The sequence below is a fragment of the Ambystoma mexicanum genome, chromosome 12 (genome assembly GCF_040938575.1).
Source record: "Ambystoma mexicanum isolate Mex_15411 chromosome 12, UKY_AmexF1_1, whole genome shotgun sequence".
NCBI classification, from domain to species: domain Eukaryota; kingdom Metazoa; phylum Chordata; class Amphibia; order Caudata; family Ambystomatidae; genus Ambystoma; species Ambystoma mexicanum.
In genome coordinates, this window is record NC_090936.1 from 418,276,591 (window position 1) to 418,420,769 (window position 144,179).

The window sequence follows — 144,179 nt, forward strand, 5'->3', positions numbered from 1 at the left end:
TAACCGTAATAAATAAAGTTAAAAAATATATATGCTTGACAGAGGCCTGCAATATCTGTCCCACTCCCTTTCACTCAAATGGCTTATATAAAAATAAAGATCAGGTAATGGGCTAAACAATGTCAACAGCCAGTAGGAATGGAAACCTATTAACAGAAGATAGTACTGTGCTATCAGTGATGTTATGCATCCAGGATCACTGCATCGTCTGCTGGCAAAGCCAGGATACCCACATTAATGCTTTGGTTCCACGGTCTTGAATTTATAGTTACGTAATCACATCTCCAGACTACCACTTTATGGCCATCATTAGGGGTGGCTGCCTAGGTTTTACAACCACCTGCCTGAAGAAACCGATTTCTAGACCTTCATCATATTGATGCTATGTTTGTTTTTATAGCAACCACTATCTGGCGCAGGTACATTACTGATAATAGCACTCCTATGTGCTACAAAATAAAGCACGTATACATGCAGGTTTATCAACTTCAGACATAGGAAAGACTGAGTCAGCCTTGCTGGAATTTGGTTTTGTAATCTTGCATATGAACACAGATCTCTGCAATGAATGCTTAGCACACTGAGCCATCTTCTGAACCATTGCAGCACTCAAATGTATCAAAATGCATTTCAACTTTGGCTACTGCACGTGATCAATATGTTCCCCACAGAAAGATCAGCATGCTACCCGAGTTTTGCCTCAGTGAATGCACAAACTATGTATACCACAGTGAACACAGAAATCATTGTAGGATGAATTGATTAGAGCAGAATGTACTTGTCAACAGACAGTCTTTGATTTTAGGTTCAGCAGTGAGATCGGGCGAAAAAAGGAGCATCTCGTGCAGTCCTTCCCTTCCTTAAGAACCACCACAATCACTGCTACCAGGAATGAATTGGGGACCGTGGTCGCATGCTGCATAGTATTGAATTGGTTTATCATAAAGGGGGCTAGACAGCTCGCAAATGTCATATAGAAAGCAAATGTAAAGTCATCCTCACCAGGTACCTCACCTCCTCCACTTCTACTGCCCTTTGCAGATTCTGAATTTCCTGAGTCATGAAGACCGTCATAGGGCGGCCCTGGAGATAGTCGTCAATTTCCTCCAAGAGGGGTGGGCCTTCCTCCCTGTAGAGAATGTAGAAATACTGCACACATTCCTGTGCCACTTCCTCAGGCAAGGTCTTATCCAACCCCTCCTCAGTCACCAGTTTCCCCACAGACTGTTCCATCCTCAAGGTCTGCAGCGAATTGGCCAAAATGTCTCCCATTTTATCACCATTCTCATAATACCTTTGTTTGGGCAATTTCAGTTTATACTGCGTTTCTCCTATAAGAAAACCATTAAGCTCTGCCTTTTGTCTTTTAGAGTCTTGATCAGTCTCCCCCTTATCCGCCAACATTTCCTCATCCCACCCTCAATGTCCCTAACATCCTCCTGCAATTTTTCAATGAGCAGTCGTTCTCTTTTCTTCGTCGACCCCTTCAAAATGAGAAAACCCCTGAAAGTCGCTTTGGCTGCTTCCGACATCAATAGGCAGGAGACTTAACCCATATCATTCGTGTGGAAGAAAAATTCTAGTTATTGGTTCATGAATACCCTGAACAAAGTATCCATCAATAAGTAGTCATACAATACCATCTAGTGGTCTGCTTGTTGGCTGGACATAATTTCAGTCAGACTACAGAGTGACGTTCACGAATGAGTCCTGTATCAACGACTCACTCTCCCTCCCAGCCAAGAACCATGGCGCACTGAGAGCAGAGTAGATCCCCAGCTTCCCAATGGCACTTCCGCCACATGCCACGCCATAAGTGAGTCTCCAAGTAACCCCCCGAGAAGCAAATGTTACCGCTCAGGCTTCCTTAGTTTGGAAGGGTTGCTTGATGGCCAGTCCAATGCAGGCTCTTGGATCAGGTTAAGTTCCCCTCCCAGAAGTCCGATTCCCGCTGACCAGGAGTCTATCGTGTGAAAGGCCTCTCGTGTGGCGGGAACCTGTGGCAAGTTCGGAAAGTGCACCCAAATTAGTGTTATTAAGTTTCCTTCCCACCACCCCATGACCATTATGAGCCTACCCCCAATGCCCTTTTGACCTTGGCTTCACTCAAAGGAAAAGATTTCGCTAGACGTATGCCTACACCTCCCTATTCATGTCTTTGTCAGAAGTCCAAAACGCTTGCCGTATATGTCTGCTGAACATGGTATGCTGCTCCCTCTGCTTGTACTGAGTTTGCTGGATAAATTAGATTGACACTTGCTACTTCCCAAACTCCCTAGATAATAGGGCACTCTTGTGGGGTGAATTAAAACTCCTGACATTCAGTGTACCTATTGTCAGCATGTCCTTTGGCCCCAACATTCTCTTACATGTTAATCATCACCTTCTTGCATGCAAACCATATCTTCCACCCCGGGCATAGATATTAATTCAACTCCATCTTCCCTGCACAGATATGCATGTTCCTTTCCTTCTCTCTCTCCTCTTAACTTACAGAAACAAACACCAAAGTTGACTTGTGTACGAGCGCGATACAAATAAAATATATCAAAGTAAAACAACTGCAACATTCCACAACAATGAGATGCTCAGCCCATGCCGGGCCACCAGGATCAGAAGCCAGGTTTCTCCACAATCCATCCTCTGAATAGGCAAATCAACGTGCCACACCCCTAAACCTCCCTTTGCTTGTCATTTTTAGTCCACTTGAATCTCTTGAGCCTCCCCTTGCTTCCATATGCAATCCTTAGCCAGGCTCCAGACTCTTCAAAGCTTCCTCATCCCACATGCTCCTTTGATGATCCAACTGCAGTCTTCCTGAATTATTTTGCTCCAGGGACTTTGTTCCTCACTCCCGGCTGTGAAAATAAATGTATCCTTCATTGATTGCGCATTTCCCATATCACGCCTCAGAGTTTTTTCTCAAGTCTCATGCAGGATCTGTGGGATTGTTTCTGTGTCTCTGATAACATGCTTCTCTCCATTTAGCTCAAAAGACACAGAAAAAGGGAAGCCCCATCTATATCAAATCTCATCTATTGTTAGCTAGCTTGTGAGGGATTTGCACTTCCTGTGTTGCTCCAGCGTAAAGGAAGATAAGTCCAGCCATGCAATGGCTTCCCTTTTTCTGTCCTCATCCCAATTCTTCTCCTTATCGTTATAGTAGTGCCATTTTGCTATGACTGATCTGGGCTTGTAAGAGCCCCACCCCTCTAAGTACTCGGTCAAACAGGATGGTTTCAATAGAGTCAGTCTGGATAATTCAGATCAATGACTTTACTTTCAACTCTGTGCCTTCCAGTGTCTCCCCCTCCGGTTTTGGCAAACCCCAGATGGGTATATTTCTGCGCTCACTATTTTCAAAGTCGTCCATTTTCATTAGTAGGTCTCTCTCTTTTCTCTCCAAATCCTTGCTCCTCAAGTTAATCTAGGACTTCAGGACTTCCACAGAGAGCTGGTTGCCTTCCAATATGTTGACGGCGTCTTCAAGCTTCTCCATGCATCCTCTGATTTCTGTTAAGGTCTAGTCCTCTGACCCGAATGCCGTAACTTCTCTAAGGATACTCTGGACATCCGTTTTTATTTCTAAAACTTACACCATCTGCGATTGCGTTGCATTTCACTCTGTGTGCTTGGAGGTGGGGCAGTGAGGTCCACTCTGCTTGTAAAGTGTCTGTTGTTGCACCCCAGGTGACAAGCTGCTCCCAGCCAGGGGCCTGTCTGTCTCTTTGGCCAGCGCAACGGGGCAGACCCGCAATTGAAAGTCTCCCACACTTACTCCTCTTGTGCCAGTTCCTTCCTCCAAAGTGGATATCGGGGGAGCCACACTGTGCTCGCCTCAACCTGCCTCTAATGAGAAGCAGAGGGGGGCAATCTGGGTTCACTCCCCCGCTCCTTAATTTCCTTGCAGCCATCGGCCCCACACCCCTGCCTCAACTCCTGAGTCTGGGGGGACCGGAAGCCTCTGCAGGTTCCTCTGGGGCCCAGAGGGCATCAGGCCTCAGCCACTTCATGCACGTCTCCCGTGCCTCTCCTGTTCTTCCTCGTGATTTGGCCAAATCCTGCCCCCAGCATTTTGTTCTGGTCGGTGCTCCCCTGGCCAAGCATCTCCTTTTTGTGGCAAGTCCATATCAGGAGCCCGAATAACCTTTCCGGGGGCCATCATCAGCGAGTGGCACTGCTCCTCCTCCTCACAAGGACAAGGTCTGAAGTGCCACTTGGTGCTGCTCGGGCCCAAGTTATTAATGTTAAAGGACATTTGTACCGCGCACTATCACCACCGAAGTGGTCCACTGGCGCTCTAGTGGGTCTGAAAAATGGGAGGAGAGGGGGGGCTTAGTGGGAATAAGCGGGAAAAGTGCAAGAGAGCAGTGATGTGTTGTTGACAGCCTCAGCCCGGTGGGTCCGTTGGCTGGGCTGGGGGTGTTTTGTGGCCCGTAGTCGTCGTGTGCTGTTGTGCAAGTCTATGTGTGGTTTGTTTTGTTGTTGCATTGTTGTGAAGTTTGTGCTGATTGCTGCGTTTTAGGTTTGTGGTTGTGTTTGGTTATAGTTTGAGAGGTGTATGCAGAGGGATGGAATTGTTAGTTGGTTGGTTAGTTAGTTGGCATTGCTGTCCTTCCAATTGTGGGATTCCATCTAGGTGCGGCACATGCTGACAATCACATTTCTATCTAGATTTGACGCGAGCTAGGTTCATAATTCTAAGTGTGGCACATGCTAACAGTCACGTTTCTATCTAGATGCGACGCAAACTAGGTTCAGAATTCTAAGTGTGGTGCATCCTGAGAATCATATATGCTAACAATCACATTTCTGTCTAGATCTGGCACAGACTAGGCTTGAGAAATTCCACCCAAGTGTGGAATATGCTAACAATCACATTTCTGTCTAGATGCGACGCAAGCTAGGTTAAGAATTCTAAGTGTGGTGCATGCTGAGAATCATATATGCTAATAATCACATTTCTGTCTAGATCTGGCACAGACTAGGCTTGAGAAATTCCATCTGCTCACCTGCAAGTTTCAGTGGCCCGAGGAGGAGTACTGAGTGCAGTACAATCTGGAGTGTATGTCCGGTGCCTATTACTCAACTGGTGTTGTTTTAGACAGCTATTGGTGCCTCTACCAGCTTTGCAGCCCTCAAAAGGAGGAGAGGACCACCATCCCTGACCAGTACCGAGACACACACGGGAGGAGGGAGGTCTCATAGGGCCGGGGCTTGGCAGAGACCTTCAAAACATCTCCCTTGCATATCCTCACTTACACTCTCAACTTACTGAAGTTGCTTCTGTTTTCTTTGCTTCCTGATCAAAGGCATATTGTTTCATCCCTGTGTGACCCATTCAGAGGTGCACAAAAATAGGTAGATTTGACAACATTTAAAAAAGGAAAAAAGAATTTAGGGTTACACAATCCACCTGTTTTGTGCTAATTTTAATCAACAAGAGAACATTTGGACTTCTTGTTTTTGTGTAAATATTATTTTTATCTGTCAAGAGTTTGAGTCAGCAAAAACATTTCACCATCCCTTCCTAATGAAAAAACACCCATAAATAGCAATTTAAAACACTTGTACTTCAAAACATGCTTCATTTTGTGTATAATTAGCTGTCGTTTCTACAGTTAGGCAATCACAGGCAGTTGCTAAGGGTGCCATCAGCATGGGGTGCCATACCGGTACCCCAAAAGCATCAAATCCCCAACCCCCTTTGGTGAGGGGAGTGTGAAGAAAAGCATAATAGAAATGTGCCAAAGGAAGCAGGAATCTGACCATGTTCTTATAAAAATGACAATTCTTTAGAATCATAAATTGAGATACAAGGAAAGTCATAAAATGAGGTATTTACTATTTCAAATATATTTATTTCAAATATAATAAAACATTTGTTTATTTAAATATTATCCGCACGTGGACTTGTTTTCACATATAAAGAAAATGAGGTAAAATAAGGTGAAGACTTTTAGAATTCACTTGAGCCTATCGCCATAAAAAGGATCACTGTAAATTAAGAAAATATAACCCTAATAAAAAAAATAAAAAATCTTCATATAAAGGTTAGATTGTTTTTATTCAACAATTTTAGCTAACATAGCTTGCATCGGACCTGTCTTCGTGCACACCACAACAAAATCAAACAAAAAGTTCACTGTTTATTAACCTTCCAGATTCTGGAAAAAATGAAGTATAGGCCGTACAATGGAAGCACCTGTCTCTATAAAAAGATTCTGTATGTACATGGTCAAGATTTTTTATGATAATACTGCAAGTATTATTTTCAAGTAACTCAAGGATGCCAGGTGAGGCTTAAGAAAAATATTTTAAATCTTTCCAAGTAGATTTTTACATTTACATGAAATGTGGTTTGATAACACTTGAACACCCTATCGCCAGGAACATCGGAAAACAAGGCAATCGAAAATGCAAATTCCTAAAAACTTTTAGGATGATCTTTCATGGGTCACTTCCTAAATATTGAACAAATATTTCTAAAGTTAGGAATTTAGTTTAAGATGGAAATGAACACAGCCCACAAGTTAAGTTGAGGCCCTGAAAGGCTCTTTAGACATTGCATTAACATGGAATGAAGAAGCGATGGGGGAAATTGAGATGCATTTAAAATGCAGGCCCCAGAAGAAGAGGCCAAAGTGGCTGCTTATAAAACACTATGCATTCAAAGGGTGACAAAGTGATGTCACCATGAGACTTTGCACTGTGAAAAGCAGCGTTAAAGTGATAAATGCTGAAGGGACTCAGTGTTTCGTAGATCGGTGTGGATGCCATCAACCCAAGGAGATCAAGAACATGTGGCTAATGCAAAGGCCACTCCCTTAATAGATGTATTGCAAATAGATCACAAAGTGAAAAATATATAAGTAGCCAGAGCAAAACAGCATCTCACAACTCCCAAGGTATAGATTTAGTGTTTTTTAGGGGAAGGGGTGCAAAAAAAGTAAATAATTTATGAAACTCTTAGTAGTTATTCAATTAAAGTGCTTAGCTGCGTGCTACAGTGTTTTCACAGACAATACACCATAAAAGTAATGTACAACTGTTGTAATTAATTACATTAATGTAATGTAATTAATTTACCTAATTAAAATGTTGGCATGACATAATTCTCCTCACGCTGATAAGAAATTGACATTTTACACTTTATGCATAAAACAGTGACAAGGCTCCCTGAGGGAGGAGGGCCCCCAACTTTCTCAGTAACACTTCTTGCTAATAATCCAACTACTGACAGCAGCATTATATAGACTCATGTTGATGGTTTTAACCAGCTCCACAGTGAAAGCATCTGAAATGACAGGTTTTATTTTCTGAAGACATTATTCAAGTCTCTTTATTTCTAAATAGAGCTTCTTGTAGGCATTAAAGATGCTTTTTGAATTGGAAGTTGGAGAACGACTCGCAGTTTTCTCTGTTGTAGACATGATTTGTTTCAGGGTTGATGATTTTGGCTGTACAATATTTCCTGTGAAGACAAAAGTAAAATGTTTGAGCTCCTGGGACCGATCCTGGTTTTCATTCATTTACAATTTCAAATTAACAGTCATGTCATAGAAGACCAAGAAAACCACGAGTGAACAACGGCAGCATCAACATTTAAGAGCCATAATATCGTCAAAGGTCACTAATACTGTCAAATTCCCTACATTTATCCCTACAAATTCTGTGACTGTAGCATTACAAATAGTCCCTGGTGAAAAATCTCTATTGATCAGTTACAAATGGTTGCCATTTTTTGCGTCAGGGAGATGCTACTCTCCCATGATGAAAGTTCAAGTGGATTCCACTACAATTTTAAGATGGAGGCTTGTATCTAATGGTTTCCACTGAATTAACAAGTAGAATCCGCCATATTTGTTCCCACTGTCTGTGAATCCATATATCCAGATCCACTGAAAACACATTGCAGCTGAGATCCTGAAATTTCCAGTGGACGTAAGATTTGTTTTGGCTATTCTGTGACAACCACAAAGGTTATGTACCGTCTGCATTTATTTGCTTGTACGTATGGCCCAGAGGTTCAATAAGAATCACAAGAAACCATTCCAAAGAGAAAGCACAGCACGAAACAATACCTTGATAGCACACCTGGTGCACAGAATGATAAACCCACAAGTGGAAAATCTATGAAGATCACTATCTGCCAACTGTTGACAGCATACTCTATGAACCAGCTTCACAGCTGGGTTCATAAAACACACGTGGACAAGTGAATCTCTTTGTCTGTATGCTTTTGACTACATACCATACAGGCATTTGTGAAGTTAATGGGTCTGAAGTTGTAAATAAGTTGTTGTAAACCTTTATTCGGCATGAGCAGGTACAAAATGCAAATATGCCATTTACATACATAACATCCTAGAAGTAACAACGTAAAATCCATAAAACACAATGATAAAACAAATTCTCCCTGTAATCAATCTAAGATATAAAACATAAATCACTAATTATAGTGCAAAATCAAGATCATAAAATGCAAGTGCATTTGTTTCACAGCAAATCAGGGTTCAGCTGAAATCAGTGAACAGTTTGTTCCTCTTGTCCAATGCCAGCAAATGTACAGCGAGACAAAGAATACTACATTCAGGTTTTCTGTGGATTTACAAAGTAGCATAGCATCCCTAGTTGTTAAGATTCTGAACAATGTAAACCATGGTTTTAAAAATGTCCTCCACAAGCCGCCAAAGCCCTCGCATAGGAGTAGGAAATGAAGAGGGCTATCTGTCGTGGCACCACAGCTCTGGCAACTTTTACTTTGTGTCCTGTTCCAGTTGCCATTGAAATACGTTAGTGGCAGGCTGCCCAATCGCAATGTCATATATAATGCTTGGGCACATGATGGTCCTATAACATCGAGATATTCCTTGTACCCCGACTTAGTTTTACATTTTAAGTATTCAGGCCCACAAGCACGTGCAGAGCACATTATGCTGGTTCTATTTCTTCTGAACCTTAGATAGGCCATGTTGACAGTTGGCTTAGCATTTGTGGATACTGATGCGGGTAATCCCAATAAACACTTAATCCTAGTGTCGAGACCCATGTCTTCACATGCAATAGCCACAGGATTGAATGCCCAAGCCCCAAGGACATCACATGCAAAAGGGCCTCCTGATATTTGGTCAGGCTGGGGGTGCCCCATACCCTCAACCAGTAATATATTGGCCTAATTTCAGCCTCTTCTCCAAAGAAACCCATATCTAACTCCATTTGTACTGCTGCACTAGAAGTGCTTTGTGGCATTAGAAGGGTGCTTTTGAATAACTTGCTCTCAATTACTTAAAGGGTTGCAGTATTAATGTTACCCCAGACATCTGACCCAAGCAAGGTTGATGCCTTCACCTGTGCCTGGTAAACCAACAGGGCTGGTTTAATTGTTCCCCCAGTGCTAAAAATAGTACCTTTTCAGGGCCCCACTGGTTTTCTGCAGGGTTGGCCTAGCCTTCAGGAGCTGGCACTGTTTGAAAACCGTATTCCCAAGTAATCATACCAGAGCACTTGCTCCAAAATAACGCCACCCACAAAAATATTCAGTGGTCTGCTTTTTTTACTTACCCGGGCTGAAAATCACTGACTTGTTCTTAATGGCATTAATCTTTAGTCTGAGCTTGTTACATTTATTTGCAAAGCAGGACTGTCTTGAAGATCAAGGATATTGGATATGTATCAATCAGGATTTAGGCCAAGGCATGACAGTGAGTTTGGGACGATATTTTAAAGGCTGCCGATGAGGGCGATATAAGCATGGACCTATCGATAGGTAGCCTTCGATAGTTGATTTTGATCTCACGACTTCGACAGTGGCCCAGGTGTCTAAGGAATATTTGACTTGGCTCATTTCTTTCTTGACCAATCGAACACATGTTAAGCTGTGCCCACACACCTCCGACCCTTTGCCCCGACCCTTTGCCCGTTAAATGTTGAGTCCCTCAGGGATCTTCCCTGTATCCTTTGTTGTTCAATGTTTACATGTGCCCCTTGTTGGATATTTTTTCAGAATTTGCCTTGCACTACCATTCCTACGCCAATGACACTCAAATGTATGTACGGCTAAAAGAACCTGTTGAAGCAATAGTGTTATCTTGTTCAAATAAAATAAAAAGCTGGATGTAAGCTGGATGTTGGATAACAAACTTCAGTTAATCCTTCCAAAACAGAGATTATTATTTTTGGGCTGAAGAAAAAAACTGCCCAATGTTGCACAGTACGTCTCTCCTGCACTTTTTGAGGTCCCAAAATCATTTTCATCCAAGGTAAAAAAAGGTATACTTATTACCTAGATGTTCAGCCATTTCTCGGTTTTAAAGGGATCCCCATTGGTTACCGGTGCACCAGAGGATCTTGTTTAAACTCTCTGTCTGGTATTAAAATGTATTTATGGGCTCGTTCCTACCTATTTTTTTATAAAGATGGTTGCTTATCAACCAGGTCAATGTCTTCGATCCTCAGGACAACATCTTTTGGTAGTCCAACCATCTGTCCAAACCAGGTGTTTTTCTAATGCAGGTCTGCAAGCATGGAATCTGTTGCCTCTTCATTTTAGGGAAATTGAATCCCTTAATTATCTGTTTGAATAACTGTGACCTTGAATATCCCACCTTTCTATTTCCAACATCATATGATCTGCACCTAGATGCAATTTTTTGCATGGTTCCTATCGATATGCACAATGTAAATGTAAAAATCAACTCAATCAAATAAAGGCCAGATGCAACCCCATGTGAGTTTTTGACAACCGGACTGCGTCGTCTGCGAAGAAAAGGGCGGGTACTCCATCACTTCCCAGCTTAGAGGGATCGGACTTGATGGCAAGGAGTTTGTCAATTAGCAAATTTATGTAAATACAAAATAGCAAAAGAGCCAAAACACATCCTTGGCAAACTCCCCTTGCCACTTCTAGTGGTCTGGTGACATCCCCAACCAAACTCCAATGGACCACTGCAGTATTGTTGGAATAGAGGAGCTGTATTGGGTCTAACAGGTTGGTTGGAATATTTTTTGTAAGAAGTGCCTCCCACATTAAGCCTCTTGGGACACTATTGAAGGCTGTCTTCAGGTCCACAAACACTGCATGCAGCTTGGTTTTGTTAATTAATAAGTACTTTTGAATAATTAAGTGCAGCCTGAAACTAATGGTACTTATCCCAGCTTGTAAATAAGAAGTTGCCTACTGCTCGCCATTTGACTTCACAGATTCCACTGTGGATATGTGATGCTTAATTAAAAAAGGTAATACCATAGATTTACCACCCGGGAACTATTCAGGCACACGTTTATGTTTTGTTTTTTAGGTATAATTTACAATCTGCCAACTGGCCAGGTCATAGAGGGGTCATCTTTCATCAGCACGGTCTTTTTAGCCAACATCACTTTGCAGGCTGGAACTCGTAAAAGGATGTTTTCCACTACAAACATGAGCATCCTGAAAACAATATTGAATCACAAAGTTCTTAACCTTTCGCTTTGTACATATATAGTATATATATTTTGTGCTTCATGCTGGTTTTTGCCACAGCAGTTGTCTGGGTTTATAGTTCTTGCTGGAAGGACAGAAGGCCCGGTCTGTAATGTTTTGAACTTACTTCTGTCTCAATTGCCTACTCACCTGCTATTATGGTATATTAAAAAAACCTTTTGGGAACAAACCAGGGGATCAAAGGGTTTTTATTTATTTACAGGAAATGTGTTTTGAATTGCATCTAGTTTAGAAACGTCAGCAGTAAATAGAGCATAGAAGCACCCAGTAATGTGAATTGCGGTTTATGAAGCAAAAGCAATGACCATGATTTTACAGCCTGAGCAGTATTTAGCTATATTTTCATGTTTAATGATCACACAAATATAGATTAAATGCTGCTAATTAGCCATCGCAGGGTCACTTCTCACAAGTCCTATCTTGTTAGCCTACAGCACTTTGCATTCTGCGACATGAAGATCTATATTTTCCATTATACGAATGGGATGACAATTTAACCAACTGCAATTGAAAAAGAGATGTTCTAATCCTTGACATTGGCTGAATATGTCACTTTCAAGTACATAAATGCCATAACACAACAAACCCTACAAATCAACAATACCATCATGAGGTGTATTCTACTCTGGATACATACAAAACTCAACAAGTGGGTAAGCCCCTTATAACAACTACAAGCTTAGTTCGATGCATATCTCTGGTGCTCTAACAATACTTTCCTTTTTGAGCACAGCATAAGGGACATCCACATGATATGAAGGACATACATCTTGGACCTTACAGATCCAGATGATCACAAATCGCTTACCTCTATCAAACATGTTACCAACGAAACAGGTTTAGGCACTCTGTAATGGAGCGGTATAGATACATCTGCTTGACTGTAACACATTGCACTGTCTACTTAAGTAATCCCTGGCAAAACTACAGTATACAAGACGGTATTTAACAAAATGAGACCTAAAGCTATCAATATCCGTACAAAATGACTGGTATCATGGAAAGTAATTTACTGATGATTTTCATTGGAAAAGGCACAACATTATTTCCCATGTCAAAGGCCTGTGCCTGATGAAGCACGTTAGCCTCATTCACGTCATACTAAGTGTTAGGGAGCTTTATCATTTTTGTGCTTCATCCCCTCTCCTGTGAGACCTCCAGCACTGTAGACCAACCAAGGAGACTGAAAAAATCTGTGCCAAGGGTCCTCTCTTGAGACTGCTGCTGAGACATCCGATTCAGAGTCCTTCCTTCCGTCACCAGACCAAGGAATCAGGAGACCGGGTCCGTCGCTGCTGCGCAGAGGAGAATCCAGCTATGACAATTTCTTCTACTGTGGGGTGAAAGATATGACTGGAGAAACCTCTTGGTTTAAGGTAAGAGTGATTGGAGTGCATGAAGAGGTGTCCACGGTGTCCACTCTACCTCTGACCCAAGCTTGCCAGCCTGTGTCCCTTTAGTGAGTCCTTTCGCAGGGTCTCCATTGTTGTGTTGAATTGCCAAGTAACTTATCCTAGAGACTGAAAATATCCTGAGGAACCTTTGCTGTTCTGCTGCTTCTTAAGACTGAATCCACTCCGAATAGACTTTCTCGTATAAAGATTGGACTTTAAAAGCATTAGTTTGTCCGAAAAGTGTATCTAGAAGCTTAGGCTCTGCTACTCTCCTTCCTAAAGCCTTTATCTTATGTGGTTTTGATAACTAAATACAATTACTGTATATCTTTGTCTTTATGCGAGTGTGCAGTATTACCGATAATACAGTAGAACTGTAATAAGTGTAAAACCCGAACAATTGTACCACAAGCAACTACCACTGAAGCAATGGTCTTTGAAAAGTATTAAGTATTCCTAAGAGCGTTGGTTAATTGAACTACATATTTATCTACCTTCCCTGTGTAAATATAAAAGTATATTTTAATATAAAATGTTATGTGTAAGTGCTTCTTTGGACTATTGTATTTACTGGGTTCAGTGTATTTACCTACAACTCACATCTTCCTCCTATGATAGCCTGACTGCTCTACCACTACCAAGGTTCCTTGAGTAGTACAGACTTATACTAAGAGTTGGGGACTGGATGCCAAGGGATAGTTTTATGAAGTGTTACCTCATGTGATGTGCACTTTAGGAAAACTCCCCAAACTCCCATCTAGATTTTTGCTACTTTTATGTCCATGATCATAATTTCCTCTATTTTCTCCGTTTTCCCCATCTTCCTTCCTTAATCCCCTCATTGTTTCTAAGTTGTCAAGATAAATTTGAGACAGTACGCACCCTAATGAAGCCAACAGATGAAACTTGTGTTGGCTTGGAACTCTAAAATTGTGACTTTAAGCCACTTTTGATCTGAACAAAACACAAATATCCAATGTACCAAATATGGATGAGGATGATAGGTACTTAGAACAAAGAAATACTTATACTATCTCAGATTTCCAACAGTCAAATCTAACAGAGATAAAAGGGAACAACCCCATCATAGTAACCTACTGAAGGATTCAACAACCTAGATGGACATTGCAACAGCAGAAGGGGGGAGAAAGCATGAGTAAGGAATTCCAACCAGATCTGTTCTGCCATTCCCTTGAACAATCTTCCCATGAATATCAATTGTCTCATTGACCACTTTTCCTTTAATAGATTATGGAAGAAAGATTTTGTCAGCCTATCTCACCCTCCCACAGCCCTCCCCTCCTGCCTAAAGGCTAATTTGTGTAGCCTGTTGCAGAACTCTCATTATTTGTACAGGTGTTATCTTTTGTTTTTTTAATTATAATTTGTCCCTCAACTATTTTTTTATTTTATGAATTAGAAGTTATCCTGCTTTTGTCTTTATGTCTTAGCCAACCCACCCCCCTTTTTGATGCGAGTGCACTTTAAAAATGATACAAAATATAATGGCACGTGAGCATGTTGCAGCAACCAGTGGCCTAGAAAGTGGGTGGTCCATCACTTTTTGCTTACGATATCTTGATTGATACACCTATTGAGGTGAGTTGTGTTTTGAATTCATGGGACTGTAGCAGAACTTTCCTGTTTCCATTCAAACCAGGCAATTTTTAAGCACTTCTTCCTGAGGCCTGTGAATCAATTTTAGTTGTGTTCATTAGTACATTTTTTTCTATTTTTTCAAATTTACAAAATCGTACAGATAATATAAGAACGTAGTAGGAAAATTGCCACTGTTTTGTGCTACGGCGGACATTTAATATATGTGGGTTTGCACAGTTTTCTCTTCCAGCACTGCGTCAATGTGATGGAGTGTCTGCCATCTGGCATCTGATCAATGACCCTGCAGGCAATGCAAAAACTACATCATCTGTGGAAGTTGAAACTGTTCTCGCGGAACAGAGCACCATCTGGCTGAATATAAATGTATGCCATTAGGGAGATACGATCATGAAAAAGAAAGAATGAATACAGAGACAGATACTGAAACACTGGGAGCCAAAAGCAAGTATGCCTTAAAAAAAAAAATTTAAAAAAAAAAAAAAACACTGGATGAAGAAGCTTTTTATCATCGCCAAAGCAGATGGCTTTGCTTGAAGCCTGCTGTTGTAGCAGACTTCATGAGGTTGAGGGCTTGCATCTGAATAGCAGAAGAGTGAACCTATGCTTGAAAGGGCACAGACATGGTGGCCATAGACAAGGCATTAATTATGAACTCTGCCAGAACCTGAAAAGCTCCCTCGTCCACAGTTTCCTAGGGGATAGATGTACCAGTCGGCATGCTGCTCTCACAAAGCAAGAGGGTTTCTTCCTCAAAATGTACATACCTCCTACCTGTTACTCATGCTCCTCCTCTGACGTACTAACGTGAATGCTTGTTCTTCTGAGTTGCATGTAAAGGAAACAATCCCTCTAGCTTAACAGTAATGCTCAGGAAACAGTATTATAAAAGGTGCTTCATGTCCGATTCCTATAGCTTCCAAGCGCTGTAACACTAAATATATCAGAATGTATTGACACTCAGCAATTGGCCTCACAAGGTTAAAGGGCATAGTCGGGCCCTGCCAGGATTGAAACATTTATCCTAAAAAGCTGAACACACATTTCTGAATAAGGTGCGCTATCATATAGCCTAAGCATCACACTTAACCCCGGGGGCTTGCATGTGACACAACGATCATAAATAAATAAGTAGAGCAACAACAATGTACGGTGCACCCATGGATGAGTGACTAAAGGAAAAGGCAAGACAGCAGACTACTCCACATAAATGGAAATAGGGAATACACTCAATGGTGTAGCCAGCCACTGGATAAACAATTTGCTCCATTGGCTGCACTTATCTCCTCAGAAAAAGTCTAAGCATAACCAGGAGTTCCCCACCCTCTGTTCCCTCTCTTTCTCCCGCTCTGTATCCAGCAGATCTAGCTGACGAGATACATTGAGCACTGTTAAGCTGGATAGATAGAAGAATGCCTACAATTACATGGCTTAGAAGTGGTAGAAATCTAGCACAAGTCACTAAAGAAAAGAAACATATCCTTCCAACTTCCCTACTTTCTATCTAGAGTAATATCGTACGGCTTCCTGGAAAGGTTTGTTTTAACATTTTTTGTGAACCCTTTGTAACTGGAACCAAATTACATCCTGCATTTAATTTAGTTATTCATAGTGCAATCATAAGGTTTCCCACTATCCGATCATTTTAATCTGATTATTTCTTCTTTATCTTTTATTTATTCAGAAATAATACATTTCTAATACAATTTCTAAAATATACATACATCGTAAAATCATAAGATTACCCATATGGCAATAAATACAATTTGGCAGGATTATGTTAAATGCTTAATGTAAAGGTATTTGTACCGCGCACCGTCACCAACAGAGTTGGTCCCCAAGCGCTCTGGCGGATCTGCAAACGAGAAGGCGGGATGGGTTAGTAGGGGGAAGAGGGAGTAGGATAGTGAGAGGAGTAGTATTGTGTTGGCAGCTTCATCTCGGTATACACTGTGCGCTGAGCTTTGGTGCGAGTATTGGAGCGATGTCAGTTCTCGTATGCTGTTGGTGCGGCTTATGTGTTGTTGCGGTGTGGTGAAGTGCATGCGGCTTACGCTGCGAGAGGTGGTTGTGAGTTTTTTTTCCTGAGTTAAGTATGCAGAAAGTTTGAGCTTTTTGGTTAGTGGGTTATATGTTTTGCAGCTAATCTTCGCAGTATGGCTGAATGTCTAGATTTCGGGAGTCCTGCATGGTGCTAGAACAGCTAGATCTGAGAGTCCTGTATAGTGGCAGAGAGGCCCGCGCCCAACAGAACAAGTGAGTACAGTACCATACACAGCTGGATTTGAGAAACAATTGAATAATTCAGTACAATCCTAAAACACAGCTAGACCTGAGAGTCCTGTATAGTGGGAGTGAGGCCTACGCCCAACAGAATAATTGAGGGGTTAGCGCGGCGCACTCCCTGTGGTGTTCTAATGAACTATGTGTAGTGTTGTGTTGTTTTTTAGTGAACTATGTATAGTGTGATGGGAGTGTCTATTCTCCTCCTTGGGTGTCGGAATCGGAGTTGTGGTGTCCAATTCCCTACTATCTATGTGAGTTTGTGTGCTGGAACTTCGGATATGGTACAGGCCGGGATGCTATGGATGAGTCGTCTAAGCGCTTCCGTCTTGGTCTGTCTATATGTTCGTCTATGTGTTCAGTCTTCAGTGTCCTCCTCTTGTGGCTATCTATCATTATGTCTTATGGTATGTCGTGGAGTGCGTTCCTTGGATTCTGTTCGTGTTCAGTGGGAACCAGGATCTGTATCTTTATTCATCGTGGTTTCAGTGATGTGGACGTTCTTGTGGGTGGTTTTCTGGTTCACTAGTTACGCAGTGAAGAGCCAGGATTTGAGCAGTTTCCTAAATGCTAGATGGTTTCTTGTGTTCCGTATGTTCTTTGGTAGGTCATTCTAGGTTTTCGGTGCCTGGTGTGAGAAAGAGGATCCCCCGAGTTTTCTTCTGTTGTAGGGTTACGGTTCGAGGCGGATGTCGTTGCTTGATCCGAGCGTTCTTGTCAGCTGGTGGAGGCGTAGTTTATCTCTCAGGAATTCTGCGCCTTAGTTGTGTATTGCTCTGTGCGTGATGTACATTGATTTGAATTTTATTCATTGTTTTATTTGTAGCCAATGTCATATTTTTAGCGCAGGTGTGATGTGTCCTATTCGGGGTAGTTTGAGAAGGAGTCTGGCTGCTGCATTTTGTATATGTTGTAGTTTTTTTAGACGTTGTTCAGGCATACCCAGGTATAGGCTATTGGCATAATCTACTCTGGACATAACCAGAGCGATGATGGTGTTTTGTTGGCGAATGGCAGGAATGGTAGGCTTCTTTTTGCCGCTCACAGGAGAAAGAAGCATTTCTTGAGTAGAGCGTTTACTTGTGGCTCTAAAGTGAGATTGTTGTCCATCAGGACCCCCAGAGTTTTTTTTAAATCGGCAAACTGAAATATTTCAATCTAATGTACCAAGCACAATTCAAAACAATTTAAGCCACCAAAGCCCCCTCTGGGGAAAGCCAAATAAAAAATGACCCAAACAGCTACTGAGTTTGAAATCCTATTTTGAAATATGAGATGCAGAATACATTTTTTAAAATGTTTAAATAAAAGGGAAATTGATTATTGAAATGGACACCTGCCACTATCAATCTGCATCCCCATTGATTGGGGAAATGATGATTGAGTTAAAAGAACCATGTTCACCTTCCACTTGTCCACCAGCAAAGTGATTGGGCCTGCAGCCCATCCAGCTACAACGAGGGTCTAGAACCGCTTGTGTTGGTACACAGATGCAAAGACAGGGTAGGGTCTAAGCGGGCCAGGCCCACCTAAAATCTATAAATGCCCACTCAGCAGCGCTGTGTGAGCATTTGCAGAAGTTAAGGTCACTGTGGTGGGCCCAACTACGTTAGCTTCAGACCCCACTTGTTAGACAATCCTGGCTACGCCTCTGTTGGTACACAGCCATTTTGGTGTGCAACCTGGGGTAAACGGAAGCCCTGCAAGAAGTGATCCACATGTTGGATATTGTAAAGGCCTCTTAGTGCGCCCTGCGTTGGTATCTCACTCCCTGCTCCCCATTTCTTGGTCCCACCTCGCACCCACCGGCACAGTGATTGGGCCTGTAGCCTTCTTCATACATCCTCGCAGAGCAGCCTCTGCCGGGCAGTCCTCGGCTAAGGGCCCCAAGAAGCAACTCCAGTGTGCGTTTGCCTGTGTTCACCTGGGAAGCCTGCCACAGTCAACCAGCAGTGACTGATAAGATAAGTGTGGTTTGGACGGGGAGTATTCCTGTACTTCAGTAAAGCCCCACCACTCCTATTGCCTACAATAACATAGCCCATCCATTTTAGTCAGCTAGTAAATCGTTTTCCAATCACTGCTGAGTCTCAAATTCAAGTGTTTCTCCATTTACTGCTGTGTCTCAAATCTAGGCATCTCTCCCATTACGGCTGAGTCTCAAATCTAGCTGCTTCTCCCATTACTGGTGTATCTCAAATCTAGGTGTTTCTCCCATTACTGGTGTTTCTTTAATCTAGGTGTCTCTGGCATGATTGGTGTATCTCAAATCCAGGCGTTTTTCCTACTACTGCTGTGTTTCAATTTGTAGGTGTTTCTCCACTGACTGCTGTATCTCAAATCTAGGTGTTTCTGCCATTACCATGTGCCCCATCACACTTCCGTTCCTTCCAACTTCTTGCTCCTTTCCATTGGAACCGTCTCCCCCTCCCTATCCGCTCTATCTCCTCCTACCCTTCTTTCCGCACTCCTCTAAAATCCCATCTCCTCCAATCCCCTCCCTGACATCTTCTGCTACCTCTCTCTTGATCCTACCACCCATCCTACTCCTTCTTGTTGCCTCTCTCGCTACTGTCTTACACCACTCATGTTACACCATAGCATTCAAGTGAACTGTTGTAAATTGTTGCATATATTGCTTTCTGTTACTTGATTCACATGTTGTTTTACAATGCTTATTGGATTCTCTTTGGTCCTCTTGTAAAGCGCTCTGGCGTAAAGCACTATATAAAAATGTAATAAATACAAAAGAAATACAAAAATTGGTGTATCTCAATTCTAGGTCCTCCACCCCCCCCCCCCCCCCCCATCACTGGTGTATCTCAAATCTAGGGAGTTCTCCCATTACTGGTGGATCTCAAATCTAGGTGCTTCTCCCATCAGGTGTATTTTCTCTACTCTGCTTTCTTAATCCTAGGTGCTTTCTTCCTGCTTGAAACCTTCAATTCTACGTGGCATTTTACCCTGCCGGGTCTCTGGAATATAGGTGCATTTTCCACTGCTATGTTATCTTAAATCTAGGTACATTTTCATTACTGTGTCATCTTAAATCTAGGTGTGTTTCCACTGCTGTGTTTTCTTAATTCTGGGTGCATCTTCCCTGCTGTGTTCTGTTAAATTTAGGTGCATCTGCCTTGCTGTGTTCTATTAAACCTGGGTGCATCGTCCCGGCTGTGTTGCTCTTAGACCTAGGTGCACCCTCACTCTCTGGTCCTTTAAACTCTGGGTGCAGCTGCCCAGCTGTGCCTTTGGATCAAGATTCTTTCCCCCAACCCTTTGTTATTCCAGTTGCCTCTTCCAACCTATAAGAACTTTGACTTAGGGGTGCATCATACCCACAAGATAGACACCATACTTCACACTGCCCAGATCAGAGCTGCACGCTGGCGCACCAGAAAGCCTAAAAATGGCACTCCACCCAACTCCCCCCTCTTCCTCACATAGTCCAACCATCCCCCCCCACCATCACACGCAGGCCCTTCCATCCCCGCCAACACTCTGAGTTGTATGCTCCACCCATGTCCAACCCCCCCCCCCTTTACTCCTCAACATAGTTCTTGCTCCTTCCAAGCCAGAGCTGCACGCTGGCGAGCTTGAGTTGAAAACACCACCTACTGAGCATCTCCCACCACTATCCTACCCAGCCCAGCCAACACTTCCACTCCATCCCCTGCTATCATTTTGACACCACTCCCACCTCTCGCTTTTCCCAAACGGCCTTGCCCTCAACCCCCCACCCCCAACTGACACTTCCCTCTGCTAAGTGCAGCAAGGGCAGGCATGGCCAACATCCCAACCTCAATAGCCCCTCCCACTCTTACCCACACACCGTGGGCCACACATAAGACAAGAAAAGGCCCAGGCCTCAGCCACCTCAAGCCCCACCTAGAAGCACTTTTGCTCCACTCCAGATCCCAATCCTTTCCTCCTCTCTGCAGTGCCCAAATCTCCCCTCCCGATCCTAACCTGGTCTTAGTTCTATTCCCCTCCTACCATCCCCTCCTACCCTCATCCCATTTGTCCACCTTCACCCCTCACTGCTTCCACCACTCCCCCTACCTCACTTCCACTCCTTCAACAATTGCCCCCACAACCTGTGTAAACTCAGGCTTTCCAGCACACCCTTTATCTCCAACATCACAGACCACGTCTCTCTGTGCTATCAGGAACACTCACCCAACCCCACCCGACATCGAACCTGCTCTCTTGCCTTCTCATCAATGCCAGACCGGTCTCTAAAAACAAATGTAACATCTTTGATCTCATCTCGGAGAAAAACCCAGATGTCCTCTTTATCAAAGAGACCTGGTTTGCAGACGACAATGAACCCATTGCAGATGGTGCCTTTGCGTCAGGATACAACCCGATTGTTCAGAACAGACCCAAAAGAGGAGGGGGACTAGCCATCCTACACAAACACCAAACTCATGTCCTTCTCAAGGACACCTTAGCCAGCAGCACAGTTTATGAATCCCTACTTGTAAAATTCCAACTCTCACTCGCTACCTCCCATAGCTTTCTACTCATATACAGACACCCTGGCTACAACAAAAACATTGCAAACTCCCTCAGTGACGCTCTGTCAACCACCTTCAACCAACATCCAGCACTCACCATACCATGAGATGTCAACATATGGTTTAACTCCTCCTTAAACCCCCATGACCCACTCTCTGGCAGATAACCTAGAAGCTCTCAACCTGACACAAATCATCTCACTCCCCGCCCACACTGCAGGTCACACTCTCAATGCGGTTTTCAGTGCCACAAACATCACATCCATGCTGCCTCCACATCCCCTAATCTGGACAGACCACTCAGCAATCTTCTTCTCTTTACCATCTTCACCTCTGGGCCTCTCCCAGGGCCACATCCGGCCTCCACAAACCTGCGCCCCCCAACCCCACTCTGGAACAAAGTCATTTTCACCCTGCACCTAGCCAATTCACTCCTCAACTCACTCCCAGTGCTCTCCCTCCAGGAAGGCCCTCCCCCCCATCAAACTCTTTGATCACTGGCTCTATAGCGCCCCGTCACCGCTCACTCCAACAAAACGGACCTCGCAGAGATCAGGCCCCACCTCCAAATGGTACACCACCCACCTCAGATCTCTCAAAATTCTCAAGCACCGTCTGGAACAGACCTCAAGAAACAACCCGTCCCTCCTAAACATAGCCCCCTGGCAAGACTAACAAAGGCCTACAATTCGGAAATTAGAAAAGCCAAAAAAACATTCTATGGGAACAGAATTTTGTACTCTCGAAACCCGAGCAAGGAACTGCACAGAATCATCTCTGAATTCAAGTTGCCAGTTTGCTCAACCCCTCCCCCACTTAACTCCCAATCCCTATGCAATGCCTTATCCAAACTTTTTCACATCGCTATTGATAGACATAGTGCCATCCTCTCAAAAATAGCAATGATGCCCCGCCCACTGAACCGCTCACCTCCTGTCCCATGCTCCAATTCCCTTCTGATGCAAACCTGCTCCTCTTTCTCCCCCATCTCACACCAGGAGTTGCTCTCACTCCTAGCGAAAAGCCGCCTGTCAGGATCTCCTGAAGACTCATGCCTGTCCTCACTCCTCAAAAACATCCTATCAACCTGTGCAGGCAGTATTGCACGCACAATCCTTAACCAATCCCTCACCTCAGTAATGTTCCCGGAAGCATTAAAAACCTCCTATATCAAAGCCCTCCTCAAAAAACCCATGTCCGATCCTCACATTTCCCAGAACTACCAGACCATTTCCAACACCCGCGTCATGGCCAAACTCATGGACCGCACAGCATACAAGCAGCCCTGCCACTTCACTGGAGCCAACAACCTTTTTGACCCTGCCCAATCAGGCTTCAGACCCCTCTGAGGAACGGAGTCCTCCTTGATGTCAGTTTGGAACAACCTAAAAAGAACATTGGATGTGGAAGGATGCGCTGTGCTCATTCTTCTTGACCTCTTGGCCGCCATCGATACTTTTGACCATACTATACTCCTAGACAGGCTATACTCCTCAGGAATCAAGAACACTGCTCCAACATGGATCTCCTCCTTCATCTCCAATCCCTCGCAAATCATGCTCCTCCATATCTCACCCAGTGCCGAAAGGGGTTCCGCAGGAGCATTCCAATCATCCTTCCTTTTCAATATCTATTTCAGCCCACTCTGTGTACTCATCTGCTCCCATGATCTCACCTGCTACAACTACGCAAATGATACCCAAATCATCCTCAAAATCCCAGAATAACCAGCCTCTACCCGTTGGGATCTTTCATCATACCTCTCGGATATTGATCACTGGATGACCACCAACAGCCTTATCCTCAACCCTGGAAAAACAGAAATCCTAGTTTACGGTAAAACCGCTCTCCTTCCCCAACCTACCCCCTTGCCTCACTCTCTAGGCCCTCCTCTCCCCAACCCCCCACAACCTCCACTATGGTAAAAACCCTCTGATGCACGCTGGACTCAAATCTATCCGTCTCCCAACACATCAACTCTGTATCCAGAACCTGCTTTTTCCAATTACGCATCCTCAGACGAATCTTCCCAAACCTCACCTACCCACACAGAATCTCTGCCATGCTCACAATCAGCCTCTCCCGCTTAGATTATGCAAAGTGCCTTTATCTAGGTGCCCGTCTGCTCATTGGCCTCTCACCCAGAGAACACATCAGTCCCACACTGAGAGCCCTACACTGGCTCCCGATTGGTCGACGGACTACCTTTAAAGTCATATGCATTACTCATTGTGCCATCCCCAACACCGGGCCCAAATTCCTCCAAGATAAACTCACACGCTACCAACCCTCTAGTACCCTCAGATCCAGCGCAGCACTTCTCCTAGTTATCCCCCGGTATAAATGCAACATACTGGGAGGTTTCCCCTTCTCCACCCAAGCTCCCACTATCTTGAACTCTCTCCCTCTCCACATGTGCCACATTGACAACCACCTTGCATTCAGAAAGGCCCTCAAAACATGGCCTTTACTTTCCTCTTCTTGAATCCCTCTTCACACTATCCTTTGATTGCACCTCACACAAAAGTTCTGGCCCAGACCCAACAAAACACCAACAATTTCACACTACAGCAGTTGCTGGCAGCGTTCGCAGCGACACACTGTGAAAAGCCCACTACTTTCCACTCTCACAGACGAACATACATCAGTTACCCACCCACACCCCGAACCTAGAGCCCTGTAACTGGTGCACTCCGGTTACTGAACAACACCTGAAGATCTGATTGTTCCTTGAACGTTGCCACTGAAAAGTGTCTGGGCAGAATGCTCGATTAGAAGAACCACTAGAGGTAGCGACTGTAGAATGCCTAGCTTGGTTTGAGGATAGGACATATCAGACACTCAGTTGGACCTCCCTATCTAATTATCAAGGGGCTTACCCAGGCACTCAGAACGCACAATTCATAAGTTTCACTGGCGGTAGAGCGGAAGTGCCCCAGTTTAACTTGGGGTATAGGACACGATACACACTTAGATGGTTTTTGGGGTTATGAATGGTGATGCAATAAAATGCTCCTGGGTGGCATAAAACATGACGCACTTAGATGGTGGTTTCTTTTGTAGACAGGAAATTATACCACTGGTTTTAGGCCATAGGCAGCAATGTCTATTTTATCTAATTGCCTGATGCACTCAAATAATGCCACTAACCATGTACTTACCAATGGTAGTATGCTAACCCCTAATAGCAAAAATGGGAAACCCACCTGGGGGGGGGGGGGGGGGGAATTATCCTTGTACTTCTCAGAATAGCTAGTGGATGTATTATTTTGATGCACCTTAAATAATGGAGGTAGCTTGATCATCATTTGAAGGAGAAGGTGGTCTGAAGAAGTTTCTGATACACACCGGTAAGATATGGAGAGAACTTCTCACATATGTATACACTAGGTGGATCCTACAGTGTTTTTGTATTGGATCAATTATAGACCAATCTTAATGAAATATATTTGGTTTATGTATTCAAGGGACTTTGAAAGGAGTGTGATAAACTGATTAAGTCAAGTAGGCTACACGTACATATTGTAACAGCCCCTGATTAATGTCCGGCGTAATCAAGCCTCGAGGACAGAAACTTGGACAAGTTGGGCTAGAGGAGGAGTATATAAAATTGTATTTTGTTTGTACATTACTCCTATTTTTCAGAAAACAAAGGAGTGGATAATGGCACTGTTGGTTTTAATACGTGTTTTATGTTTCAAGAGATTAATTTTATCTTTATATTTATTATATTGTGTCTCTGTATGTGCATAATTGTTTAATAAAATCAATTTATGATATTAAATATGTGTTTTAGAATTTGAAAGGTGGAACAATAATACCAGTTTCCTTAAATGTGATTTACATATACAGCTTTCCTTTTCTTAATAATATATGGAGTATGCTAACCCCACCAGAAGATGCACTTGAAAGAGCAGCTTTAAAAACCTGACAAAGCGACACCAAAGATAAACTCCGTCCGAGTTTAAGGTATGTATAAAAGCACAAAGTCAGTGGACACATGCCGCAGGCACGGCTCCCCATCCATGCACTCTAGAATGCAGCTACGGCTATGTCAAATTCGGCCTAGCTGCTCGCATAGCCTACCTCACTAAGACCCCTGACATGCCTCAAACCTCCTACCATTAGTATACTGCGACAACCTACTACAAATTCGGTGTAGCTGGGCACACACCGAGTGCCCTGCACTAATACTCTGTCTTGACCATCAACTGGGAGGATAGCTCAGCGGCAACGTGCTTGCCTTGGAAACAAGCCGACGCGAAGCAACACAGGTTCGATCCCCGGGTCCGCGCTTAGAAACCTCTGGTTATTAAGTGCGTTATAAATGGGCAACTAAGTCATATCCCTGTAACAGTGCCTCGATGCCCCCATGCTGTGTGAGCACTTTAAAAATGCAAATAAATAAACAGCACCCGTCCACATACCTGACCTCTTGGGTTCCTTACTGGAGCCTACCCAGTCCTCCCAATTCCGGCAGAATGCAAAGGTGCCTCTTCAAGTCCCTCTTGTTCCGTACCTGGGCTTCGTTCTCCGAGGGCATTCCAACCACAAATCACATTTAGGCCATACAAATGGGAAAATGGGGCTATATAAATGACGACTACAATACAATAGATGTGGCAGTGGTCGAAGTGTATGCAAAGAAGTATGTTCCCTGCTGGCCTGCCCCTGCTCCTCACAAACCCCATCGCCATGACCCCTCCCACGCACAATCCAAACCCCCAACAAACGCCGTTTATGGGAATATTCAGTGCAGTGCACTGAATTGCAACTTCAACTTCTTCCTACATTTTCATTTTAAAACAAAACTATTTCAGAACGGTTTCTTTTTAAAATAAACATCTAGGAACAGTAAAACGTAGAGAAGCGCCGCTCCCAACTGCTTCAGCCCACTGTCAAGTGGTAGCATGGCACACTTAACAAAGTGCTCAAATAAATTAACATGTGCTCAGGTGATGCAACGATATAATGTACCACCGTCTGGTTGGCTAGATATGCGGGTGCATGCACACCTTCATTTCACCCGGACGCTCATGGGACCCCATATAGCTGCTGTAGTTTCGGTCACATGTAACGTTAGCCTTAAATCTTGTAGCAGCATTTTGGAGTCGTACGCATATTTTCTTAATCGCAATGTTCTTAATAGCCAAACCGGAAGGAAATCAAATCTTGGGTTTATGTTTTAGCATTGCATTGGATGATACAAGGGACATTTTCTACTTAGATCAACAGGTTGATAGTACTGAACAGGATCTGGAATTCAAAGATGATCCATGTGGACTTTGCAAGGGTGAGGGGATTCCTGTAGGGTGAGGGATTAGATTGTGAGTTTAGGTTCCTTTTCTATGATCATGAAGTCAGTTAATAAAGGTTAATGCAATGCCAAGTCACAGCCACTCTTGGTTAGTTAGCCAGACTTAGAAGGTCTGCTATAACTGGGTAGAAGGTGTGCCTGTCATCACAAGACACATACTTGGCATTTGGATAATAAAGAGAAATGAGCAGTGGCAAAAAATAGCCACTATTGCAAGTCTCTGTTGTCACCACCGCGGGATTACGTGATGTGCGGAAAAAACAGACCAATTGTTCCCCCAGTCTCTGAATACCAGTGGTATGAGGGAGTAAGAGGAAACCCACTGAGAATAAGCCACACCTTTTGCTAGTTATTTTATCTGGGAACACTGACAGGTTAACAACACTCCTATCACCCTTCTAGGAGGGAGTCACACATCCACACGTCTCCAGACCGGAGAACCTCCTACTACCCTCTCTTCCCACTGCAAACATGTCCCCTTGTGGGTCTTTTGGGCACATGGACAGTGAACTATGAAACCTTCCACTTAAAAGGTCAACAACTTTAAGACAATTCAGAGGATCATTCAGAAATGAGCAATTGTGACGTGTGCTACTGAAAGCATAAGAACATTCTGAGAAAAGAGAAATTGTTCCTCTGTCACCAAGAGTTTAAGAACATTCAGAGTATCTTTCAAAAATGAGCAATGGTGATGCATATTAATAAGAGAATTAGAACATTCAGAGGATCATTCGGATACGAGCAATGGTGATGCATATTACTAAGAGAATCAGATCATTCAGAGGATTATTCAGATATGAGCAATGGTGATGCATATTACTAAGAGAATCAGAACATTCAGAGAATCATTCAGGATTGAGCAATGGTGATGCATATTAATAAGAGAATTAGAACATTCAGAGGATCATTCGGATACGAGCAATGGTGATGCATATTAATAAGAGAATTAGAACATTCAGAGGATCATTCGGATACGAGCAATGGTGATGCATATTACTGATATGAGATTTTCAGGAATTGTAGGTAGTGTGCAATCTGGTGGCTTGTTTCCAATGCCTTACCTTCAAATAGGGATACTTCTAACTTCCTTTTCCTCTGTGGAATATTATTGCTACAATCATCACTTTTCCTCTTGACTCCTAGTAAATATGCAGATAATTGTGTTTTGTTTAGAAGTATGCATTTGCAGATGGATTTGGCAAGGTAAATACAAAACACTGCACTAAGAAGCAATTAAGAACAGATACACTGCAGGCAACGTTAAATCATTGGGCTTTTTGTGAATGAATCCTATTCTGTGGTCTGTTCGAAGTTGTTAATGTTTCATTGTTATCGTTAATATTTTTGATAACAGCAATATTTGTACAACCTGTACTTACCTTTCTTCATGGATCTTTGATGATGATAATCAGTCGTGTATGCTCTGCAGGACTAGTCAAACGTTATCCAATTCCAATAATAAATTCCAAATGTAACAAAAGGCATGTGCTGTAGCCACAAGCTCAGGGGTAAATGTGGATCATTTACCAGTCACCCCATAACCCCCTACAAACCCAAGCGCCAGAAATTGCATAAAACGGTTACATGTGGTTTCACACATGCTCAAACCCTCTGGGGGATTTTTGACATTTTGTCAGGAGGAGTGGAGACAAGCAACACAATCACTGTTTTCGCCTCCACTCTCTGTCCACCTGTTAAAAAAGCACTGTATGGATGCGAGCATGTGATTTGCTTATCTGTCTAAATGCATTGGGCTCACATGGAACCCACTAGTATTTAGCTCCTGCTGGCAGATTGCCTAGGAATCCATGTAATTGAATCTCGCCATGTGTACATTATGGGAGGCATTTACAGATTCTGTGTACTGTGTTAAAGTGCTTGATAACCCCACGCTTTGCTGAAACACTTTGAAATTAGCACGTTTACCAAAATGAGCTCAGGAGTAGGCTATCAATTAGGAGATAGACTATCACCATGTGCAATTAGTAAGCAATTGAGTAACCCAAGGATCCGGGGCTGCGGTCATTCATTTTTTGTAGTTTTGGAGCTCCCTGATTGAAGTAACTTATTCTGTGTAATGTCCCATGATGAAGAATGTGAAATATGTGTATTCTATATTCAAAGGGGGTGGGCTGAAAACAAGAATGGAAGCACACCATTTGTCAAGAATGGTACAGACACCACTGGGCGAGCTTTCAGCCAATGACTGGAGGAATGAGACATGAACGAGAGTTATCTGCAAACTTGTAATTGTCTGTGGAGACCTGGAAATCACTTGCTTCACATGTGGGGATATCCAAGTCTGCTATGCTTGAGACCAGCTGAAGAAAGCCGTGACTGTGACTTCTTCCTACGTGTGTTCTGGCCTACCTGAGTCATGAGGGAAATGTACACAAATGCTAAGTGAGGCGGCAGGTTTGCATCCCCAGTTTTAGTCAGGGCAGTTCAGTAACAATGTTTTATTGATTAATGATTTCATGAATGCCTGTACATGTAAAGGATATAATTCTATAAACTCTATGTCAGCCTCAATTATTATCCAAGGCCAGTGAGAAGAATGTGTCAGATTGTGCAGACGAAAAGTGTGGCCAACAGTGTGATAGTCAGATGATGGGATGTGTAGGACTACGGCTGACATTTTGCGCTGGTCTAACTTATTCCATAGATCATCTACCTCTGCGATTGAAGCCTGCCACGGCCAGATTTAATAAAACAAATCCAAATTGGGGCAAAGTTATTTATTTAAACAAAACAATTTGATTGGTGCTTTAGGCGTATTTATACTTCCTCTGCATTCTAATGCTCTCTCGGAAACATCCTCTGTAAATCCATTAAACGGCAAGAATACAAATATTCTCGTGACCAAGTCCATCCCATGAGCACTGCAGGTTTGGTTTCTAGATTACCTAGTTTTCAAATTGTGCATGAAAAATTGATGATTTAAAGTTCGACGTTCTTGACAATATTTTTAAATATACCTAATGTTAAACTAAAGCAGGGACATCATTTGGGAGGTCGCCGGGGGTCACAGTTGTGACCCCTCAGGTCTCCCTGGATACCCCTAAAAAAAATATTTCTTTTTTTAAATGTAAGTTCCTGGGCTGTGGCCAGCGCCACGTGGGTCTTTGTTTCTGGAGTGGCTGGCTTTATTGTTCAGGCCTCTTAAAAACAAACAGGGGGTTCCACACGTGTAACACTTGGAGCAGTGATCCTAAATTACTAAAGACCAGGAATAACAAATAATTAGTCTTTCTGGAATTCTACACAATAATTGATAGACTCATTAAAGGTTTATTTCAGGCACACTTCAGGGGTTGAGTCACTGATTTAATCTGTTCTTAAACATATCAACTCAGCCTTTCATCCTTCTAAGGTCGATAAATGAGTACCAACACAGGTTGAGTGATATTGCTTGCATATGTGTTCTATATAAAGCGCTTAACTATAAGTGCAAGGTGTGGGGAACATTCAATTAAGGAATCATATACCACCATTATCCAGATTGTGTACTACTTCAGAAATCTGATAATGCTAAGGGCAAGCAGTGACTGTTTTCTAGAACTATGGAACAGAGTTATATTAAATGAACGAACAACAGGTGATACCCCGGGCCAAACAATGTGGAAAGAAAGGCTAATTTGGATTATCTATGTGGCAATTCACAATTGATCAACATCACTAAAAGTCTATGTATTAGTAAGAATATATATAGTGACCAAGCCAGACTGTGTTTGTGCTTAGAATCTGCTCTGACCTGGAATCGTCAATATGCTATTAGTGGTTTGGAATCAAACCAGGAGGGTAATCGGGTGGTATGGTCGGATCTTAACATTGGTAATATATGTAAAAAGGTAACACTCACGCTTAATGATTGTATGGGTTTACAAACTGGAAATGAGATCGAAGCATGGTTAATCAGGCTAGTGTGTGAAAATACAAAATACAGAAAGAATAACCAGGGGATGTCTATAAAAAGACATGTACGACCTTTTGATATCGAAATCTAGAGACGAAAGCGATGGCTGCAAATTGGTATTCGTAAACTAAAAAAGGAAGATAAGCCAAGTTTAGAAACCCATGCTGAAATAAGGAGATTGGAAGACCAATACAAAAATCTTGCTTGTTGAACACAGTGTAGGTGGGACTCCGCTAATGATGGTTGTAGAGGGTCCTTCAAGGCCGACACGACACGCATACCAACTGAGAGCACATACACGCCTGCTATATGACATACTTACAGGGTTTTGATCGTGACTATCATCTACAAAGCATTTTTCGAGATTCATTCCCTAGCCTTGAAGAACCCTCTACAGCCATCATTAGCGTAGTCCCACCTACACTGTGTTCAACAAGGAACACATGATACACACAGGACTCTTCATTCATTGTCTCTCCACCAACTTTTCTCCCGTCCTGATGAAGGCCGCCCAACTCTAAGCAGCTCAAATCTGATATTAATGGCTGAAACAAACCCGTGTCAATGAACCTTTCTACAGTGCCAAACGTCAACACTGTCATTTTGAAGCTGTTTGAATCAGTTAATGTTATAAGAATTTGGCTCCCAATACATGAGATGGGACCCACCTCTTCTGTAAAACATGTTATGTAAAAAAAAATGTGTGTTCTTTCCCATATGTGCATTGATGTTTTGCCAATCCCACCATATATTATATATTACATGGTCACTACCGTGGCCATGTAGTTATGGTTAAGTTGGCGTTTCCATAGGAAGAGCACTTTTTGGGCAGCTTACAACTTCGCTCTCCCCGGATGAATCCTCACCAAACTTTGCAAAAAAAGTATTTGGGTCACTCTGAATTTTTTTTGCAAAGTTTGGTGAGGATTCGTCCGGGGGGGGCAAAGTTATAGGGGGGGTCCCCAAAACTTTTTTTTTCCCCATAGACTGAATGGGAAAAATGTTTTGCTCGCGTCTACAGCCCAAACCGCTGGACGGATTTTCGCCAAATTTGGACCAGGAGCAGCGGCTTGGTCCCGAAAGCGTGCTTTTGCAAATTTGGTGAAAATCCATCCAGTAGTTTTTTAAAAAATGACCAAAAAGTAGGTCAAAAGAAATTAGTGATATCTGTGTCTGCTTCGCGGACACACTTCCCTGTTCGGTCCGCGGACAGGACGGTGACTGGGCAAGCAGCTTGCGTGATATCCGCGGACAACTGACGTTCTCTCTCATTGGATGCGGTGAAAGCGTGCAGTGCGTCATGGCTTCAGAGACGCCCGCCATCTTTGTTCCTCGCATGAGAGGCTTTGTCAGGTCAGCAGGAGCAGAATCTGCCACCTGCACAGTAAGTCCCCCACCCCCGCTCATGCCTGTGTCTGTCTCCTGTTCCTCCCTCCCCCCTGCTCATGCCCCGTGTGTCCTTCTTGTCCCCTCCACCCCCACTCATGCTCCGTGTCTCGCCTGTTCCTCTAGCCCCCCGCTCATGCCATCGGCACACGGTGGCCAGCGGAGGGCCGAGGAGCGGGATCTGCGCCTGCACACAAACTCATGTCCGCTCATGCCCCGTGTGTCTCTCCCCTCCCCCGCTCATGCCTCGTGTGTCTCTTTGATGTCCTGGGTGTTAGTCTTAGCAGTTCACGGTGGTGGCGCGAGTTATGGTTGCTTAGCTTACCATAACTGGCGAATTTCAGGGGTTTTTCGGTTTTACTTTGAACCATAACGTCCCTTTAACAAAGTTTTTTTACTGAATATATATATATATATATATATATATATATATATATATATATATATATATATATATAGCAATATTCATAAGCTTGCCATTTTGAATAGTGAAATAACTGTTTTCTTATTAGAGTTTTGCGTACTGTGAAACATGTGATAAGTAGGTAATAAAACCCACTTACTACATACTTACTACATACTTGCATTATATATATATATATATATATATATATAGAGAGAGAGAGAGAGAGAAAGAGAAAGTTTCCTCCTAGATACCTTGCTTCCCTAAGTTCAAAGAATGGTTCCAACACGTTGGTTATTGCAATACAATTACTTGAGTAGGTACGCATTGGGTACATTGTGGGGCAAATTGTGTCCCTTGTTTGTCTAGAGCCAACCACTAATATATATATGTATATATATATATAGTTTTGTCCTGTGAAAATATGAAGCTTAAAACTACTGCCCACAACTGAGATGACCTCTTGATTTAGGCAATGTATTTCGTTATGACTAAATTCTTCTGCAAACTCGATATGAGTAAAACATTTTATTTTTAAAATCAGAGTCACTAGAGTTTTCTTGTACATTTCGGATGCCCTGATCAATTGTTAAATGTTAAAGGTATTTGTAACGCGCACCGTCACCAACGGAATTGGTCCCCAAGCGCTCTGGCGGATCTGTAAATGATAAGGTGGGATGGGTTAGTAAGGTGAAGAGGGAGTAGAATAGTGAGAGGAGTGGTGTTCTGTTGGCAGCTTCAGCTCGGTATACACCAGATACTGAGCTTTGGTGCGGGTATTGGATCGGTAATTGTGTGCATTATTACCAAGAAAGATAATCATGAAGTGTATTGGCCTGCTGAAATGAACTGCAAAATCTATTTGCATTAAAAGTTAGACTTTGACTTGACTGCTATGATTCCCTATTGATTACAGAACGTAAACACATTTCTACCAGAGGTGCAAAAGCAGTCTGATGTAAAAGCCCCAATCCTCAGACAAGTTATGGTCCATGTACTTTTTCTATATCAAGTTGTTTTAAGAATCTTAATAACACTGTTTATCATTCTAAAAAGGAAACCCTGCATGAGCAGCAGTCACTTAGGAGGTTATCACTTCCTGGATCCAACTGTATTTTGAGCAACAATTCTATGGTTTATTATCCAAATATGTCTCTTGCAACAAATCAAACTGGGCATTTTCCCATTGCAAATGTGTCATATTAGCATTCCTTTTTCTTTTGCAATGAAGCCCATGCATATTCATGGACCCGAGACTCAATGAATATTTAAGCAGGGGGTAAAACAAATCACAGTAACATTTCAAATCACAACTTATCAGGTCAAATTAGTAATGATAATCATCATCTCTCCTTTTCCCCCAGTATAATCATTAATCCCTATAAATCACTATAAATAAGAGCAAACGAGGTATATATTGATGTGTGGGAACACTTAATGCTGCAACTAGATGGTTAAGAATGGATTTCACGGATTGCATTAACTAACATTGCAGTGTTATTATAGAATGTTCATTACGCTATGGGATTTCAATCCCTGATTAGAGACAATATGCAGTGATCAATCTTCCCTTTTAAGGTGATCTTTTCCCTATTAAGATCAGTTATGCTAAATTGTGGGCGTTTGCCGTCCAAAAGAATGTCAGGTGTCCTCCCAATGTTAATTATGTCCATCCCCCTAAATGTCCTTGGCAGATCAGTGCATTAGTATGGCCACCGTGTGCTATATAGAACAGAACATATCTAAGACGAAGGCTGTTAGTGGGAAGATCTACAGAAAAATACATGCGTTTACCTTCAAATAAGCTGTTCTCTTTGCCAGACAGCTGCCTGCTGCGTAAAGACTTATCATCTGCTAAACGACATCCCAGTAACTCTTCGGGGCACAATTTGAATTCAAGCATCTTTGGTCTTTCTGTGCCGTGTTGCAAAACCAGAGGTTCCGACACCATGTATGATTTCCATTCAGCAGCATATTGCGGGAAGGAAGATGCAAGAGGCGTTATCTGTGGTCCCTTTGTTGTAGCCTTCGCCATCCGACACTTTGCAATGGTTTCCTCTGCGATATCATAAGATTTTCTTTTTCCAATAAAACCTGTACTTGCACTGGGTGTACTCCTTCCAGAGGGAGAAACTTTGTGATCAATACCTGGGTTAGATTCACACTCCTTTTCTGAAAACCCATCAGTTCTTTCATTAACATCTGTATTGACATTACAAGTATTTTGCAATGCCCCTTTGTGTGATCCAGGAGTCGTCTTACAGGATGTTGCCATGTCAGAAGCCTTAGGATGCTGGGGAATATTTTGCTCCAAGCAGAGATCATTTTCCATTCCCCTGGATTTTTTCAATGTTTCAAAGGGGGGACAAGGTTTTGTATATTGCACTGGCTGTTTTGCTTGATTTTGCATTTTTGTTCCCAATTTAATTTGTTCGGCTTTTCGGCGCTGGAAAAACTCATGTGCAGAGCCCATTTTGGTGCTATTTACAGTTTCACCGCGACCCCTAGGACCCGATTCTTTTCCTGCACAAGTTGTCTCTTTTACAGACTGATTTTCCACCTGCCCAATTTCTTTCTTTAGAAAGCTCACAAAATCTGACATTCTGATTGTTCCTTCACTGCCAGGTTTCTTTTCACTGTTCCTTAGCGAGGCATCTGATGAAATCATGCACGGTCGATTATCATTTTCTGAGACCAAACTTTTGGATTCATTTCTACTAGCAAGGCAAGGTTTGGTAGAATGTTTAGATTTCAAAAAGTCTGTTTTAACTATCAGTCGAAATTTTTTGTTTTTTCTAGTAGGACCAATCACAGGACCTTTGCTCCCTTTTGTTTTTAATATTGGTAATCCGTCATTACTATACTTCTGAATGGTTTTAGGATGCGTGCAAGTCAAGAAGCCATCTCTTTTGAGGGGTTCCTCACTAGAGGTGTTCAAAGGGTTGAACTGGCTCTGTTCAACTAGTAAGCATTTATGGATTCTGTTATTTGTTGGGTGCTCCTGAACAGTAGAATAGATGTCCGGGGAAGAAAGGGTGAAATTCTTTTCATATTGTGGCACCATTTGATCATCTGTAAACTCACATGTATCTTTTTGTTTCTTTTTAGAGCCCTCTTTCTCTAAATTATCAACTTTTGGAGAAATAATGGTGCCTTCTCTCTGATAAAGTTCTTTATGTGGAACGATATGACTTTCTAGCAACATGTCTGTGCTTTCCATTCTATCTATGCCAAAAGGAAACATTCTCAAAAGGTCAGACAATTGAGAACTTCCTTCAGCACATGCGCGTTCCTCTAGCAGGCAGTCAGTCATGTCGGGCCCTTGTCCTGCACGTTCCTTTTCATTGCTCACAGAGTTATCAACTTCACTTGGAGTATTAACTGGATTTAATGAATGCTCGACGCCACTTGTTCTTTTGTATGTCACAGCAGTGTCTATGTTAACATTTAATGACCCAAAGTGGGTTTGAGCTCTTGCTTGGTCTGGTTTCGACATTGCAGCCAAAGGGTTATTGTTGTAAGCATTATTGAAGATTTCTATTGGAATCCTCTTGTTGTTACTAACAGAAATCGTATCAACAGGCAGGGATTGAAATTGAGTGTGCGATTCATCAAAACGCTGAGCCTCTGGCAATGTTTCAGTTTCACATACGTTTCCTTTGGTACCAGTTTCGGTCTTCGATTGTGGCACCACAAGTTCTTGTAATAGAGTTCTTGAATCTTGGGATTGCATCTGACAATCACTCTCAAATACTTGGGCGATTTGCGAATCATAAAATGTGGTACCTTCTGCAAGGGAGCAAACACTTGTGATCATCAGCTGCTGATCATACCCATAATCCTCGATGAGCTCACCCTCTGGCATACTCAGTTCGTTGGGGATTGTTATTTTGGGTTGAGAAAGTTTGGCATTTTCCAAAGGAATGGGAGGTGTTGTTGGGTTCTTCATTGACAATGATTTATTGCTCTTCCTTTGGGAAGGGATTCTGCAGTTAGCACTACCAGCCACTATAAACTCGTTTCGACTGTCATCACATCTCAGAGCCAGGTCAGAATCTAATTTCTCAAGCTGGTCATCAATGTTTGACAGATAGTCAACATTTGTTAACGAGTTTATGTCACCTGGCCATTTGTCCTTGATTGGCTGTAACAATCTGCCATGGGCAGCACCTTTAGAAGCTATACAGACCTCCTTCCTGGGAGGTATGGTTCCCTGGTATTTGCTGGGGCTTTTTGGATTTCCAACAGCAAACTGAGGATCAGCAGACTTGGTGATAATAAACCCCAATGGATCAGGTGTATACACAGTTGCACTACGTGCAAGACATTTGCTAGTCTTACTGTTTTCACATACCCAATCAGCTTTTCTGGAAGGTGGTTTACTTTGGGAATGATTATTTGATGAAGTTACTTTCTGCAGATCAACACTAGAAAAAATGTTTTGCTTTACATCACTGACCGCTTGCTTAATTCGCTTTTCAGTTCGTGGGGAAGCATGTTTCCAGAGTACCACCTGTGGAACGATTTCATTATAATCAAAATTACAAGAAGTAGATGCTAAATCAGAACTAGGCAGATCAACCGGATTTTGCTTGGTTTCATGACATTGAAAACCCAGACTCATTCCATTGGACAATTGTTTCCTCGTTGCATTTCCATGCCAGTCTTGAACAACAGAAAGAGCAGTTTCCCAACTCTCTTCAACGTTACTTTGCAATTTAGTAGCATCTGCAGACTGTACATCTGCCAAGGCACACTGATCATTCATTGGATGGTAACCAATTAAGGTTGCCGTAGATTCGGTTTCTTCATTAATAGGCTCAGATTTAATATCCTTAGTAAGAGCTGAACAAGCTTTAGTTTGGTCAAAACCTTCTTGCGCATAACCCACAACTGCTTTATTCTTCTCTTCAGACGACAGATATGTATTTCTCAAATAATCGGAGAAAGGAGCAGAGGAATTTAGTTCATCCCTATTCCTGGCACGTTGACAGGCAAGAGTAGTCAATTGTGGGGAGGATTTTGACCCTGGATGACTATTGTCAAGGTCATGTTGTCCTGTGTGGGGCACAGATGGCGGATGAATGCAGTTTGCTTCCTGAGTTGCCCTGCGTTGCGTCAGTAGATGTTGCTGGTATGCAATTCCAGCAGAAACAGACACTGCAGAACCTTCTGCATTTGAGGCCATGTCTGGATGAACTGGCCAGATGATTGCTTGCGGTGCATTTTTGTTAACATTTTGAGCAAGGGTAGAACGCTGTACATTTGAATTTGGAAGATTTGTATTACAACTTGAAGATTTAAATACCTTGTATTTCTCATTGAAGTATAAAAGAGCATCAAGGAAGGCACCTGACATGCCTACCAGTTTTTCACGAAGTTGAACCATCTGTTCCTTCGTTATCTTAACATTACCAGTCACCATTGGAAGAAGCAGAAGGTTTGGGGAAGTATCCAATAATTCTGTGACACACTCCGGTACTTTGCTGGAAGCACTGTCTGGTATATTACCTACATTGTATGGAGTGCAAGCAGGGGCCACATAAGTAGTGAATTCCTGCCTGTAATTCGGTACAACCTGAAATGACCCGTTGCATAATGAAGGTTGTGCGTTTCCGATAGCACTCTTAGTATAATCATTTACATTTGGATAGTCTGTTTCCACGGTGGTGTTCTGTGGCCTTTGGGGTCCTATAAAACAGGTGCTTTGAGTGTCTGATAATACATTTTGCAGATTGTGTTCATTTGTGTGTCTATAAACTTGTTGAGGATGCAGTAACTTTAAAACCTCGATGGGAAGTTGCACATGTGGTTGCTGTTGGCCATTTGCTGGTTGTTGACTTGACCCATCTCTTGGGAGTGGGGCCTCCACTTGGCGATACAGGTAGTGGTTGGGTGCGAGTTGTGGTGGTGATGAAGGGTCACTTTTAGATGGCCATTGATTTTGCACATTGAGAGTTATTTGAGAGTTTATATGGACTGCATAAGGTGGTGGCGCTCCATGCATGTTGGAGTTCTGCCTCGATTCAGATCTAGCCGTCCCTTGTACATTTGCAGAAGTGGCTTGGCACTGCACGTTTGGGCCCTGAGAATTGTGCCGTCCTTCAGAATAGCCAGGTGCATTGGAATTCTGTTGCCTTGTAAGTTCCATTTGCCTCTCATTTGAGGATGTGCTGTACGCTTGGCTAGCTGGCACGCCTCTCATGTATCTTGTTGCGTGATGTAATTGTTGGAATTCTGATTGCCTTCCATTAGCATAGTTGTTGGAGGTTACATTAGCATAGCTATTGGAGGTTACATTAGCATAGTTGTTGGAGGTTACATAAGCATAGTTATTGGTGGTTACATTAGCATAGCTATTAGAGGTTACATTAGCATAGCTGCTGGAGGTTACATTAGCATAGTTATTGGAGGTCATGTACTGATGAAACTGAGCATACTGCATTTTCTCCAAAGCTCCATATTCAGGTTGGGATGTTGAAGCGTTCCTGCTCGCAGGAGAAAACTGATTAGTGTACGGACTCTGGGAAAAGTTATTTTGACTGGGGTCTTGTGTATAACCTCTGCTTTGATTCCATGATCCAATTCTTCCATTGCAACCTTTGGACACATGGTGTGGTGCCTCGGAACATTTCTTCTGGCTAGTAACATGTCCACTTGTCATTTTACAGGCGGTGGGGAATTTGAGTTTTACTTTAGTTTTCTTTCACATTCGTGTTTAACCATTTCGGAATCTGAAATAAGAATAAAACACCTGATAAATATTTAACAACTGGAGGAAGTAGAACATTTACATTTTCACTGAATGAAACATTGAATGAAGTGGTAAAGCACAATCTTGCTACCCTTCAACCTGGCAACATCGATTCTATGCTACTGTGCAACACTAGCTCAATGTTGCTTAGCACCTGTAAAGTGCTAGACTGTCACTGATCTGGTCCGAGATTGAGGTGGACTATAAGGAGGGACATGGTTAGCCTCTAGTCTGGCATTGCACAAGAGCATGACAGTAAATTGCATATGGTGGAACAGCATTTCATGCATTGGATTAGATTAGAGCTACAAGATAACATTGCAATACACGATTCTAGATGATAGCAGCAGCAATGCCTTTGAGGCATAATCACACAGCAATGTGTATGCACAGGAGGGGTGTGCTGTGTGTCTGGCTGTGTCTGTTGACAGGGCTCCCTGGGTAATGGGACAAACTGATTAGTAACTCAGCAGAACCCTGCACCCTGGAGCATAGTGTTTCATGTGATGTTCTTTTTAGGCATGTCATTACAGTGACCTGCAATGACATGATTGCCCTTTTTGCGCACTTTGAATCCCTATCGGCTGGATTACAGGCAGAACTGATCGCTCCAAATACTCAGGCATTCTACAAACATGGCAACATTCACTGTGCAATATCTCACAGAGAGAATTATTAACCTGTTACGCAATGCTAGGGCTGTAGTGATGTGCCAGGTTTGAGCATGGCGCATGTTTGGCTACGTCAGTAGTAGTTACTAGAGCATCAGGGGTCAAACAGCATAGCAACACCCTTGCCGTTATCAGTCCAGTTTTGCAACAGTTACCACACGTGTTCCCTTGGCGACGTACAGGTCGGCTTGTATTCATTGGGTCCAAGAGGACACATGTTACGTTTACAGAGTAATAATAAGGCCACCAGGACTGAAAGAGAACCTGGAATGGACTGTCTTGGAATGGCCACAAAGGGTAGTGCATGCATGAAAGTCAGGACCAAAACCTAGATTTAAAAAAAGTCATTAAAAAAGGTCTTGGAAAGAAACAGGGGGAACATATGATACTAACAAATGAATGAAAAAGCTGGAAACCACGGTTTGTCCTCAGAATAAAAATCAGATATTTAAGTGCAAGATATAGGCCGTGGTGCCCCTTATTTGTCAAAGTGTTTTCTTCAAAGGAATGGCAACCAAGGTAACAGCTACCTACGAAACTATAAATACCTCCAAGCTTACAATTGAAAACCTAGCCCTTATTATAACAGATGAACTATCATCCAATTTGGTTACTAGCAACAACCCCGATCTCTTAGCAGAGGCCTACAATAAGTGCCTTACTGCCACCATTGACATGGCAGCACCTTTAACACCCAAAACACGCCGTGCTGACAAACGCAAGAGCTTTTGGTTTAATGAGGAATTGGTCTCGCTGAGACGAACTAAAAGATTGCTAGTACATATCAAAAAAAAACCTTGACAATAGACTCTGCCATAGCCTACAGAGATGCTAACAAAACTTACAAAGCTGAAATGATTACCCATAAGGCCAAGGTTTACAATACACGTATTAGTAACGCATCCTCTAACTCCAAAGAACTTTTCTCTATTCTTAAGGAACTGGAAAATGCAATCCCAGCCACCTCACCTGCCAATGCTAGTAAGGAATGGTGCACGACTATCCAAGATGCTTTAGCCTCCAAAGTGGAGTTGCTCCAAAAGAAAAATGCTCACTAAAAGAAAAATTCTAGCTGATAAAAACACACCGGAAACCAACCTCAAGACAACTAAGGACAATGTGAATCTCAATTTAGCCCAGTCTCACAAGACACAGTGGCAGACACTATCGCCAAAATAAACGCTTCTAACTGCAAAGGAGACAACTTCCCTGCCCACCTAGTTAAACTTTGCATCCCTCTCCTCACCCCCATCATTACTAATTTTGTGAATGCTTCCTTTAATACAAATCGAGTTCCAGCAAGTATAAAAGAAGCATGGGTGACCCCTTTACTAAAAAAAAAACATCTCTCGATGGAACAGTCCCTACCAACTACCGGCTTAAGATTATCGATAAAATAGTGTATAATCAAATTCAACCCCATCTTGAACAGAACCTACTACATGGAGACAGATAATCTGGATTCAAGCCAAACCACAGAACAGAAACGGCTCTCCTGGATCTTAAGATCCAGATCAACAACATCAGGGACTCAGACAACCTCTGCATACTACTACTATTAAATCTGTCTGCAGCTTTTGATTTGGTGGACCATGACAAACTCTGTGCCACGCTAGCTAAAGATTTTTGTTTCTCCAACGACGCCACCCTGTGGGTGAAATCCTTTCTAGCTGAATGCACGTCCAGAGTAAGCATTGGTAAAGAAGCAGCTGACCCCGCATCAGTGCCCATCGGTGTTTCCCAAGGGTCCAGCCTCTCACCCACCACATATTATGCTTACACAAAGCTCCTCCTCTCAGCGCTGGATGCTATCTATACCAACTTCGCAGATGGTACCCAGATACTCATCCCTATCTCTGGGGACTGTGACCAAGATACCACAACCATCAATGTTACTCAATAATCCAAAATTGGATGGCATTGAATAGCCTCTGACTTAACGATGATAAAACCGAAATTCTCATTGTGAGCTCCAATCAGTGCACTCCATGCGGAATACTCAGATATTAATATTGAACGCTGCCTCACTATCTCACCAACTGCATAGTCAGGAAAGCCTCTAATCGCCCTTCCAGGACTGCCAATTCATTGTGCCTCAATGTACCACGATTCAATCTAACTAAATCCGGTAGCAGAATCTTCCCAGTTATGGCAGCGCAAACATGGAACTCACTCCCCCTTACACTCCGCACTGACCAAACCTACCTTAGCTTCAGACGCAACATTCAGAAATGGCTGAGGACCAATGATAGTCATCCTGGGACCTAATCCCAAGATTATTGTGCAACGTTATTTACTTGCTTAACGAATACACGTACTGGGTTTGGGTGCTATACAAAATAAACAAGTGCACTAGCAGCTTCCACATACTATACCTCTAAACTGATTGCATTGAGTTGCCAGTTCCTCTCGCCTTCAAACTGCATCACACTAGCAAGAGCATTAATTCTATCAGCTAATCCAAAATAAAGCGCTATGAGCAGCTCTGGGAATCAAGAAATCTGACCATATCTCCAACATTAGGAGGGAGACACACTGGTTACCCATTAAAGCAAGAATTATCTTCAAAGCACTGTGCATCACCCACAAATGCCTCATCAGTAAGGCTCCCATTTACCTAAACAATTCTATCTCCAAAAAAGAATCCACGCGAATGCTCAGATCTGTTCAAAAGCTCCAGAGCAGGGGGTAGTAGTTTCCCAGACATGGCCCCTAAACTTTGGAATGAGCTTCCCATTAACATTAAAAGTGAAGACTCCTTCTACCGTTTAAAAAAAACTCCTAAAAACCTGGCTCTTCAACCAGTTAATATTGATATTGATATTTTATTTCTATCACGCTCGTACACAAGTGTTTCAGAGCGCGACAAGGCAAGGGAGGGGAACAGGGGAGAACAAAACAGCGATCTTACTAGGCCCAGTGACATTGAGAACGCGCAAGTGCATGGGAGAGGGGAAAAGTGCATGGAAGGGGTGCGAAGCAGAGGAGAAACAGATAAATAACAATAAATAAATAATAAAGGCAACAAACAGTGGTAGTGCAGCCAGCAATTTGCAAGTGCTAGGTTTAAGGCAGCAGACAGGGTAGGTCTGATAAGTGCAGGAAGAAAAAATAAAGGGGGGGGGGCAATATGGGTACAGATACAGACCCCAGTGCAAGGGGTGGCCCGGAGGCAGTGCGGGAGGGTGGCAGGGTGAGCAGGAACCTGGGCTCGGAGGACAGAGGGTGGCCAGGTGCACGGTGCCAAGAGAGAACAGATAAGTAGGGGAGAGGGGGAGCAAAGATGGTTCTCCTCAAGTTTTAGAGTGGCAGGGAGGCTGTTCCAGATGGAGGCCAAGACAGAGATCTACCCCCAGCTCGTTTCTTTGAAAAACGACTGACCCTGAGGGAGTTGGAGGTAGAGGAGCAAAGAGCTCGAGAGGGGAGGTATTTGCGGAGGGAAAGCTGAAGGTATTTTGGACCCAGGCCCCAGAAAGCCTTGTGGACAATGCAGAGGGTTTTGAATTTAATCCTTGCATCCACTGGGAGCCAATGGAGAGATTTCAGAGCTGGAGAGATAAGATCCCAGGGCTTGGGGCCAAAGACAAATCTTGCAGTCCTGTTCTGGATTAGTTGCAGAGGGCGGAGAGTAGAGGCAGGTAGATTTAGAAAGAGGCTAATGTAGATAGTGAAGTTGAATAAGTAGTGAGTGTTAAGTATGTAGTGTGTAAATGTAGTGTGCAACCATTGAGACCGCTGTAGTTGGTATATAGCAGGTATAGGTGTGTGACATTGCAGGTCAGCTAGGTTCCTGGGATCATATTAACCTACGGAGACCCCTACCCCCCCCCCCCCAAGCGACCCCCCCTTTCAAGAGGCTTCCATGGCTGGCACCTCAACACCAGACTCATCATCTATTAGCATTTAATGGTGTGCTCCCTTTCCTTTTGCCGACATCCATTTTGGAACATTTCATATGGGTAGTAGAGGGAATGTATGGGGTGAGGGCAGTAGAGAACTTTTAACACAACAGACCTCTAATCTGCAAAATTGTTTGGCTGCAGGAAGGTACATTTAACACAACTTCTGAAATCATTTTAAGGACACGTACTTTATGTGCAAGGATGCAGTCTTTTTAATCTTAGATTTTTAAAGCGTGATGTTTCCTGCTAAACCTTGCTTGCTTTTTACTGCCAACCTCATTCAATTTGTCAAAATGTTACCTGTATTTATTTAAGGTCATGCATTTGTTAACAATAATGCTTTACGGTAGAACAATTTTGGCCCCAGGCCTTCGAAAGATTTATGAAGTGTATACCTCCAGGAATGGAGAAGAGGGCATGTCGTAGTTACGTACACCGAACAAACAGTCCTTGTTCAGTCGTGAAAGGCAGTTTTCCAACAGTTTGTAATTTACAATCAACACCATTTTAAGTATTTATTATCGTAAATTAATGGGTATCTTAGAAGAGGCTCTGGCATCACATGTACATACACTGACGGGTAGGGTGAAAAGATGGTTTGGCAAAGAGTGGACTGTGTGGGTGCAGCAAGGATGAGGGCCATGCGAAAGCCTGGCTCAGGTGAGCAGGAATTTATGAGGCAAAGGAGGGGTGCAGGAGACAAAGGTGTGGCTGAGGAGGTTAATTGAGGAGGTCAGTAGATGGGGCCAATGAAAACGGTTACTTTTACTTTTCACAGCACAACAGCAGTGCCTCTCTGCCTGTTCACATGCCTGAACAGGGAACTAGCAACCTTTTCTTCAACTTGCTCCTTGTTGGCAAGTATGGAAACAAATGATGGACTGGGATTTCCCTTCCGTAGAGATTTGCTGGGGAAAGGAGAGTCAGGACACCAAGATAACAAAGGGAACAAAATGAGATCTCTATTCTACTTGCAATGTGGTTCCCTGACCAGACAATCCCAAACTCCACTATTCCTTCTACAGGACCTTGCCACCACCCAGTGTTCCAGTGGCACAGCTGAAGGCCAAAACTAAAAAGACAAGCACTGCTCATGACATTGGAGGGATGCTGGCTAACATACCAGATATATGTCTGGGAGACAACGGGTGGGAGGTCTCATTCGGGGAGATGTAACAACTGTAGGAAAGTATACTTGATCAGTTTCATGTTTCTCCAATAAAATAGAAGTTTGGCATGCTGCATTTCCTCTTTGAGGATCATAGTGAATGAGGTCAAATGCTCTTTAAAATGATGGCACAGGATAGACTGGGCATAGTTCTAAGCAGAGTCGGATGTAGATTATTTCAGTGTTGCCGGATTGAGAGAGTAATTCACAGTGTAGTAAAATGATTTGGGGCAACCAGCTATAATTGGGATTGCGAGTTAAAGGGATCGATTTCATTGAGTAAAAGGAGGGGTTCGTTTATAGAAACATTTGAAAACTAGCAGATAACTTTAAAGAAAGGATCCATTCGACTTCGGCCAGTGAGAGAAAATTAATGTGGGTGGCGGACGTAGAGTGAGGAAAAAGCAGAGGAAGCACTAGGTGGCTGCTGCAGTTTAGAGCCAGTGAGTTGATGAAGAATATGGCTGTGTTATAGGCTTTGGAGATAATAAATAAGTGTAGAGGTGTCGATGTGTCTGTGTACAAGATAATAGAGAACATACACTTAGGAACACATGAAAAGGGCACATGTTTCTGGCCAGGAGAGAGAGGCTAGCAGGGTCTTGTAGGAAGGGTTTGGAGCAGTAGCAAAGTAGATTTGTCTTTTTTTCAAAGCCTTGCAAATCCCCCACCAGTAGAGAGGTAGAGCTGGTGCTGCACCCCGCCATTGAGACAATGCTATCAAAGTTCAATGGTTGAACACGTAAGAGAAGCGCCTGTGAGTCCCAGAGAAAAGAAAATTCTCAAGGGGCAGGAGGATCAACTTACCAAATGCAGCAAAGGGAGAAAATAGGAATAGGAGCACAGATGACCGCGATGAGCTGAGGCAATTCACACCTGACCTCAACTACTGCCCCAAGTCCCGCAGGGTCCACATTGACAAACACCTCTCCTTCAAGACACACATAGCTAAGAAAACTCAGACAGCTTGGTATCAGCTCTCCCTCCCGCCAGGCAGCTCTATATCCATCATTCAAGTACTGCTCCTATCCCACCTGGATGGGGGCAATGCACTCCCCGAAGACCTCCCATCGTCCTCCCTTGTGCCCCTGAGAAGTGTCCTACACGCTGCTGCACACCTCATCAAGAATCTACGCACATATGACCACATCACCCCGACCCTCATCGGCCTTCACTGGCTCCCACTGCATGCAAGAATCTATTTCAAATCTTGCTGCATCATCTATAAGGAAGTTGCTTTCAAGTCACCCAGCTACCTCGTGGATAAACTCAGCATCTCCGGCGGACAGCACACCACCAGAAGCCAGGACACGTGCAGACTTCAAATCCGCTGCTGCAAAAAGGAAAGGACCAGAGAACAAGCCTTCTCTGCCTATGCCCCAAGACTATGGAACCTCCTCCCCGTTAGCATCAGACTCGCCCCCACGCTCCTACAATTCAGAAAAGAACTCAAGACCCACCTCTTCAGGGAATCTCTCTGCCTCAACCCGTAGGCCATCACATCACCCTCACCCTCACGCCACCTGACTCGCTAGAAGACGCCCGCCCATGTCCTCCTCACCACCCGGTACAGCTGCTCCACCTCCTCTGTGCACCTCTGTATCCCACCCCCGCTGTATATCTATTCTGTTACCTCTAAAAAGAGTTCCGTTATGCATGTACTGTTGTATACTACTGTAAATCACTGCGTTATGCATCTGTATTGTTGTATACCTCTCTAAAGAGCTCCTTTGCTTCTTGAAGCCAAGTCTGCGCTCAATAAATACCATAATAATAATAATGCAATCGAGTCAGATATGCACATTTAAATGTCATAAGAAATGCTCAAATATGGCCGCAAATATTGCATGTGAATAAAAAAAATATATATCACATAGAAAGAAGCGTTTGGCATTTCATAGGAGGCATCAAATGAAGTTTCACAGTGGAGAGTGTGGCAAATAAATCTTTTATTCCTTCATATGCCAAGATGATATTAAATCACTCAGACTTGAAATTAGTTTGTGATGAATTGCAATGCAATTGAACAAAATGAGCAAATTTAAAAAGTGACATGTGGGTACTGGAACTGCAGAAAAATCTATATGTGTTATAATATTCGTGTATGTGAAAATTGTCGTATCATGAACAACAAATGTCTAGCATACACAGCAGAGTGTGGCAGTAGGACCTGGCAGAACTAGCTTAAATTGTGTGCACCTGATTAGACAGTTAATCTGATCACAGATGTTTTTAACCGTGTATGCATGTAAACACAATGTAATGCGAGTGGTGTTGTACAGCACCAGTCTGCCACAATTGATGGCCACGCTGCGCTTGTCTCTAAGAGAAAAGGGGATAGGGTTCATTGGTGGGACAATGGGAAAAGCAGATGCGAAACATGTGGCGTTGATGGGTGCAGGTCGGAAGTACCAGGTTCGTGAGCGCCAATCAGCTTCCTATGGGTTTTGGAGAAAAAAATTGGGAGTATGTTATCCATAGGGAACGGTCCAAGATCAGATAGATTACAATGCTTTGGGATAATTTGGCCGGGGAAGCAGATCAGTAAAAGTGGCAGAAAATATGAACCTCCTCATATCTGTGCATTTGTAAGTCAAAATTGGGGAGTGGAAAGGCATAACAAGCCTGACTCCAATTCCCGCTCTGACTTACAAATGGGGGTGCATTAACAGCTGCATGGAGTATCATGCTGGCGTTAAAGCAATCGATTCCTATGGAATCCGCCCGACATTACCACCTGGTAAAAGCAGAAGAAATCAATTGTTAAAGCTGCCTGAAAAGTGTACTTTGCAGGTGGAATTCCCACTTTCCCACTGAGTAAAGGCAATTTTGCTTACCTTTTACTGCTCACTTTTCTACTAGATATCAGAAATGAGGAAAATTGCACGCAGGGGACATAGTGTACAAAAGTGCACCTGGAGGAGGTCCCTCTGTGCAATTAACATGGGGGTTGAGGATGACGCTTAAGGTCACTGATGACATCAAACAGAACGGTCTCCTCCGTCCTATTAAAGTGGAGGTCGAGGATGACCCCAAAGGTCGTTTATGATGTCACCAAAGTTTAGACATACATTTCATTAAGCTTTAAGCAAATGAAAGGCTGTGAATGTATGTATACCTTTGTACATACATTGTTTTAACTATTGTAAGACTAAACCCTTCTATGTATTTGTTTGTCATGAAATGGCTGTCGGACTTTACCCTGTGAATGCCCTGAAGGTCCCTTCCAGTTGTCGAACACACAAAATGTACAGCTCTCATTGTGGTCTGGACAATGCATGGTCTGGAAAAGCAGGCATGCAAAACACAGCTGCCCATCATAAATCAAGCTGCCTGTAAGACTGCAATGCGTTCAGAGATCTGACCAACCAAAGGCTTAAGCAACACCCTTCATTTGTGGACATTTGAGAATTCCCATTTCAGGCCAGCACTCTTCAAGTGAGCACCTCACTGGAGGGCCACCACCGTTGCGGGTTCCATTTCAACACCATGGGACCCAGGCCTTCCACCATGGCCACCGAGCCTGCAGCGTGTAGCTGAGGCCTCCTATCTGTCTCTGTCAGGCGGCGCGAGTGGCTGCTGTGGAATACGAAAGGCCAATTGGTGTGGAACCCGGCAGGCGATTGCCGGACCCCACCAAAGGGCTAAAACACCTAAGGGCAACTTCTCGCTCCATCTGTCCCCTGTCCAGGCCCTGGAGGACCATGAGGACACAATGCTCGACCCTGCAGTGCTGCTCACCAAGGAACACATTCATGGATAAGCGCTCTACCCCACACCTGTGTCTTGCCACTGATGCTCCGGCTACCCGTATTCACCACCACTTCGAAGTGGCAAGCAGGCCCATACAGACTTTCCTTGTGCACCACTTCCCCTCTGAGATGCGTGCCCATTGCAGACCTTCGCCACTTGGCACGCACCTTGGGCCCGATTGACTTCTCCTCTCTGGTATAGCTACCGCCTGGCCAAGCTATCTCTCATTGGTCACACTGCCGTGTCTCCCTTTATTCTTTCCTGCATTCCATTTCTAAACTCAAATGCTGCCTCTCAAAAGTGCTTGCTTTCACAGCTACATGCTCCTAATGATGCACCAACTTGATGATTCCATGTATGCTCTGCCTCGAAATCAATATTTTCCAGTGCCTGCTTTCATTTCGAATGTGTTTTTAAAACTTAGCATCTACCATTTCTGCTGCATTCTAGTGCCTGCTTTAATTTAGGTGTGTTGTAAAATCTCTGTGTGACTTGCACAAAAGCTGCATGTAGCTATGTTTCTGAGGGACAGCCTACCACCGGCCTAAGACCTTGCTTAATCTCCACCTGCCTCTTTTAGGCTGTTAGGCCGCCTGGTGAGTTTCGGGCATTATGCTGCCTCCCCACCTGTGCCCCTTCTTCCCACTCTATGGCTCTCTTCATCTCCCCCATCTATTCTAACTGTTACTCTATCACCTATCTTCCCTCTCTCACAAAGTCCAGAAATAAAAGCTTAAAAAAGATCACCTGGCCTCTAATCCAGGCCTACCAATAGTTGACACCTAGGTCAGTGCTGCTTCCAGGCAGACTATCCCCGATATCCTCTTCTCTGTACCCACTCCAAATCTATGGACCTCCCATCCGATCTCTACCCTTTCCCCTTGCTCCTCTTCACCCATTAATGTCAGCACTAGATGGGAGGTACTCTTGGCACACTTTTCATCCTCTAGGTGCATCATTAATGTCTATCACAATGGCACTGTCATGGCCTAGAGTCCACAACACAAACATTTTCTCTTTGACCGGCGCCTGCTTCTACAATCTCCTGCTAGTCCACCTTCCTCTATCTCTGCACCTCCTTCACCACCTCTGAGGGTACCACCTCCCTGAACCCCTCCTCGGAAAACCTTCAAAGGTGGTGACCGGTTACACTTAGCCACTCTGAATGCTCGATCTGCTGTCAAATATTCTTCAGACATCTGCTTCATTTTCGAAGACTTTGATCTGGACATTCTCGCTCTCACTGAGACGTGGTTTAATGCCAGCTCAGTCACTGCTTTTGAATCCCTTCTCCCTGATAGCTATAAGATCCTCTCCAAGTCTTGGCCCAACCGAACTGGTGGTGGAGTATCCCTGATCTTCCCTGAATAGGTCCCTACTTCTCTCATACCCACCCAGCCCTAGACATCCTTTGAAAGCCTTATCTGCAAGCTTAGTGTCTCTCCAACACTCTCTCTAACCCTTGCCACCATCTACAGGCCCCTGGCCCTGTGTCTGTCTTCCTCCCGGAATGGGCATACTTCACCTCTCTTGACATCTTCCTCTAAACTCCTCCTCCTTGGAGACTTAAACATCCACCTCGACTCCACTGTTACTGCCTCTTCACTCTACTGCCATCTCTGCACCTCCCTCTCCCTCACTATTCTCCCCTCTGGTCCTACCCACTCTGCCGGACACCCCCAGGATTCCCTCATCCCCACTGATCTCCCCCTCTCCAACCCTCTCACTACCCCTCTCTTCTGGTTTGACCACTCGCTCCTCGCTTCTCACCTGGGACCTCTTGGCCCCCTAACCGAGCCTTCACCAGCACTACCAGCCTTCTTCACGGTCATCCGACCGATGAAATGAGGGTCAGCTGCTGCGTTTGGCTCCACCTTCATCCCTCCGTCTTCGTCTCGTCCCGACTCTGCCACTGCTTCTGTCCTTGCCAATCTTCATCTTGCTATCACTAATACTCTTGACATGCTTGCCCCTGTCATGAGGATATGCCTCCAAATGTAACAGCTGGTACGACTCGGATCTAGCCACTCTGAGACGGAAGTGCAGAGTCCCTGTACGGAAGTGTCAGACCTCGGGTTCATCCTCTGACAAACTGGCCTGTCATCTACTCCAAAGGCAATACCGTCTCTCCATCCGGTCCAAGAAGAGGGAACACATCCAGGTATGCATCTCTGGAGCCTCGAACAACAAAGCTGCATTCCACAAAATCTGCAAGGAACTGGCCAAGCCATCTGCAATCTCCATCTCACCTCTTCCTTCTCAGGCACTCTGTACTGCACTGGCCACTCATTTCACCTCAAAGACCCAGAACATTCTGACCTCTCTCTAGCCCTCTCCTTCCTCCATACCTCTCCCTGCCTCCCTTGGCCTCTACTCCACTTCCACCCACTCTGTCCTCCTCCTCATCTATTACAACAGATTGGTTCTCCATAGTTGTCCGCTTTATGACGGTCTAATCCAAACAGATGTCTCCCTGTTCTTTCAGAACCATTAAGGGCAACATCTCCTCCCTCGCTCCTGCACTTGCTGATTTCTGTAACCACCCCTTAGCATCTGGCGCTTTCCCTTCTTCTCTCAAACACTCTTGTGCACCTCCCCCTACAAAAGCCTTCTGCCGACCCTTTGTGACCGACCAAGTACCGCCCTAACTCGACTACACCCTTCCTTAGGAAACTCCTGGAGAAGTTGGTATTCCCCCAACTGACACAACACACTGAGCTCACTGGTTGTTTACATGACCAATCTGGATTCCGAGCATCCAGAGGCATGGAAACTGCTCTCCTGAACACCCGTGAAGAACTGCTCGCAAATCTTGACTCCAACTCTCCTGCTATTCTCATTCTCCTTGACCTCTCTTCCGCCTTTGACACGGTCAACCATTCTATCCTCATAAAGCGGCTCTGTGATACTCTTGGTATCCCTGACCAGGTACTGGATTGGTTGACCTCCTTCCTTACTGAGCGACCTTCCCAGGCTCCTAGGCTCCTCCTCCACCTTCCACATATGGAGTTCCCCAGGGCTCTATCCTCTTACCTTGGATTTTCAACATCTACCTTGCCCCTCTTGCTCACCGACCTCTGCCCTCTCTCCTCACTTCCAGTGTTACGCAGATGGTACACTACTCTTCAAGCTCCCCTCTTCCTCCTCCATCATCCTCGACTGCCTTTCTGCTATTTAGTACTGGTGCACCTCCAATGATCTCTTTCTTAATGCCAGTAAGACTGAGATAGTTTCTATCAGGACACCTGCTCCCCATTTCCCTCCTGCACTCTGGCCGCCCTCTATGGGCTCACCTCCCTCTTCTTCCACTCAGGCCAAAAACTTTGGGGTCAACTTCGACTCCCCCTCTCCTTTACTCCTCATATCCTGGACCTTGCCAAGAAGGCCCACTTTAAACTTCACCTCCTTAGAGCCCCCAGAAGCTGAATGTCTCTAGAGCCCTGGTTCTCTTCAGGCTGGATTACTTAACAGTCTCTTCCTTAACCTACCTCTTTCTTTGCTCTGTCCTATTCAACTATTCCAGAATAGGGCTGTAAGACGTATCCCTGGCCTCAAGCCCTGTGACTGCATCTCTCCAGCTCTAAAATCTCTCCACTTGTTTTCGGTTGCTGCAAGGATCAAATTCAAAACCCTTCGCATCATTCAAAAGACTATCTGGAACCCTGCTACCTGCAACGCTCTCTTACTAAATACTTTCCTTCCAGATCCCTTCGATCTTCCAACTCCAGCTCTCTGCTGATCAGGCGCTTCTCCAAGCAGAGAGCTGGGGGCAGATCCCTCTCCTCAGCTGGCTCCCTCCTTTGGAGCAGTCTCCCTCTCTCTGCGTCTTGAACCAGACCACCTCCAGTTCCACAAACAAATCAAGACCTTTCTCTTCAACTCCTCATTCCCTCTCCCCCCATGGTAACCATTCCTTCTGTCACCGCGATTGGCAGCCTGGTCCCTCAAAAGCCAAATAGGGTCCTGGCCTCCTGTTCAATCGCCCCCCCCGCACTGCCCTTTGGGCCCATACCCACCTGGCAGTTGTTTTTTGCTCCCCCCTGCACTTACCTGTTTTGTAATAGACTTTCCTCTTCGCCTGGGATGTCTGCGCACATGCACATATCGTTGCCTCCCCAACAGACAACCTCCGGCACTTCCTCCCCTAGGGGACCCAAATAGCACTTTTCCCCACCACACCCTTACTCTTTCTTTTCACTGCATTTACCACAATCCAAATGTCACAGCGCCTAGTAGGACCGATGTTCGTTTCTATTTATTCATTGTATTTTTCATCGTATATTTGCCCACTTGTTCCCTTCCCTTGTGCCTTGTGGTGCTTTGAAACACTGTCTTGTTGTATAAGCGCCTTATAAATATCCAATAAAATAAATGAAATAAATAAATTCTAGTTTCTTGATCGTGCCTAGTCATTAGAGAGCTAAAGAGACTGCCCCTTTAGAAACCAGTTCTTTTGTTTACAGGAAGAGAGAAACTGCCAAAACCCATATGACTGGTTATCTCACTGGGTGTTTGCTTGCTTCTCTTGAATCTACATAAAGCTTTGTGTCTTGAATGTGACCACTCTTTGTATGTGTAGCCCTGCATCAGTGTCTATCCCAGGTAGAGCTCTTTGGGAGTGAGAACCCTCATTGGATTTGGGCCAAAACAGACAGCTCATTTTGCTCCCAAGGAGCCTACTAATATGAACATACTAGCTCAAATATTTATAATAACCAGTTTGTTATGTTAATCTGTGTTATATTACTGGGATTCACATCCTGCTCCACTGCCATTTGCACGGTCTCCAGACACTCTGGCGGACCTGAAAGAAATGGCGTGGGTTGTGTTAGGTTGTTGGGGAGAGTGATGCAAAGTAATCTAGCTTGGCTGTTTTGTTGATCCATACAGATGGGAAGTCCCCAAGCTCTGTGTTCAGGTCTTTCTCTAGTTAGAAATAAAACAACCAGCTTCTTTCAATCCAAAAATCATACGAGAAAGTGCGTGAGTGTATGCATATATTTCTGTTTAACCTGTGTAAATAGTCTGAGATGGCTCATAGGGCCTTGTTCCGCTATGGTAAGAAATGTGTACTTTTCATTCATACTTGAACAATACAACATGGCATGTTTAAGAAATATGCAAGTCCTTTTAGGGGGAAGACTGTTGATAAATAATACTTGAACTAAGAGTTATTTTATCTCTGCCAAAAGGCAGTAAAAGTCCCTCCTACCAAATAAACAGTTTTAGTTAAACATGTGATATTTTCCCAGCACACAGACTTGGTTTCGGGTTTATCAAAATGCTGCTAAAAATGAACTGTCTGATTGTGCTTAATGGCGGCCTGCTTGTACAGTCTCATTGTCCTTAGTGGAGCACTGCGAATCGTCCGATTGTCCTTAGTGGAGCACAGCTGGAATAATGTGATTGCCATTAATGGAGCATTGCTTGAATCGTCTCATCGTCTTTATTGGAGCACTGGATGAAACGTCTCGCTGCTCGAGTTGTCTCATTGTCCTTAATGGAGCACTGCTTGAAAAGTTTGGTTTTACTTAATGGAGAACTGATTTAGTGAAATAAATATTCCATTATCAGCTTGATTAAGTAGATTTTCAGGAGATGCTTTTTGGAATTTGAATTATGAACCGCAACAATAAATGAATGCCAAATACTGAACATTGATGCCAATGTACGTTTTTGTTAGAGAGGAGCAAACTCAGGGATCAAACGTGTATTGAATGTAGGCCTTCTGCTTTACCCCTAAAGAGGTATAGCATCCTTTAAATCAGGGCTGTAGACTAAGCCCTCCCACACCCTTAAAAGGACTCCCCCATGTCTCTTCCTTCAGCGTTTCATGTTCCCACCCGCATCGGACCGTCCATCTGTCAGGTCTCTTAGGCATTATCTTGTCTGATGGACCAATCTTTTTGACTGCCTTGAGTGTCTTCCTCGCTCATTTCAATCAGTATGTCCCAATAAAATGGCCCAAACCCCGTTTGGATGACCTCATACTCTCGGCTTGAACGCTAGGGAGTGGATTGATTATTTCTGTTAAAATGTGTTTTGCAAACAATGGCAGCCAGTGTGACCTAAACAAAAAAAAAACCCTCAACTCACACAGCCAAGGTTATTGCAACAATGTTGCTGCATTCATTCCTCGGGGAAATAACTAATGTAGGCGATTTCGTTTTTTTAATAAATGAAAGTCCCTTTAATTATGCATCTGTCAGATGCTAGAAGATCCAGCACATTCACTGAGTCAAGAAAGCTGCCTTTGAACTACTTTGAATCTACCATCATATTAATGAAACCACCAATGTCATGTGACAGAAGGCACGCTCTTAACCTGCCCACAAACATTTAAACATTTCTGAATTAAAATTGAAATGACCAAAAAGTTCAATAGTATTCAAAAAATGTGAAATATTTGGAAGAACTAAACTTAAGGGACGGCAAGTTATGGGCATCACAAACCAACCAAAGCGGGGAAATCAGGAACGCCCCCATCATCTATAGAAGGACCCAAGGGGCCCATCACACAGGTGTGCAAGTCATTTGGGCAGCAGGCAGCTCTCCGACACCCTCTATTGCTGTCGAAGGCTCCGTGCCCCAAAACACATTATTCCCTGCCCATAGGCCTACTGACCGCAATGCCCATCATTAACGAAATACCTTATCTCATCAACCTCAAACCACTAATTTGCCATTTAATGGCTTTCAGAAAAATACACACTTCCTAGATTCTCCTAGTATCAGCCCAAACCACTTCAAGCTGTTCATCTGCCTTTAGGTCCAACTATAATAAGCTCTTTTTTCAGCTTGGTCAACCTATGTATATAGTTAGGCAAATACAGCCTAAACTATAATGGTTTAAAAAAATTATCAACATGTCCTATGCTCACCAAAAATCACCACGCTCAGATGGTGGGGGTTTACTTTTGCCCCCCCTATTTGTGCAGGATAAAAACGAACTACCAAGCACCCCGCCTAAACATACATTATTCCCTGCCTATTGCCTGACAGTCCATCGCCACACATCATTCCACTAAATCCTTTCAAAGCATTGCAACCCCAAAACACGAATTCGCAAATTAATGGTGAATGGTAATATGCTTTCCCCCGGCTTGAGATGCTGTCTTCCCACAAGGTAAATAAATCACAGCCTAGGAGCCTGCTTCTTTGGCAAAAACATGTGCCATACAAATGGTACAACATGAAAGAGGTGGGTGAACTGACTCAAATCGAACTTTATATGGACAACTGGCTAAAGAGGTTCATTCTGGTTAGGCAGGTAAAAAGGATTGAAGCAAGGGGCGAAAGGTTCAGCGGAGCTCAGCAAAAAGAAACATCATTAATGTAAAGCCTAATTTCTTGCAGGTGTTCAGTTTATCAGATATTCCAAGCAAATAACTCTTTATGTACATTTGTACAATTATTAAAAGCCTACTGCAATTTAGAAACAAGGATTAAACGAAATGAACACAAAGACTTCATGATTACCCTTCATTAGACTGACTGCCAAACAGAACCCCTAAGGCCAGATTAACTCATCATTATCCTTGTGCCAAAAACAGAGCAAACGAATTCAGCAGTGTTGGTGCTTGCCTAACATGTAATGGAGCCAAAGGGGCTTTAACCTAATATGTGTTATCTAAAAAAGGGGTCCGAGATTCTGCACAGGTGGTCATTGGAGGGCCCAGGGCCCATGGAGATGTATGCTGAGATCTACAATAACTGCCACCAAAGCAATCGTGGCTGCTACCATTGCGCAATTCATTTCGGCCGATTGCCTGCTTCCTGAACGTGCAGAAAATCCCCTGAAATTAGCCAATCCTCGTGGAACCAGAATAGACAACCAGCCCACAGAGTTCCTGAGCATAATTGGGGACGCCACGCCAGCGGGGACATTGCCCACGCAGAGAGGCATCAAAATATGCAGAGTAAACACGTGCACACACTTTGTGAGGGTTTCCTTTCCATTCACCAAAATGAGGCTGTCAGCGGATTGCATAGACTTTCAAATTGTGAAATCATGATTCATCCGTGTCAGCGTTCCAACTTTTCATCAACTGGTTGTACACATGATGTTTGCCTGGAGGACCTTTAACGTACTTTATCTTATGAGGGTATGGATACCTGCAAAGTACCTTGAATGTCCTTTTCTGACCCTCAACTCAGCTGCCTTAAGCTTCCCTTGAGATTCAGGATTTGCAGGGAGATTACAGGGCAGTCACAATGTTTCCCAAATGTCCTCTAAACTCAGGGAGAATTGTTTGCAAGCCGTGAACTTCTTTTTGACTATATCCATATGGTCCACCAACGTAAAAAAAGATGGAGTGATGTGCAAAGTTCTCAAAAACTTAAGTGACTGAGATTCACATCATAACATGATACACCTATGAATTCATTTCCAATCTGTTCAGCATGTCTGAATTAAAGGGCAGTTGTGAAAGGAAAGGTCTTAAGAGGCATGTGACACCTAGGCAATCATTAATGAAAAAATATGCCACTTTTCAAGTGTTTCCTAAACTGGGTCAGGTGAGCGCTGCCCGAAGCACAACAGTGCCAAATGCGCCTCCTTGTTTAGCATACCCGTACGGCACGCATTGCCACTCTGGTACTAAGCCATGCTGATTATTGCTCTCGCCTCCTCCTGGACGGAACCTCCCGCTCTACTCCATAGCTCCCATCAGAAAAGTTAATAAGTTGGCCAATTGAACCCTTTGGAGCCTCACCTACTCTTTCTCCACCTTCGTTCACCACATCCGCATTGGATAGTTCAGCATGCACCACCAATCCCTATTCAAAATCCTCCTTTTCAGCTTTAAATCTATCCATGGAGTCAGTCCCTCCTTACCTTTCTATCACCATGCTCCCACTCAGTCTCTTCACTCTAATATGTATGCCACCACCTCTCAGCTTCCCGTCTAGCCTGCCTTGTCTCGCACTGCTGATCCTTCTCACTACTCCGCTCCGCTCAACCTCCCTCCCGCCATCATATACATAATCTCCCTCCCTTCATTCAAGAATGCCAGAAGCTCAATGCCCGCACCAACAAAAGGTCCACTGCTCTCACCCATCACATTATCCTTCCTGATGCCGCACAGGCTATGATCTAGCGAGTCATGTGCCATAATTTGTCGCCCACCATCTGCAATCATTTTGTAGTCTCATATTGATGTACATACCCTATGGAATTATATTAAATTGATTTTTAATGTTTCAGCATCTGTGTTGTCCCCAATCTATTGTCTGATCTAATGAACCACTGCTCTTCCTGAAAAGCACCCTACAAAAGGCATTGTGCCCACCCCTGTAGCACTGGCGATTGAACTTCTTTCCTTTTACTCAATAGATAGAAGGCAGCAAGCTACTCAGGGACCTATAGTGTTGATTTAAAAAAACAAATAACACACACCACCCTTTATAACAGCTGTACACTATCAGTACGGGGTGACATTCCTCCATTAGCCCAACAAGTGAAGTGATGCCATTATGAGAGGTGTGTCCGAATGCTACATTACTTGGAGATTGTGACAGGTCAAAGTGTAGCACGGATGGAGCCTGAAGCAGCACCTAGAAAATTACCATTTAAAAACATGAACTAATTAATGAATAATTTGCCATTCATAGTAGCATAAGATGCTTCAAACCCCAAATAACAAGTCTATAAATATGACTGCAAAATCGCCTGACCATTGGTTTGACAACTGGTAAAATAGCAGCCCTGTATTCTTCAAATTTTTAAAGAGGCAGCAGGAGATTGAGAGGGAATTTACAAGCACTAACAGGGAGCACTCCAAAGAAGACAAGAGAACCCATGATACTCTTTTTCCAGCAGCTCCAATTCCCTGAACTTTGCCCTGGTCTCTTCTCCTGTTGCTTTATGACAGATGGGTAAACAGCTGGCCATGAACACTAATACATTTTACTGACCTGTCCACATGTACAAAGGGGACTTTAATACAGAGGCCAGAAAATCAGTGGCAGTACATCCATAATGTTCAAGGGGCCTTTGCCCCACAATGATTTTTGGTTGGCTGAGACTGGTGGATGCAAATAAGGAAGACTACCCATGCTTACAGCGCAGGGAATCTTGATTCTATTAAAGACGCCGAGGCAAGCATTATGCTTAAACTTCTGTATTGCTACTCTCCAGCAGCCTTTAAATTCTGTTTTTTAACGGACTTAAGAAACATAACTGAAACCTCAAAATAAATGAAACTATCAGTCCCCATAAGAAAAATAAAAATTGTTGATTCTCTGCTTTGTACAAACGCGCCAGACTAAGTTCTGACGTGTCTCCCAAATTGAGATTTATTGATAAGTGCCCTTCCTGGTAACACGTGTTTCGGCAATAACATAATCAGTGCCTTTTTCAAACCAGGGCTGTTATCTTGATACGCTCGTGCTGATTAATTTAACGTCTGTTCCTGTTGTATTTATCGGATTAAATCCTGTGCCCTTTTGTGCATCTCTGCCATTTGTGTGGAGGAGAGAATCAACAATTTATTTTTCTTACTTTAGAGGTTGGAGTGTGTACCTCTATCTCTCCTGCCAAATGCGACATTCATACTGATGCATCATCACATGTAAAGTTATTTTCAGGTCGCAGAATGTGAAGGTCGGCGTAAAAAAAACCACTCCCAGTCCTTTCATTCCCCATAAATCCACTCTTTTGAGTAGTTTCTCTATTTTAACTGCCCACCAATCAGGGTTCCTCCACTCTCTTATGTCATATCCTGTGTAAGCCCCGTCCTCTTCTTTTGTTGATATGCTAAACAAGGCGCTCTCTTCTCCGACTGTGCTTCCACGGAGCGCCGAACATCCATCTTAACGGAACATCAAGTAGAACCAAAACTAAACTGCCAACTGCTACACCAACCCGACCGGCTAACGATGTCCTCTCGAACGTCCTGATCTCACCGCGCTTCACCCATTCTTCCGATTTTCCCTTGCAAAACAACAATGCATACATCGGGGTGGGGAATCCACAGGCTGATACCATATACAAAACATGATAGTCCTCCATTCTCCCATATGCTGCAAACTTCTGCAGATCCATGGGCAGGATAATGCTTGCCACTGTGTCTTTAATACAATCAAGACTCCCTGCTCTGTAAGCATGGATAATCTTCATTCTATGGCAGACCGGAGGCAAGCATTAAGCTTGTTCAAGGCTCTCTATCACTGTAGTCACTACTATTGAAATCGGATTAAAGTAGAACGTCTTAAAAGTAGAATTGTTCGACCAGGCTGCCGACTTCAATAGGTCTTCCAGCCTGGACCCTGTATACAAAGCCTTGGATGCCATGGCACCCCTCACTGAATGTGCCTCAAGCATTGTCACATCAATGCCTGCTCGCACCATCACTTCACGCACCCGTCGGGCTACGGTAGATGTAGTTATTGCTTTAAAAGGATTCTCATGTGCCACCAGCAGTTGGGTCACCCCCTGCAGCCTGATTTGAGTCTTTTGTTCATACGCTTTAATGCATTTCGCTATGCATAACTTGGCATTGCTTGAGAAATATGCATAGGAGACTGTTGAGTTTGAATGCTTTGCAATGCTAAAAGCGACCCTGTATGGATAGAAGCCTTTCCCGTCAATCTCTAGGACTCTCACATTAGACACTACAGGACACCTGGCATAGGAGCATAGCTAACTTTCCCAATAGTTTCTGTAACAAGAGTTTCTCATCTCTTGGCCATCCCGTAAATAGTTTGAGCACTAGATTAACATCCTACAAGGTGATGGTTTACAAAACTTCACACCTTTTGAGCAAACGGACTACCACCAGATGCTCCCCAACCGGTGATTTGTGTACTTGCTCATGACCCGCCGATATGGCTGATCTATACACCTATCCTCCTAAATGTTTTACCGTCTTCTGATAAAGCCGCCAGAAAATTCAAAATGTGTACTATAGGGGCAGAAACAGAACATCATTCTGCTCGCACCATAGCTCCCACTCGCGCCATGCTGCGTCATAGCTCTGAAGCGTTGAGGGCCCCCACGACTCTTTGACAAATCAAGCAGCTTGTTCAGAAATGCCTGGCAGGCCCCATTCTGTCCATAACTCTGCATGCTATCAACGGTAGAGTCCCTGCTTCTATTAGGGGATTATATTGCCCTGCTGGGTCTGTCAGAAGGTCCAGACACCTCAGAATTGCTTGCGGAAAATCAGAGGAAAGTTTCATCATAACTGGAAACTACGCCTGCAATTTCCACTCGTGAGCTATAATGACTATCTGTGCCTCCTCCTCCCTGCGAACTTCGCTAGAACTCTAGTTATCATTTTGAATTGCGGGAATGCATAGTGCAATGCTCCGACCCATACCTGCAGGAACGCATCCTTACCCAGCCCCGCTGGGTCTATCCGCCAGCTGAAGTATCTGTGTGTATGCGTGTTCAACCTGGATGCAAAGAGATCTATGTCTAAAAGAACCCATAACTCCTGCAAGCTCCCAAACATTTCCCTGTTTAACTGCCAATCGCTGGCGTCTTGGAAGTATCGAGAGTTCCAGTCCGCTATGACGTTCTCTCTAGATAGTAGCTCAACCAGCATCCTGTGTCCCGTTCCCCCTAAGCGTTTGATGTACCGTACAACTAATATGTTGTCCATCTTGAGGAGGATACAGCAGTTCACCCTGTCTCTCGCAAATGCTTTCACTGCAAACAAACCGAATAGCTCTAGAAAACTGATGTGTTCATCCAGTTCTTCGTGGGACCACTTCACTTACCGCCTGTTGCTAATTGACCGCATCTGGTGCCCTAACCTGACCTGCTCGCATCTGACTATCACTAATTCCAGAATGTCCCCGAAAATGGCTTGCCGTTCAAGAATATTCTGTAACCACCATTCTAATTCAGTCTTCCCGTCTTCGTCTAGAGGAACTAAGTGATGGTACATCAGGCCTCCCTGCAGATACTTTATCTTCTGCCTCTGAAATGCTCAGTAGTGAAGGGGACCCGGAAATATGGCTTGAAACGAAGATGCTAGAAACCCTACTATCCTTGCTAGACTATCAAGCGAGATAGACGCCTTCTTGAGGGCTACTTCGAGTTCCTTCTTTTTCGCTCTCATCTTCTGGGGTAGAAGCTCTAGAGATGCCTTCTTGGTGTTTATCACAAGCCTCATATATTCTATTCATTTGGTGTGACAAATCAACTTCTGGTGCACCAGTGGTCCAGGGATGTATATTGGTTTTAAAACTATCAATAAGCCCCACACCTCCAGTACACAAGAAGGGATCTGAACAGATTGGAAACACAAGCAAATTTTAAAACTCCTTGTCCAATTTTGATAACGTGGTTGGAAGGGCAGGCTTATCCCTGCAAGGTCGCAGATCATTGGTTAGTTGAAACACAGCAAAAACACAATTATTACCCAATGATAAAAGGGACTGCCCAGTCAAGGTTGTATAAAAATATGTACTTTATTATTATTCAACAGACAGTTTTAGCACACTACAAAATACAACCCACCCTATAAAGGAATGCAGAGGACAGACAGTTTCAAGAAGGAAAAGGGGTGCACTCTGGATACTGACAGGAGGGTAGTTGGTAAAGTAATTAATTGCAATAGTTTAAGGATACTTGGTTTCAGCACAAAGGGAGCAATGGCTCGTAAAATGCCACAAGGAGCCGTTGGAGAAGGACAAGGGGGACAGAACCACAATGTACCATTGTACTTGTAGAAGTTCTTGGCGCCCAACAGGGTTGAATCAGTTTCAGGGTGCTTTGCCGCTTCTGCAACAGAGTTCAAGATGGGAGACAGCTGCGGGTATCAGGCGGCAGGCAGCTCGGCAAGCGAGGCTGAACTGACGGCTGCAGGCTGGCCTACATGGCGGCTCAGGGTCAGGAATCAACTCAGTGCTGGTTGGAGGGTCTGAAGCACTGATTGAGACGTCTCGGTCGTTGTTAGCGACATGACAACAGTTAGCGGTCCAGTCGGTTGCAGCTCGAGGGGCTTCAGTGGCTTGAAAACGTCCTTTAAAGGCAGACACTGGTTGATGCACTCCTCCTAGTATTCTTCACTGGGCTTGTGTTATCCATTAAGGCGGACAGCCCAAATCTGGAGAGAGTATTGCAGGAAATGACCTTGTTCTTGGTTTGGATCAGAAACTCTCTGGCACTTCACATCTAGGAAGTTTTCTGCAGAGCCTAGCAGGACATGCTGTGTGCTGGCTGGGTACTGGGCTTGGTATATAAGTAATGATGAAGTTGTATTGGCCACCGGGCTTGCATTCAGTAGCTCCCTCTGTTCCCTAGGAGATGTTTAGAGGAGGGATCTTGCTTCCCTCTTAGAAACCCCAGCCTTCTTTCACTGGCGGAAGCTGTAAGGCAGACTGTACCTTCAGTCAGGGTCCAATGCTGGGTTCTTCTTGTTACTCTTTGCGGAGTCTTCAGATGATCTGCCAAAAAGAGGGGCTCAACCCTAAGCCAAATGGGCCACAATGTTTGCTGTAGGCTAAGCCTACCTTAATGAAACACTCCTAGGTCCCCACCAACAATCCGCTGTATGCATGAGGTCATAACCAGAGTGATTTGCAACAGAAAAAGTAAAGGGGTGAAAACAGTATTAGTCCCACCCATCTTCCTGTCTGTTGTAGATCAAAGGGGCTCTCTGGTTAACTGAGCTCTCTGTGGTTACGGATTAAAGCGGCAGGTCACACTTGAAGTTGTGGCGAGACCAGACTGTTGGTCACGGCCAAACCACATACCGTACCTTCTGAATGGGGTCCCCATGCAGGGATATATAGCTCTTTTTTTCACAGCGTATTAAGTATGCATTTTTATGTGCTGATGAATTGTTACTAAACTTGTATTATTTTATTGTGTCACTTTTATACTGTGAAAGTTTTTTTTCTGTTTAAACCAAATCACAATGAAAAGAAATGAAAGGAATATGTGCAGGAAAACAAAAAGCCTTCTTCCTATCTGGCTGGACGGCAAACATCTCTCAGCCTTTTGGGGTTGTGGTTTGCATACATTGTATTGTCACAGTATTATCACAAATAAAGTGAGCAGCATGGACAGTGAGCATTATGTGGAGTTACATGCTTACATCATTGCCACACAATTATTTGTTAAATATATATAGGGTTCATTCTTCGGTTCCCAAAATGCTCTTTGAAGTTATGCAAAGCAGCCACTAGCTTACAATGTTGCTATTTGTCCACCTTCCCTTTCTCATAGGTGGTTTCAGAGCCAGTTCAAGATGCACAGTGGCTTGTGGGGCTCATTTTGAAATGATGTTTGGTTGTCTCTGCTCCCCACTCCTGAGGCAGCTGTGTGGTGTATAAATTCCAATGGAGATGTTTTCTAATGCAAACACCAATGCAAGATATCCCTGTTTTTATCATTTAGGGTGCATAACATAAGCCCCTATCTTGAAGTCCATTATTCCCCAGGCATATTCTCTGCCCACATTAATGAACTGAAAGCAGGGTAAAAAATGTGAGTGATAATTTAACACTTTTTAAAGAGGTCCGCCTTCGGCCAGCAAATCCACATTTGAAGTAACAAAGCCTTTAGCTTGTGAACACTCCTGCCTCCTTCCAGAATGTGCACATACCATCAGCCCCACACTGATGCTTCATTCTGTGACAACACCCAAAATAAAGTGATGAAGTGAGTTGGTGAGAGGCTGCAAATTTATCCTGGGACAGATATTGGCCTCTACATGGCAAACCAAAGAAAGGCAGCCTTCGGAGGAGGGCAAACTCCTAAAGGATCCAATAAAAACATCCATGAAGCTATCACTGACAATGAGCCGCAGTGATTTATTTAAAGAATAGGGGTGATGAACATACGGATTTTACTAAAGGATGTACTGAGCGAGAAATGTATTTAGAGACATTGATTATTTGCAAACTTAGCAGCCCAGTGGTTTATTTATAGTATGAACAAGACAACCTGACACCACGCGGAGTGACCCAAAATACATGTTTGCATAGTTTCATGATGTATTTTTAGGAGCCGGTAGTCATTGCCTAAACCACCTGCCCCTCCTTTTGGCCATGCCAAGTGCTCTATAAACCAGGCTCAGCACTTTGGCCACACACCCTTGTTAAAGCGCCCCCGCCCCCATAATTTCACATTCCACGTCAAGCACTGGTTGGTATGATCACACATCATACGTGAAAAGAAATCCTCACTGCCAGAAAACATTACTCGTGCCCTTAGATTGTTTGAACAGAATTAGAATGAACACAGACACTGCGATCTTAATATAGGCCATTGTGGATACCATCATCCCCCCGTAACATTATGTTGGGGTCGTAGGACTACGATTGTCTCAGTTCACTGACCCTTTGCAGATGAAGGGGCAGAATCAGCCTCCAAATCTGCAAAGCACTTCAGTATGCAGGAAAATTCCAGGCAGACATTTACAATCCACCATAATGTGCCAGACTAATACACCACAGCCCACAGCGAACTTTGCTAGTTTCCTTCGAGCCTGGTGCTTACGGGCAGATGGCTTATAACTTATCCATACTTACAGTTCTGCGTTCATTTGAAAGCTCCTGCCTAGGGTGCAGGGTGGTGAACAAAATACCACCCTCCCCCCCCCCCCCCCCCCGAAGTGAGAACTGAAAACTGTAGCAATTGGTAGCTTGTGGGGTTTTGTTGAATGTTTTCCACCAGGAAGTGACGTCACTACAAATCGCTTTAATGCTATGCAGTTTTATTGCGTTCTAAAAATGATCAAGACTTTTACAAACAAAGGAATTGTATGAGAAAAAAAATATCAATAAAGGTTAGCTACTGAAATGTTTTATCACAAGGTAGTATGTTTTACAACAAGTATAGCAATAAGCATACTTGTCTAAAATTGATTTTTTGATTGCTTGCTACCAGGTTTGTATTCATGTGTTGTCTTTAAAAAGTTACCATTGATGATCATCAGATGTCAGTACTTTATAACAAAAAAGTAATCGTTTTCGTGAAGGTGGTCAAAAATGTCAAGAGTTTTAAAAAACGTTAAGATGCTTCACTGAAAACGGAGTGTTTTTAATAAAAGATGGTTTTGTTTGTTACAAATGTAAAATAGGGATTGGCTCGTTTTGGCTTTAGCCGTTTTTCATTGCATTTTGCACCTACAGGTATGAATAATTGTTGGCTCCAAAAAGAATGAGCAGGGGCTGGACTGGCCCATTTGGAACTCCGGAGGTGTCCCGGTAGGCCTCTGCAGCCGGGGCCTCTTTTGTGTGCTTACCTAGTTTACTTCCAAATGTTCTCATAGGATTTTATTTTTTTTTATCTCTGTACTATTCAACATCAATTATGTTAATAAACACCTTCAAGTCCCTCTTACCCACAGCCACAAATAATGTCTGACAGATGGAGTAACCCTTAGAAATGCATGTACTACAGGGCCAAAACGTAGGATTGTACCACTCTGAAATAAAATACATGCATACATACATACATACATGATATATGAAAGCATGCCCTCCTTGATAACCAGAGTTATGAACACGATGAGCATATGCATTTTGTAGCAAGACTAAGCACTAGTTACCAGTATAATCCAAAAGTGGGAATGCCATATGCTCACTTCAGGCTTTCAAACATTTGAGCAGCATTCATGCCTTGCTATTTGCCGCTGGGATGCCAGAAGTAGCTGCTCCACTCAGCCCTGCCATCAGGTTTCACACTTAATGATATGCCATTTATAACGCGCCTATAAACAAGTGTTTCAAGGCGCGACGAGGCAAGGGGGGGGTGGGGGGGGGGAAGAGGGAAGACATCCTACTAGGCCAGGTGTCATTCAGATCGTGCAAGTGCATCGGAAGGGGGGAAAGTGCAGAGGGAAAAGGGGGAGGGGACAGTGCAGTACATGGGATAATAGAATAAATAACAATAGTAAAGCGCGGCCAGCAGGTGGCAAGTGCAAGGGTAAAGGTAAGTGCAGACATCAGGTGTCAAGTGATGGTAGTGGGACTGCAGGGATACAGAAAATAGACCCCAAGTGCAGGGGTTGCCAGGAGGGCAGTGCAGGCGTTTGACTGGCAGAGGAGGGGACCTGGGCCCGAGATCAGAGGGTGGCCAGGTAAACCAGTGCAGTTTCAGTATCAGCCAGGAAATCAGCAAAGGAGAGGAGGAGAAAAAGCAGAAGCAAAGAGAAAGGTTTTGAAGTGCTTCCGGAACCGGAGATGGTACTCCTCAAGATTCAGGGGGGCAGGGAGGCTGTTCCAGAGGGAGGCCCCAGCCGAAGAAAGTGATCTACCACCAACTTGTTGCTTGGTGAAGCGAATGACCCTGAGGGAGTTGGAGGAGCAAAGAGCACGAGAAGGAAGATATTTAGGAAGAGAGAGTTGAAGGTATTGAGGCCGCAGGCCCCATAAAGCCTTGTGGACAATGCAGAGGGTTTTGAACATAATCCTCGCAGCCACTGGGAGCCAGTGCAGAGATTTCAGTTCTGGAGAGATACAATCCCTGGCCTTGAGTCCAAGGACAAGTCTTGCAGTCCAGATCTGGATGAGTTGCAGAGGGTCGAGAGTAGAAGAGTCAGATTTAGAAAGAGGCTGTTGCAATTGTCCAGCATAGAGAGAACCACAGCTCTGGAGACAGTGAGCTTCTGGTGGAAGGAGAGGAAAGGAAGAATACCTCCGAGGAGGTGCAGCTGGTAGTGTGACTTCTTGGAGACGTCGGAGGTGTGAGGAGAGAAGGAGAGTGTGGAGTCGAAGTTGACTCTACGTTTTTTTGCCACACAAGTGGGAGCAGAGAGAGGGCCACGAGAGGCCGGCCAGAGAGTGACAGGAAAGGAGGGTGTGGGTGTGCCGATGTGGAGAATCTCGGTCTTACTGGCATTAAGGCAGAGATCATTGGCGGCACACCACTCCTGGGTGGCGGACAGACAGAGATGAGAGACTGGCTGAGGGTAGCCTGAAAATGAGCTGAGTGTCATCCGCATAGCACCGGAAGTTGGGGCAGAGCGCGGCTATGCGGTGGGCAAGAAGTGGCAGGTAGGTATTGGTTGAACAGCCAAGGAGAGAGGTTAGACCCCTGGGGAACACCACAGATAGAGATGGAGGAGAGGAAGGACCCGAGTTGAACCTGGGAGGGTTTAATCAGAGAGAAAAGAAGTCAGCCACGCCAGGGCCTGACCGATGATCCCCAGGTTATCAAGGAGACGGTTGAGCAGGATGGCATGGTTGACCGTGTCGAAGGCAGAAGAGAGATCAAGTAAGATGAGGGGGGGGGGTGTGGCTTGGGCAGCCATGGAGTAGGACGTGCTTCCCGAGCAGCTCCGGAGGATCCGACATATGATCCGTGAAAACTACCTACATAAACGCGCTACTGGTTCCAGGATTGACTATACATGCATGGGAACGTGTGTTCTGCTCACTGTATAAAGACCGAGTGAATCGTGTGTGGAATTCTGGAGGAATCGCTCGGCGAAGACGGCGGCTGCTCGGTCCATGTCACACAAGATGGCCGACAACAAAGGAAACAAAACTGAAACACCCGGAGCGGCAGAATAGAGACGGCAGCCGCGGGGAAAGAATGATGATGGCGAAGTGGAGACCGAGCGAAACCCCTGCGGCGGTAAGCCTTGTGTCACGTTGGCCTGCATGCTGTCCGGGAAGGCAAGAGCCCGGGGGTAGCGGGGGTGCGAATAGGTAAGCCGTGCCACGATAGACATATGAAGTGCTCGCTCGGCATCGATGAGCAGAAAGCCGCAGCGAGAGGCGGCGGACGGTGCAACTGCTTGAAGAGTACTACAGTAGCTGTTAAGGGTGGAAAAAGACGGTTGGGGAGGCACGCGGACGCTGAAGCGAGACAGCAAGGCATAACGGAGGCCGCAGAATGTTGGCGCGAGGGGCCATGAGCAAGAACAAGAATAGGCAACCCACAATGGATATTTTTGCCAAAACGCAACATTCTCCTGCAGCCATGGCACCCAAAGGCTCGATGGCACGAGCGGAGGGCACCACAGTGGCTGCAAACCATCAGATTTTAGTGCCCATCACGGAGCTGAAAGACTCTTGGGGGGTTGCCATGTCAGACCTGCGCACTTCCCTGGAGGCTAAAGTAGATGCAGTAGGCATAGAAGTCACCCTGCTGAGGCAAGATGTTAGGGGACTGGCAGAATGAACAAGCAGCCTGGAAGGTGCTGTGAAAACCAACACGGACACCAGCACTAACAACGCAAAGGAGATCCATGTACTCAAACAACAGGTAGCTAACCTGGAGTCTCGAGCGGAGGAAGCAGAAGGGAGAGCGAGGAGGAACAATATTCGCGTGGTGGGCTTGCCGGAGGGTGAGGAGGGACAGGACCCGACAGACTACGTCGAGAACCTACTCCTACAAGGAATTGGGGCTGGAAAACTCTTGCAGGGATTCGCAGTGGAGCATGCACATAGAGCCCTTATGAAGAAGCCGAGACCAGGGGCCCCTCCCCGGGCGTTAATCGCCAAAATATTGAACTACAAAGACTGCGAGAAAATACTGGAGTACTTCCGAAAAGGTCGAACAACCGAAAGGGCCTCGAGCACCATCACGGCGTATCCGGACTACACTATGTTGGTCCAGAAGCAACGGTACAGCTATGTGGCAATCAAAAGAAGGCTGCGCACTGCTGGGATAAAATATATGCTTCTGTACTCCGCGAAATGAAGGTGGTGCACAAGAGCAACATTTTTCTTTTGACACTCCGGAAGAAGCAACGACGTGGCTGGATCTGCAGGGCTGCCCGGAACGAGACACAGAAGAGACCCAAGAGGGACATGATATATGACTGGGATACAGTATGCAGGGGTGCCTAGATGAAGATTAATGGGCGCGGCTGTAGGAGGCTGATATTTTGATAAAATACCGCTGACTGTAACGGACTGGAATATAGTAGCGTGTACATATATGCAAATTGTATAGCAATGTGTAGTTAACCAGAAGTGACATAGGAGCGGCAGGGCGAAAGCACCCTACCCCCCGAATTATAGTTATAGTAGTAGGAGTAGGTTGGCCACTAGGGCGGCCTCACCCTGCGGAGCTTCGAGTACAGGCGAGAGCTAGATGCGGGGGAGCCTGAGATCCAGGGATGGAGCTGGGCAACAGTTGGGGAGAGTGATGTTGGGGAAGGGAAGGAGGGGGAACGGGAAGTTTGGGGTGTTTTTGATTAAAGGGAATTTAGAAATGGGATACGAGCCTATACAGATTGGATTGGAATTCAGAGTCAGACTGCACCTGGGGGAGTAGGAACGGAACTTGTACAGGCCATGGGGGACCTTAAGATACATGGAACGTGCGGGGGCTCAACAGCTACTTAAAAAGGAACAAAGTTATGTTGTACCTGCACAGGCAGAAAATAGATATTGCATTGCTGCAGGAAACCCACCTTACACGAGAGAGGATGGACACGATTGCCGGGAAGTGGAAAGGAGTGTTGGTGGGCTCATCGTACTCTGCTTATGCGAGAGGAGTGCTTATTTGGGTGGCGCCACATGTCCCTTTTCAGCGATTGCAAGTGGTGGCTGAGACAGACGGGAGGATGGTTATACTGAGGGGACTGGTGGAGAACAGGGAGATAAGCATTGTTAACACGTATGCCCCGAACCAGAACACAGCGGCATACATTAGAACATTGAGTGCGAATTTGAGTGCATGCGTAGGAAGCGCGATGATCTGGGGATGGGACTTCAACTGCGTATTGAACCCGAGGGTGGACGGATCGGATGGGAAGATGGATAGACCGGCCCCTGCAGCCAAAGCGTTACAGACATTGCTGGATGACTTTGGTCTGGAGGATGCATGGAGTGTGAGGCACCCCCAGGAAAGGCAATATTCACATTATTCTGCCCCACAGCAGTTATCAACGATGCTGGATTATGTCTTCACATCAACCGAAATGATAGCGGAGATCGCACAAATACCTGATTCTCGCATGGCAATACTGCCCCCCCCGAGAGCGAGGATCCCGACATGGCACCTACGAGCGGAAGCGTTGCGAGAGACCTTTTTTTAGGGAGGACTTGAGGGAGGAGATTGTAAATTATTTTGAAACAAATACTGGGAGCGTGGATTTGGCGGGAACACTATGGGAGGCCTTTAAAGTTGTCATGAGGGGGGTAGCCATAGCGAAATCCAAGGGCCTACAAGGTGGTGTTTTAGCCGACTGCAGGAGACGGAAGAAAAATTAGAAGAGGCCTTAAGAGGTAGAGACGATACAGCAGAGAAGCTAGAATTGACACTTAGGCTACAGCAAAAATGTGCAGAATATTGGGAGAGATTGTGTAACCTTAATTATAAAAAAATACTTAGAGACACAGCATGCGGGAGGTGATAAACCGGGGAGACTTTTGGCGTGGTTATATAAGAGTGAGACCCCCAGAGTCACAATCAGGACTATAGAAAGAGAAGACGGTAGCGTAGAGGACACCCAGGAGGGAGTTAATCAAGCGTTTATGGATTATTATAAGGTATTATACGGAGACGACGGGGAGAGTAGTCACGCTATGATGGAAGAAACGCTTGAGGACATGGGGTTGCCCAAGATAAGCGAGGAGGAGAGAGAGGAACTAGATACCCCGATCACCTTGGAAGAATTAGGGGAGGTAGTGAGGCAGCCGCCTACTAGTAAAACCCCAGGGACAGATGGACTCCCAAGCGAGTTTTACAAAGTATACATGGAAGAGGTCCTCCCACTACTGTTAGAGATGTTAAACGAAGCGTTCGAGACGGGACGCTTACCGGAGTCACAGAGAGAGGCCGTCATAATACCACTCCCCAAACCTAATAAACCTGGGCATAGCTGTGGTTCCTATAGACCCTTGTCAATGCTGAATCAAGACAGCAAGATATTAAATGCTGTTTTAGCAAATAGCCTGAAGAAGGTTATTGGCAAACGAATACACCCGTATCAAACGGGCTATGTCCCTCATAGAAACATTACCAATAATCATAGGCGACTCCAGAGAATCATTGAGTTCGGCAGAGAAAGAGATGAGGAAATGGCAATTGTGTCTTTGGATGCAATCAAGGCCTTTGACACCGTTAAATGGCCATGGCTGCTGGCGGCCCTGAAGCACTATGGGTTAGGGCCTGGATATGTAAGGTGGGTGAAAATTTTATATAGCGAACCGCTGGCTAGAGTTAGGACAGGATCTGTGATATCGGAAAGGTGGCAGCTCAGCAGGGGTACTAGAGATGCTCTACATACTGGCCCTGGAACCTCTAGCAATATATCTGAGGCAGCAATATGACACCATGGGCATCGAGGAGAAAGGGGAGCGGCATCTGATCTCCCTATATGCAGATGACATGCTGCTATACTTGCGATTCCCAGAAGAAAATCTCCAGTACATCCTAGAAGTGCTGGAGAGATACGCTGTGCTGTCAGGTATAGCAGTGAACCCCCAGAAGTCCAGCATGTTCCCATTAGGGGGTACATGGGGATTCCAGCAGAGCAACTACCTGTATTGCAAGTGACGTGGCCGGTTAGCACATTTCGGTACCTGGGGATAGATATATACCACACCGTGGAGGAAGAGCATAGGTGCAACACAGAAGTAGCCATTAAAAAAAATTGAGAAGTGCATGCAATTTTGGGCAAAGCTGCCCTTGGCGATGATGGGGCGGGGGAGCAAGGCTAAAGATGGTGGTCCTGCCAAGGCTCCTACACTACTTCGGGAACATACCGTACCCGATTCCTAAGAAGTTCTTCACCAAACTGAATAGCATGTGTAGGGACTTTTTGTGGCATGGCACACGAAATAGAGTAGCGTTATGGAAGCTACAGAACTTCCATGACAAAGGAGGGATAAAGCTGCCCAACTATGAGGCATACTACGTGGCAAGCCAGTTACAGTATGTTGCCAAATGGCTCTCTGACGAAGAGACCTCGGAATTTAGGCTGTTTGGGCGCGATTGTGCATCTTTTTATTTGAAAGAGATGATGTGGGTACCCAGGGCGAAAATGGAGGGGCGCCCTAAAACGATGCTACTGGGGTGGAAGGTGTGGCGCAGGGCATGTCAAATGATGGAGAACCCGTCCCCATGCTCAGCGCAGATACCACTGGTTGTATTGACGGGGGCAGACGCGCAGCTACAAATGATACTCGGGAACCACTGGGAACCGGCTGGGGTGGCAACAATGGGTGATATTTGGTGGGAGAACTCTAGTATTACTTTTGAGGGGCTGCGGGAAGAAACTTGGTTGCACGAGGGCCAGTATATTACGTATCATAGAATGGTACAGAGGATTAAGAGAACATGGCCTGAAACTGTGTTGGAGGGAGAATCAGATGCCACCATAGACATGATATACGACATAGCTGAGGGGGATCATGAGATTTCCAGATTGTATGAAATGCTGATGTCTAAAGTGGGGAAGGAGGTCACGCAGTTGTGAGACTAGATTGGGAAACGGAGGTTGGAGTCCCGATGGAAGACGGGATGTGGGAACGGGTGCAGGGGTATCATAAGAAGGTGTCTAGAAACGCAAGGCTGAAACAGATTCAGCTGTACATAACGCATAGGGCATATATGACGCCTTGGAGGATATCGAGGTTTGAAAATGCAGGACTGCAAGCATGCCCCAAGTGTGATGAGGAGAACGCGGGCATGGTGCATATGTTCTGGTCATGCCCGATCATACAACGTTTCTGGAGGGGAGTGAAAGGGAAACTGGAAGAAAAAGGGGCCAAGATTGTAGTGGATACAGTGTGGGCCTGTCTGCTGGGGGGGGTTCCCAAGACCACAGAAGCTCAGGTACGCGAGTAAGCTGAGGGATCTGGCTTATGTGCTTGAAAAGAGGAGGATTGCCATGGGATGGAAGTTATGCCATGTGCCAAAGGTAGAGGTGTGGTGGAGAGATTTGCAAAAATGGGTGGAAGCCGAAACCATGGCATGGCAAGAAGAGAGTAGCAGACGGGGGGGCGGGGGAGACGGAGTCCCTGATGGCCTGGAAATCACTGATAGCTGAACTGTTTGGGTCATTAGATGACCCGGTGGAGCCTGTAGAAGAGGAGACAGAACCACAGGATGTGGAAACTGAAGGTTTCATGCAACAAACTCGTAGAGGGGGGGTGGGATAAGGGAAGTAGTGGCTAGAAGTTAAGAAAGTGTAATGAAACTGTTGGAACATTCACTGTTTGTTTGGTTGTGTTTATAACTCAATAAATGTTTTTTAAAAAAAATTAAAAAAGCAAGATGAGGACACGGGGGCGTTGGAGTCAAGGTTGGAGAGCGGGTCTTCATGGATGTTCAGGAGAGCAGTTTCGGTGCTTCTGGCGCTCTGAAGTCAGACCGATGGTCATGGAGACAACCAACAGATTCAGTGTGAAGATTAAGCTGGGAGATGGCCAGCTTTTCCAGGAGTTTGCCCACGAAGGGAGTGAAGGAGATTGGGCGATAGTTAGCCAGGCAGGAAGGGTCCGCAAAGGGTTTCTTAAGAAGAGGGTGCACAAGGGAGTGCTTCAGTGGGGAGCGGAGACTCCAGTGGTGAAGGAGTGGTTGCAGAAATCAACCAGGGCAGGAGCCAGGGAGTCAATGTGGTCCTTGATGGTTTTGGAGGAACAGGGAAGAACCTGTTTTGAGGAGACTTTCATAGATCGGAATTGTCTAGAAACCTCATCTGGGAAGAACAGGGGGAAGGCAGAGAAGGACGGAGGAGAGGTGGCCAAAGAAGGGCCAGAGGAGCAGCAGAGAGTAGAGGGAGAGGACATGATGTCCTGAGTTTTGGAGATGAAATGAGAAGCCAGTGCCGTGCAGAGGGCCTGGTAAGGGGCAGGAGAGGTAGAGACTGTGGCAGGATTGGCCAGTCCCTTGCAGATTTTAAAGAGTTCAGCCGAGTTCTTGGATACCACAGAGATGCAGGCTTGGATGTGAGCTCTCTTCTTAGTGCAAACAGAGAGCCGGTATTGCCTTTGGAACAGGCGGCAGACCAGTTTGTCAGAGGATGTACACGAAGCACACCATTTCCTCTCAGCCACCCTGCACTTACGTTTCAGGGTGACGAGGTCTGAGTCGTACCAGGAGTTGCACTTTTTCAGCTTCAGGCGGATCCTCATGACAGGGGCAAGAACATTGAGAGTGTCTGATATAACAGAGTGGAGCATGGAAAGCGCTGCGTCAGGGTGTGAGTCAGCCAAAGGGGGAGGGGAGAGAGAAAGTGGTGGCGAAAGAATAAACTGACATGCGCTTCATGGGACGGATGACGGAGAAGGATGGTGGCGAAAGCATCAACTGACATGCGCTTCATGGGACAGATGACCGAGAACTTGGGTGGCAGTGTTGGAGTTGGCTTGGTCTGAGGGGTAGAGAGGGTGAGCTGGGAGGAAAGGAGAAAGTGATCACGCAGGAGAGAAGGTGGGTGGCAGTGTTGGAGTTGGCTTGATCCGAGTGGTAGAGAGGGTGAGCTGGGAGGAAAGGAGAAAGTGATCACCCAGGAGAGAGGAGTGGTGAGAGGGATACAAAAGAGAAGGTCTGAGGAGATCAGAACATCCAGAGTATGCCCTGCAGAGTGAGTCGGCCCAGAGGGGAGAATTGAGAGTGAGAGAGAGTCACAAAGGTCGGGAAAGAGTCCCGAGGAAGGGCGGGAAGCATCCAGGTGGATGTTGAAGTCTCCAAGAAGGAGGAGTTGAGTGGTTGAGACCAGGAGGGAAGAGGAAAGGTCCGACCACTAACAGTCCTTAAGTGGAATCCATACCTTGAACACAGCAGCCAAGGAAGGTCCTTTGTTGCAGAATGTAGAAATACCACAAGAAGATCCACATGCAGGCTTAGGGGGAATGGGAGTTGGAATAACAAAAAGAAATCTCATACATTAAAACACATTTTATGGTTTGAACGACAAGCCCCTTACAAAAAATCCATGGCACCTTTAATTCTTTCTTAGGCTTCTTTTGCACCTTTTCCACCCTGCCAGGCACCAGACACTAGTGTAAGAAAAAGGCAGAGATAGAGAGATAGAAGGCAAGAAATAAGGATAGAAAGAGGTGCATATGCCGGTAAAATAGCTCAGCGGGTTGAGCGCTCGCTGCTGCGATCTGAGCGTGTTCTGCAGGTCACAGGTTAGAATCCCGGCATGGCCAACTCAGCCTTTCATCCTTCCCAGGTCGATAAATGAGTACCAATTTCGGTTGGGTGATATTGTATGCAAGTATGTGCTCTGTAATACTGCTTTGGATAAAGGCGCTATATAAATAACACATTATCATTATATGGAGGGACAAAAGTAGGGGGGAAAAGATGATTTGATGGTGAAACACACCAGAGAGGGACACTGTGACTAAGATTGTGCTTGAGATCAAATGATGCTGGTGAATAACAATTACAAAGTGTATGGACTGTGATTAAGGAGAAGGACTGCGACAAAGTAGATGGTCTGTAATGAAGTAGAACTGTAACAAAGGAGAAGGACTGTGATAATGGAAGTGGACTGTGACAAATGAAGTGGACTGCGAAAAAAGATTACTATATTAAAGGAAGTGGGCTGTGGGAAAGGCAAATGACAGTGATGAAGGAGGACTGTGATGAAGGAAAAGAACTGTGTCAAAGGACTGTGACTTGGCAAAGTATAAGGTCTTTGACAAACTATGTCTGCAACAAAATAGATTGACTATGACAAAAGAGAAGGACCATCTGTTAGGAAAGATTTCGTAATTGTGGGTAATTTTCCTTCCATGTGGCAACCCCTAAACTTTTTGCTGTTGTTTTCACCATGATCTAGACTTTGCCAGAGAAGTGCAGCCTTCTACCGCACTCCTCTGGGCTTTCGCTCCATTCTTACGGGGAAACTGACATGCCCTTAAGACAGTCAGTACTGGGAAACGCTGTTTTCCGTAGTTTCTTTTATCATGTTGCGGCTTTCGTGCAACATGACACAAGAGGGCACTGTAAGCTAAGTTACTGCTCACTTGGGTCTCTAGCCTTCTACAGGCCCTAGATACTCTTTTTGGATTGTAACTGATCGGTGCAAGTGAATCACGGACGGGAATGGGGGCAGCGATAGTTTGTGTTTTGAGCTCCTTTTGGCGTTTTAAGCGCGTTTCTCACGCTTATCCCAAAATTGTGGCCTGGCTCCCAAAATGGCCAGACCACGAGGCTCCTTTGTCCTGTCCGCTGACCGTCTTGCTCCCTTCACCTTCCCCAGGTCGAGCCGACCCGGGGCCTTCCTTATTTGGGCATGTACTTTCCTGCGAAACACGGATGCTTTCGCGGGCTTCTACAGGCCTTTTGTGTGCCTCCAGAATGTGGGCTGGGATGTCTGGTCCCAATACACGTCCTGGGTGCCAGAGAGTCTAGGGTGGTGCGAATTCCTGGGACCACCGTGGTCCGTGATAGGTCCACGAATGGTGTGAGTGTTGATGAGCAGATCTCCCATTGGGTCCCCTCCGTTTTGGCGCAAAGGGAACCGTGGATAAGAGGGGGCTGGAAACACCACTACCATGTCGATCTCCTGAGTTCTCACGAACGAAGGAATACAGGAGCCAAGTATCCTGCAACCACGAGGCTGAACCGAGGAATCGCTGGTGACACGCTGAAGGACTGCTCCTCTGCACTGCTGTCGCCTTGTGAAACCCTTTTTACCTCTGATCGAACCAGAAGGCCTGTACTGGTACTTCGACCCTTGGAATAGCGGGGACAGCTATTCTCGGCATCTTCACCATCTCCTGCACGTAAGCCTTCGGAAGTGTCTCTGGGCCATCCAGCAGACTGACCAGCCTACACAGGAGTCTTGCTCTGTAACCGCCGCCAGGTTGTGTTGTATTGTATTTCTAGTCCTTGTCACTCTCACACGATTCGTACACTTGGCGTTCCCAGGTCTGAAGTGAGTAGTGTACATTTGACTGAGATACACACGGCCGCTCCGTTGCCCTGCTGTGGTAACAAACTGTGCGGGTTCACTTCGTTTGGGACATCTTTAACTCATCTGTGCTGCTGCAGAATCTACACGACGACGAGACGTCCCCTGCTCTCCTGAACCTGCCAGCGACTGAAACTGACGCGGAGAAGCCTGGGTCTGCTTGCATCGGGGACCGGTGAGTAGCATAGCTAGGAACTGGTCGCCCTCCTGCAGGAGCCCATAGCTTTTCCCCGCTGTGTCAAAACAGCACGCCTTTCCGTACTAGCGCTCTGCTTCTGCCCACAGTGGAGGCTGCGCTTGAGTCGCGGAACTCTGTTCTTCATTTGTGCACTAAACTGAACTGCCTGATTCCCTCGAAGAGACTCCCCTTTTTGCCCGTTGGCACCAGCGTGTGCAGGTACTTTTGAGCACAAGGCTCCACTCTTCGTAGGGCTCGGACTTCCTTTTAGTTAGGGGCCTCTGAAGGCGGACTGGGTCTAAGCATTATTTCGCACTGCCTGTTTTCCTTCCCTTTTAGGTGGACTACACATTTCGTGCATCTAACGCTATAGACTTGTTTGTATTTGTATATATATATTGTATTGGTATGGTATGTGTTGGTTTACTAGAGTTGTATTGTGATTTCTCGCTACGGTCATTGTTTTAAAGGCCTTGAAATAAATGTGTATATATTTTTAATATAACACCTGTTTGGAGTAGTTTGTAAGTGTCCTTGCTTTGTGTGCTCATTGCAGGCTTTCAGTCACCCTCACCCCCTCTTGAGACCTAGTCTTGACCTCTGCGATCGCTACCCTGATTGGTCTGGCTTGTCCAGAGGTTACCCTGTTCCAAGTAATTAGGTTGGCCTTCTGAACTTCTGCGCCGCCAGGACAGAGTTCAGAAATCCGTCTGAACACCATCACAAAGGAAAAGAACTGTGCCAAAGGAAGAGGACTGTGATAAGGGAATAGGACTGATGAAGTAGTGTGAAAAAGTAGAAGGTCTGTGTAGTATTGTTGTGACAAAGAAGAACGGATGTGATGAAGGAGAAGCTTGACAAAGGACTCTAAAAAAAAGAGAAGGACAAGGGGGACTGACTAATAATTGTGACAAAGTAGAACTCTAATGAAGTAGGACTATGTAGAAGGAGAAGACCTGTGACTAAAAAGGACTGGTGAAGGATTTTGACAAAGCAGAATGACTGGTGAATGACATTAAAGAAATAGAAGGACTCTGATGAAGGAGGAATAATGTTATGAATTATAGGGACTGTGATGAATTTTAAGGACAAGGACTGTGATCACAACACTGATGAAGGAGAAAGACTGAAGAAGCAGGAGGACAGTAGCAAAGGGAAGGAACTGTGATGAAAGAGGGGATTGCAATAAAGTACCATGCGATGGAGAACTGTGACAAGAGATGTGATAAAAGATTGCGATGAAGGAGAATAATTATGACAAAGGACTAAGACAGAGTAGAGGGACTGTATCAAATTAGAAGGAGGACTATGTTGAAAGAGAAGGACTACGATCACTGACTGCTAAGTATTAGAAGGGCTATGACAGAGTAGGATTATCATGAAGAGGAAGGGCTGTTATAAAAGAAAAAAGAAGTATGATGAAGGAATATAACGAAGGAGAAGGACTATGACACCAAAGGACTGTGGCGAAAGACTAGTAATATGACAAATCACTATCATGAAGGACTATGACAAAGGAGACAGAACATTACAAAAGAGAAGGACTATGAAAGAGAAGACGAGCTGTGCCAAAGGAGAAGGATTGCAAACAAGGAGAAGGACTGTGAATGAAGAGAAGGCTGTGAACAAGATCTAAGATGAAGGAGAAGAACTGTGACCAAGGACTATTATGAGGGAGAAGAACTAGATCAAACAGCTATGATGAAGGAGGACTAGGAGAAACACTATGATGGAGAAGGACTGATAAAATGAAGGGCTGTGGCAAAAAAGGACTAAGATGATGATGGTGAAGGACAAGAATAAAGGAGAAGTAGAGCCAACCACCGTGGCAAAGAAGGACTATAAGGACTAGGACAGACTAGAAAGACCATGGTGGAGGCCTAAGAAGAAACACTGCCAGGAGGGACTTAGAAGAAAGAGAAGGGCAACAACGAAGCAGAAGGACTATTACGAAGGAATAGAAGAATGGTGAAAGGACACCAAAACCATATATGGTGCAGCCAACATATGTCAATAGCATTGCCAGCTGCCATTCTAACCATAGTCTGTTGTTTAACTGACTTTCTCTTCTCTTTAGCATTGGGTTTTTTTTGTAATATGTTTTATTGGTTAACATCAATAATAAGATCAAGTAAATTAAAAGAAAGAAAAAGCAAAAAAGCGAAAATAAAATGTCATGCTATTACATTTCACAGTTAATCATTTTTTTTAAAAGGAGGCTCCAAGAGATAGAAAAAACAATCTAAATATAAATGTAAATGGGTGTTGAAATGGTATCTCGCTCAAGTCCAAGACAGTACAAAAAATCCACCACTGCATTGACAGTAGAAGTAGTGTTACCAGACAAGAGGCAATGCCAGATTAAGTCCTCGCTCTCACACCTCATCCTATTGAATTTGTGCAGGTATAGTGTTCGCGATTGTAATAATGCTGGACATTCCAAAAGAAGATGTCGTGTAGTAGCTATAGCTTCAAAACAAAACATACAAAAAGAGTCATCTCAATAGCGTCTCTTTAGTTCTTATGAAGTTTAACTGAAATCTCCAAAAACTTGAGCGTGCCGCCCTACTGGCAGCGATTGAAAGCCAGCGTGCCAGGCAGCCCTGTTTTATATGATCAAATACAAGTTGGCTGAAAGTGTGGTGTACATGTAAGTCTGCTACTGTATGCGCCCAGTCGGCCTTAAATAACAATGATTTCACTCTATCTGGATCAGTAATCAAATCTTTCTCTGAACAACCGACCTCCGTCAATACCAAATGGGCAAGGTCTTTTAGTTCAGCCAGGGCTGCTGGTTTCTTCCCTCCCAGTGCCTCACCAAACATCTCCCAAAGTGAATGTGAAATCGGGTCAAGTATCTTCCTAAAAAAAATGATGTATATTGCCACATTGCTCTGGATTCCAGGGAGACAAGTCCTAATTCGTATCTGATGCTTGAGTGGGAAACAGACGGGGCAGGTGCAGCACTTTGCGCCAGATAAGGGCTTCCCACTTTGGCAAGTAATCTACCAAGGCCGTATTGTAAATCTCAATCCCATATATCAGTTTTGGAATCATTTTACCTCTATAATATTGTATTCCAGGTAACAAGAAAAACTCGCCGAACTTGGCACCCACTTGTTGCAACTGAGTTGCATGTTTTAGCTCCTTTCTTAGAGTGTAGTGAATCACAGATAGGCATGAGTGAAGGTTTGGCAGACATATGGAAATCCAAGTAGATAAAAGGAGTCAATCCTTTCCACTGGTCTATCTTGCATATGCCATTTATAGGGTACAGACCTATGCCTCTTAGAAATCTCCATCACTTTGGTCTTGGCAGGATGGTATCCCTACAAAATATCCCCACCAAATATAGCGCCGTACACCTGGCCGTTTGTTTCGCCATAGGCAATATTTTTGGGGGAGTTATTTTGTGGGAGCAGGGGTTGTGGGGGGTTACCCCCCCCCCGCACATTTTAAAATAATGCGGGCGTGTGCCCCGCAGGGTCCATGGGTCAATATTGCTGCAAAAATATGATATGGCGATATTTTTGTATCGCAATATTTTTTGCGGGGATATTAACACATGAAACCGGCAGGATTGACCTTCAGGGTATTCTCACCAACAAATGTAGAAAAAGCATTCATAACCCTCTGCAGGCCAACCGGAGTGGTGTCAAAGATGAGAAAATCATCGGCATACCCTGTCCACACCACCTTATTATGTACAATCTTAGGTGATGCCAAGGCAGCCGCTTCTAAGGAAGGACCAATATCTGCCATATACAAGTTGTAAAGGCAGGGGGCCAAATGCAACCCTGTCTTACTCCTCTAAATGTTTGTATTGGCCAAGGTAGGTGACGATCAAGGCAAACTTGTATGGATGATCCTTTGTGAAGCCTGATAAGTAATCTCAGAAGCCCTGAAGGGATTGCCCATTTTTGTAACTTACTCCAGAGATAGGGGAGAGCCCTTTTCCCCAAGCTGACCCTGTATGCATTTAACTAGCATACCATTTAGAAGGGTGCCCATCCCTTTCCTAGCATTGCTCTGGCCACAAGATGGTGCACACCCCATATGTGCCAAAAACATCAGAATTCGCTTTTAAATTAAGATTAGCCAAAATGAATACAATATTTTCTGACATTTTAAGAAAGTTGCTAAACGGTAATGCAAGTTAAATTTGTGTACAGATTTTCAACAAAAAGGTAACATTTTAAACATAATATTAAGGTTATTCACATATTATCTAATAAACCATGCCAATGTTTCTAAGATCCCGAATGAGTTTTACACAAAATGAGAAGGTGTCAAACCTGTTGGATTCGATTCCGGGTAAATTGATTAATTATAGCACACATTATCTGTAATCATGAAATCCTGCAACTCGGTTAACTGGTTGGGAAAGGCCACAGAAGAGAGATTAGGCACTGCGAAAGCACCATTTAAGAACAAAAGACGGGTGGCCAGAGAACGGCCAGTGCACAATGCAGCGAATTACAACGTCATACACCTGTAACATAAACATGCAATTGCTGGAACAAGATATTCGGGTAATGGAGACTAAACCAGAGAAGAGGGAGGGTAGGTTTCTCTTTACTGATAACCTCAACAGTTCTACTCAGATACGGTTCTGCCTCCGAGTAGTGAGAATTCACGGAGGGTGCTGGGGTGGAGAGGCTCCACAAACAGAAGGAGGATAGCTCAGGGGCAACGCGCTCGCCTTGGAAGCAAGACAACACATGTTCGGTCCGCGCTCGGAAACCTCAAGGTATTAAGCGCGTTATAAATAACCAATAAAAGCAGTCATGACATCTACACAACAGGCAGCCACGTGGGATGCTAGCAACAGGATTGTGCAGCGTCTTCACCTGAAATAATATATATATTTTTTTAAATGGCGAAAGGCTATGCAATGTAACACGACCAGGCCAGAACTGGAAAAGGACGAAGGATACTGGCATTAAGGCAACCATTGTTACTTCAAAATACGAGGCGGGGGGAAAAAAGAGCAAGGGGTAAAGACTTGTCAAGAGTGGCTCAAAAGTAGGGCAATGAGTGATACATATTAATATGGTACAGGGGCGTTGCTAGGGGGGGCTAAGGGGGCTATAGCCCCTGATCTTTTGGTTGTAGCCCCGGATAGAATCTCAGGAGCTACAGCCAAAAGACTAGCTAGCCCCCAGTCCCAACAGTTATGACAACAGCTTAGCCCCGAGTCCTTTCCAGACATAGCAACTCCCCTGATATGGTAAATCGATGGAGACCCAACAGTAGGGGGGGATGGGACATAGCTGCCCAGGTGCCCCCCATGTCGCGAGTGTCTCGATGATGTGCGGCTTTCCCAAAAAATAGCATGATCACTGTGGAGTAGGAGGGCCCTGACGCCCTCAGCCTTTTCATACACAGATGTGTCCCAAAGCACCGGAACTGCACAGATTACCCCCCTGTGGCTTCAAACAGTCAGGTAAATGGCACGCCCACAGATCCATATTACGAGAGAGATCCGGCGCGACAAACGTATAACAAACAAGACACCGAGGTGTTGGAACCCCGTGTCGGTACCTTTTGAAGCCGGCCGACACCCCGTTGGCGAAGCGAGATAAAAGATTTGCTTTGAAGTAAGGTGTGAAGTGGTTAGTCCGGGGGATACAGCACGAGAAAGAAACCCACAAAAATAACGAGAACCTGTTTGAACTAAAGAGCCGCTGTAGCAAAAATCACAAATAAGCGGCACGGAATTAAATTCACAAAAAGTTTCTACTTTTCGCATTTCGTGGTTGATAAAGCGCGACTCCCGAAAGCCCGCGTACATTTTGCGGCGCAACCCATTTTCACAAAACAGGTTAACTATCCATAAGAATATAAACTCTCTTACTTTGAAAAAAGTATTTTAAAAGCCCATAAATGTCGTGTAATCCCGGGCAAACTACAAGTTTAAAAAAATAACGTTTCTGGAGTTCAGTGAAGGTGCGGAATTGACACTAATATCGGTAACCGGGCAGGGACCGCGCTATCCTGCAACCGTGAGTGAAAAGAGCAAAAAGCATCATTCCGTTTCCCGGGCGACAGGGGTTAAAGCGTTTGGTGAGCAGGTGGCAATCAGCCTGCCATTGCAAGGAAGAGTGGCAGATATACCGCGGAATGGGCCGGGGCACTTGCAGGTATAACACATGTCCCCGTCCCCAAGACTCCCTTGCAAGCAGGCATTAAAACAACATGCCCCCGTGCAGCAACAGACACCGTGGGCTCGATTTACAAAGTATTTTCCAAAGTGATTTTCCGCTGGAAAATCGCTTTTGTCAATCAAGGACTGACCGTCCTGGAGCGCTGTTTTATAACAACCCTTCCATCACCTGTGCAGATAACCAGTTGCAGCATTTAGACAGATGCACGTGTCAGACACCACATTTAAAAACAACACTGGCCTTGTGATCGAACCTCTTGTGCAAGTTTTAAAATGAAGCCAGCAACATGCAACTGCGTGTGGGGGGGGAGGGTGTAAGGTTTCACACACGCATTGGGCTGGACAGACAGGTTCGGTGTTCCCAAATGGCAAGGTGCTAGCTAGATGCGCACAGCTGCTAAATCCCAGCAGGGCCCGTTTCCCTAAAAGCCTGCCTGAGTTCCACTTTAGCAAATGCCTTGCACGCCCGCATGCGTACAAAGTAAAAGCACTTACCGTGACGATCTCAGCTGCGAGCCTCCAGGATTACAAAACAAACAGCCCCTGTGTCCAGCGGTGAAAAGCCGCACAACGCTCCTGCTGCTGCTAGCTAGGCCGAGCCATCAATCATTAGGCCTGGAAGGGGCGGTGCTCTGGAGGACGTCAGCCAATGGGGCACGAGAGGGATCGAATTACATGCGTCTAGCTGAGCAGTAAAGCTGCTCTAGTCGGAAGAGATCAGATCTAGCTTTAGCTCTGTAGCCTCAGGACAGACAAAAAATCGACGAAAACCGGGACTGCGTTCAATTATGCAACCATTTTGCAAAGGCCAATTTTGTGCATTTTTCTTTTAACCCGACTTAGATCTGCTTTAAAATTCTGTTAATTATAAATAGACGTAAATAGCCAAAGCCGTAAAAGAAATACGCATTCACAAAGGATTGTTAAAAACCAATCCTTTCTCCTTAAAGCTCTAAAACTTAAATATAGGGTAACGGGCCATGAAGCTGGTAGGTGAGAATAGAATGTCTTCAGACAGGAAAGGCTTCAGGGCAGGTGGGGAGGCTCCGACTATGATTTGAAGAAGCTGGAGGAGGCTAGCTCAGGAAATGTCAGCTAGAAGGCCTGCCCAGAGAGCTACTATCTGCTTTGTCTGGGCTGCCATCTCCACTGTTACTATGGCTGCTACACTGCAATTACCAAACTTGAATAAATCACCAGAAATAGGTCATGCTCTTGCCAAATCAAGAAAGATGCCGAATGTTACCTGGTAGTCAACTTAGAACTCCAGAAACAGAAAGGGCCAGAGTGTGTTGGAGGAATGCAGAAGATGAGCTCTACGTTTATACACAGCAGGGATGTAGGATCCAGGGGATGGCTAAGGAGTCCAAGTGCTAGACCCAATGGCACATGGATTGGTTTATAGACGGCAGACCGCGGTAGTGAAGAATGATGAGATGGATGAGGGAAGGTGAAGTCTGGAGGCCTGAAGGCTTCCATGGCTGGTTGCAGAAACAGGTGAGGGTGCGCGACTGGAGGCACAAGAGCCATAGACAAAAGCAATGATCATAGTCAATGGGAACCAAGCAGAAAAGATTAGTGGAGAACAGGCAAACGCTGCTGGCATCAGAGAAAGTGACAAATGTTCAGGGTGTGGGTCAATGTTCCCTCTAATTATTTTTCTCTATGTGCGGAACTGGATTCATGTTGTGCGCACATTATTTTCCATGTACGCAACTGACTAATGAGGTAAGCCACTTTCTGAGCATGCGTATTTAGTGAACTACCATCGCAGAAGAGAGTTTACAAAGGAATTTCCTCTTACCAGTCACTGCAATTCTTGACAAACTTTACAACACTTTTTTACAAACACAGAGGCTAAAATAGAATATGTCATTTGTGATTAAACAGAAAACGCATCTATTAGTCCAAGACTTCAACATCTGCCACAGTACCTTGCAAACGTTTTATGCCACTGGAAAATCACTCATGTGTAATACAAAACACAGATATCTCTAGTCATAAACTGATGTGGCTGTCAAGAAATTCAGACAGGATACATTTGCCGATGGATTCATGTCAATTAAAAGCAATGTGTCAAAAACATGCTGATAAGAGTTCAAGTGCCACTTTAATGAAGTAATTCAAGGGCCAGGAGAACATGCTTCTAATAATGTGTGTAAGGATGATAATTGCATCAGAATAACTGCACTTCAGAATATGATGATGAAATATTCCTGTGCTTCTGCTTACTATCCACATTAGGTTGTCCTTTGGATAGTGATAACACCGGCCTTACAGCTAGAAGACAAACACCATCCATTTGTACTCCCTAAATATGAAAACGTACCCAACAAAAACGTGAAAAACAACATTTTGTTGCTTCAACCCACAAAGCTCCACTGATATTTTTCCAATTAATGACCAGTAGAGCAGTGGCATAGGAAGGCAATCTAATAATATTAATGCCTGAACTCAATAGGAATTTTAAGGGGAAGAACCAATTTTAATAATCAGAAAGTATCTATGTTGGCAAAGCTAATTACTTTTTTCCACCCTGAAAAATCATGTGACTCCAAGTAGGGTGCACAATCTGATTAGAGCCTTGCTTGTAACCCTGACATAGAAAGTGAAATGACAGGGAACATAATGTAGTCCATAGTTTTTACCACCCTTCCGCACCAGAGCCTAGAAGAATTAAACAAGAGCTTCATTGAGGTTCATTATGGATCCCTGTGTAAGAAAATCACATATATATGCCTTTTAAGTTAATGTCATCAAATTTCAAGAGAGAGAACAGATTGAGTCCCTTCGTCTGTAACTATGGATCCCTCTTCTGTAATTCTTTGTTATGAGTTAAATAAGATGCAGGGAGATGCTAGAGACGATGCAGGGCACATGGTTATATTTAAAAGACCTCAGAAACTGAGCATGGAAAGAAAAAGAAGGTGCTGTTGTCTAGACGGGTGCTAGAATGTCCTATACTTTAGCAAACAAGCAACACATTTCCTTCGGTGTACTGCCGAAACATCTGACTTGGTTTTGGAAATTTGCTGCTTTGTTCATCCCCTGCAAGGAGTGATGACCAGTGCTCTCCCGCCAATACCCTTCCCCAGCCCCTGTGCTGGCCTCCAATGCTAGTTGATAGAGCACTGTAAAAAGTGAGGGATTGTAGCAGTAAACACTCACAGGGATATTTTCAGACCCACAATACTTTGCAAGCAATGCATGTTTAATGCCTCAACATATTATCTGCATTTTAAGAATGTCATGACTCTGCATGTATGCAATTCTTTTGCAGTGCATACAAGATTGTTTGCAACGTACCCCACCCATATATCATTGTGTAGAATTACACAGTGCTCAAAGAAACTGTTTATGTATAGCAGCGAGTTACCATATAATGTGTGAAGGTATATGCCCAAAGGAAATGTGTACTGTAATATTCTGTTGAGAATAAAAATATATTTTTTAAAAAAACATTCTCCTGTTGTAACGCTCACCTGGTATCCACGGGGATGTCACTCAGCCTGTTCTGACCTCTTACGACCTCAAACCCTTCCCTGGAGTCTACTCGACTGGAGACTGGGCCTGAAACACAGGATTGGTAGAGTTTAACTCCCTATTGTCTCTGTGTGCTTGAACCCCTTCTTCCCCGGGGTCCAACCCTTCCCTTCGATCCGCAGCTCACCTTGTTTTCTTGAAAAGTGTGCTCTCTGTCCTGCTTTCAGCGCAGGAGCGCGTTGATTGATGCAGGCTCGTTGCTGCCTAGTTACTTCACTGGCAAGAGTCCGACATGTAAGTATAATGAGTCTTTTGAGCAGTTCTCTAACTTCGTTCCTTTCCTTCCTTAGATGATGGCCGGCGTCCGGGGATGGCGACGTGCTGCTGAGATGAGTAGCGCTGAAGGTGAGTGAGAGCACGATGCGCGATGCAACCCTCTCATATTTGTACTGAACTGAGTTCTTTTTTGTGTCTGTTAGCTGCCGCGACGTTTACAGCGTGGATGCCGGTTATGAAGAAGAAATGCAGTGAGTAAGCGCGGAATGCGGCGCCTCTAGATGTTTCCACGCTAACCTGGAGTGTCTTTTCCCTCTTGCAGATGGATGAGAAGTTCCGGAGACAGAGTTCCCCCAGAGCAGCTGGGATTCAGGTAAGCGTTTGAAGCTTGTACAGTCTTTAAAAATAAGCGAAGATTTGCTGAATGCTTACTAATGCCTTTTTTCTGTTCTTTTCCCTTTTCCTTAGGAAGCGGCGTGCCGGGATGGGAATGACACCGCCGAAGATGCCTGCAGAACAGAATGAGCGATGAATGATGGGCAGAAGCGCCGCAAGGTAAGGCTGTTCCTAACGGTGTTCTTGTTCTTGCAGGAGCTGAGCGCAGAAGAAAGATGCAGGCCTACTGGAGACCGATCCGAACACAGTGAGTGTCACGCTGCAGGTGCAGAAAACGCAAAGCATGTTTCTCAGCCTGGGTGTGGCTTAAATAGTCTTTGGGTATCCCAGGTGTCTCTGGGCTGAACCACACCCAAAAGACTAGACTGCACATGCCGTTCTGGGAACCGAACTATGTGGGGGCATCCATCTTGTCCCCATCAATGCACTACAAGTCCAATCCCCAATGTTATCCTATGGGAGTGAGTGAGTCTGGTGCCACAAGCGCCACGTCTGACTCCAAGTGGGTCTTTGGAGGGATGGAGAGGCCCTTGAGGGCCATATAGGTGATCGTGGCCTGGCTTCAGCCTGACATCTTGGAGGGCTGGGGACATGAGGGGCAGGAATCATGACACCTGTCTGAATATCCGGTGCCCCGATACTATGAACGAGTAATGCCAGGCATAGTCCATACCCATTATCCCTTGTAGGCAAAATAAATGATATTCCAATGTTGCTCTCTACTTATAGGGTAATGTTAGTAATGCTATAGTAGGATTGTGCAATGTTTGAATTTATTGTAATACAAAAGAAAGGTATGAAATACTTTAATGGACACATTCTGAAAGAAAGGAGATGGGAGGTAGGATAGTGGCATTATGTAGAGCAACCATTTTGTTTGAAAATATGTTTCTTGAGAGTGGGAGTAAAGACTTGCCAAGGGAGGGCTCAGAAGAAGGCAGTAAGTTCTACATAGAAACAAGGTAAATAAACTGTTTTCCAGCCGTGGGGAGGAGAAGGGGACCTACTTGCCAACTTTCCGTATGTCAGGCCGGTCACATCTACCAGTACCACACTTTACATGCTGGATCTTTTCGTTTTTCGCTTTTTTCATTTAAAGTATAGGCCTACAAGGAACATCCTGCAAAGTATTGTTGGCTAAAAAAAACTAAAACATGATGAAGGTGACCCTCATGACAAGAGGCCAGTTGATAACTGTGGGGAAAAAGCAGAGGGTGTTTTTGCAGGCTACAAATATAGCACAAGGGTAGACACATATTAGAGGAGCTATCTGCTGTGGAGGGCATAGCACTTTTTTGATCTTCATGTTCTCTCTCTACTTCCAGAGAGTTTAGAAGGGGTAGGCTGGCCAAACATTTGTCACTTCCTGCTGTGACTTGGGAATCAAGCTTCATCTCACCAATGATGCCTAACATGGCCAAAGCATGTCTGGGGTTGCTTTTATCAGAGAAGAAAGGTCCTAGATATTAGGTCCGGTCGGTTCACATTGGCATCAAGGCAATGACTGATTTGCAAATGCTATGCTGTTGGGTTTTCTATAGGTTGGCTGGTCCCCCTTTTTAATAATGCAGCAAGCTAAAACGGTGAAACGGAAGATGCCAAGAGCAATGCTAGTGGTGTCTTCTTGGTGTCTGTCATTATAAAAATACAGTCAATCACTATTCACTGGCGATCCCTCGCCTAATGATAAAATCTTGCAAATGTTAAACAAATTAAAGAGTATCTTCTTCAGCGGGGACAATTCTAACTAACAAAGTTCTGTGAGATTGAGTCGGTAGTATTGGTTGGTTGCTTCATTCATTTGTGCCCTCTCCAAATTAAAAATAAGGATGATTTGTAACCAATCAGGGAAAATGTGGGTATTTGCTTGATCTCTTCTTATAGAGTAGAGTATGCAAGTTAATCTAAGAAGACACACATGTCAGAGTGCCACCTAGCAGCCATCCCTGGAAGAGCTCCTTCAGCACAGAGCACAGTGACTACTTACTATAATCAGAGAGCACGCTGCTCCATAACCAACTTCCTGGAGGCATGGCTACACTTAAACCAAGGGCTGTTTAAAAACATGTGTAGGTAGATGGCACCACACTACATAGTTTGACCCTTGGTATTTGCTTTCTGCCAGCAAAGTGCCCGCCCACAAGTCCACATGAGGAGGGAGAGCCAGTGTGAGAAACGTTCAGCAAACAAGCCTTGCTGCTGCAACCTTACAGTTTAGCAATTCTGATGGCAATCTCACTATACTGGCTTCAAACCTTTGAAGCTGGCAGACACCCCCTTGGCGAAGCGAGATAAAAGGCTTGTTTTGAAGTAATTGTGAGAAGTGGTTAGTAGATGAGGAACAAGCGAATCACGTCTCACGATCAATCAAAGCAGCCCTCTGGCTGCGTGAGAACCCTCACAGCCCCCATACAAATCTAGACAAGGCATTGAATTAAAGGCACACAAAAATATAACTCGGTTTTGTATTTCGTGTTTTGTAAAGCACTGCTGCTTAAATCAGAAGTACTTTTCTAATATTCACAAACAATTAACGTCCAGTAGAAGACAACTTAGTTTACTTTAAAAAATAATGGCTTTTTAGTATTACGAAAAAAGTCACGTCCCCTGACACTAAATTGAAACCGTTAAAAGGACGATTTCTTCGAAATTGCATACTGAATATTTGCCTATAAAAGCAGTAGCCCGGCAGGGCCCACTTTTAGCTACTTGTTATAGTCAAGTGTGAGTGCTAGTTACGTTTCTGGGCCGCAGAGGATCAAGCTTTTGAAGCGTTTCATGTGCACTCTCTGGATGAGGCCTTTTATTGCAGGAAAGAGTCACGGGGTGGGGGAGGAGGGGGGGATGAACCCGTGGTGTGATGGGAACCGTGGCAGCTGCAAACATAAAAGAAAAAGCCCTCGGCCCTCTGGCTATTCCAGATCAAAGAAGAGGGCGACACAGATAGCAGCCCTTTGCCTCATATCTGGCGTTTGATCTCATGGCCACAGGCGCAATGCCAAAAACAACAGCTGCAGCATGAAGATAAGGCTTAAAAATAAAAGGCAGGCCCATGCACGCCAGATGTCAACCGTGCAGTAGTTGGAATAGTTTCCAGAGCAGGCAGGTCGCAGTGTTTCCACATGCAATGGCTAAGTAGCTGAATATGCAACGCTGTTAAACCCCAACAAAGTGTCCCCTCTCCTTCTGTCAACACACTGCAGCAGAATGCACTGCAAACATCTATGTTTACACTTGAAAACCTCCTACTGTGACAATCTCAGCTGCAAATCTTCAGGATTACAAAACAAATGTACCCATGGCATCTGGGGTGGGCTCCATTGTTGCCCTGAGCCATCTTAGTTTAGGCCCGGAAGGGGGCGGCGCTGTGGAAGTCGTCATCAACGGGGTCCGAAAGGGATCATGTTACGAGGGTCTAGCGGAGCAGTAAGCCTGCCCTAGAGATCCGATTTGATTATTTTATTGTTGAAAGTGCAGACCTAGCTCAAGAGCAGTGGAGTGCTGTATAGGGTGTGGATAGCCGGAGATGGAGCTGGCCTCATACAACAGTAGCGCACTAAGATGAGTTGCGGTCTGCGTGTGAGTCTGTACGTTTATCAGGATTAGACCTTGGTCAGAATTGAACCATTGAAGGGCATGCTCTGAGTCTACCCCTGCCTCACGCAGCCGTGAGAGTAAAATGCTGTGGTCCATGGTATCAAATGCCGCTGACAAGTCCAGCATCACGAGAAGAGATAAATCGCCAGTGTCTGATATTTGCAACAGCTCATTCCACACCGCCACCAGAGCCAACTCCGTTCTGTGGCTGGGTCGAAAACCAGATTGGTGTGAGTCCAGAAGAGAATATTTCTCCACGTGTTCTTGCAATTGGTAGTTACCACTTCTTCCAGTATTTTTCCTGGCCACGGAAGTCCCGCAACTGTGCAACAGTTTTGGTGGTCGTTACGGCCGAGAGTGGAGTTTTTCAGTAAGGGAGAGTATATGGAATGTTTTAACTGTGGTGGGACAAACCACTGTAATAGTGATACATTGACAAATCTAGTCATGAGATCAGCCATTTCTGCAGCATGGAATTGAGCTCCATAGGCAGCAACACAAACAATACATCATTTGTGGGTTTTAATTTCCGAATCAGTTTAATTATGGTATCCTGGGACACAGGATTAAAATCAAACAGTGGGGCCTTTGTGGGAGTGTGGTAGAAAGCATAGGGGTCATAACACCAGAATTAGGTGCTGTCTGTGCCAACGTCTGTTCAATGTTATCTTAAATTAATCTGGTTTTATTCATAAAAATACTATAAAAGTATTAGCTCAAGTTGTAGACGGCACCATGACTGTTGGTATACAGTTCAGATGGCAAAAATAAGCAATCGCAGAGAAAAGTTATTTGGGTCTATTGTGAGAAGTCTGAATTTTATTATGTAGAAATTTGGGCTTAGCTTAAAAAACGACTGCTTTGTAGTTTTTAAATGCAATTTTAGCATCTAAAGTGGTTGACAGAGTTCTATGTTTCCTCCATATAGTTTCCGTCTGACAGTACTTTTTTCTCAGTTCAGTTAATGACGGAGAGTAACACAGATTAGATTGTTTCTTAGGTATCTGTTATAGTAGAGCATAGCCTTTGCAGATGACATCCATGACCATAACTCCTTGATCAAAGAAGTCTCCACAGTCTAATGATGTGTTAATGGATTCCAAGGCATCCATCAATTGGGGGCCTGGAATTGTCTGAAGATCTTTAGTCCTACGAAAGGTAGATAGTGACTTCGGTAGCTGTGTACTATGTGATTATATAGGTTGCGAAAGAACGAACAGTCTAATATAATGGTCCAATCAAGAAACTGGTTTGGTATTAAACATGGTCACCCCTGACACACGAATGAGAATGGGATCAAGACAGTGGCCATGCTTTTGGGAGTGGGACACATTCAAGGGTCTCAAACCATGACTATTCAGTAAAATATTTCCCATAGCTCAGCAGAGTCCGGGCATGTAAGGTCATCCAACCAGATATTACGATCACCCATACAAACCTCCTGCCAATATTTGATTCCTTACAAAGCTGCTGATTGGATCAAATATTGTTAGGGAACTCCTCATTGGGTAGTGTGGCGGAGGACTGTTGAAAATGAACCTTAAGTGATTGTTTTTCATGCTGCAGCATTGCCGGTTGCTTTGCCAATCAGATATTCATATTTCAGAACCCCCTTCCCTCTCTCTCTTCTGAAACAAAGGTTTCGCAATTTTGTGGTACAAGTACCACACAAATTCACCAAAACCAACTAGGAGTCACTGTAGAATGGATATAAATATTTGTTTCCGAATAGAATAAGTGCAGAGAATACATTAAACCATCTTTGCAGCATACTAGGTGAGTACACTACTTCATAATCCCAGAGGACCGATAAACGTTAGTGTGAACTTGCATCAATTTCTGCCTTGACTACAACAGCTACCTGCCAAATTAATATATATTCTGCATCCAAGAATATCCAGAACACCACAGCCATTATGGTGAACAAGAAGACCACCTGGTGCATCATCTCTCTATCCCGAGTTCTCTTATTGGCAACCTGTTAATCCACAGATTACATTTAAACACCTCTGCCTGATCAACATATGCATTCATAAAATGGAACACCCTGAAATAATCTGTACACACATGCAAAGTCAACTCCTCAGGGGGCCAGCACATGCAAGAATCCAAATACATTATCTCACCAAATTGTGTTGCAATCCTCTATGTGTTCCTTGAACGAGGCCTAAAAAAATTGGGAACATCAAAAAAGCAAGTGAATAAAAGCGTAAATGGGAGATTTGGCCGAATTTTGGCAGTTTTGAAAATTCTGAACGGCTGAAAAGTTCGACCAAAACCCCATTCGGTGCGAAGGGCTGCAGGGGCTGTGGGGGTGTCCCCTGCACCCTTGTTCACTATATTGTGAGCAGGGGTTGCTGGGCTGACTCCGCAGCTGATCCCCAAAAAGTAAAAAAAAAAAGGAAAGGACCCTGCAGCTCTGGCTCCCGATCACGGAAGTGAAAGATAACAGGTGTCGCGGGGACAGAGTGAGTCAGAGGCACACAGCAAAGTGTGCCGCCGCAAGGTAAGTAGGGGTTGTGGGTGGGGATGTGGGTGGGGGCCTAGTCGGAAATGTTCAGGGGAGAAAAGACCAAAAGGTTTTTTTCAGAAAACAAATCTTTGGTGTTGTCTCCCTCAAATATTTCCATCACGGGATTCCAACCCCGATCCAAAAAATCTTCAAGAAAATAAACCATGCGGTTCTCCTTATACGTATCCTATTCTCTTCGCTTACCATTGCATGTGACCTCCATTCTGCTCAAAGGTTAGGAAGACAATGTCCGCCACCCATCGATGCTAACTGTAAAACGTGTTACGTCGATCCTGACCTCACTGTGCCTAAGGGGTCATAATACACCTTACTGATCAGCTCAGACATACCGAAACATGTTAGGTCTTGCTTGCATTCCAGTGCAGAATGGGCATGCCCAAATTGTTCAGGCTGTGTTGCTCCCTTTGAAGGCGGAGTCCAGCATAATTTGGTGGAAAGGAGCTAAAAATAACTAAGAAATAACAAAAGCACTTCCCAGCCGTAAAGAAGCCTTGGCTCGACACTTCCATCAATCATCCTTTGCCTTTCTCACATTCCTTTGCCTTGAATAATTGCAGACAATTCTGGATAACAAAGGCAGAGCTGTGTGTCATTGGTCGGACATATTCTAGCATCTGTTTTTGGTCATCCATAGCCGCCTTTTGTTTCCACTTTATTCAGCCCTGGGGAAAAAAGCCTGCGGGTTGTTAACTCTGCAGGATGCCATCACTGTAAACAGAGAGTTCTCTGGGGAACCTCGCCCTCAGACAGCTGGCGCCAGACGCTTTTAAACCCTTTCTCTCTGGGATCTGGCACCTTGCCCAAGGAAACATTAAGACCTGGACATCTTAGCAACTTGGCAAATTGCATCTTATTTATGGATTTCCTTTAAAGGCGCAAGTAACCCTTAATCAAAGGGTAGCGTTAGCGAAGCAAGTGAAATGTTGCTCTTTGCATATGAACAGTGAAAATATGTCGAGTTGCCTGCTCTGTTGGTAACTGCCTTCACTACCAGAATTTCAAGTCCACTTCTAGCATCACAGTCCACCATTTCAGTCTTCATAACTAATGCTCTTAATTTTTTATTGACAAGAAATATCTGAACTCGTATACTGTAATAACATCTGATCAAACCAGGCGCATGACCTTCTTGCTGGGTTTCATCAAATGACATCTGAAAAGTCTTGTCAGCATTTTTTCCTAGAAAGTTACTTTTAAATGATATAATCTTAACCAGATGGGCTTTGAAATGGGTACAGCCCTTCCATGTGCATTTCAATAGGCATACAAGCACGACAATTAGTATGTGTGTTCCATCATTAAATCCTGTTGGAATAAATGGCCTACACTAAAGCAGGGCTGGTCTCAGTCATATGTGTACAGCGGCAAAGACACAGGGTTCCCGTCAGTTTGCTCAGGAGTACAAGAGGTTTGAAGCCAGAGCTTGCAGCCCAAACCCTCACAGCGCCTGCATTCTTGATGTTTCAGAAAGAGTTGACAAATCCTTCTCTTCTTTCCCCATAGAGTATTAAACCCTATACTCATTTGCGCTAATTTCAACAAATGTGTAGCTGCAGCTTTGGTAAGCTCAGCTCCACTAGTCAAGTCCAACTTGTACATCTGCGCAAACATCAGATCAAATGGTTCCCACCTGAATAACCTGCTTTGGACATGAAATGAGGAAGAGTCATTGAGGGCAAAAGATGCCACTGGCTGTACCAACACGTTTCCGATGCACCAAGGCGGCAAATCGACCAAATTAACTGCTCAGAGTCATAGCTTAACAGAACTTCCTGCTGCTGGTTCCATGTGTTAATAATATCCCCGCAATAATATCGCCATACAAAAATATTTCTATATTTTTGGGGCGATATTAAGGCATGGAACCTGTGGGGGGCACCTCCGCAACCCCCCTATTATTTTAAAAGGAGCGGCGGACACCCCTGCAACCCCCGCTCCCAAAAAACTCTAATATTATCCCCACTAAAAATATTGTCTATGGCCATTCCCGACTACCATATATACGGCGATATTTTTGGTGGGGATAATATTACCTGATACCCTGCTGCTACCATCATTATCATCTCATTGTTTTTCTTGTAATCTGACAGCAGAGCCTCAGTGCTTTGGTGGCCAAAGATAAAATCATAATGCAAAGCTTCCCGGTTGCTTGATTTTGTCAATCTATCATAGAAGGTTTGCCAATCACTTGGATATGATAAGCACGCTAATCTACTAGCGTATATTAATTGTACCGTTCTTCCTTGAGAGTTCTGCCCTGCAACCCTTTGAAGACCAGTAGATCCATCACAGCACTAACTCTTCTAGACTTACTGTACCTCCGTTAATCACAGGACACATCTTAAAAGAATAAAAACTACACATAGCTATACCTCTAATTGAATAAATACAACTGGACACCACAAAGTCTTCTGAGGTGAACCCTACTTATATGATAATTATACATTGCTCTATCCAGCCAATGCAAAAAGACGAATCATTTATCGAAACCAACCCTTTTAGATTACCACTTCATCCCTGGCACCCACTCCACCCTGTTGTCCTTATTTGTTTTTTTGTTTGTTTATTTTATTTCTATAGCGCACCTGACCCTTAGGTATCTGGGCGCAATTAGGACACAATAATGGTTACTGACATAGGCAGAGTAGTCAGATTACAGTTACATAGATAATAGTGCAATTGTGCTAGCATGGTAATACAGTTGAGACAGAAGAAGGCATAGAGTAGAGAAAAGCAGATATATTTGTAGTGAGATGGAGGTTTGAGTTCCTTATCTCAGTTAGTTCTTGTTAATCAGCCAAGAGATTACATCTCTCCGGAAGTTGGAGAATAACTGGGTAGTCTTGATGGCAGGTGGGAGGGTGTTCTATAATTAGGCCACCAAGACGGGGAAACGACTTCCTCCTGATCTTTTTAGTTTGTATCTAGGGACCAGCAGGTAGGGCGTGTTGGCGGATATGGTGGCATGTGTGGTGGGTCTGGAAGTGAATTTTTCAGTAAGGTATGGGGGAGATGTGTGGTTCAGAGATTTGAAGGTAAGGCACAGGGTTTTTAGCTCAATTTTTTCTTTGCTGGATAGTCATTTGTGTTGTTTCCTTATTGCTGAGATATGCTCTCTTCTTGGTATGTTTAGGGCAGCTCTAAGTGCATTATTCTGCAGTATTTGTAGTTTGTTGGTCCCAAATGTACTCACGCCCAGGTAGCGTCCATTACAGTAGTCCAGTTTGGACTGTATGAGTGTTCTGACTAGGATGAGGCAGCTTTCTGTTGAGAGCAGTGGTCTTCATGCTCTTATTAGTTTGCCCGTGTAGGCGGTCGCTGACGCAATCATGTTAACTTGCTTGTGTACATTAGATATGGCGTCCAAGTAGAAACCTAGTATTTTTACTTGTTTGGCCACACGGATATTATTCCCATCTATAATGAAAGAGTAATAGCTGGGGTTTATCTTGTTTAGGTTGGATGGGGAGCTCAGTAACAGAAGTTCAGTTTTATCATCTTTCAGGCAGAGGCCATGGGTGGCCATCCATGCCTGAATGATTAGGTAGATATCGTTCACAAGTCGTACATCTGTGTCATAGATGCCTGTTAGAGGGAGGAGTATCTGGGTGTCATCAACGTAGTTTCTGTAGGTGACACCCAGACGGTCCAGTTCATCAAACAGGGGCCTTGTGAAGATATTGTACAAGGTGGGGGACACACACGAGCCCTGTGGCACTCCACAAGTGATAGGTATGGGGTTGGCTGCTGCAGACGGCGAGAAGACTTGCATGGTCCTGTTATTGAGGAACAATTCGATCCAGGTGATTGCCGACTGTGAGAAGCGGGCTGCTGTGGCGTGGTGGTCACAGAGAACTCTGTGGTCAACCAGGTCAAAAGCGGCCGAGCAGGATTGCAAGTCCACTTTTGCCTTTGAGTTCGTCAATCTGGCTTTTTAAGTCAATCAGGGCCGTTTCGGTCCCATGTTGAGGTCTAAAGCCAGATTGACGAATCCCCACAAGCTGATTCGTCTCTATGTATTCTTGGATTTGCAGGTATTCAACCCTATATAAGATCTTCAACAGGAATGGGACTGTGATAATTTGTCTGTAATTGGTGGGTATAGTGGGATCTAAGGTTTGTTTTTAAGTAGAGGGTGTACGCAGGATTCCTTTAGGTTGCTGGGTACAATACCTGTTGAGAAGGAGACATTGATTAATTTGTTTAAGAAGGGGGCATGGTCTCTGGCAGCATCTTTGATGGTCTGAGCCAGGCAGCTGTCACCTTGGCATCTAGTGGGTTTCAGGGAGGCAATTATTTTTTGTACCTCGGGCACAGATACTTTTGAAAATCTGAAGCCTTGGCAGTGTTGAGTGAGAGGCTCTTGAGGCGGCTGGGTTGTAGCTATGTTGGTTATATTGCTCCGTTTGTTTGCTATTTTGGTTTGCAGAGTGGCAATTCTGTTGGTGAGAGCATTCTGAATGTTCATGCACCAGAACTTGTATTTTTGTCATGTGCTGGCAGGGAGGTTGGTTGTCTCCATTTCTCTCAGGATGATGAAGAGCTCTTTGGAGCTGAATTCAACTTGCTTAATTCTATTATAGATGTCACGTTTGGTACGGATGATCTCCTCTTTGTATTTAGCAGAGAGGTTGGCCAGGTTGGTTTTGTTCTCTGGGGGAGGGGTGTGTTTCCATAGTGTCTCGAGATTTCTTTTTTCAGATCATAGTGTTTTTAGCTCTGGGGTGAACCAGGAGTTCAGGTGAGCTCTTGGTTTGCTTCTGCATATTTCCAAGGGTGCAAATACGTCTAGGGCTTTGGACATGGTTAGGTTATAAGTGTCTACTAGAAGGTTGGGGTCTCAGATGTTCATGAGTGAGTTTAGGGTGGGGATCACCAGAGGCATAATTGCTTCAGCATTGATGTTGCGTTTCTTTCTTGTTGGGCATGGCAGTGCTATGATGCTGGTTTTGTTGGGTGGATTGTTGTTGGCGAGCTCGAAGGATAGGAGGTGGTGATCGGTCCATGGTTGAGTTGGGATGCCAGTGACTGTGGTGTTGCAGTTTAGGTCTGCTATCCAGTCGAGGGTCCTCCCTTTCTCATGGGTGGGCTGGGTGATTTTCTGCAGAAATCCATGTTCGGTCAGGGTGTTGGCCAGTGATGCAGCTTGTGGGTCGTTCGGATCATTGAAGCCTAAATTGAAATCAACCTAGTATAAGAATTTGCGAGGATGTTTTAGTATTGTCGGATTGTAGAGTTATCATATCTTCCTCGAATGAGCCTATGGGCCCTGGAGGTCGGTAAATACGGTGGATTGTGATGGTGCTTTTATGCGATATCTGCAGTTTGGCTGAGAGCATTTCGCAGGAGGAGAGTGGTGGGGAGGTGATTATTCTCATGTCTAGAGAGTTTTTGAATATAATGGCAATACCCCCTCCTCTGCAGTCAGGTCTGTCCACTCTAATGATGGAATAATTGTCTGGTACTGCTAGTATAAGTGGTGGGCCAGCCACAGTAATTTAAAAGCATATGAGTCATGGTGGCTGCATGGGTGCTGTGATTTTATCAGCTATAATAGTAGCAGCCAACATTGTTGGTTATATCGGTCTTCTCAACCACCTAAATAAATATACTTACAAAGGGCAATCTTGTTTCTTGATCACAATCAGTCTCTGGCCTTCCCATCATTTGTTTAGTGTAATACGCCTGATCCTTATTCCTTCATCCTTTTTAAAATGCAAGCCCTGGAGCCCCGGCTTCCTCTATTCTTACTATGGTGGTAACTCAAAATTCCTTAGCCTGGTGAAGAAATAATCTTAATTTTCAAAGGAACTGCCTTGGAGCAGCCATTAAATGAATGTCATCAATATAATCAAATAATATGAATGCCTGTACAAACAAGGTGCTCCTGTTAGTCATGAATGCCTTGGCAGCATGCGCTGGGTGCCAGAGGCATGGCCTAAAATAAGCCCAACACTGAGATTTCAACACGATCCGCTTAAACTCCAGATTGAGCAGAAGACCAAGCCATCCCAGACTAGACACAGCCAAAGCTATCACTGCTGCCTGGCAGACAATGGACCTGGCCGAACACCAGTAAATAAATAAGCACATTTATAAACACATTTCTGTACTGATTCTGCAGATTTCTTTCATACTTTCGTGACTGTGTTTTGAATCCTGGGCTTCTTATTGTCACCCAGTTGTCTCTGCTGGCCCAGATTATCACAGTCTCCAAGTCACATTCATCTAAGCTTTTGAACACAGTCTTCCCGTACATTACAGCCAGACATAAACATTGCTTCAGTCTAGACTTCCACAGTATGGATAATGGCAACACAAGTTATCTAGATATGCCTGTCTCTCCTCTGCAAAGACTGCAGTGATTGCAAGATGCTGCTGTACGCCTCGTGACAGAGGAAATCAAGGACAGTGATTGAGAGGGTTCCCTTTTGTTATCGTGTCCTTTGGCATGCAAGCTGCAGTTCACTACCATCTATTATTTGGATCAAGGATATCAGAAAAGACACCCATTTTAAGTAGACCCTACCACTCAATTTAAAGTGTTGTCAACACATCTATAATAGTGTTTCACAACCATTCAGACGTTTAAAAGCCCATGCCCGAGTCCATGCTTTTCCAGTGATTGCTGCAATGCTACTAAACCTTACAGCGTAGGCAACTCATGCTCCACTGTCTCTTAGACATGTGGTTGTCCTCTGAAGCCCAGCAGACACATCTTCGTTGTAAGTGTGCTTATCAAAACTTAGTAACTTTACAATCCGAAGCCCACTACCACAACCTCCTGTATGACAATCAAGAATTCAGCTTGACATTTTTTTTTTAATAGGATAAGACATCTTGCTCCTTTATGGTGTTCAGAGAATGTTTCCACTGTGTTAAGAACGCATTTACATTTTGTTTTATTCAAGGGGTGCAAAGTGCTCTGTCTCATTAAAGGAGATTGTGGCAGCTATGTACAAAAATTCTACAAAATGTTTAGAACATTTTACAGTTTAAAATGAGCCGTGCTGATTCCAAGATTGCCGCCGGGGTGAGGAGTCGCAGCTAAACCGCGCTCCGCCCGGGCCGCCGAAAATAGCACGACCGAAGCCGTGACGGACCGTCCTTCGCCCCCCCCCGATTACCAAGCTGCCCCCCATACACCGCCCCCCCAGCGAGGAAGCAGGTGCTGTGGGAAAGCGTGCGCCGCCGAAAACACGAGGAGCGAGGCAGACCGCCCCCTCCCCCATCGGGGCCAAAGGAGTATCTCCCGCGCCGCAGGGGGCCGTCCACCGCGGCGTCGGGCGACTGGGAGGCACCGGCCAGCGAGAGAGCGGGATTGGGGACACAGCGGAACCCGAAGAACAGAACCGCCCTCACGCCACCCCACACCGCCCCGAGGTGAGGGGAGAGCGGCGTGCAGCGGAGCAGCTGCGGCGCCGGGAGAAAACAGCGCGAGCAGGGCGGACCGCAGGAGAGAGCCGCGGGGGCTGCCCTGCACAGAGCGCACAAGAGGACGTAGCGTTAAAGGTGAGCCGGCCCAGGGGGAGGTCCAGAAATGAGGCGCCTGCCCGTGCGCACATACCCCGGGGGGGGGACTCACAAAAAAATAAAAAATAAAAAAAAAAGGAACCTCTCTCCGGCACCAACTAGATTTCCCCTGGGACACAAGGAGTCACCTCGCAAGTCCCCCCCCCCACCCAAGCAGGCTGGATCCAAGGCCCACAAGACAGGGGTGAGGAAAGGGGGGAAACTCAGGAAGGAGGAACACATTACCGCAGAACCCCCAACAGTTAAGAACATCTCGGAGGACAAGAAAGCGAGGAGGCCCTATCGGAGGGCTAAAAGAGGGCGCAGGAGCCACATAGACTATCTGACGGAACGCCCTATCATGTCTAGAGCAAAAGGAAAGGGGAACCCCATCCAGCAGACTCCCCAAACAGCGAAACAAGGGGCCGATATACTACAAATGTGGTCAACAGAGGGGACACCACAACCGAGAGGGAGAAACCAGGGAGACTCCACGGGGGAGGCAGAACCACTATCCCAACAACAGCAACCACTGACCAGGGAGGACATGCAAACCTGGTTCATGGACCTGCAGGAAAAGTTCATGTCCACAGTCCAGGAACAATTTACATCCATGAAGAACGAAATGAAACAAGCGGTACAAGACATGAGAATTGACAAAAACAACCTAGAAGAAAGAACAGATATAGTGGAAAAAACGGTGCAAAGTCTTGAAGAAGACACGAGACAAACAAGCGAAACGCAAGAACACCTGGTGAAACTCACTCACAACTTGGAACTACAATGTGAAGATTTAGAGAACCGCTCTAGATGCTCCAACATCCGAATCAAGAACATGGCGGAATCAGTGCTAGACAAAGATCTGAAGGAAGCGGTGAAGGAGGTGTTCAGAGACATTCTGGGAACACAAGACATCGAGGATATCGGAGTCGACAGAATCCACAGGGTGGGACCGAAAAGAGCGGGGGCCCCAGTGGAAAGACCACGTGATGTCCTGGTGGCGCTATCCTCCTACCCGCAGAAAGAACAGATCGTCAGGAGAGCCAGGGAATTGGAACATATTAAAATGAATGGGCAAGACATCCAACTGTATCAGGACTTGGCACTAATAACCCTCCAAAAAAGAAGAGCAATGGCCCCACTGGTGAAAGTGCTAATAGAAAAACAAATCCGCTACAAATGGACCTTCCTATTTGGGTTATTGTTTACATGGGAAGGAAAACAGAAAAGAGTGACCACGCTGGAAGAAGGCCTCAGCACGATGGGACTACAAGATGAAGAGATGGAGCAGATGGAGCAGGGGGAGGCCACATACAGGAGAGAACGAACGAGAAAACCTATGGGCTGGGAATCCAGCAAGCAGAAGAAGGCAAATCCAGGGAGAGACACCCGGAGAAAGGTACCATGAGGAACACAAGAAAAACATATGCCAGGGGGACAGACACGGAAACGCTGCCACTGAGACCCAGTCGGGGGGGAGTATGGGAACGGAGCGGAACGGACAATTCACGGAGGGCGGTCTGGTCGAGACCCAATGGTCTGGAACCAGGTAAAGACAAATGGTTCAGTGGGGTTTAGGAATCCCCATAACATACCCCCCGAGGGTATGGAGGGCAGGGAGCGAAGGGCGCAACGCCCAAGCGTCAATAGGAACCCTCAACCTACTCGGGGGACAGTTTGGTTGGTTCAAAGTTGGGGGGAAGGGAAGTTCAAGGGAGGGGAAGGGATCGGAAGAATCAAAGAGTTGAATCGAGAACAGAAGGGGACCGGATGCAATGGCATACAAACAAAATAGAATGGGGATGATACGCTTTATGACCTACAATATTAGGGGCATGAACCACCCAACAAAAAGAGCGAAACTGGAGTAACAATTCAAAAGGGGGAAGGCGGATGTACTACTCCTCCAGGAAACCCATATCAAAACTAAGGATAAGCACAAAATGCGGATAAAAGGATACAAAATATGGGCACAGGCAACGACAACAGAGAAAAAAGCAGGAGTCCTGATAGCGATAAAAGAAGGAAAGGACATAAAACCACTAGACACTATAACCGATAAGGAAGGGAGATACGCCTTTGCCAATGTAGAAATCGAAGGATGTCGCATAACACTCGCCTCAATATATGCACCCAATCAGGGACAGGATGGCTTTCTAAGAAGCGCATTATCGAAACTGGAAGATTTCGCTAGAGGGGAAGTGATATTGGGGGGGGATTTTAATTTGGCGTGGAACCCAAAGCTAGATAGGAGCACAGGAAACACACATGGACAGGGGGCGCCATCAAAACGTCTGAAACAGCAAATGGACCAAATGGCTCTGAATGATGTTTGGAGGGAACTGAAAGGTGAACAGAGGGGGTACACATATTTCTCACATGTTCACAACTCTATGTCCAGGATCGACTATCTCTGGGTGTCAGTGGGACTTCTGGGAAAGATACAAGGGCTAGATAAGGGCTCTATAACCCTCTCGGACCATGCCCCTCTATGGTTGGACGTGACTCTCCCAGGGAGGAAGAGCGGGCTATGGAAATGGAGGCTACCGCAGGAGTTGATCCATGACCCAGTTGCAGGGGAGGCCATAAGGGAAATGATAGAGGAATACTTCATACAAAATGACACAGGGGAGGTCGCAATGAGCGCAGTCTGGGATGCGTTTAAAGCAGTCTTGAGGGGGAAGATGATAGCGATGAAAATCACGAGAGATAAACAAAGGGATCGGTGGGAAAAAGAGCTGGAAAAAACAATTGAGGAGATCCAAGAGAAATTGACGATTCAACCCACAAAGATATTAAAAAAATCACTGAAACATACACAAGGCCAACTAGAGATGTTACGTACGAAGGGCGCAGAAAGGAATCTACTCTATCTGAAACAGAGATATTATATAAGAGCGAACAAAGCAGACAGACTCCTGGCGCGACAATTAAGGGTGAAACAAAAAGAAACAACGATTAAGGCCATATGCGATGCGAAAGGGGTCATTCAAACCTCTACGCACGACATGGGGGAAACACTGAGGCAATATTATCAAACGCTCTACTCCACAGAGCACCCCGATATAAACGCCCAAACTTCATACTTAGAGGCCCTAAAGATCCCGAAAATCTCAGAAGAAGACAAACAGTCACTAGAGATCCCTATCAGTGAAGAGGAAGTCAATAAAGCCATAAAAGGACTCCCAAGTAACAAAGCTCCAGCCCCGGATGGGTTCACGGCCCCATTTTATAAAAAATATGCAGACATATTGACTCCGATCCTAACAAAACTCCTAAACTCATTCAAGGACACCGGTAACGTGACCCCCACAATGAATGAAGCGAAGGTGCTGGTGTTTCACAAACCAGGCAAAGATCCTATTAACCACGCATCATACAGACCAATCTCCCTAATCAATCTAGATGCAAAAATATATACGAAAATCCTGGCAACAAGGTTATCCCCGCTCCTCCCTAAACTGATAAGTGAGGATCAATCAGGCTTCATTCCCGGCAGGCAAACCCACGATAACACTAGGAGGCTAGCCCACCTGGTCGAAAAAATAGGGATAACCCACACCCCAGCGATACTACTGTCAGTAGACGCCGAGAAGGCTTTCGATAGAGTGGAGTGGTCAATACTGTTTAGGGTTCTGGAATCCATGGGGTTTGGGGAACAATATATCGCGAGTATTAGAGCAAACTACAATTCCCCATCTAGTAGAATAGCCATTAATGGAGAGCTTACTGGCAAGGTAACGATAACGAGAGGAACGAAACAGGGTTGCCCCCTATCACCACTATTGTACACTCTCTTCTTAGAACCCCTCCTAATTAAAATTCGGGAGTCAATACACATTAAAGGGATAGAAATGGCGGGTCAGCAACACAAAGTAATTGCGTATGCGGACGATATGCTAATAACCATAGAGGACCCTGAATCCACTTTATCGGCTACAGTTAGAGAACTAGAAAACTATGGGACCATCTCTGGCCTAAAAATAAATAGAAAAAAATCAGAGATCCTCATCCTGGCAGGGGATAGAACGAACATAGAAAGGGAGGCAAAAATACTGGACCTCAAGATAGTACAGAAAGGTATTAAATATCTGGGAATAAATGTACCCCCAAAAATAGAACAATTCAACGGGGAAAACTACCCGTCGCTAATTACAAACATCTGAAGGGAATTAAATAAATGGAACCCACTACAGATATCCTGGTGGGGTAAAATACAATCAATCAAGATGACCATCCTCCCAAAGGCACTATATTATTTTCAGGCTCTCCCGGTGGGGGTCCCAGACACGTTCTTCAAAACCTTAACAAAACTGGTATCGTCCTTCATATGGAAAGGGAAAACGCCGAGAATTGCCAGGATGGTCCTCACGGCCCCAATCAGAGAAGGAGGAATGGCGCTCCCCCATTTTAGAAAATATTACCAGGCAGCACAGCTTAAAGTTCTGAGGGAGTGGGTGGGGGAGGATCCGCAACAGATATGGGCCAAACAAGACAGAGCAGTAGCAAGGACCCCACTGGTAGAACTTCTCTGGAAACAGAGGCAGCACAGGCACGAAAATCTAAGGCTAAGCGAAATTATGAAAACCACGCTGGAAGCATGGGATAGCCAAACAAAAAAAGGCATAATGACCACGGCGATTGGACCCTTTACACCCATCTGTAGAAACCCACTATTTCCACCGGGGATGGAACAAGGGGCATATGACACCTGGGAGAAGGCGGGCATTACTAAAATAGGCGAGATGTTTGTGGACAAGGAAATCGTCTCCCTGGAGTCGTGCTTGGCAGGCACGAGAATCTCTAAAAGCGATAGATATAGATATGAACAGCTAAAGCACTGGCTAAACTCTCCGATAATCACCGAGGCAGCAACCAGGGACCTTACAGGGTTCGAAACATACATCATATCCAGCACGGGGGGAAAAAAGTGGGTATCAACTTTATACAAATACATAAACTCACAAGGGGAAAGCATTAAATGGTCATACAGAATAAAATGGGGCAGAACATTGGGGGTGGAACCAACGGATAAACAATGGGAAGACCTATGGAAACAGATCCCCAGAATGACCCGTTCGGCACAAACTAGGGAGATGTGGGTCAAAGTTATGACACAGTGGCACTACACTCCAGAGAGGCTCCACTCAATGTACCCCAACACATCCAACCACTGCTGGAGAGGATGTGACGAAGTGGGAACATGGAGACACATATGGCAGGACTGTAAAGGCATTAGACCCTTTTGGGAAGAAGTGAAAAACGAGATGGGCAAAATATTCTCGGATGTGGGGTTGATGGGGGAGGAGGTGTGGCTCTGTGGAATCAGAGACGATACAGCAAGGCAATACAGCAAAACGCAATGGAGATCTTTCATGGGACTAATCATAGCAGCTTGGACCACCATTGCACAGAACTGGAAAAATAAAAATACCCCACTGACCTACACCTGGCTACAGAAAGTATGGGCCCATATAACAATGGAGAAAATTACTCACAAACTTCAAGGAACAGGAGACAAATTTGTAAAAGAATGGGAAGGGACCCTGCAATACCTCCAGTCAGACTTTATGGAACAATGGTGCCCCCATAACATAAAAATCTCAGACATATTCAACGCATAACAGGATCCCTGGACAAAATGACTCCATCCGACCCGTGGGGAGGGAGGGGGGAGGGGGAAGGGATTGTTATAAGATTCAATGTTATCTTTTTCATGTAATATCTATGTAAAACTAATAAATACAAGTTTAAAAAAAAAAAAATGAGCCGTGCTTGTGATGCAAGTCCTCGTAACCACCACCCCCTGTTTTGGGTGACCTGAGCTGTTTTTAATTGTTCCACTTGCAGAGAAGTTAATATAATTCAGCTTGAATTTCAGAAGCAAGAAGGATGCAGTGACCCAAGTACCCTTTCTTGCGTTGGTCATCGCCCGATGATGGTGATTCGCTGCTAGGGGCTGACCTCATCTCGATGTACCAAACATACCGCCGGTGGCCCCCAAATCTGGAGCCTTCTCATGGCTTGTGGTCTTCCCGTTGGTGGACTTGGACATATTCACGGTCGTCTCACCTATGTCTTCTGTATTCACTGTCTGTGCCGGCCTCATGTGGACTTGCCTGTGTTGTCTTCCTGCGCTCTCTGAGTGATCTTCTATTGACTGGGGTAGGGGTGTGTTTTTGCAGACTGCGCAGAAGTGGTAGTCTCCTCCACATGCGGTGCATTTCTGCCCCAGTACCGGGCATTCTCCGGTATGAGGGTATTCATAACCACATCTTTAGCACATGGAGTCTGAACGTTGGGCCGGTAAGTTTGGCCCAGTGTTTAGTTTGTTGACAGTATCAGTCTTGCTTGCTTTTGGCTGTATTGTGACTTTGCCCAGGTTGTCCAGCTGTGATTCTACTGCTGCTTTCATGCATGCCAATGTTAGGATCTCCTTGAGTGACCTCTGCTTTTGCACCAGCTTCTTTCTGAACGCTTGAAAGTCGCATCCAGCCTCCTCGTTGGAGTATGGATGGAATTTGCAGCGTTTCAGCTTTATTCGTAGTCTCATGACGAAGTTATCTAGGGATTCTCCTTTGTCTTGGCACATTGTGTGAAACGTGTCGTTCATAATCAATGTTGGTATGGGGCACAAAGTATTCTGATAGTTTCCTGGGTAGATCCTGGAAAGATGCTGTCTCTAGGTTGAGTAGTTCACCCGCAATGTCCCTGACTGCGGATCCAATAGCAATGGATAAAGTGTTCTTCAGCCTCACGTCATCTGTGAGCCCAATGGCTCCTACATAGAATTTGAAAACTCTAAGCCATATTTCCCACCGTGGCCCGAGGTGGCTCGTGTCACGTAGGTCAAATGCGTGTGGTAGCTGCAGTGTCTGGGTTCCACCACCTGATGGGAGATTGGGTCCTGAGGCGCCGCCTCCTTACGTGGAGGCAACTTCATCTCCTGACATGATGCGCCCGTTGGTTCACTTATTCCGCTGGTAAAAAGGGGGGCTCTTGTTCCACAGGTGTCCGTGTGCTGCTGCCTTGCATGCTTATTTGGGCGAAAGTAATGTTTCTTGCATTGGGGGTTTCCTTATGTTTCTTTTCTTGGGATGAGAAGGGTTTCCTCTGGGCATGTGTCTCTCCCGTTGGTTCTCCTTTGGTGGGGCTAGGTGCACTTCCCGCTCCTTCCGCGCAAGCCCCCGTTCGCAGGCGCCATATGGGAGCTATCAGTAGCCCTCCCCCGCTGTACCTTGAATGAGCGCTCACATGCGCCATGCCGCTGGGGTGGCACCTGTGATGAGGAGGCGCGCCGACGTACATAGGCTGTGCCCGACGGCACCCTCCTGTCTCCCACCTTCATGAGTGTGCCAGTCAGGCCGCTGGGACCACGCGGCTCGTCTAGCGTTCACAGATACACAGTGATGGCTGACACGTGAGTCCAATTTTGGAAGTCCTTTTCGCCAGTGTACTGTCTAGTCTGCCCTGAGCCGGAGGACCTCTTGGGTTGGGGGCCGGTCTTCAATCAAAACACAGACCAGGCCGGTACAGACAATGGACCTCATTATGAGTTTGCCGGTCCAGTAACAACGGTACTGGTAAGCTTGCTGGTACCATTGTTACCGAACCGGCAAACTACGAGGTCTGTCGTGGGTGCCTTTTCGCCCGCCAGGTCTGACCTCCCTATTCCCATTGAGCCCTATGGGAAATGGGGGCATTTTTTTCCCGCGCCTGGGAATGGGCAATTACCAGCTCCGAAGGGGCTGTAATGCCCCGGTAATTGCCCATTCCTGGGCGCCGGAAAATAAATTAGGCCCAATGTGTCTTTATTGTGTGCCTGCATACGGCCAACTGCCGTTCTCTTGTTCTCGCCCCCTCCCTAGCCCAACGCCACTTCCCTTTTTTCTGGCCCAAACGTGGGCCTTCCCCTCATAATGATGAGGGAGGGCTACGTGCCCTATTCACAACATGACACCTGCAAAGTATATATGTAAATTATGCTTACCTGGTTTTATACACAAGTGGCTCACAGCTGGATTGTCATTGGACTATTCCTGCCCACCAGGTCACAACATGGGTCTCTGGCAATAAACTCACCCGCACCACCACCACCACAGCATTTATTTGTACAACAGCAACAGCTTCAGCCCAAAGTGTAACAATTTGCTTGGAACTTTTCTAAACACGGCACAAGCAGACAGTGCGTCTGTGGAATCATGAGAACTGATTTTTTAAAATGTTTTATCAGAGTTCTAAGGGGCTGCCGCCTGTGAATGTTGTCACTACTTCGTAGTACCCTTGCTGAACAATTCCCAGTGAAAGGAAATGCAGACAATCTTTAGAAAAGAAAATCAACAGAGAGGAAGCAAATGCTAATTGTCTACATTTTTTCTTTTTTTTAATGTGGTGCTGCTTTATACAAAAATGTATGTATTGCCAAAAATATGAAGGTACTATCTAGGGAAGAAGGGGAGTGATTAATGACAAAGGCCATGCCATGTGTTAGACTGGTGCAAAACATAGGACAACAGCCACGCCCAGTGGGCCCATTGTAGATCTCTGGGTGCCGAGAAGGCCCGAAGGCCCTGCCCCATGCATTGTACCCATTGGCTTTGCCCAAACAGCCTATCGAGAGGCTTGGAAGTGCCCAGTCAAAGTGGTAGACATAGTAGCCAAAACATGCCTGGTGATGTTGAGCTGAGAATCCACACATAAGATGATGGGTAAGTCAATAGACGACTTGGGAATGTGCTATACTGTGACACGGCATGATTTGAAAACCCAAATTCAAGGCATGGGATTCATGTATGTGTGTTAGAGACTGCATGACCATTATGAGGCAAAAAGCAGGGCAAATCTGTCAATGCCGATTCTGATGCGATGGTATGTGTGATCCCTAGTAGGTTTTGTAGGTGTGCCGCATGTAAATGTAAGTATATGAGCATCTTTAATAATCAGGGTGTATATTAGTGAGCAAATATAAGAGAGTACATTTGGGAGAGGGTTTCAACTACTGTGATTACTTTGTTTACAGGCAAGACATCAAAACGCAACATACAAATGAGATCCTTCTGCCAGTATATTTTATGTTGTTGGACCCCAATTCTGGGCCAAGATGATTTCATTAGCCTGTAGTTGTATCATTAATTTCAATCATTTACTAGGCAAACGAAACATGACCATAAATGGTGATATGGGTTGAGTCACTTTCCTCACTCATGTTTCAACCATGCACCCATACATAACTTAATAAACACAAGGGAAAGCAGATTTATAGAATAAATTTCAGACTTAACTTTAAAAACTGCATTAAATCTGTTATATACGAATCATTTTACCAGTGGGTAACATATAATAAATATCCAATGTCAGGGATATGCCTTGGCACTAGAGGGATTGTATTCATAGCAACATATTCAACACAGTAGGTCCCAAAGAGGAAGGTCATGTCCCACAATGGGGACCATGTGTTAAGCCCACTGATACACAGGTAGACAGACTGATCAAAGACCCAATTATAAGAAACCTAATCATATTGAAGAAACAACGTAGGAGACGGCAGAAGACAGATCTGCTCTGAAGAATATTGAGTTCAGCATTGACTTAGTGTTAAACCTGTATTGATTGTTTGTATAGTAAACATGCCCCTATTTATATTTTGTAAAGCACGTAGAATTGTATTTTACAGTGTTATACCTGATCCCCAGCACTACAGATAGCCAACTGTGCTTCACCTGCGCCAGATCTCAATATAGCATGTTTGCTACCAACTCCTTTATTGCTGGTCACTGACGTATCTTAGCATTGTGCCTCCTTTATGCTATAGTGCCTAACTATCTTCAGCCAGAGATGTCACAAGCCACTCAAAGGTTGAAGCCTTCCCTGTCCTTGGAGATTAAACCAACTAAATTCCTTCCACCATTAAAACAGAGTTCCTATGTGCCTTATGTCAAACCAACCTTATTCCGACCAAAATTATTACCAAGCGCTAACAGCCACTATACTAACCAAATCAGGCCAACTAACTTAACAGATTTACCTACCCCTAGCCAATGGATCAAGCTATTCGCAACCAAACCAACAGCTAACTAACCCTGCTGTGGTGACCTTAGAAACAAGAGACTAGGCTCTAGATTCGCCAGAAATGTATTATCAGCGGATATACATCTTACAAAAGCATGTATACCACCCCGTCCCTACTGATCTACTTCTAATACTACAACAGCTCTGAGACCTCCTCATCCTACAACTAATAGACCACAGCCTATAAAATCTACCTTGAACTTAGAAAAGGACCCCACAAGTCCACCTCAGGCTATGACCCCTTTCATCAAAGGCGGTTTAATAAATGCTAGATCCATCATAGCGTATGCGACAGAGATAGCCGATATCATCAGTAAAGAAGAACTTGACTTCCTAGAAATTTCAGAGACCTGGCTCCATTCTGCTGCCGGGCCATCCCTCCTTCTGGCTATTCCTGACTCCTACACCATTGTAAGAGCTGACATAGAAACAACTAAAGGTGGTGGGGTTGCATTAGACTAAGGCTAGTCTAGTGCTCAGAGTAACCACTGCCCCTTTGGTCAAGTCCTGTAATCTCCTCATAGTTAAATTAGCCACCTCTAAAACCAGCACCATAACCATCCACCTAATATACAGACCTCCTGGCCCCATTCGGTCTTTCAAGGAGGACATTTTCACCATTCTCTCAGACAACACCAAACCTGCCTCGCAAATCTTACTGCTAGTCGACTTCAATTTAGGATTCCTGGAATCCAAAGACCATGAAGCTAAACTACTTTCCGACTCACTAACTGAACTAAATTTCACACAAAGAATTACTCAACCCACTCAAGAGAAAGCAAGAACACTAGATTGGGTGGCCGACCACAACTGTGTAACCTCTATCACAGCCATCGAACCCCAGTCATGGACTGACCACTTTCTTATTTCATTTACTATCTGCGCCAATCGGCCAGCCATTAAAGCTAAAACTATTGCACAACCCCTCCTCACTAGAAACAAACGCAATATCACTACTGACAAGTTGATGACCATCCTGATCCCTACCTTAAACTCAACTAAATCGCAAGACCCAGCAGAAATGGTGGACTTATTTAACAACACCATGACCCAAGCCCTAGACTCCATTGCCCCACTTAAACTCCAAAAAAGTAAACCTAAAGCCTACCTCAACACCTGGTTCACCCCTCAGTTGAAGGCCCTTAGGTTAGAAAAAAAGAAAAATGAAGCCAAATGGAAAAATCTACCTTCAAAAGAAAACAAAGACAAAGTGAACGAATTATCCTCTAACTATAAAGCCGAGATTATCAGAACTAAACAAGAAACTTATAACGAAAGGATTCAGAATGCCAGTTCCAGCACAAAGGAACTTTTTGTAATCCTGAGGGAACTAGAATCACCTATAATCCCCAATGATTCCGGGCCAAAAAACAAAAAATGGGGCATGGACATCCAAAATGCTATATCCAATAAAATTGTCACCCTCCAAAACAAAATAGCAGCTAAACGGCTCAATCTCGCTAGTTCAAAACTAGCCCAGAGACCACCTAAAATCCCTGCCCTTAAGAAGATCCAAGAATTCAAATTTGCCCAGAGGTCGATAAAATCATTGCTTCCTTGAAACCATTGAGATGCCAAGGCGACATATGCCCGGCAGACATTATTAAAGAAGCAGCCAGAGACCTTGCCCCTTTCATCACCAAACTAATAAACGCCTCATTTAGGACTTGCCAGGTACCTACAAATCTCAAAGACACTTGACGTCTACCCCTTCTAAAGAAAGCTACACTTGACCCAACCATCCCAACTAATGATAGGCCCATAACGACCGTCCCCTTCTTACTCAAAATAATTGATAAAGCGCCATACATTCGAATTCAGCAATACCTAGAAGCCAATAATCTTCTAGGACTCAGACAATCTGGCTTTAGGCCTCTCCATGGAACTGAAACTGAATTCATCGACTTGAAAATGCAAATAGATCAATCGAAAGACAATAGACAATGTGCACTACTACTCCTATTAGACCTCTCAGCTGCTTTCGATTTGGTGGACTATAATTTACTCTGTGACCACCTCTCCTCAGCGGCAAAATTCTCACAAGAGGCTGAAGACTGGATTAAATCCTTTCTAAGCAATAGATCGATGAGAGTCTTCTCTCCGGCTGCAGGGGCAGACCCAGTCCCCATTACATGTGGAGTACCGCAAGGCTCTTGTGTCTCTCCAACTATGTATAATGTATTTACCAAGCCTCTATTTGACAAATTGGATCACCTTGGTGTCATCTACACCAACTACGCAGATGACACCCAGATACCCATACCTCTTTCAGGGAACTACGACTTGGACCTTGCCTTACTAAACAAAATCTATCTCATCATCCAGGCATGGATGGCAGCCCACAGCCTTTGCCTGAATGATGAGAAGACTGAAATTCTAATCCTAGGCGCCCCCACCTACATTAATAATTAGATGCACAATACTCTTCCTTTAACATAGATGGCAACATCATTAAAACTGCCAAGGAAACTAAAACTGTGGGTTTCTACCTAGATTCCACTTTGGACCTCAGTAAACAACTTAATGCGACGGCCTTGGCTACGGTCTATACATGTAAGCTTATACATGCCTGCAAACCATACCTTTCTACCAATAGTTGTATCATACTAGCGAGAGCATTAATCTTGTCAAAACTTGATTACTGCAATGCACTGTATGCAGGAGCAAATAAACAAATACTTAACAAACTCCAAATTCTACAAAATAATGCTTTCAGAACAGCCTTGAGCATCCCTAGAAGAGTGCATATCTCTGAAACTAGAAGGAATCACAAATGGGTCTCCATTAAGGATAGGATCTACTTCAAACTAGTCTCCATGATGCATAAATGTCTTAATAATGCTGCACCACAGTACTTAAGAGATAAAATCACCAAGAAAACTTAATTTCGACCAACAAGGTCCATCAACTCCTTATGTACCTCAGTTCCACGTTTCAAACTAAAAAGAGCTGGTGGCAATAGCTTCCCTGTTCAAGCAGCTCTAGCATGGAATGCCCTGCCCCTTCATCTGCGCACCGACCAGACCTTCCAAAGTTTTAGGTCGAATACCAAAAAATGGCTTTCCATGGACGACACTCCTGACCTGAGTGCCTAGAGTTCCGAGAAACATTTACCTTTCCTTCCTTTGATAATGCACTTGACCGTTGGATCTGTCTATATGCTCTGCTGCATATGTTTTATTGCAATTGTTTTTATGTTCTTATGGCTACTACTCGACCTGTCACTGCTTCCAGCCTTTTTGCATTTATATTTTTATGTATTCATTCTTGTTTTGTCATTACTATTTTGTATGTATCGATTTTCTGCATCTAAGCTGTCTTGTAATGCGCCCAGATACCCTAGGGTGTGGTGCGCTTTATAAATCAATAAAACAAACAAACATACATAAAAACAATGTTTTATTTTTATTATTATTTATTTATAGTGTTTACAGTTATAACTTTCAACACAAGTTCAAATAAATACAGTACAAATACTACGCATTTAAATAAAATCAAATTAAACATAGTACAAGTATTACACATTTCTTTTACATGTTTATATTTATAGTTAACCAGTTCTGAGTAAAAATTAATTCGTGTTATAAAACCTCTTTGCTATTTCCATCCATAAATTCATTCGTGGAATTATTTGGGAAAGGTTCTTTCCCATTAAGCATCGTGTCCTCTGTTCTTTAAAACTCATAGCTCTGCACACATTATTTGTGCAAATTCAGCAATAACATTCTTTTTGTGCGAAAACCAAACTAATAATAATGAATATCAAATGATGAATTATGACTCTTGACAGCAAAATTATAATTGCTATTGTACGGGTTAACATAGCAAATATTAGATTCAAGTGTTAATTTATTATTGATAAAATCTGGGATCACTTTTTGTATTTTAATTGTGCTCCAGGTCTCGAGTGCACAAAGTTAGGTTGCAAATGCAAATGTTTTTAATCCTGTGTACCCCCAAGGCACCCTATGGACCCAGTGGACTTGGAATGCTGCCTTGCAGAGATGCCTATTAGGCAAGGACAGGGCCATCGGCCAGGCCCTGTCCTCTCACAAGCCACAGAATATGTTCTGGAGCCACGAACAGGAAGCACTTTGTCCACAACATGGTCAAAACCAATTGCATGGGCTGTGGTTATGACCTGTGGCCAATTTGCCTGAGCACCTCCACTCGCCCAATGGTCTCACTGCCCCTTTGACAGTGGTAGGGCCTTTGTCTGTGCCCAGGTAACCTAGAATCACCTGCTAAGCCCACTGGGAATGAGCTGTGGGACCACTTAGGAAGTACAGGGACTCCGGCCCTGCTCTTGGTCCCCTAAACCCATCTTTAGTAGACAGTGGCCCTGGCTTATGGCCTTGGCAGGTGGAAAGACACTGGACTAGAACTGATAATCCTATCAAAACAATAAGACACGTAGTTGGGTAGAAAACAACCATACATATGAGTTTTTATCAAACCAGCCTCAGAAAGGGGCTATCCACCTCTATTAACATATTAACATTCAAGACACTGATTAAGCAAGCAAGAGTCAAGGAGGCGGCACCCCTTTATGCGCTGCTTATTGATTTTTCAGCCACATTCAACATGGTAGAAATTAAAAGATATGGGGATGCCCAGTAATTTGTTATATTCTTGCCAATTATTCTACCATAATAATGTGGCTAGAATTAGATGGAACGGCATGGGCACATTCATTGGCCCCGTCCCTTTCAGTAGGGGGGGCAGGCAAGGGTGGGTATTGCCCCCCTACTGTTTAATTTGCTCACGACTGACATTTCATTGGCATTGGAGAGAATTAATAATGTCACTCCGAGGTTGGGCTTAATGAAGGTTGGATGGCATGGATATATTGTTGTTTTAGATAATACATTTGTAGGTATGAATCGGAGTGCCCAAGCCATAATGGATTATGCAGAAAGTAATGGGCTAAAAGTCAACATGAAGAAAACCAAATGTATGTGCTTTGGAAAATCAAAGGTGAATGATAACACATGTTGGCTAGCAACAGAATAATAAATACGGTTAAGACCTGTTGCTACCTGGGATACGATTTGGAGACGAAAAAAAAGGTGAGTGGGTACTACTTCATACAAAATGTACAAAGGCAATGTCTATGATGATAGCAATTAAGGAATTTGTGAGAAGCACTGCGGGCTACAGCTTCATAGGGATTATTCACATATACAGGCAGAAATGAGTGGCATATATTTGATATGCTTCAGAGACCTCTTATAGTGACTTGGAGCCCTGGGCTAATAGAGTAGAGGGTTTGGCCTGGAGAAAAATCTTGGGGCTGACCAACACCACTCCTGTAGATGCTAAGAGGTTACAGCTTGGCTTGATTTCATTAGCTACCCTGATACAAATCATCAGAGGTAACTACTATGTAAGAAGTATGCATGCAGAAGAGGGTACTCTGATGTGGGAACTGAAAAATGTGATTAGGTACAAGACGTGCTGTGCATTAATGGAATAGAAAGAAAGAAACAGGATTTATTTCCGCACAATTGCTTGATCTCCGGATTGGTAAAATAGCTTAATTGTTATGCATACAAAGTGTAAAGCATGTGCTGAAAAATGGGATTGGGCCTGTAGCAATGAATATGTGTCAAATTAAATCTTTAACTGTATTTTCCAAAATGTTCTTTCTGTACAAATAACGTAAAGGATACGTATAGCAGTTCCCCTCACCTTCTATGAGAAGAACTTGTATGTTAATGAGGTTTAACAAGCTTAAAGTGTTGGCCATTAAGGGGGTGTGGTCCGGTATACCACGTAACAAATGTACTTGTAGGTTGTGCAGGGATGAAAATCAGATTGAGATGATTAAGCGAATAACCACACCATGTCCTGCTATGCAGAATTCAGTTGAGGTATTTTGAACACATAGAACACATGCAGGAAATACATTGTGAAAACATTTGGTTAGATGTCTGTCGGGCTGTAGCCCAGCAATGGTTCTAGCAATACTGTTGGTTTGGAAAGTGGCTGCAATTAGGTTGTCGTGTATATGGAAAGTACATTACCTGTGATTCTTTGTGGATTCTGCAATGTTAAATTTGTGATATGTACATACATTGTTTATTTTTATACATGAAGATTTATTTGTACCTGTAATTTTATATTCTGGTTTTTAACTACTACAAAGCCAAAGTGGCTCCAAGCTTATCCTACAGCGCAGAAGCAATGCCTCAAATTCAAACAATAACTTGGTCAAATTTAGAGGGACATTTTTGGCACAACGTCCTTGGACTTCCGCAATCGACTCCGGTTGTCCTCATCCGATGCAAATTGTGTTTGATATCACTGAACGCAACGATTGCGAGAAATATGCTAATGTTGTATAGGAAGGTCATTCTCCCTTCACGGTTAAAGATCTTCGACATCATCAAAAGAAAAATGGGAGGGAGGCAAAAACAAAATGCTGACAAAATGGGCCTTGGAGAACAAACGTCTTTTGGAGGCGATAGGGTCTACGGAAGAGGAACTTTTAAACAATCCAACCAAAGTCAAAACAAAATTGACTGAAACTGACTGGATTAAGACCCTAGAAATAGCACTTAAATAAAAGTTAACTATAAGCCTGCCAATCAACTTCAAGAAGGCCAATCAAGTCAGGGGATATCTAGCTAAATTTCCCAACAAGGTCTTAGGGCGCATCTTTTTGAGAATTCACCTAAATCTTATGAAAACAAACGAAATGATGGCGATAAGAGGCAAATCTAGGTCCAACAAGTGTCGCTACTGCAAAACCCCAGAACAGGTGGAAACAATTCGACCTACTCCTATCTTGCCCAGAGACAAGGGAGGCAAGATCCACGTACGTGGCCCACATTCTTGAGAACACTTACATCGACGAGGAGGAAGTATGGTGGTCTCGATTAATGAGTGGCGAGAAGACTTCCTGGGTGATTGCTGTAGCTTCAATTTTTCAAAACATTAGCTTGGAGCAATGAAGGAATTAAATCAAGACTGTTGTGTAATTTTTGCTTAAAAATTTCTCTTAAACTTCGCTTCCGTTCGTGATTGGAAAGGTCAACGGGAAATGTGTGATCATGAGTGCTCTTGTAAAAATTGTAACACAATTAAAACAAGTAAATAAAAAAAATGAAAAAAAATGATGATGGTTACAAAAGGTTTGGACCATTAGGGCCAGGATGTTACTAAGGGTCCCCTGGCCTTTCATCTCCACACTGGTTTCCAGTGAAAAATAATTTCACTATAAAAGCCACATGCCTAGTTCATAAAGCTCCTCGCGCCCTTCCTTGGCACACCAACTGCAATTCTATCATCCTTGAGGATATTAAATATCTTATTTTGACAAGAAAGTATGCATTCAGACCCCCAAAAGAGAAACTTTGTGTGGACATGCTTCCTCAGTGCTTGCAGCAAAACATTGGAATGCTCTTCAATTTACACTAAAGTTTAAAAGTAATTTGCTGTAATTTAGGAAAGCACACAAGACCAATCTTTTTCATGTTTAGTAACTTGACCTATGATTTCAAAATGTTTAGCACATGCGCTTTAGTCCCGATATAACGGCAAGATGCACTGATGCGGACATAGGAGCGCTATAGAAAACAATACAATACCATACATTGGATTCACAGCATCAAATAGCATCCTAAAGTAATCAGTGAGTAGGTGCATTGTCACTAGAGATCAGATTTGATTATTTTATTGTTTAAAGTGCAGACCTAGCTCAAAAGCAGTGGAGTGCTGTATAGGGTGTGGATAGCCGGAAATGGAGCTGGCCTCATACAACAGTAGCGCACTAAGATGAGTTGCGGTCTGCGTGTGAGTCTGTACGTTTATCAGGATTAGACCTTGGTCAGAATTGAACCATTGAAGGGCATGCTCTGAGTCTACCCCTGCCTCACGCAGCCGTGAGAGTAAAATGCTGTGGTCCATGGTACCAAATGCCGCTGACAAGTCCAGCATCACGAGAAGAGATAAATCGCCAGTGTCTGATATTTGCAACAGCTCATTCCACACCGCCACCAGAGCCAACTCCGTTCTGTGGCTGGGTCGAAAACCAGATTGGTGTGAGTCCAGAAGAGAATATTTCTCCACGTGTTCTTGCAATTGGTAGTTACCACTTCTTCCAGTATTTTTCCTGGCCACGGAAGTCCAGCAACTGTGCAACAGTTTTGGTGGTCGTTACGGCCGAGAGTGGAGTTTTTCAGTAAGGGAGAGTATATGGAATGTTTTAACTGTGGTGGGACAAACCACTGTAATAGTGATACATTGACAAATCTAGTCATGAGATCAGCAATTTCTGCAGCATGGAATTGAGCTCCATAGGCAGCAACACAAACAATACATCATTTGTGGGTTTTAATTTCCGAATCAGTTTAATTATGGTATCCTGGGACACAGGATTAAAATCAAACAGTGGGGCCTTTGTGGGACTGTGGTAGAAAGCATAGGGGTCATAACACCAGAATTAGGTGCTGTCTGTGCCAACGTCTGTTCAATGTTATCTTAAATTAATCTGGTTTTATTCATAAAAATACTATAAAAGTATTAGCTCAAGTTGTAGACGGCACCATGACTGTTGGTATACAGTTCAGATGGCAAAAATAAGCAATCGCAGAGAAAAGTTATTTGGGTCTATTGTGAGAAGTCTGAATTTTATTATGTAGAAATGTGGGCTTAGCTTAAAAAACGACTGCTTTGTAGTTTTTAAATGCAGTTTTAGCATCTAAAGTGGTTGACAGAGTTCTATGTTTCCTCCATATAGTTTCCGTCTGACAGTACTTTTTTCTCAGTTCAGTTAATGACGGAGAGTAACACAGATTAGATTGTTTCTTAGGTATCTGTTATAGTAGAGCATAGCCTTTGCAGATGACATCCATGACCATAACTCCTTGATCAAAGAAGTCTCCACAGTCTAATGATGTGTTAATGGATTCCAATGCATCCATCAATTGGGGGCCTGGAATTGTCTGAAGATCTTTAGTCCTACGAAAGGTAGATAGTGACTTCGGTAGCTGTGTACTATGTGATTATATAGGTTGCGAAAGAACGAACAGTCTAATATAATGGTCCAATCAAGAAACTGGTTTGGTATTAAACATGGTCACCCCTGACACACGAATGAGAATGGGATCAAGACAGTGGCCATGCTTTTGGGAGTGGGACACATTCAAGGGTCTCAAACCATGACTATTCAGTAAAATATTTCCCATAGCTCAGCAGAGTCCGGGCATGTAAGGTCATCCAACCAGATATTACGATCACCCATACAAACCTCCTGCCAATATTTGATTCCTTACAAAGCTGCTGATTGGATCAAATATTGTTAGGGAACTCCTCATTGGGTAGTGTGGCGGAGGACTGTTGAAAATGAACCTTAAGTGATTGTTTTTCATGCTGCAGCATTGCCGGTTGCTTTGCCAATCAGATATTCATATTTCAGAACCCCCTTCCCTCTCTCTCTTCTGAAACAAAGGTTTTGCAATTTTGTGGTACAAGTACCACACAAATTCACCAAAACCAACTAGGAGCCACTGTAGAATGGATATAAATATTTGTTTCCGAATAGAATAAGTGCAGAGAATAAATTAAACCATCTTTGCAGCATACTAGGTGAGTACACTACTTCATAATCCCAGAGGACCGATAAACGTTAGTGTGAACTTGCATCAATTTCTGCCTTGACTACAACAGCTACCTGCCAAATTAATATATATTCTGCATCCAAGAATATCCGGAACACCACAGCCATTATGGTGAACAAGAAGACCACCTGGTGCATCATCTCTCTATTCCGAGTTCTCTTATTGGCAACCTGTTAATCCACAGATTACATTTAAACACCTCTGCCTGATCAACATATGCATTCATAAAATGGAACACCCTGAAATAATCTGTACACACATGCAAAGTCAACTCCTCAGGGGGCCATCACATGCAAGAATCCAAATACATTATCTCACCAAATTGTGTTGCAAACCTCTATGTGTTCCTTGAACGAGGCCTAAAAAAATTGGGAACATCAAAAAAGCAAGTGAATAAAAGCGTAAATGGGAGATTTGGCCGAATTTTGGCAGTTTTGAAAATTCTGAACGGCCGAAAAGTTCAACCAAAACCCCATTCGGTGCGAAGGGCTGCAGGGGCTGTGGGGGTGTCCCCTGCACCTTTGTTCACTATATTGTGAGCAGGGGTTGCTGGGGTGACTCTGCAGCTGATCCCCAAAAAGTAAAAAATAAAAAAAGGAAAGGACCCTGCAGCTCTGGCTCCCGATCACGGAAGTGAAAGATAACAGGTGTCGCAGGGACAGAGTGAGTCAGAGGCACACAGCAAAGTGTGCCGCCGCAAGGTAAGTAGGGGTTGTGGGTGGGGATGTGGGTGGGGGCCTAGTTGGAAATGTTCAGGGGAGAAAAGACCAAAAGGTTTTTTTCAGAAAACGAATCTTTGGTGTTTTCTCCCTCAAATATTTCCATCACGGGATTCCAACCCTGATCCAAAAAATCTTCAAGAAAATAATCCATGCGGTTCTCCTTATACGTATCCTATTTTCTTCGCTTACCATTGCATGTGACCTCTATTCTGCTCAAAGGTTAGGAAGACAATGTCCGCCACCCATCGATGCTAACTGTAAAACGTGTTACGTCGATCCTGACCTCACTGTGCCTAAGGGGTCATAATACACCTTACTGATCAGCTCAGACATACCGAAACATGTTAGGTCTTGCTTGCATTCCAGTGCAGAATGGGCATGCCCAAATTGTTCAGGCTGTGTTGCTCCCTTTGAAGGCGGAGTCCAGCATAATTTGGTGGAAAGGAGCTAAAAATAACTAAGAAATAACAAAAGCACTTCCCAGCCGTAAAGAAGCCTTGGCTCGACACTTCCATCAATCATCCTTTGCCTTTCTCACATTCCTTTGCCTTGAATAATTGCAGACAATTCTGGATAACAAAGGCAGAGCTGTGTGTCATTGGTCCGACATATTCTAGCATCTGTTTTTGGTCATCCATAGCCGCCTTTTGTTTCCACTTTATTCAGCCCTGGGGAAAAAAGCCTGCGGGTTGTTAACTCTGCAGGATGCCATCACTGTAAACAGAGAGTTCTCTGGGGAACCTCGCCCTCAGACAGCTGGCGCCAGACGCTTTTAATCCCTTTCTCTCTGGGATCTGGCACCTTGCCCAAGGAAACATTAAGACCTGGACATCTTAGCAACTTGGCAAATTGCATCTTCTTTATGCATTTCCTTTAAAGGCGCAAGTTAGCGAAGCAAGTGAAATGTTGCTCTTTGCATATGATCAGTGAAAATATGTCGAGTTGCCTGCTCTGTTGGTAACTGCCTTCACTACCAGAATTTCAAGTCCACTACTAGCATCACATTCCACCATTCACAACTAATGCATCTGATCAAACCAGGCACATGACCTTCTTGCTGGGTTTCATCAAATGACACATCTGAAAAGTCTTGTCAGCATTTTTTCCTAGAAAGTTACTTTTAAATGATATAATCTTAATCTTTAAATGATATAATCTTAAATTACTTTTAAATGATATAATCTTAAATTACTTTTAAATGATATAATCTTAACCAGCTTTGAAATGGGTACAGCCCTTTCATGTGCATTTCAATAGGCATACAAGCACGACAATTAGTATGTGTGTTCCATCATTAAATCCTGTTGGAATAAATGGCCTACACTAAAGCAGGGCTGGTCTCAGTCATATGTCTACAGCGGCAAAGACACAGGGTTCCCGTCAGTTTGCTCAGGAGTACAAGAGGTCTGAAGCCAGAGCTTGCAGCCCAAACCCTCACAGCGCCTGCATTCTTGATGTTTCAGAAAGAGTTGACAAATCCTTCTCTTCTTTCCCCATAGAGTATTAAACCCTATACTCATTTGTGCTAATTTCAACAAATGTGTAGCTGCAGCTTTGGTAAACTCAGCTCCACTAGTCAAGTCCAACTTGTACATCTGCGCAAACATCAGATCAAATGGTTCCCACCTGAATAACCTGCTTTGGACATGAAATGAGGAAGAGTCATTTAGGGCAAAAGATGCCACTGGCTGTACCAACACGTTTCCGATGCACCAAGGCGGCAAATCGACCAAATTAACTGCTCAGAGTCATAGCTTAACAGAACTTCCTGCTGCTGGTTCCATGTGTTAATAATATCCCCGCAATAATATCGCCATACAAAAATATTTCTATATTTTTGGGGCGATATTAAGGCATGGAACCTGTGGGGGGCACCTCCGCAACCCCCCTATTATTTTAAAAGGAGCGGCGGACACCCCTGCAACCCCCGCTCCCAAAAAACTCTAATATTATCCCCACTAAAAATATTGTCTATGGCCATTCCAGACTACCATATATACGGCGATATTTTTGGTGGGGACAATATTACCTGATACCCTGCTGCTACCATCATTATCATCTCATTGTTTTTCTTGTAATCTGACAGCAGAGCCTCAGTGCTTTGGTGGCCAAAGATAAAATCATAAAGCAAAGCTTCCCGGTTGCTTGATCTTGTCAATCTATCATAGAAGGTTTGCCAATCACTTGGATATGATAAGCACGATAATCTACTAGCGTATATTAATTGTACCGTTCTTCCTTGAGAGTTCTGCCCTGCAACCCTTTGAAGACCAGTAGATCCATCACAGCATTAACTCTTCTAGACTTACTGTACCTCCGTTAATCACAGGACACATCTTAAAAGAATAAAAACTACACATAGCTATACCTCTAATTGAATAAATACAACTGGACACCACAAAGTCTTCTGATGTGAACCCTACTTATATGATAATTATACATTGCTCTATCCAGCCAATGCAAAAAGACGAATCATTTATCGAAACCAACCCTTTTAGATTACCACTTCATCCCTGGCACCCACTCCACCCTGTTGTCCTTATTTGTTTGTTTGTTTGTTTATTTTATTTCTATAGCGCACCTGACCCTTAGGTATCTGGGCGCAATTAGGACACAATAATGGTTACTGACATAGGCAGAGTAGTCAGATTACAGTTACATAGATAATAGTGCAATTGTGCTAGCATGGTAATACAGTTGAGACAGAAGAAGGCATAGAGTAGATAAAAGCAGATATATTTGTAGTGAGGTGGAGGTTTGAGTTCCTTATCTCAGTTAGTTCTTGTTAATCAGCCAAGAGATTACATCTCTCCGGAAGTTGGAGAATAACTGGGTAGTCTTGATGGCAGGTGGGAGGGTGTTCTACAATTGGGCCACCAAGACGGGGAAACGACTTCCTCCTGATCTTTTTAGTTTGTATCTAGGGACCAGCAGGTAGGGCGTGTTGGCGGATATGGTGGCATGCGTGGTGGGTCTGGAAGTGAATTTTTCAGTAAGGTATGGGGGAGATGTGTGGTTCAGAGATTTGAAGGTAAGGCACAGGGTTTTTAGCTCAATTTTTTCTTTGCTAGATAGTCATTTGTGTTGTTTCCTTATTGCTGAGATATGCTCTCTTCTTGTTATGTTTAGGGCAGCTCTAAGTGCATTATTCTGCAGTATTTGTAGTTTGTTGGTCACAAATGTACTCACGCCCAGGTAGAGTCCATTACAGTAGTCCAGTTTGGACTGTATGAGTGCTCTGACTAGGATGAGGCAGCTTTCTGTTGAGAGCAGTGGTCTTCATGCTCTTATTAGTTTGCCCGTGTAGGCGGTCGCTGACGCAGTCATGTTAACTTACTTGTGTACATTAGATATGGCGTCCAAGTAGAAACCTAGTATTTTTACTTGTTTGGCCACACGGATATTATTCCCATCTATAATGAAAGAGTAATAGCTGGGGTTTATCTTGTTTAGGTTGGATGGGGAGCCTAGTAACAGAAGTTCAGTTTTATCATCTTTCAGGCAGAGGCCATGGGTGGCCATCCATGCCTGAATGATTAGGTAGATATCGTTCACAAGCCGTACATCTGTGTCATAGATGCCTGTTAGAGGGAGGAATATCTGGGTGTCATCAACGTAGTTTCTGTAGGTGACACTCAGACGGTCCAGTTCATCAAACAGGGGCCTTGTGAAGATATTGTACAAGGTGGGGGACACACACGAGCCCTGTGGCACTCCACAAGTGATAGGTATGGGGTTGGCTGCTGCAGACGGCGAGAAGACTTGCATGGTCCTGTTATTGAGGAACAATTCGATCCAGGTGATTGCCGACTGTGAGAAGCGGGCTGCTGTGGCGTGGTGGTCACAGAGAACTCTGTGGTCAACCAGGTCAAAAGCGGCCGAGCAGGATTGCAAGTCCACTTTTGTCTTTGAGTTCGTCAATCTGGCTTTTTAAGTCAATCAGGGCCGTTTCGGTCCCATGTTGAGGTCTAAAGCCAGATTGACGAATCCCCACAAGCTGATTCGTCTCTATGTATTCTTGGATTTGCAGGTATTCAACCCTATATAAGATCTTCAACAGGAATGGGACTGTGATAATTGGTCTGTAATTGGTGGGTATAGTGGGATCTAAGGTTTGTTTTTAAGTAGAGGGTGTACGCAGGATTCCTTTAGGTTGCTGGGTACAATACCTGTTGAGAAGGAGACATTGATTAATTTGTTTAAGAAGGGGGCATGGTCTCTGGCAGCATCTTTGATGGTCTGAGCCAGGCAGCTGTCGCCTTGGCATCTAGTGGGTTTCAGGGAGGCAATTCTTTTTTGTACCTCTGGCACAGATACTTTTGAAAATCTGAAGCCTTGGCAGTGTTGAGTGAGAGGCTCTTGAGGCGGCTGGGTTGTAGCTATGTTGGTTATATTGCTCCGTTTGTTTGCTATTTTGGTTTGCAGAGTGGTAATTCTGTTGGTGAGAGCATTCTGAATGTTCATGCACCAGAACTTGTATTTTTGTCATGTGCTGGCAGGGAGGTTGGTTGTCTCCATTTCTCTCAGGATGATGAAGAGCTCTTTGGAGCTGGATTCAACTTGCTTAATTCTGTTATAGCTGTCACAGTTGGGTCGGATGATCTCCTCTTTGTATTTAGCAGAGAGGTTGGCCAGGTTGGTTTTGTTCTCTGGGGGAGGGGTGTGTTTCCATAGTGTCTCGAGATTTATTTTTTCAGATCATAGTGTTTTTAGCTCTGGGGTGAACCAGGAGTTCAGGTGAGCTCTTGGTTTGCTTCTGCACATTTCCAAGGGTGCAAATACGTCTAGGGCTTTGGACATGGTTAGGTTATAAGTGTCTAATAGAAGGTTGGGGTCTCAGATGTTCATGAGTGAGTTTAGGGTGGGGATCACCAGAGGCATAATTGCTTCAGCATTGATGTTGCGTTTCTTTCTTGTTGGGCATGGCAATGCTATGATGCTGGCTTTGTTGGGTGGATTGTTGTTGGCGAGCTCGAAGGATAGGAGGTGGTGATCGGTCCATGGTTGAGTTGGGATGCCAGTGACTGTGATGTTGCAGTTTAGGTCTGCTATCCAGTCGAGGGTCCTCCCTTTCTCATGGGTGGGCTGGATGATTTTCTGCAGAAATCCATGTTCGGTCAGGGTGTTGGCCAGTGATGCAGCTTGTGGGTCGTTCGGATCATTGAAGCCTAAATTGAAATCAACCTAGTATAAGAATTTGCGAGGATGTTTTAGTATTGTCGGATTGTAGAGTTATCATATCTTCCTCGAATGAGCCTATGGGCCCTGGAGGTCGGTAAATACGGTGGATTGTGATGGTGCTTTTATGTGATATCTGCAGTTTGGCTGAGAGCATTTCGCAGGAGGAGAGTGGTGGGGAGGTGATTATTCTCATGTCTAGAGAGTTTTTGAATATAATGGCAATACCCCCTCCTCTGCAGTCAGGTCTGTCCACTCTAATGATGGAATAATTGTCTGGTACTGCTAGTATAAGTGATGGGCCAGCCACAGTAATTTAAAAGCATATGAGTGATGGTGGCTGCATGGGTGCTGTGATTTTATCAGCTATAATAGTAGCAGCCAACATTGTTGGTTATATCGGTCTTCTCAACCACCTAAATAAATATACTTACAAAGGGCAATCTTGTTTCTTGATCACAATCAGTCTCTGGCCTTCCCATCATTTGTTTAGTGTAATACACCTGATCCTTATTCCTTCATCCTTTTTAAAATGCAAGCCCTGGAGCCCCGGGTCCCTCTTTTCTTACTATGGTGGTAACTCAAAATTCCTTAGCCTGGTGAAGAAATAATCTTAATTTTCAAAGGAACTGCCTTGGAGCAGCCATTAAATGAATGTCATCAATATAATCAAATAATATGAATTCCTGTACAAACAAGGTGCTCCTGTTAGTCATGAATGCCTTGGCAGCATGCGCTGGGTGCCAGAGGCATGGCCTAAAATAAGCCCAACACTGAGATTTCAACACGATCCGCTTAAACTCCAGATTGATCAGAAGACCAAGCCATCCCAGACTAGACACAGCCAAAGCTATCACTGCTGCCTGGCAGACGATGGACCTGAGAGTTTGGCTCGCCATTTCTATTCACAGTGAATTCATTTATCCCCACTAGACAGGACCTGGGTGGCTGCCACTTTTTTAGCTGTGAAAATACATTCTAGCCAATACGCACTCTCTTTCTCTTTTCATTTACACCTTAGCATGCTAAAGCTGATTGTCATAGAGTGGGTAATTATAAATGCCGAACGGCACAACGTTGTTACACCGCTAGGCTTTTTTTGCAGAGTTTTTTCCAGAAATATTTTGGCCATAAAAACAAATAGAAAAATATGGGGGGGGCTAAGGGCATATAAGGATTGGGGAGGAATAGGGAATAGGGACTAGAAAATAGGGAAGGGGCTGTGGAGAACACCCCAAATAAAAAATAAACATTTGATGTGTTTTTTTATGGGCAAAAATATTCAGAAAATAACTCACCGAAAAAAAAAACCTGCCGATCTAAGAACCGTGCCGAACACCAGAAAATAAATAAGCACATTTATAAACACATTTCTGTACTGATTCTGCAGATTTTTTTCATACTTTAGTGACTGTGTTTTGAATCCTGGGCTTCTTATTGTCACCCAGTTGTCTCTGCTGGCCTAGATTATCACAGTCTCCAAGTCACATTCATCTAAGCTTTTGAACACAGTCTTCCCGTACATTACAGCCAGACATAAACATTGCTTCAGTCTAGTCTTCCACAGTATGGATAATGGCAACACAAGTTATCTAGATATGCCTGTCTCTCCTCTGCAAAGACTGCAGTGATTGCAAGATGCTGCTGTACAGCCTCGTGACAGAGGAAATCAAGGACAGTGATTGAGAAGGTTCCCTTTTGTTATCGTGTCCTTTGGCATGCAAGCTGCAGTTCACTACCATCTATTATTTGGATCAAGGATATCAGAAAAGACACCTATTTTAAGTAGACCCTACCACTCAATTTAAAGTGTTGTCAACACATCTATAATAGTGTTTCACAACCATTCGGACGTTTAAAAGCCCATGCCCGAGTCCATGCTTTTCCAGTGATTGCTGCAATGCTACTAAACCTTAGAACGTCGGCAACTCATGCTCCACTGTCTCTTAGACATGTGGTTGTCCTCTGAAGCCCAGCCGACACATCTTCGTTGTGTGCTTATCAAAACCTAGTAACTTTACAATCCGAAGCCCACTACCACAACCTCCTGTATGACAATCAAGAATTCAGCTTGACATTTTTTTTTAATAGGATAAGACATCTTGCTCCTTTATGGTGTGCAGAGAATGTTTCCACTGTGGTAAGAACGCATTTACATTTTGTTTTATTCAAGGGGTGCAAAGTGCTCTGTCTCATTAAAGGAGATTGTGGCAGCTATGTACAAAAATTCTACAAAATGTTTAGAACATTTTACAGTTTAAAATGAGCCGTGCTTGTGATACAAGTCCTCGTAACCACCACCCCCTGTTTTGGGTGACCTGAGCTGTTTTTCATTGTTCCACTTGCAGAGAAGTTAATATAATTCAGCTTGAATTTCAGAAGCAAGAAGGATGCGGTGACCTTTCTCCAGACGAAGCCTGATTAGGCCAGAGGCTGCATTCAAATCAAGAAGAAAGCGCACACAAAGGAGTCGGCCCGCTGGCCCTTGCGGAAGTAGCCGCAGGCAATAGTGGGGTCGATATGATTACTATCTACAGGAGCTGAGGCCAGACTGGTTCAAGCTGAATTTCTGGCGTCCCTCGATACGTGGGACTTTCCATCAACAAAGAATGTGCAGCTGCTAAAACACATGCATGACATGGGAGTTACCATAGTACCTTTCTCAGATCCATTGACTGGAAAAACAATATATTGATGACTCACCTGAGGCTTGGCAGCGCATGCCCAGGTCTTGGGAGCAGTTAGTATTCCCTGTGCCTTCTCTCTTTCTGAGAATACCTTCCGTTCTGGGAAATGATGAGGGGATATGTAATATTTGCCATTAGCTCGGGCTGCCCCGTGCGCAGCGCCATTAAGAACTCTCCTGGAGACTGGAGGGACAGGCACAGTGCCAAGAGAACTGCAGCCCAGGTCAGACATGGTCCAGATACAGGACATTGTCTGCACCACCCCACCCACGGAAGCCAGTGAAGCACACAGAGGGCAGGGGAGATGTGTCGTCTGGGGCGTAGGGCTAGGAGGAGTCTTGCTGCATTGTTTTGTACTCTGAGTTTTCTTAACTGTGATGCAGGGCCCCTAGATACAGGGCGTTAGTGTAGTCTATACGTGAAAGAATGATAGCAACGAACGCAGAGAGTCTATGTGGGAAGGTTAGGTAAGGAAAAAGGTGCCGGAGGATGCATATATGTAGGTAACAGCATTTTACCACAGAGTTGATGTGATGTGATAGGGTCAGGTACGCGTCCATAATGCATCTGAGATTTGTTACTGTGTTGGAGGTGGGAGGGTGGTGGGCCTTGGGAGCGCAGCCAGGGTATGGGTTGAGGAAAGAGGGCGGTCTTCCTGCACATCAAGATCTCAGTTTTGCCTGAATTGAGTAGGAGGTGGATGGCCGTAATCCAGCCTTCGATCTCTACGAGGCAGGATGCAAGATCGGGAGAGGTGACGCAGGGCTGTTTGGGATTTTAAGGATGAATTGGATGTTGTGTGCGCAATTGTAGCAAGAGAGGCCGAAATGAGAGTGAGAAGTGGGCTCAGGTAGAGGTTAAAGAGGAGCGGTGTGAGGGAGGCGTTCTGCAGCACTCTGTGAGCGACTAGACGGGGAGCTGAGGGAAACAGAGGAATAAGTACTATCTGGCATCTCATGGAGAGGAAGGAGGATATCCAGAGCAGAATCCCTGATGCCAAGGGAGTGTAGTCTCTTGATTAGGATGGAGTGGTTGAAGGTGCCCAATGCTGCCAAGAGGTTGAGTAGGATTAGGGCGGCACAGCCTTCTGAGTCTGATTGTCTTTTAAGAATGTCCCAGATGGAGACTAAGCAGGATTCAGTTCCTCGTAAAGGTCTGAAACCAGATTGGGCGGAATCGAGGATCATGTTTGATTCTGAGTTGAGGCATACTTGAAAGTATGCTGCTAGGTCAGCTAATTCAGCTATAAACCGGTTCTTTGAGATGGGTATGTAGTTGGTCAGGACAAGAGAGTCAAGGCAAGTCTATTTGAGGAGAGATTTGATGTAGGAAGTCTTAAATTCTGCTGGGAAGGAACCAGATGTGAGTGATGAGTTGGCGATGATCTTGTGATGTCACCAGCACAGGTGGCTGTCATGATTTCTTGTAGCATTAGTGGGGGCAATGGTCCCCAAGGGATCCTGCGGCCCCTGTACTGATAGTAGCTTAAGGAATTCAGGGGGTAGAGTGGTGAAAAGGTAGAGAAGAGTGAGATGATAGAGGGAGCTTCTGACGGTTTGGGAGAGGTAGGAGGGGGGTGATGAGATTTTAGAGAGGATGGAATTGTGTCTCTCTTGGGCTATGTGTAGAAGTGGTCAGAGAAGGAGTCAAGGAGGGATTGGGTATGGCTGGTAGTGTTGGTGGTGCAGGCAGGGGCATGGAATTCAGCCATGAGTTTAAAGAGTTCCCTCAATAGGTGTGTGGCATTGGAGATTCTGTTCCAGAAGTAGTTTTGTTTGATTTTCGTATTTCTGCCCGATAAACCTTGAGTTTAATAGTTCTTTAAAATAGTAAAATAGTTATTTGGAGCACCGTAAAGTATTGCATTTTAAGGGCTGTTGGTCATGTAATTATAACAATTGTAAGATGGGGGAGAGTATATACTCGCAGCCCCCACTACTGGACTGTACTTGATAGTCCTAGTCTTCCTCTAAAATGTTATACATTATTGCCTCTACATCTAGATTCATGAGTGAACGTGGCATACAGAAGTTGCCATATTTATCATAGGCTTCCAAGGAGAATGTCCATTTTACAGTCTTTTCATCATTAGTACCATAATCTTGTTGCCCACTTCACATTTTAGACCTTACCATCCACGCACGCTGGCTGAATTTGGTCACACTAGAGACTGTTTCCATATCATCCGATCTTTTACATAAGTCCAAAGCTTCAGATATGGTAAGAATTCCAGCTGTTCTTAAAAGTGGTTTCAAATAAAGTGCTCTCAGGCCCTGTGTCATTGAGCATAGGAACATAAAGTGGGCAACCGTCTCCTCACAAGTGGTAAAGAGGACATAAGCCTGTATTCCCCTCTCCCCCGGACCTTGTGAAGAAGGCCACCTTTAGAATTCCCAGATGAAGGTTTAGTAACAGGGCAGGGGCAAAAGGAGGATTGAGACCATCAAGATATTTTTCAAAGACAAAGTAATCTTTTATCCTTAAGGAGCCAGGAGCCGGGAGCCAGTTTCCAGTGTCCACAGGCTGCCACCATATTATCTGTATAATGAACAGTGCAGATCTTGCCTTCGATTCTAGTTGCAATTGCTTTATTAATCTGTACTGGCCATCTCCACAAATCCTACTCCCACCAAATCTTGCAGACCCTTTTTAACGTTGATTGCCCACGGCAGGTTCCTACCGCCTTCCAAACTTAAAACATGTTCTAAATCATTACTGAAAGCCATAAGATTGGGGGGGTTTCCATAACCGTGCCCAGTAAAAGCTGGGCTCCCACCACTATAGTTTATATTATAAGTAGCTGATGACTTTGCCAACTGGCTAGTCCACAACCCATTCTTGCTGAAGCGTAATCCCAGTTAGTCATATGACTTGACTTGCTTTAAGGCAATACCCTCAGCCACTACTACCAGTTTTTGTTGTTTCCCAAACTTTGGTCTGAAGACCATGGTCTTTGCTTTATCGGGGTTCAGGCTCAGCCCTAGTTCCCCGCATCCCCTTACGAAGGACGCCAGAGACTGTCTCAACCCAACAGGAGTGGTTGACAGAATCACAGCACTGGGTACTTATTTGGGTTATGTGGCATGTCAAACCAGATGTTGAAATCCCCTAATACTGTGACGTGGGTGTGGGGGACGATGAGCGCTGCTATGTCGCTTAGGGATTCCGCAGAGATTTTATTGTATCCCGGGGGTCGATAGATAAGCAAGAAACCGTGAGTGTGAGAGGGCAAGAGTGGGAATTGTACAAGGAGGGATTCGCATTCTATGCTTTGTGCTTGTTCGTCTCAGTGTGAGGTGGATAGTGAGGCTTTGTTAAGGATGGCAATGCCACCTGCCCTGCTGGCCCTGTTTTACACAATACATTTGTAATCCGGTGGGAAGACTTCATGTGCGGTCCGCCCTAAGTCTTGGGAGAGCCAGGTTTCAGTGATGAAGAGGATGTCGGGGCGTTCAGATGAGATTAGGTTGCATATACTGTGGTGATCTTTTGTGATGAATCTGGCATTGAATAGAATGCAATTAAGATGACTATTTAGTTGTTTTTTTGAAGACAATGGGGGTTAGATTCTGGGAGGGTGCTGGGAGAGGAGAGGGTATGACCACTGAGGGGTGCGGTAGGTTCGATGCAGAGGTGTGAGAGGGTGATGGCCGGAGAGGTGATGGAGGTGTGACGGGGAAGGTGGTGTCGGGCAGTTGGATTGTAGAGTATCGGGGGTGGAATCGGTGCCTGGTCCAAGAGGTGTGTGTCAGAGGGGTGTTCAAAGGGGGAGGCAGTTGGTTTCTGCTGGAGGGTGAGGGGACAGAGGATATATGCATTATTGGTGGATGTGTGGTGAGAGTTGGGATGGTGAGGGAGTTCTGGATTTTGGATGATAATGTGGCTACAAGGAATGGGAGTGTATGTGGTGGACGGTGAGAATTAGTGAGCCATGCGCTGGGGCCACCTGGGTTAGTGGAGGTGGATTCTCTAATGTTGGAGGGGACAAAATGTCTCTGTGATGAGGATGGATTTCCAGTTGGGGTGGGTGGAGTCCGGTGACAATCTCCTAGAGCTGCGTGGGGAGTAGTGGTTGTCATGTGGGCCAAGTGGGCTATTTATCAGGTTAAAGAGCAATTTCACTGGATTTGGGGGTGTTAGAGAGGAGGTGAGTGTGTAGGTGTGAGAGCTATTTTTATGTCTAGGCGGTAGATAGGGGGAGTTTTGCTCAACAGGAGTAGCTTGAGAGGCAAGGTGTCTATTCATAAGGTATTTTGAGGGAGCTAGAAGCATGTCGGTAAGGGTTAGAGGGTCGGCACTATGGGGGGTGGATGCAAAGATTTCACTTAAGGTACTGTGATGAATCCAGTGGACTCATCACTGATTCCCCGGTGGTGACCTCCTCCCATGTGGACAGGGGTCGGGGAGGATCACATGGGAGTGGATGGCTACCAGGAGGAAAAGATGGCTCCATCAGATGAAATGCGGTATTCCCCCCTTGTCCCTGATAAAGACCTTATAATACCCAAGTTCCTGATGGTGTATTGTCATCCTACAAATACACTATATTGTGAAAATCAGAAATCCTTTAATTTTTGTCACTCTAGACAAAGCTCCATGCATACCTCAGACATTTATAATACACCTAAAACATAGGTTGTTTCTGACATTTCTTTATGCAAGGATTTTGAACAACAGCAGTTTAAAAGACCACTTGCATCTATGGACTTCAACTCCCATAAAGCCTCAAGTACTGAGACGAAGAAGAGCAGGCAAGAGTGAATGCAAACCAAGTCAGGCCCAAAGACTAATGTGCAGACTAGTTGTTCTGTGGAAGCTAAAGAGCTGTGACCTTTAAAAATGGCATCCGCAATAACAAGGCAGGCAGTGCTGGAGAGATCTGTGAAGGAGAAGGCTGGCAGGGGGAGGACAGGCACATCGTGCAGTGGCTTGTGAAGGAAGGAGAAGTGCAGCAGACATACCGTGGGGCCATCGAGAGACACAGCAAAGCTCTTGGAGGTGCAGTCGTTCTGGGACACAGCATTCTCTGGTCCAGGTCACAGAGATAAGCCAATCCAGAAGGGGAACTTCATTGTGGAAGCATGGCAAACATCGGGATGCCATGAACAACCAGTGAGTCTGACCAGAGCCATTGGAGACCCTGGGGCATACCGACACCCATATAATCAAGAGAATGTAGTACGTGAGATTGATATTACGGACAATACTCAAAGGCAATTTAACTACAGACAAACCCTAATGTTAAATCAATATTTTAAAGAGAAAATATTTGAATTTGAGTAAGGGCCAGGACTGTGCAGTGCAGCCCCCCTTCTTTCCTTCTCTCATCTATCCTCTGCCACTGGGATGGCACTGACTATCTCTCCTATCTTCTCTAACTGCTACACTATCACCTATCCTCCCTCTCTCACGAAGTCTGGACAAATAAAGCACAAAGAAGACATTCCGGGTGCAAATCCTGGCCTACCCACCGCAGACACCTATGTCAGGGCATCTTCCAGAGAGATCTTCACCAATATCCTTTTATCGGTCCCCTCTCCAGACCTATGAACTTCTCATCTTATCTCTACTCTCTCCCCTTTCACATCCTCTCCCATTAATGGTGGCACTGAGTGGGAAGTCCTCTTGGCGGGCTTCTTCTCATCATGCTGCATCATTAATGTCTACAACACTGCCACTATCCTAGTTCAGGGTCCTCAAGCCAATATCCTTCTCTTTGACCAGATCCTGCTGTCCCTCACTAACTTTCTTTCTTCTCCTGCCTATCCCCCTACCACTCTCTCTGTCCCTCCCTCTGACAGGAGTACCACGCCCCTGTGCTCCACCTCAGAAAACCTTCAAAGGCAGAGACCGTCTACACCTGGCCACTCTTAACGCCCACTCAGCCAACAAAAACTCTGCTGACATCTACCTCCTTCTTGAAGACACTGACCTTGACATTCTCGCTCTTACCAAGACAAGGTCGAATGCCAGCTCAGTCACTGCTTTTGACTCCCTCCTAGCTGATGGCTTCAAGATCATTTCCAAGCCGTGAGCTCTCCCTGCTAGCGGTTGGGTTGCCTCAATCTTCCCTGAGTGGGTTCTTTATTCCATCTTACCCACTCAGCTCTACTCTTCCTTTGAGAGCCTGGTATGCATGTTGGTCATCTCTCCCATCTCCACCCTGCCCGTTGCTGCCATTTACCGGCCTCCAGGTGCTACCTCCCTGTTCCTCTCTGAATGGGCTGATTTCTGTTCCTCCTTACATTCAACCGCCTCCAATCTGCTCCTCTTGGGTGAATTCAACATCCAATTGGACTCCCCTGGAACAGCATCTTCTCTTTTCATTGACCTCTGCATCTCCTTATCCCTCTTCATTCTCCCTTCTGGTCCAACCCATTCTGCTGGACACACTCTGGATGCCCTCATCCACTCTGACCTCCCTCTCTAATCTCCTCTGGTCACCCCTCTTTCTTGGTCAGACCACTCTCTTATCTCCTCTCACCTGGGTCCCTTTGGCCCTCTGACCGCACCCCCAAAAACTCTGCCAACCTCATTCACGAACGTCCACCCAATGAAACGAGTGTCAGCTGCTGCCTTCACTTCCACCTTTGTCCCTCCTTTTCCCCCAACTCAGACACTACCACCGACACTACTCTCAGCAACTTCCACCTGTCCATCACCAACACTCTTGACATTCTTGCCTCAGTTGTTAGGATCCGCCTGAAACCTCCCTCTAAGCGTAACACCTGTTACGACTCCAAACCTGCAGCCCTGAAACGAAAGTGCAGAGCAGAGGAACGGAAGTGGCAAACTTCAGGCTCACCCTCTGACAAACTAGCCTGCCGCCTGCTCTAAAGGCAATCCAGACTCTCCATCTGTGCCAAGAAAAGAGCCCACATTCAGGCACAGGTATCTGGTGCATCCAACAACACAACAGAACTTTTTTAAATCTGCAGGGAACTAGCCAACCCTTCTGCAGTCTCCTCCTCCCTTTTTCCTTCCGAGGCCCTCTGCAATGCACTGGCCACTCACTTCACCACCAAAACTCAGGACATCATGAACAGCCTTGTTACTCATCCTCCCAACCCATCCCACACCCTCTTGCCTCCCTTGGCCACTACTCCTCCTTCCTTGTTCTCCTCCTTCGCCATTGTCACACATGAAAATTTCACTCGAGATGTCAGATCCATGAAGGTCTCTTCGAAACAGGTTTCCCCTTGCTCATCCAGAAACATCAAGGACAACATTGGCTCTCTTGCCACCACACTCACTGATCTCTGCAACCACTCTTTTACCACTAGTTCTTTCTCCACCACCCTCAAGCACACCCTTGTGCACCCCCTTCTTAGAAAAACATCAGTAGACCCTACCTGTCCAGCCAACTACCGCCCTATTTCCATCACCGCCTTCCTGGGAAAACTGCTGGAGAAGTTGGCCTTGCCCCAACTCAATTTTCACACTGAAATTGTTGGTGGTCTCCACAACCATCAATCTGGATTCCAAGCATCCAGAGGCACATAAACTGCTCTTCTGAACACCCGTGAAGAACTGCTTGCATCCCTGAATTCCAACTCCCCAGCTGTCCTCATCCTATTTGATCTCTCCTCTGCCTTTGACATGGTCAACCACTCCATCCTCATACAAGGGCTCCACAACACCCTTGGTATCTCAGAACGGACACTGGACTGGTTGACCTTCTTCCTAACTGTTATGAAAAAGTGAGGAGTCAGGTCGGGGTACAACTTCTTCTGCCTGCGACCTAATATTATTTCCATTGGTGCGTGCCACATTGATGTGGCGCAATATGGAGGAACTAACACCCCTACCTCCGTGGTTAAAAATGTAAGAGAAAAGGTTTCCCCACACAATGACTGTGACACACTGTTTGTTAGATCTTTTTTCCAGAAAATCTGTATTGCATTGATTAAAAAAAAATAAGAAGAAAAATGTTGTGGTGCTGACCAAACTTCAGCAGTCTAGTCCTCTTCGGTTGCAGGTTCAAATGAAGCAGTTGTGCAGCTCTGTGGCTTTCAGTGGCTGAGTTACAGCAATGATTCCATGGCAGGACAGCAGTGATTTCTCCGGTACTGATGAAGGGATCAGGCCAGTTTCACTGCAGCAGGATTCAGGGCACAGAGGGGAACAGCAGCAAGGCACCTGCAAAGTTAATCATCACGGCTGGGCGACACGGTGACCGCGTGTACTCGGGTTCTGGCGCTCTCTCTTTATTCCAGACCTGGGAATGCCAAGTGTACAAACTTTGGTGTGAGAGTGCCATGAACACAGAGCTTGTGTACTCGGGTTCTGGCGCTCACTCTTTATTCCAGACCAGGGAATGCCAAGTGTACGAAATTTGGTGTGAGAGTGCCATGAACACAGAGCTTACGATCTACCAAGTTTCAAGTGTTTACTCAAAACAGCAGCGGTTTCATAGCAAAGGTGCTGCGCATGCTGGTCAGTTCACTGGTTGGCCCAGGAACACTTCCGAAGAGGCTTGCTTGCAGGTTAAGAGGAAGGTGCCGTGACTAGTTTTTCTCACTATTCAAATGGGTCGAAGCACCTTAGCAGACCTTCTAAGTTCGATCAAATGCAGAGGGGTCCTGCGGGGCAACAGCAGGCTCTGAGTGCCAAACCTTCCAGCGGGTCACCAGTGGTTCTTCGACTCAGCTTCTTAGTTTTAGGATGCTTGGATCCTATCCTGGGTTCATTGAGAACTCAAGAGATTGACCTGGTATGGGTTTTTGGAGCCTTCTCTTATCCAGAATCTCCATCGCGCCAAAACGAAGAGGAGCCAATGGGAGATCTGCTCACATACAGGTACACCAGACATGGACCAATCATGGGCCACGGTGGTCCCAGTCATTCCCAGCACACCAGACTCTCTGGCACCCAGGATGTGTATTGGAATTAAACAGTTCAGCCCCATTCTGGAGGCACACACACAAGGCATGCAGAAGCCCACGAAAGCTTGGCGTTTCGTGGGAGAATGCATGACCAAATACGGACTGACCCAAGTCTGCTCGACTTGGGGAAGGTAAAGGGACAAGATGGCCAAAGGACAGAAAAAAGAACCTCGTGGCATGGCCATTTTGGAGCCAGACCACCTTCCTGTGCCAACAGTGATAAATGTGATTTGCATGGGAAGAAAGTCCAAGGCACATCTGCACTTCCACCAAAAAATCCTTTGAGGGAGTCAAGGGCCTTTGGAAAAGAAAGGTAGACTCAAGCTCGCTGTACTGTAAGGTACTTTGTGCACTTGTAACATGTTGCAGAAAAATTGCAACATAGGAAAGGAAACAAAGTCTCCCAGTACTGACTGGCTTTAAGGGCATGTCAGTTTCCCCATAATAAAGTGAGCGAAAACCAAAGGGAGTGCAGCATAAGGCTGTGCTCCAGTGGCAAGAGTCAGGCTAGGCTTGTCTGAGAAAAGAGAAAAGGTGGGGGTACACAACTGGAGGGAAAATTACACATAAATGGTAAACTTTCCTAACATTTGTTATCTTTGGAATCCACCAGGACCTGAGAGGCAAGATACTTTTTGTAGAAAAGAGACTTAACCACAGAAGGTCCTGATACCTGAAGTGCAACTGTCATCTCGTGCTGGGATAGCTCAAGAGTGTGCTGTACTCAGGAGTCCTGCCTTGTCCTGTGCTCAAAACATGCGGAACGGAGAATCCCGGCTACCACATCCTGACTTATCATTTGTGAACACTTCTTTCTTTCTTGTGAATCGTATCCCACCCTCTTTTTCTATTTAGTTGTACGGATTGGCAATAGGTTTTTCTTAGTATAGGGCCTTTTATTTGACAAGACGTCACTAGGACTGCCTTATTATTATTTGATGGACGTAGCATGCTCCCATCCTAGATTTAGGTTTAGATTAGGTGTTTTTCCAACCTACCTATACAGTTTAATAAACCCCCTTGAACTGTGATCACGTGTGTCTGTCTATTCTTGATACCATGCCTTCCTTACATATGGTGTCAGCTGTGGGATGTGATTCAACTGATAAAACTTGAAACCCGTGCTAATAATTGTGGTAACACCAGAAGGGGAAAATAAAATAGTTTATCTCCTTGATTCTGACCACATATCCACGCTGAAAGAGGTGTTGTTCACGCAATTGGGTGTCCCACTTTGTCAACAGGATCTGTTCTTTAAGACCCAAGTCCACATTCACATTACCACATTCAACCGTGGGACTGGATAATTCTAAAAGTTCAACCCGTCTTTTCCTTCATCAGACCTAGTGCCCTGAATCCACCTCCTTTCAAACCTTTTTTGTTGTTGGTCCCAGTCATTATCTATTGTGGGACCATCAAGTTTAGGGATCAATCCACCGCAGCCCTTTACTTCGACAGACTCAGAGTCTGAAGAGTCGGAAGATTTTGAAACCTTACCGATGGAATTGAAAGTTGCTTCCTTTCTAATTCAGAACCAACTACCAAAGGGTCCCTTACACCACCGGAAGAAATGGCTGACTTAGCCAACGTCATCGCCCAGCTAGCAGCCCATCAGATGCAGGCCGAGATTGGACTTCAGGAAAATGTAGCTAACCTAATTAAACTAAAAGCAATACCCTTACTACTGCAGGGGGTGCTCCATCCCTATCTTGAAGGCAAAGATCTAGGAAATATTTTCCTAAACTTTGAAAGCCTATCTGAACAACTAGGATGGGAAGAGAACCTTAAAATATGCTGTTTAGCACCTCTATGGAAAGGTGAATTACAAACCTCCTATCAGCTACTAAATCTTGCCAGGGAGCCACCTTTACATCCATCAAAGAAGGACTGCTTAAAAGAGTGGAGCAAACCTGCAATATTTATTGGCAGAAATTGAGGGTCATTAGATTGAAACCAGGAGAAACCCCCTTAGAAATGGGTGAATGTGTCAAAAACACAGTGGCCCTCTGGATTAGTGACAAATCCTGAGAAGAACTCACAGAAATGATCTCCCTGGAACAATTCACTAACTCCTTACCCCCTTTTTTGCAGAAAGCCGTTCTGTAACTAAATGGACCTACCCTAGCCATAGCTATAGAAACTGCACAAAACCATTCCGATGCAGCTAAACATTTCCACTCGTCCATCGTTGGGAGGAACGGAAGGATCATAAACCTGTCCACCGACCTCCAACTCAGGGAATAGATAAACCAGGGGGGTCATCCCGAAATAAAGAAGGCTTGACACAAGAGAGAATGGAGATCAGGAAGACCGACACGAAAACCAAAGATGAAGGAAGAAGAGAGGATGTGAAAGGGGGCAAACCACCTCCTTCAGCCTGTTTCTCCTGTAAAGAAACAGGACACTTAGCTAGACACTGTGCAAAGAATATAAAAGATGAAGCTATGGAAATAGGGTGTCTAAAGGGCGAAGAGTGGGACGAACCTGAGGAAGACCTGGAAACCTTTAGCATCTGTAAACACCTACCGATTTTACCGATGAAAAGGCTTGAATAAACAGGAGGCAAGCGCAGGCCTTAATTGACTCAGGGAGTAAACAAACGGCTATACGAGCCCATTTGGTTTCAATAAAAGACCTAGATAACAAAGCCCTAGTCAGAATTACATGTGTACATGGAGACAATGAAGTGTACCCTAAAATACTTGTACACATTGAAATCTGGGGTGAATCATGTGAGGTGCCATCAGCCATCATTCCAGGACTCCCCGAAGAAGTAATTCTAGGAAGGGATTTCCCCACATTCTCGACTCTTTTACAGGAAACTCCACCTCTTTATGAGGATTTTCTACCCCAGAGTTCTTGGCAGGCAAACAATTACTCCCAAAACTCTCCAATATGGGATTGGGAAAATTCTGAACTTCTAAAATCTAACATAGGCTTTAAATCCCAATTCATAGGTTATTGTAGAGAGACCAGTAAAACCAGTCCACCTCTTCCTACAACAACTAAAACCAATCAGTGGAATATGCAAGAATTCATGGACTTCGGTTGTCCCTGTTCTCTCCCAGGTCTTACCAACACAGGACCTGGACAAAGAACAGGTGAATCCACCTCACATAGGAGAAGGGTATGTGAGAAACCTGAAGGTGTCTCCCTGACTAGTCCCGGGGGATCTGTCATACAGGTGGCCAGGACACGGCCATCGCTATTGGATCCAGTTCCTGGGAGTGGAACAGTGAGGGAGGATCACCTGGATGGGGGGATCCTCGGGACTGGAAGTGGGACATGAAGCCCCTTCATCTAACACCTTTTCCCCATCCTGCTATATAGGATACTCAGAAATTCCCCCCGCCTTTTGCAACCCAAACACTCTCCCAAAGTACGAAAGAAAACGGAATAACACCTGAGCCGTTTACCTGACATGTCCCAACACAAGGGTCAGGAGGAGAAAGACAGCGAGAACCGAAAGGGTGACAAGCAGCAAAGCGTCCTTGCCCTTTCTGGCCCAGACCTGTGAAACCTCCAGAGAAGGAATCGTAAAACCATGAACAATAGCCCACGTGTGTTGCCTCAGATGTCAATGGTGCATAGGGCCCTCCAGAGACAAGAAAAATCAAGCAGTTCATCACAGCCAGTGAGTCAAGGGGAGAGACAATAAGAAACTGAACTGTATTGAACAAAAGTAGCAAACAGCTAATTGAAGAAAGTACAAAGAACTGTTAATGCGAGAGGGGAAAACCAGCTACAGAAGAGTCAGGCACCACGTGGAACGGGCGGAAAAGGGGTCAAAGTGGTCACACAGGGGTCTAGCAAAATCTCCTGTATAGTCGAAAGTCTTTGGCCGGCATCGCAAGAAAGTAGAAGAAATTGTGTGATCAGCAAAAGTTGGTAAGAGTGAACCTGACGGAGGGATGCCGATGGAAAGGGGCAAAGCCTAAAGTCCCAATGAACAGTGTATTGACAAAGGTGAACCCAGAAGAGTGATGTCCACAGTGAACTGTTTAAAAAGACATTTTGATTTGTGGATGCCATAAGTGAAGTTGATTTGAGGAAAGCCATAGTGAACCCGATGGAGGGAGGCAAACATTTGAAAAGAGTCTGAGCCCGGAAGAGGGGGATCCAAGGGTGAAAAACCATCACCCCACCAAGATATGAATGCAATTGAAGAGATATTTGGAATACAAGACAGAGTGAACCCGACAGAGGGAGGTTGATATTCGAGAGGGGTCTGAGCCCGGAAGAGGGGACCGAGGGGTGAAGAATCCTCATTCAAGTGCAATCAGAAAAGAACCTTTGCTTATGATTTTTCTAAAAGGAACAGTTTGTGGTTCTGAGCCCGGAAGAGGGGGGCCCAGGAGTGAGAAGGCATCACCCTACATACAAGCAGGAAAGGAACATTTTGTTTGTTATTTTTGGAATTCATCAGGTTCTCTGATGCAAGAGACTTTTTGTAGAAAAGAGAATGAACCTGATACCCGAAGCGGAACTGTCGTCTTGTGCTGGGAAAGCTTGAGAGTGTGCTGTGCTCAGGAGTCCCACCTTTTCCCCTGCTCAAAAAGTGGGGAAGGGAGACCTCTGGGTACCAAATCCTGACTTATAATTTTTGAACTACTCTTTCTTCCTTGTGAATCCTATCCCACATTCATTTGTATTTAGTTGTAAGGATTGGAAACATGCTTTTCTTAGTATAGGTCCTTTTATTTGACAAGACGCCACTAGGACTGCCTTATTAATATGTGATGGTCCCATCTTAGATTTGGGTTTAGATTAGCCATTTCTCCAACCCACCTATACAGTTTAATAAATACCCTTGAACTGTGATCACTTGTGTCTGTCTATTCTTGATACCATGCCTTCTTTACACTTTATAAGGACGGTGTCTCCCACTTCGTTCTTGATTCTTCTTTGGACACCAGGAAGAAGAAGATACTTTTTGACCTCTGCTGGAGGTGCAGAGTCCTCCGACAGGGGTGAAGACAGAAGGCATCCAAGGCAGAGGCGAGCTTTGTCCCATAACCATCCCCTAGCACCAGTAAGACTGAACTGCTGTGGACTAAGGCCTCAACTGATGGCTGCACTGGAACCAGGTGCCTGCTCACTGGAGGTGAAGGATCTCTTTTAGGAGCCAGCCAAGCTCCATGGCATAGGATTTCAACAGAATGACTTAACTTTTCCTTGAGCTCTAAATTGGGACTCACAGCAACTGCAAAACAAGGAAGTGATCCCTTATTCCTCCTGCATCTCTGAACCACCTTGACACCAGTTTGTGCACCTCCAATGTTGTCCAGGTGCTGCGAAGGAACAATTGGAGTCATCCTTGTCCTTGAACCTTGAGCTCCTTTGTATCTCCAAGTTTGCTTGACGCCGATGCTATGACATCTCTGTATTTGAGAACCGTTGAGTCTTCCAGCGTAACCAACTCAACATCGCTGCCTGGAGTCAACACAGCTGACTGGTCTTTAGCTTCTTTGGGGCTCAGCCAAATAGCAGTACAGTCTTACAATGCTGTG

General features: G+C 44.7%; 1 protein-coding gene across 2 annotated transcripts; it reads right to left on the reverse strand.

Annotated features, from left to right (window-relative positions):
• Positions 1-5,551: 5,551 nt before the first annotated feature.
• LOC138513593 (retroelement silencing factor 1-like) lies at positions 5,552-84,315 on the reverse strand. Of its 2 annotated transcripts, XM_069628567.1 has the most exons (4): positions 84,205-84,315; positions 34,113-39,052; positions 27,675-27,752; positions 5,553-7,474 (listed from the first exon to the last, which is right to left on the reverse strand). In XM_069628567.1, the coding sequence occupies exons 2-4, from the start codon at positions 38,980-38,982 to the stop codon at positions 7,329-7,331; spliced, it is 5,094 nt and encodes a 1,697-aa protein (XP_069484668.1). In that variant the 5' UTR covers positions 38,983-39,052; positions 84,205-84,315; the 3' UTR covers positions 5,553-7,328. The 2 variants fall into 2 exon arrangements, with proteins under 2 accessions (XP_069484669.1, XP_069484668.1); XM_069628568.1 differs by lacking the exon at positions 27,675-27,752 and having other exon boundaries at positions 5,552-7,474.
• Positions 84,316-144,179: the final 59,864 nt, after the last annotated feature.

Coding starts and splice junctions, on each gene's coding strand:
- LOC138513593 (XM_069628567.1), bottom strand. CDS start 38,982: ATGACAAGTGGACATGTTACTAGCCAGAAGAAATGTTCCGAGGCACCA. Junction 27,753..34,112: donor AGAGAACAGCTTATTTGAAG/GTAAACGCATGT, acceptor CATATTTACTAG/GAGTCAAGAGGAAAAGTGAT. Junction 7,475..27,674: donor AGAAGTATCCCTATTTGAAG/GTAAGGCATTGG, acceptor TTGTCTTCACAG/GAAATATTGTACAGCCAAAA.